This window comes from Colossoma macropomum, unplaced genomic scaffold (genome assembly GCF_904425465.1).
Source record: "Colossoma macropomum unplaced genomic scaffold, Colossoma_macropomum, whole genome shotgun sequence".
Taxonomy (NCBI): Eukaryota; Metazoa; Chordata; class Actinopteri; order Characiformes; family Serrasalmidae; genus Colossoma; species Colossoma macropomum.
In genome coordinates, this window is record NW_023494791.1 from 16323337 (window position 1) to 16467515 (window position 144179).

At 38.8% G+C, this 144179-nt stretch overlaps 5 protein-coding genes across 7 annotated transcripts in view; 1 reads left to right on the forward strand and 4 right to left on the reverse strand.

Annotated features, from left to right (window-relative positions):
- Positions 1-29390: 29390 nt before the first annotated feature.
- dkk1a (dickkopf WNT signaling pathway inhibitor 1a) lies at positions 29391-33240 on the reverse strand. Its single transcript, XM_036573434.1, has 4 exons — positions 32740-33240; positions 32176-32317; positions 30955-31140; positions 29391-30248 (listed from the first exon to the last, which is right to left on the reverse strand). Exons 1-4 carry the CDS (start codon positions 32947-32949, stop codon positions 29935-29937), a joined length of 852 nt encoding a protein of 283 aa, XP_036429327.1. The 5' UTR covers positions 32950-33240; the 3' UTR covers positions 29391-29934.
- Positions 33241-36046: 2806 nt separating this feature from the next.
- On the reverse strand, positions 36047-96327 carry prkg1a (protein kinase cGMP-dependent 1a). Of its 3 annotated transcripts, none has more exons than XM_036574116.1 (18): positions 95881-96327; positions 81664-81830; positions 73661-73774; positions 56010-56115; positions 54268-54331; positions 51184-51261; positions 50796-50890; positions 48004-48069; positions 46149-46223; positions 41987-42083; positions 41525-41664; positions 40777-40866; positions 40516-40657; positions 40232-40395; positions 39370-39492; positions 39223-39285; positions 39013-39079; positions 36047-37017 (listed from the first exon to the last, which is right to left on the reverse strand). In XM_036574116.1, the coding sequence occupies exons 1-18, from the start codon at positions 96135-96137 to the stop codon at positions 36919-36921; spliced, it is 2007 nt and encodes a 668-aa protein (XP_036430009.1). In that variant the 5' UTR covers positions 96138-96327; the 3' UTR covers positions 36047-36918. The 3 variants fall into 3 exon arrangements, with proteins under 3 accessions (XP_036430009.1, XP_036430008.1, XP_036430010.1); XM_036574115.1 differs by lacking the exon at positions 95881-96327 and adding an exon at positions 88960-89537; XM_036574117.1 differs by lacking the exons at positions 50796-50890; positions 51184-51261; positions 54268-54331; ... (2 more) ...; positions 81664-81830; positions 95881-96327 and adding an exon at positions 48349-48772.
- Positions 96328-118748: 22421 nt separating this feature from the next.
- nkx1.2la (NK1 transcription factor related 2-like,a) lies at positions 118749-121560 on the reverse strand. The gene is made up of 2 exons (XM_036573435.1): positions 121332-121560; positions 118749-119362 (listed from the first exon to the last, which is right to left on the reverse strand). The coding sequence occupies exons 1-2, from the start codon at positions 121558-121560 to the stop codon at positions 118749-118751; spliced, it is 843 nt and encodes a 280-aa protein (XP_036429328.1).
- A 15480-nt stretch (positions 121561-137040) lies between these two features.
- On the forward strand, positions 137041-141144 carry morn4 (MORN repeat containing 4). The gene is made up of 5 exons (XM_036573436.1): positions 137041-137235; positions 137702-137780; positions 138428-138542; positions 139108-139217; positions 139572-141144. Exons 2-5 carry the CDS (start codon positions 137714-137716, stop codon positions 139718-139720), a joined length of 441 nt encoding a protein of 146 aa, XP_036429329.1. The 5' UTR covers positions 137041-137235; positions 137702-137713; the 3' UTR covers positions 139721-141144.
- A 1447-nt stretch (positions 141145-142591) lies between these two features.
- LOC118809924 (ankyrin repeat domain-containing protein 2) overlaps positions 142592-144179 on the reverse strand; it is a 5502-nt gene continuing 3914 nt past the window's right edge. The window contains exons 7-9 of the mRNA XM_036573437.1: positions 144045-144143; positions 143834-143932; positions 142592-143738 (exon numbers count right to left, since the gene is read on the reverse strand). Coding sequence (XP_036429330.1) covers positions 143640-143738; positions 143834-143932; positions 144045-144143 — 297 coding nt within the window. The 3' untranslated portion in view covers positions 142592-143639. The remainder of the gene's footprint in view (positions 143739-143833; positions 143933-144044; positions 144144-144179) is intronic.

Consider the following 144179-nt stretch of genomic DNA (forward strand, 5'->3'; position numbering starts at 1 on the left):
CTAACTGATGCCCCACTGACAGAAGTGTAGAGGATAAAGACTCAAGAAAGCCAACCTGTTTGGTAGTGTGTGGAGTCATTAACTTGCTAAACAAGCTAGTGCTTGCACTACCATTAGCTCCACTCTGCTATCCTATTTAGAGTTACAGTTCCGCATACCACAAGACAGGCTCAATTCCAGCTAATTGATGCCCTGCTTAGAGGATACAGACTCCTATCTGAGCAAGTAACTGTGGGGGAAGGAGTGGAATTTGAATATCACCCCAGCACAGCATTCACAGTTTTCATAATTATGCTCATTCATAATATTCTTAACGAGTGTAAAGTTTTATAGATAATTTTGTGCTATTTGATTACTTTTTAGGAATAATATTTATGTAATTCAAAAGTATATTCCATAATTCGACGTATATTATTTTTAATGGTTTAAATTACTTTATGGGCACTGTAAAGACCAGAACAAATACCAAATTAGTTATATGGTCTTTTGGCTTATTATTCATTATTCAGCAGCCTCATTCTACTACGGCCGCGTTCCGCCATTTCTTTTGAAATCTCTTCAAACATGGAGGGTTTTGCATAAGTCTCCTCTAATTTTTGTACAGAAATATCACCCCAAATGTTTGAGGTCTCAGCAGCACGAAATTATGACGAATGTCAAGATGGATTGATGTAAAAGCCGCATGAATTCCGATCTGGATGTTCAGACTGAGTCGCGTTGCCGCATATCAGATACGTATCGGATTTCAGTATCACATATGAAAGCGTCTCAAATCGGAATTGAAAATGTGATATTCAGTGTGTTTTTTGCTGTTCACACTGACACACAGATGACACATCTGTGTCACATATAAGGAAAATAATTGGATTAGGGCCACTTTTACCTGCTGTACAAATGTAGCCATGTGTGTATATGTATATATGTATGTATGTGTGTGTATATATATGTATATATATATATATATATATATATATATATATATATATATATATATATATGTGTATGAATGTATGTGTGCATGTATGTGTGTCCTCAAAAAAGTAATATTAATTACACATGATGCATTTCAAACTTGCATTTTTCCTGTATAGATTCTTCATGTCCTTGTAAGTAATTTGCGCAAGGGTGTGCTGCGTGTGACAGCTGACTGCGTGATTGTGCATATAACCAGCACAGTGCGAGTGTGGGAAGCACTGTAAACTCGCAGAGCAATCTGTCAAAACATCTAATCACACTGCTGATGGATAAAAATCCCAGCCTAAAGAAGACAGGGCCCCAACCTCACTAAATTTTCATTTAGGATCAACTCTGTACTCTACTTTTTATTCCTAAAAATTATATTTCTAGTAATTAGCTTAGTTTCTGGGTTCTTCAAACAGCATCAGCCATTCAGCATTTTAATGAAGTATTAGAGGCTGAGTGGCTCAAAAGCAGGTATACTGACAGACCTTTTAAATGATGTTTATCATGATGTTGTGATGGCTGTTTCTTTTTATATACATTACTGAAAATGAATGTACTAAAAATGGATTTTACAGAGTAAAGTAGAAGTAAAGTAATGAAAGTGATACCTTTTCTAGGAAGTAATGAGTAAATGTAGTTTGAGAGAAGTAATTGGTCATTTATAATGGATTACTTTTCTGGAGTAAGTACCCCAACACTGCTCTCCCCAATGGCCGTTCAGTGCATTTCTCTTATCATGCTGTTCCCATTCTAAATGACATTTGACGAGTGAATCCAATTATCCATTATGACTGTTTGAAAAGTTGTAGCTGGAATTCCCGACATAGTTGAGACTCTTACAGCCATGTTTATCTCTGATTCCAGCCTGTGTTTGAATGAGGCAAGGTATGACAGGAGAGAGGAAAGGCAGAGGAGGACAGGAAATAACAGAGCAGAAAGAATACAGAGCATCAATCTAATCATGACCTTGACCACAGGTCAATCCATGTGTGTGCATATGAGTGTGTATTATTGGTATCATAAAACAAAACCTCTGATCTCCTAAATGTTACATTTATAGGAGAAGAGAACCTCAACTTAATTCATGTTAATGTAACAATATTTTATTCAAAGTAATTCCAGGCCATTTATCATGAAACATGAGATGGTTTGATATTTCCCCTCACCCTGTCCCCCAGTAGATCTCTAATCTTTCTGAACGTCAGTCTCCTCTGTAATGTTTCTCCTTGCCTCTCTTTTCCGCTCCGCTTCCTTCCCCTGGTGCTGATGGTGCCGGTGGGTCTGTGTGTGCTTCTGCTAACACCACACACAGGGAGGTTCGAGTTACAGCAGTGGCTGCTCTCTTTTGCTCCAGTCTCATCAGTCCCCCAGTGTTGAATCAGCACTACCACTGCCACCAGCCCGACCATTTATGACCCTGCCGAGGATCCGCTAAATCATCCCTAAGTCTGTAAAAATAGCTTCATGAAGACGTCTGGAGAAGGGCTCAGCCTCTCTTTGTGTGTGTGTGTGTGTGTGTGTGTGTGAGAGAGAGAGAGAGAGAGAGAGAGAGAGAGAGAGAGAGTCAACATATCTGTATGTTTATATGTGGAGTACACGCCCCATCAAGTGTTTGTGGGCACTTTACTACTACTTAGTTGTTGCTATAATCTACATTTTCTTGTATTTTGTTGTTTTATTTTATTGTGTGACATCACAACCATGACGAATTCAAAGCAGGCTGTTTTGAAGCTTATTCCTCATACAGACTCTGTGGTCTGAAACATCTCATTTAACTAAAAACAGTAATATCACAGTGAATGAATCAGTAATAATATAAAATTAATATATAAAGGGGACAGATATTATTTCTTTTTTTTTTTAATTATCAAGTTGTTCAAAGCCTTTTTGTTCATCTAATGCTTACATCTGAAGTGGACTGCCCTAAGTAGTTGAGTCCCTCTCAGGCCTTGTGGTCTGTGGCTCCCCCAAGGCTCCTGGCAGTTAGAGGCCCCTGGGCACTCATCCCAATGGCCTAGTCAGTAATCCGTCACTGTCTGATGTAAAACATGCATCTCTAATTTTTTTTCCACTTTTCTACTAGATTGTAACACAGCAGCACTGATGAATAGACCAGTAGAAATGCTCCAAAATACTTTGGAGTACAATCTCATTCATTAACTTGCATTAAAAGTTAAGATTTTTTTTGCCTTCTCCTGAATAGTTACTACTTTGGAGATGCTTGTTTTCTGGACAGTAATGAATCCATTACAAAATAATACATGAAACATATAATGTATCATAACCTTTGCACAAGACACATTTTATGTATTTTTTCCAGTATGTTACATTTGGCAAATAAACAGTAATTGTGCAGCACAGAAAAATGCCATGTTAAAGTTTTGGAAAGGATGTGTACTTATTTTCAATTAGAGAATCAACATATAATTTGACCAGGGATGTTCACACCTTTACATACAGCTCTATGCGCATATTCCTCGGTATCATGCAACATTTAGTTCTTTATGACATGTCCATAGCAGTGGACATGTCATAAAGAGGTTGTCTTTATGTGACTTGTGTGTGGCACAGTGAGACAGTCATCTCCCATGTCTCTCTGATTTAGGAGTCTTTAGAGATGAGTGAGAGACCAAAAATAGCCATGATGTACACATCAAAAGTGTTCCAGAGACAAATAGTGGTCAGATCACACACATCGACAGCTCTGATTCCCATAAGCCCCCTCTCATGTGGTAACCAGGGAAACAACCCCCACGTCCACACGGTTTTCATATAAAACCAATCAACCCCAAGAATGAGAGAGCTGAACTCCTAAATGTGCTCCACCATCCCTCACCTTTATTTTGCTCGGCTAAAAACTGTGTTAGAGCAAAACCTATTCATGGGCCACTACACTGGGGAAGGCAAGGCCTACTGATTCCTGGAAACTAAAAAATACATTGTAATTTTAGTTGTTTTTTATTCAACAGAGTCATGCTTGTATTTCAACTCTGCATATTTTACAGAAGTGCTCTAGTTTCACTGTTAAGTTCTAAATGGAAACAGAATGGTTACATTCTTGTAACGCCAAGCTGAAAATAGGCAACCAGGAATTGTTTTTCTCTGTGCTCTCTGGGTAGATATAGCTAAGCAAGCTCTCCTATTGTTAAGACTTTGAAGAAAGTGAAGAGAAGCCCTAACTAGGATTAACCATCAGCGTAATTCTGAAGTGACAGAGGAATCAACCAATCATGTTTTGATTTCCAATAGACAGGACCGGTTTCCTGAGAAAAAAATGCCACTCTTTCTTCTGGAAGTCCTGTATACGTCACTAATTGTAAATATGAGTGGCAGACTAATCAGTGGGTTGTTAGAAACAGAAAACAGTGGTGGCAGCTCTATACCAGAGCTTGCTACTGACAAAGTCACTGTTCAAATGCTAAAGGTAAAATATATGCTAACATGGCTGTCACAAGCCTCAACTAAAAACATGGAATGTCTTTTATAAGCTTTAAATGTCTGTGTTTAATCAAGAATGGGTGAAAAATGTTCATGTCAATCACTGTTAGCTTAGTGCTAACAAATGACTAGAATCCCATAGGGATGCTAGCAGAAATTAGCATTATTATAGGTGTTTTTTTTCCCCAATGGCTCAGTTTTGACATTTATGGCTCTAATTGAAGGCCACCTGTAATAGTTACAGTGTGGCACTGAACATGTCCCCACAAACATTATCATGAACAATGTAAAGGTGTGCAGAGTTCACTGGAGAACTTTGCTAGCTAACTCAATCAACGTCTGCCTTAGCAAGTTGGGGAGGGCAACTGTGTTTAACTGTCTAATCTAGGGCACTTACAGTAGACTTTGAAACATTACATGACAAAAATTGTCCTCAAGAGGTAGGTCTTTTAAACCTACCTATTTGCTATATCTGCATCCGTGGTATCTTTGCTGTAAATTCATTCACTCTTGGGAGCAATTTCTGAGCTAAGTGTTGATATTGGTTGAACTTCAGCTGTAACACAGTTGGTGTGTTTGGTAATACGACTGGTGTGGGATTGTGTAGTAATGTAGTGTAACTACTGTCTTAAAATTGTTGTTGGGACAGCAACACGCATGTTACGTTGCAGTGCATGCTGGGAATTGTAATGTAGTGTAGAAGTATTGTGTTGTGGGCCTGATCTGGCTCTTGTGTTTGACATATGGGGTCAAATCCATGCATTTAGGAAGAGTTTGAGGTAACTTTTTTAAACTAAATCAAAAATGAAAATCATGACATAAAAAAAAAAAATACATATTTAACATTTAATGTGTGATTTTTGTTCCATAATGTCAGGGAGCTTTACAGGCTTTTGCCTCAAATCAAATGACAAGAATTCAGTTGATCTTCCCATGCTGCACCCACCAAAGCATTCTATCATAGCAACTGTTGGTGGGTTAGACAGCGTTTTACAGAACACTGACAAAAATATCATTCAACCTAATAAGAAATTTACCATCTGCCAAAATTATGATTGACATGACGTTCAGCCAATCACAGTTGTCTTCGAACCCTACAGAACTCAAGTCAAATCTGCAGTGAGAATGATGGTGACAATAATTTAGTCAGAGTTATACAGAGAAATGGTGGAAAGGTGTTGCTGAGGAGCATATAATGTCTGACACACAATGTCCTGAGCATCTGGAGGGTGGTGCTGTTTTTAGTTCATTCTTGAAGCTGAAAAAGTTTTGAACTGAACTATATGGAAGATCACAGCTCAAAGTCAAAACTACCAACAGACACACTTATGCTCGCTGTAAGGTAAGCTAAACTTTAACCAGGTTACTGCATTTGCTAGGAATCATTTTACCACAATGTCTAACAAATATTCTTACAGAAAAATGTTAAGATCAGTAATATTTTCTTAATTTAGAGTTAGTTTGACAAATCAAATTAAAACGTGTATAAAGATTAATATTGTTGGAGTTGTACACGTCATAGATTTGTTTCATCAAAGTTTGCTGAAAGTTTGTTTGCTTGCATAACAGATGAGGAGTCCTCCTCAGCGTCTAAAAGATAAAAAGACACTCAAAGTGGGTATGGCATTTGACAAAAACTGTTAGGTTGAATACAATTTTTGCCAGCCTTCTGTAAGGAACCGGTTGCTATGAGAAATGTGTTTGTGAGTGCTGCACAGATAGGTCAATTGAACTAAATTGCATGTATTTTCATTGCAATATCACACATATTCTGCATTTTGGGTGGAATGGTCTTTTTAACAAGACCATGAGTGAGGTTTATAAGATGAGAAATGGAGTGAGAGTGGAGGAATGCACCAGAGGCTGTTTAGGAAGGTCTGCACTGTGCTAACTGTGAACGATAGTGGCAGGCAGTTTGCCAATACTAGTGATGATTCTGGCTGATTAGACAGATGTTCCCATGCTTCAGGCAGCTCTGCTCTGCTCTGATAAGAGAACTACAGTCGGGTCACAAACTCCATTACCCAGCATTCTCATAACTGCTAAGCATTTAGGACCAGTTTATGTCTGCGATCAAGAGAGAGAGAGAGAGAGAGAGAGAGAGAGACACACACACACACACACACACATGTGATTAACATTAACTCTCTGAGGTTTGTCCTGTGAAGAGTTTGCTTGCACACTCTTCCATTATCAGTCTGCTGAAATGTCTTTTAACTTTACCAGCTTCCTTTCTTCTCTTAAACACTTTCTTTTTTCTTTTTTACACTCAGGTTTTGCACATTTCACTTTCTTCTTATTTTGTTGAATTGCACAGATCATACATTATTGCAGTGCCATACATTATCAACTGTGCCTGATTAAAGTTATAGGTTTCTTTAGCAAACCTCATGAATAAGGCTTCAAAGACAAATCAATGATCAGACAATGTAGAACATGGGTCCACATCCTCCAAGCACTCTGGCGAGTCTGCCTAATTTCTAACCGTCTCCAAAACTCAGAGCGTCAGATTCCACCATTTCTGCACTTCACCACTTCTGTAAAACTAGTAGCAGCACAACATGCTCTAACTCAGATCATATGGAACCCATATACTGTTGTCAGCACAATAAAAGAGAGATGGTCTAAGTGGCTGTAATGGATTTTATTTTAAAAGGTCCAAAGCAGAAAGTCATCAGAGTTCATGCCAATTTGAGTTAGTTGGACAAGGAGCAGGTTTTATGGTTAGCTGTGGAACGGACCACCAGCGAGAGACTGTAAATGGCGAAAGCACTCACACAAACGCTTACACACCCGCACACAACAGTGGAAAACACATTAAATGTGTGAGAACATGAAGACTAACTCATTAGACTCTGAGAGAAAGACAGTTAAGTGAGTGGATTTTAAATGCTGAGTTGAGAAACCTTGCAGTTGCCTTTGGGGACAGGTTTGGTGCAATAAATTTCCCACTGAAACAATAAAATTTAGTCATCGGGGAGCACTATCTATTCAAATTAAAACACAATCTAGATTGTTTTTTTGGCATTACAAATGTAAAGTATGGGGATATAGGATTTTCCCCTGTGTAGTGGTATAATAAAACTGTGCTTTGCAATAAAATAATACAGTTTGTTGTTCGTGCCACCTCAGCGTAATGTGATATAATTAGGCCCTCTAACAAGTGCTAATGTTATTCTTAATTATGTGTTGATTGGACAGAAAAAAAAAATATACAAAACAATAGTGTTGTTGTGGTTAGGATATCTTGATTAAAATGCAAACCACGGTAATGATGATGTGGTGAGGTGAACATAAAAGGCAGATGAATAAAACATGGACTTTTTCTGCATCTTGCCTTCACTGCCTTTTCACTTCACTCTCCAGTCCATGCAGTTGATATATAGAAAATAAGCTGAAAAAACAAGGGGAAAAAATGGTGTATCTGCAGTGATATTTTTGCACACCTCCAAAGTTTAGTCAGACATTTATTGCATTTTCCGCTTCTCACAATCCAAGTAATCTTAAACACATTCAGTTTTTTGGCTGGGCTTCTTGACTGTCACACATCCTTTCAGACACCGCTGAGTCTCCTCACAGTGGAAGGATGGACAGAAACACTTTTTTTCTGATAGGAAGCAAGAGTTGAGCTTGATTTTTCTCTTCACTCTCAAAAACGAAAGCTGTAGGTTTCACCTACAAGAAATATCAATGCTATATTAGGTTTGACACCACCTTTATTGGAGAAATAAAAAAGTGTTTTACGTTATAATGCAGCTGTTGTTAATTTCACCTTATCCCCAAAATTGTTACAAATGGATAAACAGCATTTTAAAATGAAACATGTCTTTTGATAATTTTTTTTTAACTTTTGAAGTGCTTATTTTTCACTTTTTTGCTTTATCTCCTTCCTTATACAAGTGGATTATCTTATATCTGATCTCACAATTATCTCCTGAAAATGATCAGCTTAATTAATGGCTGTGATGCCTGAAATTTAAATCAATGAAGGGTGGTCTCTGAGTTTTGCACAGTACAAGACCTAGAAGAAAAATGTAGAATATATGCCCTTGCAAACAGTACTGTTCGCTGCACTGTTCATGTGTGAAACACTAAGATTTTTTCTAATTAAAATGAAAAATACTATTTAAACAAATTTTTAAAAATTATCATATTTTTGTAATAGTAATAGAGGAAGGTTTAGTGCTCTTAGGCTGTAAAGCAGTAAAGCACTCACTAATGGAATCTGTCCTGTCAAATGATCAAGCAGGAAATGGGGGCAGGACAGGAAGTGAGAGTCTGTGGCCTCACTTGGAGTGTCCGTCTCTGTGTCGCCATGCCGACGCGCTGCCCCACAGGCTATATGCCCTGATTGGAGCGTATGTCACCTCGCTGGGTCAAAAGGGCAGGATCTAAATGAAAACTTTAAATAACTGCCAGCCTCTGTCATTACAGCGTATTACTGGCCCTGTGCTAGCGGAGCCTGAGCCACTGTAATAACTACATCTCAGTCATACGAGGATGTGCTAGTGCTGCAGAAGAGACAGCACAGGCCTTTAATACATGCGCTTTAATTATACCGCATCAAGAGCGGAATACCATGCTAACAGTCACATCCACCAAAGACTCCAACAGTGAATCACGTCATGCGTGTGCATGTGTGTGTGTGTTTGAAGCAAAGGAAGAGGTTTTAAAACTGGAGATTTACCTGTTTACCTTCGCTTGAATTGTGACACATTTCTCAAGAAGTTGATACACTAAAGAAGCTGATAAAACTGTACTTTTTTATTACGTCATACACCTGTTTTTAAACTGATTTGCCTCTCTTGTTCTTCTGAATCTCCTCTTTTCCCTTAGAGCTTCTTCTCATCTAGATCTTTTCTCCCCCAGTACCCTCTTTTTCTCTATGGTTTCTCCATCTACTCTTCTATAAGAATCCTTCCCTTCTCTATCTCTTGTTCTAGATATTCTGCTTCTGAGATCCCTTCACTTCAACATCTAATTCTGTTCTAGTGCTGTCTTTTCAAGATTTTTCTTATCTCTTCTATTCATTCTCCTCTAGATCTCATTTCCTGTAGGTTTCTCCTCTTCTCTGTCTTCAGTCATTATAGCACTACAATTCAACAGCTGAAACATTCCAGGCCTAATTATCACACAAAGCTTTCTCTCTCTCTCCGTCTCGGTCTCGAATGTATGGTCATGTAATTAAGTTTTATTGATATTTTATTGCGAGTAAAGTTTGGACCATTTTTATTGAATTTGTTATACAATATTCCAAATTTAAATGATATGTAGTAATACCATACCATAATATACCATAAGCACATTGTTTAAAACCATTTATGTTAGAAGTGACTGTGTTTTTACTTGTAAAACACCATGTTCAATTACAATAGCAAATACACATAAAGTAACAAGATTTGTTTTTAAGAAGCTGATGTCATGTGAGCTAGTTTGAAGAACGAAGTTTGGTTCCTGTTCCAGATTTCTGTAGAATGCCCCCAGTGATTCATCATCACCTGAATTTAAATTCCATCGCCAGCACAGTTAATTTAGCACAATGAAACATTGATTAGTTAAAACAGGCACTGGATGATAACTACATGTAATACTGGCCTTTCATAAGGAGAAATTTGGAAAGGTTTAAATAAAAAAAAAAAACAACATTGACATGTAAAAGCATTACTTATTGTATTTATATTATTTTTGAAATGTTGACGTTTAATGAAGGTTTATGCAGCAGTTATTTATTTCAAGTAATTCTGGAACATTTTATTTTTCTGTTTGTCTTGGAATTTTGACACAACATAAATGGCTTTATATTAAAAAATGAAAAACAACAAAAATAGGCACATAAGGTTTGTCTCAACAGGGACGATATATATAAATGTTTTTTTTTATGGGAGCAACAATGTGAGAGGTTTTTATGGTAAGCTGAAGCATTAGCAGTATCTGTTACACTGGCTCGTTTACAGAGTTTGCCAAATGTTTACAAAGTGCTTTAGGACTGGTTGAGTTGAATTCCAGTGTTGTTGTGGGTTTGGCTGAACTACTGCTGTCATAATGTTTTCTGCTGAAAGGACGTTTTAGTGTATCTCATAATGCACTAGATTAAACAACAACGTTTAATTCTGCAATTAAAAAGGCCAAAAGGCTCATGTACTTAAATTCGCTCAGAGGAACTGAAGCAAGAGGCACAGACACAGATAGTAAGTGATTAACAGCTGTGTAGAGCTGGCTAATAGAGTGGGTCTCCTAATCCAGAATCTCTGTCAGGCTTCAGTGGCTGTGCAGTATGTGAGCTGGTTGTAGTTTTCTCTAGAGAATACAGCAGAAGAGCCTGGAACATGAACATCTGTCTCATCCACAGTGATATTCATCACCACTCACAGTGAACTGCCTGCCACTATCATTCACAATTAGTGCACAGCACTTTCTAAAACAGCCTCTGGTGCATTCCTCACTCCTTACTCTTTCTCACTCACTGAACTGTACTGAGCTGTTCAAACACCCAGCAACCCTTACCTACACTTCCATTACAAATCAGTTGGTAAGATTCAAAACTTACACAGCAGAGCATTCTGTCATTTCATGTTTCTCTCTCTCTCTCTCTCTCTCTCCCTCTCTCTCCCTCTCTCTCTCTCTCTCTCTGACAGTGGACAGTGGCGTGGCCTGTTGTTAGGGCAGCCATAGGTCACGTTTAGTGCCCATTGAAGGAAACTATTTGGCTAAATGGCTGCCATTGAGCATTGCTTCATATCCTCTGTGATAAGGCAGAGCACAAAAGGCTTCTTTTTTCCTGACTGGAGGCTTCAAACAGCTACCATCCTGCTAACATCTTCCAGCATCCTCTCCACGATAAAAGAGACTGTAATGCCAGGAAGTGAACACATTCCTCAACCCCAATTCACAGAGCAAGAGGCTGAAGTGTGCAGTAGTGTATGTGTGTGTGTATGTGTGTGTGTGTGTGTGTGTGTGTCTGTGTGTGTATGGGTGTGTTTATTTGTTTGTTTGTTTTCATACATGTCCTAACTTACAATGTTAGGACAAATTAAATAGACCTTTGGGGTTTTGTTTTATTTTTGTCAGCATCATGCCCAAAAAAGGGAGCTGGTTTTGCCTACAGGAGAATGAATGGTTTTTTCAAAAATCACTGTTGCACTCTGTGGTAAACAAAAATGTTTGGATGTAGGACAACTGATATGTTTTGTCCTACGTACATTTCCCCCTGTATTTTCCTATTCCGGCTGCTTAATAACTTTGTAATTCATATGACACAGTGACGTGATGTTTATAAAAACAGACAGCAGTGATTTGTAAACCATCTTTTACAGGTATTTCATTGAAAATAGAACAAAGAAGAAATTTATTATTTTACTCCATCAACTTTACTGTTTTGTAAAAATATACTAATTCCACATTTGATGCCTGCAACACATTCAAAAAAGGTGAGACAAGGGCAATATCAGACTGGAAAGTTTGTGTAATGAACACCTATTTTGAAACTTTTCACAGGTACACAGGTAAACAGCTAATGCTCATGATTGTGTATAGAATCATTCATAAAAGTCTCATTTGCCACTTTACGAAAAACCACGTGAACTAATAGACCAATGGGTTAAGAACAACTTTCTCAATGCTCAATTGCAAGGATTTCACCATCTACATTCCATAACATTTATTAAAAGATTCAGATAATTCAGAGGCGTATGTCCTTGACATACAGAGTGGATTAATTCATGGATTAACTAAATAGGGGTAAAACTGAGTTAAAAAAATTAATAAATAAAAAAATACACACACAGTATACTCCATATTTAAGTCCACATCCTGACACTGTATATAACAAGTGTTGGTTTATGTGTGTGTAAAAGAGAAAGAGGATAAGGGACACTGAGAGAGAGACAGACTCAGATGTGAATAACGAAAGAGGGAGACAATAACACCAAATTGCTTAGAGGCTTACAGAAAATTCAATAAGACATGAACACCCTCTTTATCTTCCCACAGCAGCGGGCTGAGGATGCAACTCTTAATTTGATTTTTGGCCAAACATCAATGAAATCCTTGGTACGCAAAAGATCTGAAACAACAACAGAAAACAATGCTGCTGTGGGAATTTGGATCAGAAGTAGATTTGATTTGTTGCTTTCCGTTATGACTCTTATTCAGTAATATTTAGCAGTAAGCAGATGATCATGTACAAAGAAAAACAAAAGACAGAGTTCTGTGTACACAGTGTGAAGTGAAAGGCACGGTCATGTTTAACTGAAGATGAGCACAACAAAGACATTCACACTTTGATGTTCTAAATCTGTCTGCTTAGGGCATTTTGACAATATATTTATATATGGTAATATCTTCATACATTTATGACAATTAGTATCTTCATGAATATGACGTTTATGAAATGTAATAGCTTCATTAATGTAACATTTGTAACACTCAGTATTTTCAGTAATATGACATTTAGACTATTTATTATCTTCAATAAAATGACAATTAATACCTTCATCCATATAACATTTAATGTTTTTCATATGACATTTTTCATTTAATATGTATGTTAATGAACATTTATAACAATATCTTCATTAATATGACATTTGTAACACACCATATCTTCATTAAAATGGCATTTCTTACTAATATATTCATTGATGTGACATTTGTCGTTTAACAATCCAGTCAATCACAACATGAGCCGTGTTCCTATGCAGTCATAAATGAGCGTCGGAACACGATTCTGAGAAAACGCGAGTCAGCTCTGTGTCAGCATGCTTTAAATGACCTGCACACAGAGTAATAGGTGTGTGAAAGCAAGTGAGTGAGTGAAGGGAAGAAAGTGTAGGTCATATTTTGATTTTTTTTTTTTCTTCAAAAAATGCTGATTCTAAGCCCAGACCAAAACATTGACTTAGCAGTTCTTAAAATGCGAGTTTTCACAACACACATTGTGGGAGAGCAGGGCAGTGAATTTTACGTGCAGCAACTAGATTGTAAATCACATGCAGAGCGAGACAAAGCTTGAGTGTTCGCCTTAGTGACTGTTTCAAAAACCACTTTGTGGCTTTTTTGGATAACTAACAACTAAGTGCTCAATAAAAAAAATGCTGCCCTGCTATTCAGTCCTAGACAATCAAGTGGTGAAGTAAGGCAGCTGGAGCGTGCTGGAGAGCACCCAGTCAGGAGGACGGCAGGAATGCTCTTGCTTTTCTGTGTAAACATGTTTGTGTAGATGGCTAACACCTGTAGTCCAACCAACGGCCAGAGATGCTATCATGACGTGCAGATGAACTGAGTGTCTCCCTCAGATTGCTGTGCGCTACGTGTGTTTATGTGGGGTTACAATAATCTGTTTAATTGCTATTTTTGGATTACACTGGTGGACTTCCTGGCCCTTGGTTATGATATGTTTTTACATAGATTTGTCATTTACTTATTATGATATGCAATACCAGCAATTATGCCTCTCTTTCCATAAATCCATTATTTCCAGTGATTACAAGGAAAGTCTGCTTGCCAGGAGAATTAAGATGACTGCCTGACAATGCAGAAAAGTCTTTTGTCCATAAACCAAAGAAAATGAAGCATAGCATGCTTTATACGTATGGTTCATATTAAAATGGCAGGGATGCTTGTGGCCCATGAGTAAGTAGCAGAAAAACCACTTAGCTGTGTCCAGCATGTATACCCAGACTGAGTTATTGGCAGCTGAAGCACTAGTAGTGGCATATTAGTAATTACCATCTAACTAAATGGTGTGGGTGACCACACGTCAGCATTTCGGTGTTACAGCCGCTGTAAGGTTAAGAATAATTGTCTCAATAGTTTAAATGTAAAATTTTGTTTTAGGCCTTGCTTATTGGTTTCATTTTTTAACCTTGTATGTTCTCACATAGTGGTATTCTACTGGCACTCAAGGAGCTTTATCTCACTCTGTTCTGACCTTGCTCTCGTTCACTCATGACTGGAGTGATGAGTGCCGATGCTCAAGGGAAGAGCAAAGAACAGAACCAATCTTTCTGGCGAGTGTTTCCATATGGACACTAGGAGAGGGCACATTCCAGTGGAAATGAAGGCAGTTCCTTTCATCACAGAGACATAATCGATAAATGATAAGGATGCCAGGAGAAGTACAAAGTGAAAGCCTGGAGATGAATCACAGAGAGATCCAAACGGAAGGACTGGAACATGTGGGCAGAAGGACAGCACGAGGATGAGATGGGTTCCAGAGATTTTTGGATGATGAGAAAAAGAAGGAAAAGAAAAGGAGTGACAGAAGAGGTGGAGAGAGAACGGTGGTGTAAAGAAGGGGACACGTGAATTAAAACATTATGCCAGAACCTTCTCTTTAATCAGAGGATGCCATCAGGCCCCTGAGGTCACTTCCTTTGAGGCTAACTTCATGTTGTGCGCTGATCACTGCTTTATCAGGAAGGAATGCAAATTACAGCAAAGATCTCCACTTGCTCTCACAATGCCTCTGCTGTGGCACGATAATCATGGACAGCAGAACGCTGTGAATACACTTCCTCAGGGGCACCACTTCAATGAAGAACAGCTGAATTAATGCTACTCTAGCAAAGATCAACAAAACACTGAGCCATTAACTACAACCAATAAGACTGTTTGGATCTTAGAACAACTTCTATGAAAGCTGACCAGAAAGTCTCGATAAGGGACCAGAATATGACCGTAGGTTGAACATTTTCTTCTTTGCCAGTAATTTATGTAGCAGTAGGTTCTTGGCTATGGTCACTGGCTTGTTATGAGAGCTTTTACCTGTCCCTGCAGAGCAGTACTCATGCCATTCCTGGAGTAATTTACAGAGTGAACCACATATCAAAACATTCTACCTCTTTTAAGGTAGTATATTAAAGGTACGCCATGGAATGACCTTGAGAACCTACTATGAAAAGAGCTATGCTCCTGCTTTAGGTGAGCCTGAGGGGACAGAACCAGAGATTGACTCACATGCTAACTGTTAGCATGCTCTGATTTGTGTAGCTGTCACTAACCCCCTATGATTTATGTCTTAAAGTGCGAAGACTAAGAGCCACACTTTTTCCCACCCACCCACACAGACAGACTGAACGCACGCAGGCCACACACACGCCCAAAACCTCTGCAGACCCCCAACCTCAGACTGACAAGACCTCCAAGTGGTTTAAAATTCTCAGTCAATATGTTTGAGCTATGTGGATGGTTTTCTGTGGTTTTCAGATTTAAATTTAGTCTTGATGAGTTTGTGGGTCATTTACACTCTTAGAAATAAAGGTTCCTAAATGGGTCTTGGCTTGGATGTACAGTTCCATGAAAACCATTTAATTGGTGTTCTGCAAAAATTATATCTTGGTGAGTGAAAGGATTCTAAATCTAGTCAATTATGTATATAATTTGTCCTTATTTCTGGACATTTTTTTCTTGTTTTAAGTAATTTTATCTTGTAAAATTGTCCTGTTCTACTGGCAGATCATTTTGCTTGTTCTGCTCACTCATGTGTCTCATTAACAATAAAGGTCTTCAAAAAGCTATTCACTGAAAAGTTGGTTGGGGAAGGAAAAGTGGTTCTCCTGTGGCGTTGCTCCAAAGAACTCCTTTTGGCATATTTATTTTTTAAGATGTTCGACATTCTTTGGTATTAGACATGAACGTAAGTTCTTCTTTCCCTGGAAAATGCATTGGCATTTAACCCACTAACCCACTAATCTCCCATGTCTTGTTCCCTTGCATAAGGAAACAGCTATTATTTTTTCTTAATGGAGAGTACTTCTTTTCCTGTGATTGATTGCCTGAGTCTCCTTCTCTTTATCTGTCAAGCTGAGGAATGATAGCTGTTGACAGCAGGGCAAGTCTACAATGAACTGTTTCTTTCTGTTAAATGCCTTCTTTGGAACTAAATGTGAGTATTTTGGAGGGTTTATGAGCTACAAGTACCCTTCTGTCCTCTTTGTCTTTGGACTTGAAGCTAAGCCCTTGGTGTTTGAGCCTAATTGTCCGTGACAGTAGCCGTTAGCCCTGTGGCTCTGCCCTGTAGGAGCAGGTGAGAATGAGCAAACGTTGTAACAGTGTGATTGGCTCTGTGATGGCCTCTCTGTAGATTAACAGCTTTGATTTAACCCCACACCTCAGCCCAGCAGGGGAGAGTGAAAGAAAGAGACAAATGCCATCAGCTCCTTGCTGAGATCAAAGCCTCTCTGTCTTTGATTTCTCCCTGCTGCTGCTTGAATCAGACAGCATCATTCATCCTCCTCTAGATGAATTGAGAGGGCTGGTCAACTAAGCTAGGCTGTTAAGGATGTCATAAAAGACTGAGCTATCAAAGGGAAGAAGAGAGAGGATGACAGGAAGTGAAGTTATTCCAATTAAGCCCTATTATCCAAAAATGCCACCTTAAGACCATTTCAGTGTGCTCATGAAGACTGGTCTGTATGAAGATAGATCGATCCATCGATCTATCTGTCCATTGATCTACCGATTGATTTACCGATATCTATATATTTTCGTGCACAATTTCTGTTTTCATATATTTCACATTTCAAAAAATATTGCAGTATATAATGTGCCGTAACTTCTGAATGAATCAGCCTTTTTCTTGTCTTAGACAAGAAATTTTAAAGCATGAGTGTGTCCTATGCCTCCTGTTTGCTCTCAGGACTGGCTGTGTGAGAGTGTACTGTGATTATATTAAGAAACTGCATTGCTGACTTTATTACTAAACCATAGTTGGTTTGTTTAAAATTGTTTTGGTTCAATTAAAATGAGGGATCCTAAATGGCTTATTGCTTGGATGTTCTAGGAAAGGCTTTTAATTAATATAGAACCTTTACATTGTGTGGGGGTTCTTTTAAACTCTTAAAAGGTTCTTCACACTCGCACATAACTTTTACAGTTTTGACAAACAGTCCATTGAAAGGTTCTTAAGGGACACAAGATGGCCATTCATTTTAGCACCTTATTTTTTATTTTTTTTGTGCTCAAAGCCTCATCTATAGTGAGTGTACATAATACATAAGAGCTCCAGGTATCTTTATTTGATATGAGTGTGCATATAGAGCACTGTCAAAACAAGTAGGCCTTTCTGTCATTCTTGAGGTGCATGTTCTGAATCTGAAAGTATTTATTTATGCATTTCTCAGATGTTTCACTTAATCAAAAATTTTTGTGTACAAACCAAACACTAATTGCCCCATTCCAGTAAAAATCTGGATCCATCTAAGGGACACTGAGGGGGGTGAACTGTACTTGGAATGTTACGGTTAACACTCAGCATTAAGAAAACATTTTTGTTTTTAATCATAGCAAACCTTTTATTGATCATATACACTCACACTTACTCACACACGCAGAAAGTAGTATGTGTAAAATTGAACTGCATTCTGTGGCTTCTTAAACTGAAGTGAGCTATTTAACACTAACTGCTGTTGCGGCTGTTGGCCCAGCCAAAACAAATGAGAATGTTGGCTAATGCAGAGCAGGCCCTCTCACTGGCCTGCCAGGACCCCCTGCCCCCCAGGGCTGTTTATTTGTTCTGTTTAGTCTGGCAGCAGCTCCAGACGCAGCATATTGTGTTGTTATTTGGGTAAACAATGGGCAGATTGTTGAAGGGATTGAAAGTGCCCAGCTGTGCATTAGGTAGTGGAGCAAACACTGTAAGAAGCCAGGCGCTCTGGAGTCACCTGAGGAGAGCAGGTGGGGAAACAGTGTACATGGACAGATGGTGGTGTAGGCTGCTAGGCCATAAGGTCACATTCAGAGTAAATTAAGAATAAAATTACTTTGATGTTAGGACTATGTTAGGATCCAAGATGAAGGTCATCGGAGGTGTCGTTATATATTTTCTGATCAACCTAATCCATGCTCCACCCACAAAAGTCTATTTTGGTAGCTACTGTTTTGAGGCTGGACAGAATATTAACAAAAATCCCATTCAAACTAATGAGAAACTGTTCAGTTTTTGTCACTGCTTAGTTTTTGGTCAAAATATCTGTATTTAGAGTGTGCTATTAAAGAGTAACTACACCCTAAGACCTTTTTTTTTTATTCACAGCTGAAATGCACTGCTCTGTAATAATAAAATATACCAGCCTTGCTTAAAATGTGAACACATCTTTCCAAACTGCCTCTGCAGCGCCCCTCTGGTTCAACTCTGCTATAGCGCAGGTGACGTGTCTTCGTACCAAAGTACCATGACACGTCACAGTATGCAAATCAGTCAAACACCATCACCGCCCCCTGATGACGCCCTACTCATGCTGCGCTCATAAATATGAAAGCGTAGGAGCCTAGAGGGAGTAGATAACCGCACTCACGCGCTGAGCTAAATACCGCCAGCACCACCTCACAAGGCTGCAATATGCCAGCTGCCTGTAACAATTGCAAATAACCCAATTAATCTAAGCTTAGTTTGTAATAAAGATTTTGGACCGACTAAGTGATTCTTGCGAGTCTCTATAAAGCTGCCGGTCTTGTGAATTGGATGCGTTTCCTTTCACAACTCGGACCCTTGGGCACGCACACACACTAAACATACATCAACGGCAAGCAACACTGGAACTATGGAAAGCGAAGTGGTTCAGGAAAGGTTAACGTTAAATGGCCATTGTTACCGACTGCGTCAACCTTTTGTCCGTACAGCTTTTCTCAAACTTTTTTCATGCTTTCCGAACTTCCAGTGTTGCTTGCTGTTCATTTCTGTTCAGTGAGTGCATGCACCCAAGGGTTAGATTTATGAGGGGTAATGTGAATTTGAGTAGGAATTTAATCGGATGTTACACTGGTGAGTGTCATGAATGGCTTGCAGTATGTAATGATTTAGGGCCACTGCAGCAAACACTGGCTGACCGGTGATGCAGTCTGCAAACCTTGATGTCAAACTGAATGAAAGTGTTCAAAGAAATCGACTTTATTCATGTGGAATCCAGCGCGTCTAAGAAATCAGGATCAGGGTTATATCGAATATGGACCTGCTGAACAGTTTATCAGAAGCTAGCTATCACTGTTTTAGGGAATGTTCTACCATTCGGACGCCTCTGCCGCTCGATGCGAATCATTTTCTGGCACTACATTAACTCTACAGCGGCTTGAGTCAGTGGGTCATACTGTTAAGGCTCGACACGCTGTCTGATCAGAAACAGTAGAGAAAAATCGTCAACCTCGTAAGACCTCTTAGTTGCAAAAGTGCTGTTTGATTCTGTAACTGTCCATACTTTCTGGTAGCTTAGTACGCTAGCTCTAAAACACAGCAGCCCAGCCCACCCAGTTTCCCTCGCAGCCCCACCTCCAAACCCATATATCACTACAGTGCCCCTCCCAGTGTGCCCCTCCCATTTTTGAGCATTTTTCAAAGTTGAGCCAGGGGTGGAGTTAGCTGAAAGTAGTGGGGTGTAGTTACTTTTCAATTACAAATGCTAATTATTTTGAATATAACGTTGCACTGTTAGGACAGGTAAAGTGTACACTAACACTATGACCTTTCAGATATATGGACCATTCTACTGAATTTTGTTAAACAATTAAAAAAAATATTCAGACCTTAGTCAAACATTTAGATTTAAATTTTGATTTTAAATAGTATTTGAAAAATGCTATCCTACATTTTCATGTTGGGACCAAAAAAAATAAATAAATAAATAAAGAGTTTAGTCCATAGGCGTGCCTTATTTTAGTCACACTCCTGCATTTTAGAGCAGGGAGTGAGACTGCATCACTGTCCCTCATGGCGACATGGTGAGCAATTATCTCTAAATTTGTCCCAAAGTCTGACAATCAGTGTGTAGAATTGTCACTATCACAACACATTTTCTGCTGTTAAGTAAACCTTTGTGTTTTTATGACGATTTTAAGATTTTACATGTGTACAACTATTGAAAGCTGTGTTTGCTGGTCCTGTACTGGACATTTTTGAGTTATGCTCAAAGTAGCTAAATTTGTCACTATTGAAAAAGTCAGTGCCAATACATTTACTGATACATGACCAGAGGAGGACCCTTTTGAGTCTTGGTTCCTCTCAAGGTTTCTTCCTCTTGCTCTTAGGGAGTTTTTCCTTGCCACTCTCGCCATTGGCTTGCTCATGGGGGCTTGGACCCGGATTTCTGCTTTGTGACAACAACTTTGACTTGGCTTGACTTTGACAATACCATTACCAATAAAATAAACTTTATTAAAGGTCACTCAAAGGATTTTGGTCTAAAGTCCAAAATGTTTTTTCATCTCTGATTTTGCACCAATTGGTTAGATTGATCCATTTATAAAATAAATGTAATTTGAAATAACTGAAGTAATGCACTCTAACAGCTTATTAGGTTGAATGTGAATTTTGCCACCATTCTATAAAGCTTGTCCAAATTTGCCCTCAGCTACGAAAGAACACATTTGTAGGCCAGCTGGTCAACTTTTACGCACCTAATATCATTAAATTATAAAAAGGCAGCACGTGACCAGGAATGGTTTGTTTTTTTTCTCAGGGTTATATTCCTTGTGTGATGCTGTATGAGGCTGAGAATGCGTCTGTATGTATACGCGAGCGTCAGACAGTGGGAAACCCAAATGAATACGTCAGCATGTCGGGACACCAGCAGGGATCAAAAGCGGTAGTCCCTGTGGAAAGGCTCGTGCAATAGCTTGTGGTGCTCGGGCAGAAGGAGCCAGAGAGCATCCTGCTCGTCTGATGGATGACTGCCTGCCTCCTGGCTGCCACATGAGACACCCAACATCACAGAGGCCCACAGACACACATACCGCCATGACGGCAGCCCAGCATTGTGGGGCGGTTGGGATGGGAAGGGGTGGGTCGGTGGTTAATAACCACTTACGATAACCAAGCACTTCAAAGCCATCTCTTCCAGTTCACTCATAAAAATGTGGCTTTCTATTGGCCCGAAGGTCCTGGGTTCATGAGATGTTTACAGTGCAGCGCTGAGCATTGCCTTTGAGACGGTTGTTTTGAAAGGTGTAAGGAGCAGTGCGGCGTGGCATTAAAGGTTGAATTATTTAATTATGGATTCCGACAGGTGAGAAGAATTTCTCATCTGTTTGCGCAACTGCCTTGCTTGCCTACCTCTGATTGTCATGGAGATAGCGATACAAAGATGAATGGAGCACATTGTGTTAGAGGAGCGAAGGAAGCCAAGGACTGCCTGAGTGACACCCTTCCTGGGTGCTGTATTTGGATAAGCAGCGTAGGGCTGATAGGACGCTGGGTGCCAGATGGGAGGCCCTTTGAAGTGAAGAATACTTAACTCCCACTGAGAACAAGATCTTGTTTCTTTTCTGAAAATAGGGAGTGTGCTTTGGGTTTGTTTGCGTGGTGAGACCAATCAGAAAAGCAGGTTAGCCAGCCAGGCAAGTCAAACAACTAATGCATTGTGCAAGGGTCTAGTAGCCTACTGAAATATGTGTTGACATTTTTTTTTTAATTCTTCAGCGTTGATTGTTGAGATATGTTTATGTATTGTACAATTCTAATGTCATTATACTTTAAACAAGGAAGTTTTAAAATAAAGCATTCTTTGGAGGTATGCCAGTGAAGAACCAGCTTTGGAGTCCTAAACAGATGTTTCTTTTAAAGAAACACCAGGGTTGGGCAAAATATTTTGAGGAATTAGAGATGCCTGAATACTGAATACACTGTCCTAAATGTATTTAGTAATGTATTTTATTACAATACATAAAGTAAAATTCATAATACATTTAGATTATATATTGATGAAGTCCATGTAAAAAAAAAACTACTGTAATTTTCATTTAGTTCCCACTGTTCTTCGCTGTTACTGGTTGGCAGTTTTGTTCATGTAACTCTTCTGATTATGTTCCTTGGAAGTTTTAATTATTCAACTAAATTATCTTTTATCGCCTGTTTCACTTCACTGCTGCCCCATAATTCTACTGCCATTTCATGCCCTAAGCAAACAGTTCACCACAACCCAATAACAAAATTTGACTATAAATGAGTAGCTATGTGATTTTCAGTTAATGGCATGTATGTAACTTGCCATGGAAGTCCAGAACACCACAAATGCTAAGCTTATCACTTGTGAACACTGTGATAAGGAACATTGGAATATGTCCACTACTGAGCAGACTGTTTAGTTCAGTCATCCCTCAATAGAGTTTACCTAGATTAGTAACTGGCTCATCACTGTGTTATATCAGTCTACTCAGGCTTTAGAAGGCATTTTTTGTAAAGACGCCATTGTTGAGTTCTTCTTTAAAGTCGTTACATGCTGTGTGCTGATTTTAAAATAGTTAAACAATCATTAATAATGTTTATTTTAAAAATGGAACATATGTATATTTAATGTAGGGGGTAAGTATTCTAAAAGTATTTTCCTGAAAATGTAAAAAGTAACTGTATTCTGAAAACTGTATACTTTACAAAATGTAACTTGACTGAATACAGATTCTCAATTTCTGTATTCTGAAATGTATTAACAATACTTGTGTTCTGTTACATCCCAACCCTGAAAAATACTCCAGCATATTTAACTTAATCTCTGTCTGGTGTAACAATAGCATGTGGATACTTCACACAGAATGAACTAATTCGACAGGTTTTTCTGTACTTAGTAAATTCATAGATTGAAAGAGATGTCCTCTTGTTTCTTATAAATGTGTGCTTAGAGTCGACGTGTTTTCTTCTAATTACAAGAAACATCTAATTATTTTGCATAGTAATCAGCTGTACACTACCATCAAGGCAGATGTGAAATGTTTATTGTGGACAAACTTATATGTGTCTTATGAGTTTTTATATATAATGCTGATAATGTTAAAATAGTGGCACATAAATAATAAAAAAAAAAGTTTCATTTGGGTGCTGTTTTGCCTTACAACTCACTGCATGTACCTCTCTCCCATAAATAGATATAAAAAAATAAAAAAAAACATTTTAGGCCTAAATCTTGTCATCATAAAACAATGTCTCAGCTTTCTGAGAGAGCTTTGAAATGCTGAAATGCTTTGAATGTCTGGTTCCCTTCACCACCACTGTGAACAATTCTGACTTGCTAAGTTTCTCTACATTGGAACATTTCACATCAAACCACTCACAATTACTTTGTTTGCATCTTAAATATTAATTATATATAAATTTTGAAAATTTGGTGGTAATTCCCCTTTTGTTGGACTGGGCCTGTGGCCCTTCTTTTCACATCAGCCCTTCAGCGCAGTTTGAATCTAGCTGCTGTATTTGAGAACAAATCCCAAAACCAACCCCCCTCCTTGCTGTCACCACAAACACACTTACACACATACACACATGCCTGTGGCCAGCAGAGGTCTGTGGTCAGGCCAGTAACGAGCAGTTCAGCGTAAACACAGTTTCCAGACTGTCCCAAACCCCAAAGCCCTCTGCCGCTAGGCCTCGCACTGCTGCCGCTGTTACATCAGTCACAATACTCTGTTTGTCACTGCGTGTGTGTGCCGACAGCACCACGCCGTATTATGGTCTTCAGTGTTTTACTCAAATGGAAAACTTAATATGATAATAATATACGCAATTTTGACAAAAACAGATTTCTCGAGAGCGCCAGTTCTGCTAACAAACAGCATTAAAATTCATTATGTTAATATATGTTGATCGTAAAGCAGAATGAAAAGCTTTTCTGTTCTGTATGACAGCCTGACGAGGCTCACTGGTGATCTGGTGTGTGTCTCCACTCATTTGGCTCATCACTTCTGCCATGTGTGTTTACTTAGCTGCCTCTCTGAGTACCCACTCCTCTGCCCACACATTCAACGCAAACGCATCACGCACAGCTGTTTGCTGTGTGTTACCCTCTCTGCTTCAGGCAGCTTAGTGTCCACATCTGTCCAAGCTAATTAGCGTCTGCCATTTACACCTGTGCTGTAGCCAAGCAAGAGCTGTTCTGCAGCTCAGTTAAAAAGGGCACACGCTGCGCCTTATGCTGCATTTCTGAGCAATATTCTGCCTTTCTGTGCCAAACTGAGTGTATCCTGAATTTGGATTTGAAGCCTCTCTATGCACATACATACACATTTTTATTCAGTGTCAGGACCTGAGCTCAAGCATATTTCACATATGTATTGTATAGAGCACTGTGTAAAAGGTAGAGACCACACTTCATTTATGTATAAATTATTTATTTTTAGCAACAGGAAAAGGAGCATAATTGGGGCTGTGTATTGGCAAGAACCTGGCGATATGATACGTATCACGATACAGTGACTACGATTTAATATATATACAATGTATTGCAATATTGTAAGCAAGACGATATATTGCTTTTTAACCCTTGTGTGGTGTTCTGGTCTGCGGGACCTGTTTTAATTTTCATGATTTATTATTATTTCAAGCTCAGATTCCTTGGCCTTTGCTTATTTTCTGTGTAGAGCACATAAAATAAAATATTTTCAATGACTTCACACTGTTCAGCCCCTACACATTTATATTACACATGTGGTGTTCAGGTGAACCCACGTGCTGTGTCCCTTCATTCCTACATGGCCTGCAGTTAGTGTGTGTGTGTATGTGTCTGTGTGTGTATGTGTTTGTATGTGTGTGTGTGTGCGTGAGGGTGGACTACATGGACAGGCTGCTGACTGGCTACAGCTGCTAAAGGAGAACCAGACTCAGGCCACTTGTGATATTTTAAACATCTGGTATTTTTACATGAATTGTTATGGCTGTATTGATTTAAAAAAAACAATAATGCAGTGGGTTCATCAGACCACTGAGTAACAAAAACATCAACACCACACAAGGATTAAATCTAATTTTCATAAAACTGTATACCAGCATACTCATAAAATCTGAATGAAAGAAAAACAGAACAGTGGGATCTGCATTTGCATTTATCACAGTCTCCCGTAAGATCCAACATCATAGCAATACTTTTGTGCAATCTGAACAAAGGAATTAATATTTGCCTGTATCAGTGAAAGTATATCAGGAGGGTGTGGTGTAACGAGGCTCCACTGTATTCACCATATTACGGAAGCCTTGTACTGACACGTTGTGCTGCCTTATCGAAATATTCTAGCGTAGGGCATAAATATAGGTAGCTCCCTCAAAGTAAGACTGAATTAACAATAAAACACTGAAGAAATGATATAGGCATGCTTGCTCGATAGGTAGGACAAATTGTTAGAACCCTGGTCTAAGTCTTTTAGATTCAGCCATAGATGGTAGTGTTACTAGTCAGCTAGGTTTGCTAATGCTAACGTTAGCCGCCCACCCTTACACTACTTGTTGACGTTAGAGTGAAATAGTTTAATTAGTGAAATGAACCACGGTTTGCCACGAATATGCATGTAAACTATTAATTAAAAATAAAAATCGATACTGGGTTTTTGAGAATCAATACAGTATCACAAAGCATAATATTATGACACTCAAGTATATCAATATTTTCTTACACCCCTACTAAATATAATGTCACAGTTTTTGTAACCTTTATTACAGCTTCCGTTCTTTTCTGGAGACTTGCTTTCAGTTTTTCAAAGAAATTTCAAAAGTTCAGTCTTAGAAGTTGGCTGGATTTCCTGTATCTCATGATCCAAGTAATCCCAAACGCAGTCTGTGATGTTGAGACCTGAACTTTGGGCTAGTCGGTCCATTGTTCTGGGAACACCAGTGGCTTCTTTATTTATTGCAGTTTTTCTTATATTTTGTTTATTTGCTTTTTCAGTAACGGCTTTTTGGATTACACTCAGACCCATAACTTTGAGTTGTCTTCTTACAGTGAAAGCACTGTAAAAATGTTGTTTTAACATTAAAAAGTTAGTGTTCGGGCTGCCTTGAAATTTCCAATAGAAAGTTAACGGAACAAGAATATGTGTTTATGCCATATTAACTTATGATTTGAAGTTCAAATATCTCAAAATGTTAGTTTTAGGGTTAAAACCTTTTTTTTAACACCTGTGGATTTTTTGTTTTTTCAGATCAGAAGCAAGAGTGGAGCCTGATGTTCTCCTATCTCTCAAAGATGAAAGCTTTTGTTTCCAGTTTTGGTGATCTAAAAGGTATTGCACTGTTATTAGGAGTCTTTCTTTAAGTTCGTAAACTCCAGTTCTGGATACTTTTGGATACTTTTTTCACTTATTTTTCATTCGATTTCCCCTTCTTGTGCAAGTGCATTACCCTTTATCTAAACTCCGAAGAAATATCTCTTGACAAATGTATTTGTACTTATTGGCTGTTTTGACTTGAAATTGAATAAATAAAGTACTGTATATATAGATACCTAAAGGTAATAATTATGTAATAATGTAACTGTAAAACTAAGCCTTACCTTAACCTCAGTAACTAAAATGAAAATGTTCTACACTTTAAGGTAAAAAAAAAAGGCTTTCAGAAAAAAAAAGCATTTAACAAATTCAGGACCATTTAGTTGGCCCTGATATTCTCTATTTTTTTCTACAATCTCCTGAAAGTGCATGAAAACAAGCACACACACACACACACACACACACACACACACACACACACACACACACACACACACACTGGGTTGGCCAGCTCTGGTGAAATGAAAGAGAATGCTTTTCATTGGTTTTGTTTGGACACGTCTCTGAGTACTTTGCTGGTTTGGCTGTGATTTGAGGTGTGTAGTTGTGCTTCATGAGAAAGTCTACAGGGAAATGTGCTCAGAAGCACAGGCCCCATACAAACACTGAAAGTGGACGTCTGATCATAATTTGCGAGTGTGTGTGTGTGTCGCTTAGACGCTCGTCTCCTCCTCTAGTCTCTGCGCACACAGTTAAAATAGTCCATTTTAGCGAGACCTCGAATCTGTGACGCCCGACATCATTAAACACAGATCTGCATGTCTGTAATTTTAAGCCACAGTCTGTCACCAGACATGGAGGGAAAGAGAGAGAGAGAGAGAGAGAGAGAGAGAGAGAGAGAGAGAGAGAGAGATGCAGAGAGTCTTACAGTGTGAGTATGAGGGTATGGAAAACTTCAGTGACTTTTTTTCAACCTCTTTTGTCCCTTGCCCAACAAAACATCTTGGCTTGGCATTTGACTAAGATGCAGTGGTGCAGTACAGTAATGATGAGCTTTTCAAATTCCTCTTTTGTGATATGCGAGTTGCAGACTGATTCTCGCAGCGCTGTCAGAAGCTTTTGGCAGCTGACCATGAACATTATCTGATAAGATTGATAGACTGCACAGAACCGAACTTGGTTACTCATTGCGCCGAATATTTACTACAAGCTCGGTTCCAGTTCCAAAACTAGAAAGGCAACCTCAAATATCACGCCAAGAAGGAAATACAGATATTTTGGTTCCTATGTTAGGCCTACGTTAAATTATATGTAGTAAGGCAATAATTAGGTAATTATTCTCTTGATCCCAGCTCCGTTGCATACAGTCAGTGCTGGCACTGTTATTTGCCTTTCCGGCTCAAAACTGAAACATAAACTCCTTAAGCACCACTCCCGTGCACGCTCCCCGTTGAACATGCTACCTGCGTGTCAGCAATGGGGTATGATAAAGTAATTAGAGGATAAGATATCTCTATGATTAACCTGCAATCCAGGCCTGGCTGCAGGACTAATTAGAAGTTAGCCAGATACACCAAAGGCTGGGGAAGAAGGGCCTTTGCAGCTGAAACCCTGCTACTTCCTGTGGACTCTTTTTATTTGCTATCCTCCTGTTAGCTTTGTAGTTTCCTGCCGTTTTGCCCTGTTTGGGCTTTCATGTGGTTGTTTTTTTTTCTTTTCTTTTCTTTAGATGGGGACACGGCTGCCCGGAGAATTACATATCACCATCAGAACGCTCAACCTGTTTATCTGCCATTATAACTTCCTCCATGGGTCAAAAGGCATGAGGCTCTCAGGGTAATAGCTATGTGGGAACATGTGATTAGCAATTTTGAGGTATTTTTGTGCTGAAATCTGAGGATTTTGAGCCATATACACATTTACCCACGCAAACCCATTGGAATGTTTTGCAGTCTCGTATATTATTTACACTGACTGCGATGTTAGCGGGATTTAAGAGCTGTATACCTGTATAAGGAATGACAGTTAAAGCTAAAGGCTGGCAAGTCAAAGTGTACTTGTGGCTTTACAGACCAAATTACAAATCACATTCATACCAAATATGAAGTGCAGAAAGCTACATAGTTCTGAACATATGATGTGTCCATTAGGGACTTATTTAGAATAGCTTATTGGCCAGGCCAAAGCCGAACCCAGGCATGTCAAACTGGGGAACTTCCAGGACAAAGTGATGCAGAGATTAGCGTTTACCCTTGATAATTAGCTGATGAGCTGAATCAGGTGTGTTTAATGAGGCAGTGAGCTAAAGTATGCAGTGTTGTGGCCCGCGAAGACTGGAGCCTGACACATGTGGCCTAACCTAACCAGCTCTACTGAATCTGTAGCAGACTATGTTCAGAAGCTCTATGTGGTTCTCAGGCTCGGTCCTTGCATACTCCCGCTCTGCATGTTTTCCCTGCACTAACACGCTCAGTTCACCTCATGAAGGGCTTGTTAATTAGTTACATCAGGTGTATTGGGAGCGGGAGGAACTGTATTGGGAGTGAGAACCACAGTGCTGCATTCTTACAAATTCTCACAAAGTTCTTTGGCACAATGCCATAGAAGAATCACTTAATCACCATAGAAGAATCACCTTTCAAGGTGAGAATAACCTTTTTAAATGGTAAATGGTAAGTAAAAGTTTTAAGAATGAGTGTGATATGAATGATGAGACATGTTTTCCTAATTCACGCTTCCTCCTTCAAGTGAACTCAAGACCCACAGTTCTGGCATCTTGCTTCATTTTGGACTCCAAACATTTTCTAAAATTCCTATGGCATCCTTGATGGGGACATTCATTTTCCCCCATTATAAACTTATTTTCTCTTTCAACATCAGTGACAGCAAAATGAGCACATGTAGTAAACAGACGTGGGAGTTCAGCCCAGTGTGGCTTCTCCCCTTGGCGTTTTACATTGCACAGAGCAGTGAATGAACTCAGTTCCTGATGAAGAAGATAACTCTGTTAGAATGGACGGACAATCTCATCACGGGTCAAACTATAATATTTTAATAAAAGAAATATTTTAACAATTTAGTTTGAAATAAAAATAGAGTATTTGTGTCACGTTGTAAATAACAATATAAATCATATCATTTGCACATTTACAGTATTAGCATTGAGTCATGCAGCACCTGATCTTACAATACTACTTTTACAGAATCAATAAGCTCAGTTAAGTGCCACTTCCAAATAAGTATTTACAATACAGTAATTTACTGCAAGAAGAGTTTACAGTTCCCTTATAAAGGGAAACAACACTCTGCCTTTTTGATGACCCTGAAGAAGAAAAAAAAAATCTGTCTTCAGTGGCAAAGTCTCCGATTCGAACTTCCACAAGGTGTGCCTTTTCTGCATCCGTCCGGGAAATGTGATCAATCCTTTTAATGGAGCATCCTTCCGGGGAGTCGGATTTCCGATATCCCTTCAGTGTGTGAGTGAGTCCATGCATGCACATGCGTAATGCACTGTATGTGTGTGTGTAAGCGTTAGTGTGTGTGTCAGTGTAAAGTGAGTTGTCCTCAGCAGGTTGTGCTGGCTCAGCGTGGCTGGCATGTGTGAAGGTTTCTGGCTGCTCTGTTAGTGTTGCTGTGCTGCTGCTGCTGCTGGATAGGCTGCTGCTGCTGCTGGCCTTCTGCTGCTCCTGGTCTGTCTCTTTGGGCTCGACACACCAGGCCCTGACCGCAGTCGCAGCGTTGGAAGATCTCCAGGCTGTGGGTACCTTTACGGCGGTGCCGTGTGCACACCTGACCCTCAGTCAGCACCGGCTTGCAGATCCGAGACCAGAAGTGCCGAGCGCAGCACAAACCCTCCGCACAGTCTGATGACCTCAAACATGCCTCTCCCTCACCACCTGAAAGAGAAAGAGTGAGAGAGTGAGATTGGTATGATAATCATGCCTGGAATGTCTGAACTGTATCAGTGCTATAAATGACTGAAGCATTTCATTCTGTTGTCACAATAGGTGATCACTGTAGATCTACTGGAGACTGGAGACAAGATTAAGAAGGAAAGACTGAAAATAAATAGAGAAAGGTACTAGAAGAGATCTAGACCCAGAAGATATCTTGAAGAGAGAGATGGAGAACACAGAACAGAGAAGGGATCTAGAAAAAAGGCCCAGAAATGTGTTGTGGGATAGAAGGGAGCAAAAGAGAAGGTGTCTAAGAGAGAAGAGGTTTAGAAGAAAAGCTTTAGAAAGGAAGAGTTCTGGAAGACGAGGGGGGTGAGAAGTTATAGAGAAGGGAAGGGTGCTGCAGGAGAAGACATCCAGACGAGAAGAGACCCACAAGAAAGGAGGAGATCTAGAACAGATGGGTTTATAAGAGAAAAGATCTAGAAGAGAACAGATTGAGAGGGGAAGACAAAGAAGGGATCTACAAGAAAAGTAAAGAGATCTTGACAAGAATGAATATAGACCAGAACATTACATTTGGAAGAGAAGGGACCTTGAAGAGAACACAAGATGAGATCTATATGAGAAGACGAAGAAGATCTAGAGTATACGAGATCCAGGAGAGAAGAAAGTGAGGTATAAAGTGACAGGGATATGTATGTACCTTTTAGTATTTGCTGTGTTTTTGAGGGCACGCTGGTTCTTCTGGGCGGCTCCGGCAGCAGAGTGATGTTCTGAACTCGTGCTGCGGTCACAGTGACTGTATGGAACTCACTGTTACTGACCTGCTGCGGCATATCAGCAATGCTGACCGACACAGTGGAGTTCACTTCAGCTGCCTGACACACACCTGTGAAGAGCGCACACACACAGTGTCAGAGAGCCAGTCCTGCATAAAACTATGGCTGAACAAAGAGAAGGATTTGGAAGAGATGAAGGATTTGGAAGAGATGCAGAAAAGAACAGAAGACAAGATATCTGAAGAGAACAGAAGGAGGATGATTTGACAGAGAAGAGATGGAGAAGATGTGGAGAAGGGATGGAGAAGAGATAGATGAAGAAGTTGCAGGAAAACTGAAAAAAGAACAGAGGAAAGAATAAGTAAGGATAGTAGAAAAAAGGTGAAGGAAGTAAAGGAGAAGAGCTGTATGAGATGTAAAAGAAAAGAGAAAAGAGTTGCATACGTGATGTGGAAGAGAAAAGCTGTATGAAATATAGAAGAGAAGAGCTGCATGAGATGTGGAAGAGAAGAGACAATGAGAGAAGAGCTGTGTGAGATGTGGAAGAGAAAATAAGCTGTATGAGATGTGGAAGAGAAAAGAAGAGCTGTATGAGATATGGAAGAGAAGAGAAAATGAGAAGAGCTGTATGAGATTTAGAAGAGAAATTAAGAGCTGTATGAGATGTGGAAGAGAAGAGAAGCTGTATGAGATGTAGAAGAGAAATGAAGAGCTGTATGAGATGTGGAAGAGTTGAGAATAGCTCTATGAGATGTAGAAGTGAGGAGCTGTATATGAGATGTAAAGAAAAGAAGAGCTATATGCGATGTAGAAGTGAAGAGAAATGAAGAGCTGTATGAGATGTAGAAGTGAAGAGAAATGAAGAGCTGTATGAGATGTAGAAGAAGAGAAATGAACAGCTATATGCGATGTAGAAGTGAAGAGAAATGAAGAGCTGTATGAGATGTAGAAGTGAAGAGAAATGAAGAGCTGTATGAGATGTAGAAGTGAAGAGAAATGAAGAGCTGTATGAGATGTAGAAATGAAGAGAAATGAAGAGCTGTATGAGATGTAGAAGTGAAGAGAAATGAAGAGCTGTATGAGATGTAGAATAGAAGGGACTGGGAGGAGACGTGTATGTGCGAGCTGTGCATGCTTTCTCTCACCGTTCACACAGAAGCTCCCGCTGCAGCACATGGCGTGGCGCGCGCAGCGCTTCCTCCGTTTGCGGCACGGCATGCACACACTGCGCGCGGCGTTACAGAACTCAGATGTGCGGCACTCAGAGTCCACAGCGCAGCCTAGCGGCTGGAGGAGACAAACAACACAAACATCAGTTTTACTCTTCTCACATCCTGCAGGGGGAATTCAGGTCTCACAGACCATCACTCCTTAAGTACCAGACCCTATGGGCCAGTGTGTCACTGACCCTCAATGAAAAAGTTTCAGCTTTCCACTAAAATGACTTTTGTCACTGAAAAAACTACAGTAACTCTACAGTAGTTTCTTAAGTAATTCCGTAGTGTACTTCCTTTTGTTCATTTAGAAGGAGTAAACCTCGGTTGAAATGTTAGTAAACAAAATGTGTATTAAGAAAAAAATTCTTAAAATGAAAATATCCGAAACCACATCAGACGATAACAGTGGAAATGAGTCATGGTGAAATAAACTGTAAAAATGATCAAACTACATCAAGCCACAGAATTATCTTGTTTTGAATTGTGCATTACCTGTGTGACGTCAGTGTCCTCCTCGCGCCCGCCACCGCTGGGTCTCGCGCTGACGGTGTGTGTGTGAGTGTGTGTGGGAGCGGAGGCTCCACTCGCCGGGTGTTTGATGGAGTTCCGCACAGCTGCTGCAGCGGGAGCCGGTCTGCTGGCGGCGCCGCACAGAGCCACACACAGAGCGGCCAGCAGAGCCAGAGAGAGCCGCCTCATCATCCTACCGCAGAGTGAACAGAGAGAGAGAGAGAGAGGGAGAGAGAGAGAGAGAGGGAGAGGAGAACGGATGTTCTTCTGAGTCAAAGTTCAGGGCTGATGTTCTCTCAGGGACGCTGCTGGAGTCCTGAAGCGCGCGTGTGTGGAGAGAAGCAGAGAGGCATGAGCTTTATACATGTGGACCTGTACTCACCCGCCCCTCACCGCGGAGGGGGTGGATAAGCGTTCAGGCCCTGACGACGGGACACTGACACACACATACACTCTCCCTCTCCCCCTCTGCGTGTCTCTCATTCTTCGGTCTTCTTCATTCTCGCTGTCTCTCCTCTTTCTGTCTGTCTCTCTCACGCTCTCTCATTCTCTCTGTCTCGGTCTCTCTCTCGCTGTTTCTTTTATTCTCTCACTCACTCTATTTCGCTGTTGATCTTTCTTTGTTTCTCTTATATTCTGCTTCTCTTTTTCTCGCTGTCTCTTGCTCACTCTGTCTTTCTTTGATTCTCTCTCTTTCAATGTTTCTTTACCTTTGTTTCTTTTATATTCTCCGTTTCTCTTATTCTCGCTCTCTCTGCCTCACTGTTTCTTTTATTCTTTCTCGTTCACTCTTTCTTTCTTTGTTTCTCTTATATTGTTTCTTTTCTCGCTATCTGTTTCTTTTATTCTCTCTCTACCTGCCTGTTTCTTGCTCACTCTCATTGTCTTTCCGTTTTATTCTCTCACTCTTTCACTGTTTATCTTTTTTTCTCCCTTTCTTCATCCCCGTTTCTCCTATTTGCGCTCTCTCTACCTCACTGTTTCTCTTCTATTCTCTCTCACATTCTTTATTCACATTCTCTCTCTCTCTCTCTCTCTCTCTCTCTCTCTCTCTCTCTCTCTCTTTCTCTCTCTCTCTCTCCCCCTTACACACCTAACTTGTTGTCTTTCGCAATCCCGCGCGCCTCCTGGGCTCCTTCTCTAAAGCAGGACTTAAAGGATATCATTAGGATCGGCGGTACCTGTGGGCGGACTCTTCTGCACAGACATTAACCTGAGTTACATTCTAACACTGTAACGTTGACGCGCTGGTTTCTGTGTAACATGTAACAGTGCATGAATGGTGGAGCTGCTCGTATTCAGGCTGCACTTATATACAGGCGTCTGTTCATTGGTGTTACTGGAGAACGACAGAGTCTCTGAGCTCACGATTGTCCATCTGAAATGCAAATTTACCCTGTTGGCTTCTATAGTCTGCGTAAACTGTCCATTATATCCTAACTGCGCTGTGAGTGGCCTGCTGTAAAACAGCAAGAGCATTCAGAGATACATGTAAATGAGAATCGGATATCCACCTTTGCAAGGTGTGAACTGTTTGCAGAGGCAGAGAAATCTTCACGGTCTGTTGCTTAGTGCTCGCCAGAGAATGTAGCCTACAGCAACAGATACCTTAGATTTTTACCTCACTGCTAGTATGTAATATTCTGGCGCCCTCTGCCGGTCATTATAGAACACACAGCGGCGCACACAGCAGAACTCTACCTGCTATAGGGAGAGACAGGGCAACCCGCGAATAAAAGAAATTTGTCTTTATTTCAGGTCTATAAAGTTCATACCAGGCACACTGCAAATGACTTTGCAGTACAAGGACATCAGAGTACAATAAGGGAAAATAAATATCTTGGCAAAAAAACACATCACTCAATGATGGAGAAAAGCAATGCAGATAGAGTGCAGCCTCTGATAATAAAGTTAGACTGAGTCTAAATCAAGATTACATCCGAAACTATGTGAGGAAAAGTAAAATATTTGATTATAAAAAAGGAATTATACATTTTAACCCATTCATGTCCAACAAATACATTTATTATGAAATGGAAAATTACCATGTAACTTCTTCCAATGTCACCAAAAAACTAGATTTAATATCATAAATTAACTTCTAGAAAATTGTAGCCATATAGTGTTTTTTTTTAGCCAAATAGTGTGCTCAGGCAACCTCAGCGATCATATGGACCAAAGGACATTCAACATTTTTGACATGGACAGTAATGGGTTAATGGTTTCAGTGACATTACTGATGTCTGTTGGGCCTGTGTAACCTAGGCACAGTCTTGATTCTCCTTATGGGCCTGGATAATTTTCAAGTAGTTCTCTTATTTTTTTCATGCCAGATGATGGCATTCAAGGCAACCAAAGAAAGTGGAAAAAACCCTCCAGACAATTATATGGGGTATCAGTTGTGGGCTATATAGTGTGCAATTAATTACAACTGTGATCACAATCTCCCTTTGTTCAGGTGGGATAAGAGTGGTATTTCCACCGTCATGGAGGTTGTGTATAGACTAGTGTCTTGGATGTGTAGTAAGTAAGTCTTCAGGTCCTATCAGTAAAAGAAGTGTGAGTGGAAGCGACTGGAAGAGGTTAAAGAGGAAGGAGGCCATCTCAGTGCAGTTAAATAAGACAAATGCTACATGGACTATGGTGTTTAGTACTGCATGCTGTGGCACAGTACTTATTCAAGAAAAGTGCTAAACATAGTCTTACAATGAAACGCAATTACTGCTTTAAACTGCCCTGCTGATCCAGCTGCATAAGCATGCATGCCTTAAAGACATATTTCTATGTCCCTTCTCAGTTTCACAGTGTCTAGCTGTGCACAGGTTACATTTACATTTAAAAACCAAAAATGGATTTTATCATAAAACAGTGGAGAAATGGATGGAGGATGTCTGTTTGAGGCTTTGACATGGAACACATTAATGGTCAATAGTGTTTTAAGATGCCATTGATTTAAGGCACTAATTCCTTTCATGGTCAGATAGTCAGTCTGTCAGTGGAGTCAGAGATGTTTTGATGTATTCATAAGCAAATAAGTTATACCTGAATTGAGCTGTAGTTATTTAACCACGCCATTAGATAGACTTAAATCTGAGGCCATTAAAAGCTCAAATTATCTCCCCTACTTTCCCTAAAACCAGTGTCACAGGCGTATTAAAAAACTATTAAATCCCTGCCTGGTCACAGTGGTTAAAACTTTACTCTGAAACAGTTCAGGCCGGGTTTAATGACAGTAATATATGGATATGATGTTAGCTTGAAAGCGGTGAGCATTCTGAATTCAGCAGGGGCCTTCGGATTTTTTATATAAACGGTGTCGTGAATCTGAGGCACATTAGGAGTTTCTGATAAATCAAACATTTGCACAAGCCCTGGGTTGGCCACATCAGCCAAAATGGCCATCTGCCATTTTATCACACACAGAAATGTAAGGAACAAAGAAGAGGGATACTTATGCAATGTCTGCACAGGGCACTTCTGAAGTCTATTACCTAGCCATTATTATAAATGCAACAAAATGTTGTGCTTTTTAAGGATAAACAGCTAATGTTGCACGTTTTTTGGGGTAATATATTACTATGTACACGTTCGAGAATGCCTCATTAGCTATAAGAATAACATTCAGGTGTGTGTGGACGCCCTGAATCCTGGCTTTGAGATACAGCGTTTTAATCCAAATCTCTATTACATACTTGTCCGCACGAGGTTTGGAAGATAAAAAGTTTGCAGCCAATCTGGGGCAAAAAGCAAGTGAGTGAGGTCACAATCTGCTGCAATATATCTCCATTATAACATGATAAGAAGGGCTTGAGGCAAGTACACACATACATACACCAGGGTGACAGCACACACACATACACGCACACACACAATATGAATTATGCTCCCCCCCTCCTCCCCCAGTGTTGGGACTTGTGTAGTAGAGCGCTGAAAGCTCCGATTCCCTTGTAGCTTAAGTCCATAGGAACTTTAATTTCTCTATTGCAACAGTCAAGGCTAATCAAAACAAAAGTTTTTCTTCTTCCACTCTCTCAGTCTGTTCTTTTTCTCCTCAAGCAGTCCTTAATGCAGCCTTTCCAAAAGAAGCAGCTCTGTTCCAGGCAACAGTGGAGCAGGTCTTTTGTTTGGTGTGTGATAAACGAGAGAGTGTGTGTAGAAGCTTTAGAAGTCTATGTCCCAGCCAGAGTTGTCGTCAGGAGGAGGGTCTTCATTGTCTTCGGGAAAGCTGTCAAAGTTACTTGTATCTATGGCTGATGTTACCTGGGGAGAAAACAATCAGAGAGCAGAATAAAGTTTAGGCCATTTAATTCAGCAATAATTAGTAAGAACGTAATTCATAATGCAAAAAAACTTGAAAATAAATATACTATTAGTCAATATGTGAAAACGAATTACTCATCATTATTAAATCAATTTAAAGCATTAGAAACCGCTGACCAGCTTCAAACACGTATGCTTTTTATAAGAGTGGTTGTTACTTTAACTTTCATTTTAAGTTATTTTAACATTGCTACTTGAATTTGGCTTTTGTTATTGTTTGTTCACAGTTCAGTAAGCTTGCTTTGCATGTATAACTAACCAACAAACAAACAAAAAAAATAAATGTATTAATTATTTTCTCTACAGAATTACTGACACTCTTGCTAAAGAACAGCAAAAAGCCATGAAATCAGTCAGCATTCCATCTATGATGTCTACTAAAACTATGAGAAACGTTAGCCTTTAGTCAACATACGTGTTTCCAAAGAAATCTCATCTGTCCGGTTCTAGATTTCAGTGCAAAACCTGTCTGCTGCTGCCAAGTGGCTAACACTGAGACAATGATCCAAATTAATCGTTAAATCCACACAGAAAATGCTCAGTCCACAGTATTAAGCTTTTTGAAATGGGACTGGAATACATTCCCTAACATAAAACTCCATCGAGAAAACCTATGAGATGAGCTGAAGAATGGTCCACAAGTGAGGGAAAGGATGGACATGGACACCTTGCATTAAATACTCCCAGATCTCTTATGCGTCCTGCCATCACCACTGCCTTTGCATAGGAAGAGTTTATGAATTACAAAATTTCATAGATCTGAGAGCCATTGTTTTAAGGAGAAAACTGAAATAACATTAAAGATGAAAGATTTCTCTGACAAGGCTAACACAATAAGACAATGTCCTTTCCTTCTGGTGCACATCATAGAAAACATTTATTAAATAATAAGTGAATTTTATCTAGTGTTATTTCCTTATAATAACTGTGAGTGTCAGTGATTCTGAAGGGCATTATAAGTAAATAAACAAGCAAACAAATAAAGAAAAACCCTGAAGGTATTGATTCATTATCTCTGCTTAATGCATCTTTAAATATTAGTACAAACAGACACTTTTTGGATGAACAAGCAGCATACACCGATCAGGCATAACAAATATGACCACCTCCTTGTTTCTACGCTCATTGTCCATTTTATCAGCTCCACTTACTATATAGGTGCACTTTGTAGTTCTACAATTACAGTAGTCCATCTGTTTCTCTGCATACTTTGTTAGCCCCCTTTTACCCTGTTCTTCAGTTCTGTTCCTCACTAAGCAGGTACTATTTGGGTGGTGGATCATTCTTAGCACTGCAGTACCACTGACGGTGGTGTGTTAGTGTGTGTTGTGCTGGTACAAGTGGATCAGACACAGCAGTGCTGCTGGAGTTTTTAAACACTGTGTCCACTCACTGTCCACTCTATTACACACTCCTACCTTGTCAGTCCACCTTGTAAAGTCAGAGACAATAGCTCCTCTGCTGCTGCACAGTTTGTGTTGGTCATCCTCTAGTCCTTCATTAGTGGTCACAGGACGCTGTTGGCTGGATATTTTTGGTTGGTGGACTATTCTCAGTCCAGCAGTGACACTGAGGTGTTTAAAAACTCCAGCAGCACTGCTGTGTCTGATCCACTCAGACCAGCGCAACACACACTCACACACCACCACCACATCAGTGTTACTGCAGTGCTGAGAATGATCCACCACCCGAATAGTACCTGCTCTATGAGGGTCCATGGGGGTCCTGACTACTGAGGAACAGGGTAAAAGGGGGCTAACAAAGTATGCAGAGAAACAGATGGACTACTGTAATTGTAGAACTACAAAGTGCACCTATATAGTAAGTGGAGCTGATAAAATGGACAATGAGCATAGAAACAAGGAGGTGGTCATAATGTTATGCCTGATCGGTGTAAATCTTTAGTTCATCCACACCACATTAGGGTGCACTTACATTGGGGATGATGGGAGGTGCTAGTGTTCCCTTCCGTAAGCCTTCCCAGTTAAAGCCTTCAAACCATCTGCACAGAGCACATTATATGAGCACGGAATGAGCTGTACCATTCTGATTGTAATTTATTAAACAAGATGCTCCAGTAGCTACTGAATATTCAAACCAAACATGTTAACTAATTTAACTGTGTAAAACCACATTCGCTCTCACTTGTGCTTTTGAATATCCTTGACACCGTTTTTCAAGTTTCCTAGTCTTTCAGACGGAGTGTCCCTTGAAAAGCAAAAAAGAAAAACTGTCATTAGTACAGTAAAAGCTATTATAACAGCAAGACATGTTCTTTGCATGTTTTCATACCTGCATAGCTTTTTAATTAGATTGGCAGCATTTTTGGTAATTTTCTTTGGAAATTCAATCATGTCAATGCCTCTTAGGATGATGTTGTAAGTCTTCATGGGGTCAGGGCCTGAAAAAGGAGGACTAAAACATATTTGAGGATTAGAGATATGGACAGATTCATTTTAGATGTTTAAAGACAATAAGCTTGAGCCAAATGACGATTGTATTAGGAATCGAATGCATCTATCATGATGGCTATCAAGTTGGACGATCTCCAGCTTTAAGATGCACAAAAGGAAAGCACATGTGTCTCGTGATCTCTGTTTCCTTTTAACGTGGCGTCCATGTCCTATATTGGTCCTGATACATTGTCTGGCTTCAGAATGCTTTATAGCTGCATGAGGCAGCACTTTTTTTCTTACTGTGGTCGTGCTGAATAAACACATAAATGTGTGCTGCAGCCTTCCGCATACGGAACGTCCTTCCATTTGAAATATGAACTTTGGTTTAACTGACAATAGTAAGCTACAGGAGCCTGTAGGCAGACTTAACATAGTAAGCTATGGCCATTTTATTATTTTAGAAAGAATCAATTTATTGTCTGTGAAATTGTGATTTAACCAAACAATGGCCAACAAGGTTAGCTTAGCAAGTTAACTAGCTTCTGACAAGAAACACACGCATGTTTATTTCCTCTAATTTAAGCAGACATGCTTTCATGCCACCATGTGCCACAATACTATTGTCGATTGCTGATCACTAGGGGGCACTTTTGGATACTGCAAACTGCAAACAATCCCATAAACCTAAAACACAATCTTAAAAAAGTCACAAATTACAGTCTTATGTATTTAGTGTCCATCCAAATAGTTGCACATACCTCCCAGTCAGCAGTTCATACATGAGGATGCCCAGGGACCAGTAGTCTGCTGAGATATCATGACCTTTGTTAAGAATGATCTCTGGGGCCACATACTCTGGCGTCCCACAGAATGTCCATGTCTTCTTCCCAAATCCAATCTTCTTAGCAAAGCCAAAGTCCACCTAAATACATCAAACAGGCTTTGATACGCTGAACTAAAAAGAGATCTGTTGTTGTTCTCTTTCATATTTGTGCAACATGTCTTTAAATTAAATCAACAGAATATAGATATAATCATATACCAGCTTGGCATAGCCCCTGTGGTCCAGTATCAGGTTCTCTGGTTTGAGGTCTCTGTAAATGATGCCTTTGGAATGCAGATAGGCAAAAGCCTCCACTACACACGCTGTATAGAATCGCGTAGTGGAATCATCAAATGAACCCCTGTAATAGGCCAGAAACAAAAGCTTTACTAGAGTAGTTGTGATGTTAAATACATGATGGAACTCGGTAAACAGTAAGTAAGGAAGTATAATTTGTCTTGGAATGTGTGTAGGGCTGACCTGTCTCTCAGGATGGTCCACAGCTCTCCTCCCAGACATGCCTCCATCAGCATGTACAGGTATTTACTGTCCTTGAATGTCCTATAGAGTCTAAGGAAATATTAATATAATATTAATATCAACTGGCAAAAAAATAGCCTAAAACAACACAGCCAAAACTGTTCAAATAGCTAAAAAAGTCAAAACAGTACAAAATAGTAATAATAATGATAATGTACAAAAAACAGAAATCAACATGACAGTACTTTATATTTTACAGTTAAACCTGTGAGAGATCATATTATCTGGTTTATGATCATGATCCAACACAAAAGACATTCGTCCCTGTCTAAAAAAAAAGAAGGATAATTTGAGCTTCCTGCATGATGCATAATTTGAGCACAGCTGTTCTTTACATTGAGTGAAAATGTCATGATGACTGGACTGATACAAATGCTCCAAAATTGCTTCCAATAAAATCTCTTTACATTAACTTACACTGAAAGTAAAGAATGTTTTTACCCTCTCTTGTAAAGTTTTTGAAGATACTTGTTTTGAAGATACTTGAAGATATTTGTTTTTCTTTGAACAGCAACAATTTTCAAGGCAACTGTGTGCTTTATTTTTGACTGCTGAACAACCTAAACATTTATAATGTAATTTGTAAATTCTGGAAGAGTCAGTTTAACTTATTGTAGTGATGTGTGAGAGTTTCGAAATTTTAGAACTGGTGTGGTTCATCAGTGTCTTAGTACAGCTGTCTGACTACCTCACAATGAAGTCAGAGTGAGCTTCCTGCATGATGAGTTTCTCTGAGCGAATGTGCTCCTGTTGTCTGGTGTCCACAATGTGGCGCTTCTTCAAGATCTTCATGGCAAATGTCTTGTACTCATCACTCTTCAGTTGCACCTGTTATTACAACACAGAGAAAAAAAGATTACCCTAGATGCGACTCATTCCACATTTCTTTAAAAAAGTGTTTTTCCTTTTCAAAGGATGACTGAGGATGAGTCAAACATCAACATTCAGATCCATATTATTCCTCTAAATTGTCAGTTGAAATAGTGTAGGTTTTTCTGCAACACCAGCAAGCTTTGTGACCAAACTCAACATCACACCACTTCACTCTGTATCATCCACAGAAAATTAAGAGACTTAAAACAACACACATTTCTGTTCAATATTGTTTTGCACAGATTAGTCAATTAGGAAAAATCATATTATAATATACCAACTCAACACGTCCAAATCCTCCAACTCCAAGAGTGTCTATGATGTTGAAGTCCGACAGGTGCAGGTTGAAGAAGAAAGCATTCTCTGCCTCGTATCTGTATGGCAGCAGGTGGAGAAACGGAAAGCGTTTAGAGGAATGCAGACTGAAAGTAAGGATCCCTGGAGAAAAGGAGGGAAAAAAATCCCTCTCTTTATCCTGAAAGGTCATAAACCAAACTCTCATTTCTTCTCTTCTTCACAAATCGTATACCCTATGGTAAGAGTTGGTAAAGCCTGATAAATGGTACGCTCTGCTTTTGTCTTTATTCCATTGAGCTGACAGTAGTGTTGTCTTCACTCATGTTCCATCTACTATGTACCCGAGGTATATTTTTAGGAAGAGTACCCCCTTGCAGCTCTTCCAGTTAATACTGCTTTTACACTTTGGTCTGAGAGCTATAAAAACACATTCGCACTACATATGCTTGGCGTTGTATTTCAGATTTAACCTTCAGCAGAGAAACTTCATATTAACATTGGTGCTGCTGGTTTGTATCAAACTCGAAGCACTGAACTAGGATCAGGTTTTGCCTTTTCATATGTGAATAATTAGGATTAAATGGAGTGAGCGATGCTAAATCCAAGGTCAGGGTCAAGTAACTTAATCATTGTTTTAAGAAATCTGCTTTTGCTTTGTTTAAACTTAAATGCACTCACGCAGACACTAGAACATTATATTACTTTCAGACTGTTTGAAAATTAATCCAGCACTCAAGGCGTTTCAAAAAACTTGCTTGATTACAAGCTTCTTCATTTAGTGAGGTCCCTCATGAGAAGAGAGAGTGCCAATTCTCCAACTGGGTCTCTTTAAAACACTAGTCACGTGAATGGTGAGTAACAACACGTTTGTGTCTGTGTTTGGCTTGGCACATTGCTGCCCAGTGTCAAACAGAGGTTATGATTTTCCACACACACTGCCAAGGGCCCTAACACATGGACACACACACACACACACAAACACATAGTGTCCTCTGGATATTGTTTGATCCTTTTGCTCATAATCAGATCAATTATTAGCCTGACCGGATTAGTTTGGCTGATGAAGGAGGAAGGTTTTTCTGGGTCAGAGACATCAGTATGAGTTCTGGCCTGCTGGAGCAGCTAATCTCCAAAAATAGAGCACAGCATAAACAACTCTGGCAACATGTGCAGTAAAAACACTTTGAGAATACAACACCATTATTGCAATAAATATCAAATGCACTCCTCCTCTTGGTCTGCAGATGGCAGAGAGCTCTGCCTGAACTGCAGTTATAAAAAGAGGATGGAAGAAATCATGGTGTACCGAGGGCATCCAGTATTGTGAGAAGGCTGGTGCACATATGTAGCAAAACAGAGGGAAAAGCTCTTAGAATGAGTGTAGTCAGAAAATCAAGGCAATATTCAGGCTCATCTACATATAATTCACCTCAGTACTCAACCACAATGACTGGTGATGTTTACGAAGCTAAATTAATTCTGCGTAAATCACTGAAAGCATTCAGAACAAGCCTACTCACAGCTTTATGCAGTAATTACACATAATACAGATAAACAGTAGATCTCATCCTGAGCTACGTTTGTTGATATGAGATGATGGTTGCGTAAAATGCATAAAATGTTTTGCAGGTGCAAAATGTCACCTAGCGGGACTGCATTTGTTTAGAGAGCGCAGTGCAGCACAAGCTGTTATGCTCCATAAGAGACAGGCAGCATTACAACAAGTGAGGATTATGGTTTTCATGCACAGATGCTGGGGACAGTAGATAAAGTGCACACAGGATGCAGCTCCAAACCTTCTACAAGCACACTGCAAAATTATCTCCCTGTTCATGTTTTCTGTGCCAGCTGCTGTAGTCCTATTAAACCTTTGGTAGGGAACAAGGTATGAACATTTCTTTGCCTTGTTCATTATTAAAGCATTATTAATATTGTTAAAGTAAGAAAAATGCAAAGCCTTTATGGTCTGGTAACATTTTTTTTAAAAGGTGTCTGATCAGAAGTTGGCCTTTGACCTGGATTAAATCCAGAACAAATGAAAGACAGGATATATTTGACCACAAGGTGGTGACCCTGAGCTTTAAAGCTCGCAGTGCAATTCCTTCTGAGAGACAGCATCACATAGACCGAGCTTAACTATAAGTCTCTTTGCAGCCATTTTAAGAAGAATATACATACATGAGAAAGAGACACATACTCATTAAAGCATAGTAAAATACCGATAGCATTACTAGGACATGATGAAGCGCCAGACCAGAGCAGGAGTGTCACTATACAAAGAGCTATGGGCTAGAAGAGCTTTTATCATAGTCCTCTTTTCAAATGCCTTTCTACTCTCTATAAGCATGGCACAATGAGTTATGCTCCTATAGATTTAGACTGCTTTTCTCCTGAAATGTTAACAGATGTCATCACCACAGATCATCAGTAATTCTAATAAAATCTATTAGTTACATTTATATCTCAAATCTATCTGAGATCGAAGTTAACCCAGCTAATATACGATTAACAGATATTTAATTCATATGTGAAATAACACAAATGGCAGGGCTTAGTTAAATATCTGATGTGTGTACGTTAAGCTATACATCTGAAAGGATCCATGACATCATGGAGTATGACATAATCCCTTTGGGTACGTCTAGAGCTGATGCACTGTTAAGGACTTGTGATCTCTCTCTCAGGACCCTGCACTGGTATTAATGGCTGCTATATCTGACTCCAGGGCTGAAAGTGCTCTCTCATGTCCCAAGCCATGGGCTTTCTGCTGGACCACAGCTGTCTGACTGGAGCCATGTGCCCACAGGAAATCAGAGCAGTGGCCTCTTGGGACCTTAGCTTTCTACTACATCTGTCTCTCAAACAAAAACTGACACAGCTAATTGATTCAGAATGCTCCCATATCGCTGATAAGATAAATATCACTTTGGCTTGCAAAAGGATTTTCACCAAAATAATGTTTTCTTGTTTTCTCTTGTTAGAGGCAGGAAGGAAGAAGAGATATAGGAGAGAACCAGTTCTGGTACATGAGAAGCACAGCCTGTAAAAGGATAATGCTAGCACAAAATATACAGCTCAGCTTTTTCAATGGAATTCCATATATATATTACTCAATATGTTAATGACATTATATTCATAATTACAAAGTTTGGTGTGTGTGTATACAAGTTAAGGGGGTCATGGCATTGTGCTTATCCCTCTGAGGCCAATTATGTTGGCTTTGCTCTGTCATGGTTGTGTCGTGGTTTGAGACTAATTTCTTAGTGACATGTTGATCAAAACCATGCCAGAACACAAGGGATTGGAAACTGTGTGACGGCTGAAACAGTGCATTAATAACACTGAGGAAGGAACAATCTGTGGGATGTAACAGCACTCAGACCACAGAGATGTTTTCATTATTTTATCAGCAAGGGGATTTACAGTGCAGATGAGAGAGTGAGAGAAAAGAGTGGGAAAGTTTCTAGTTTTGCTTTGATCTGAGAGAAGGAACTTTTGAAGAGGGAGAGAAGCTGAGCCTCTTAGCTCTCTATCTGCTCCATTTTATTTATTGTGGCAACAGTAATCTCTCTTTGTGTGTGTGTGTGTTTGTGTGAATATGTGTATGCCTGTGTGTGTTGCTGTACAAATGTGCTGGGTGATAAGGTTTCTGAGGGTTCACATTACCCTCGCCTTTGCAGTCCTTCAGTTGAGCAAGGTTCACTTTCACATCACCTCAAACTGCTGGACAGGTCACACTCTCTCTCTCTCTCCTCATGTTTCTCCTCATTAAAAACAATGTGTTGCTGGCTCAGAGGATGCTGCTCTCTCTCTCTCTCTCTCTCTCTCTCTCTCTCTCTCTCTCTCTCTCTCTCTCTCTCTCTCTCAACAGCAGAATAACCGCTCTTATATATCGCTTTCTATAAATGAAAATGATTGAGTTAATATATAATCACCACAGCAAAACTCTGCATAATCATAACCAGATTATTTCACATTAACCAGAAACATTTAACAGAGTACTGTTCTTCTTACCTTGAACATGCAATTATGGCCATTAATCTTGTAAATGGCATTAGAAAAAAACTTGTGTACCACTCCACATCAAGTAGCTACGGAGCCCTGTGATAATTCTAGTAAGAGTAGACTGGAGACAGACTTACTTTGCTTTGGCTTCTGCATCTTCAGATCCTTTGCTGGACACATCCTCCAAACCTCCAATAAGGTGCTTATAAGAACTAAAATAAATAAAAATGAGAGGAATGCTTTAGATCGTAACGCTCAAAAAAGACATCTGCGCGATGTAATTGTAACACTTACATTATTCTGTAGCACTATTTGTGAGAAGCACAAGAGTTTAATTCAAATCTAAAAGTGTACAATAAAGAAGGCAACAACAGCACTTGACAGGGTCAGGGCAGAAATTGATTAAATTTGTGAGAATATATAATTTGACATGAGAGAGTTTTCGATGGGTCAGTGCACTTGAATTCATTCTTGAACAGTAAGAACATTCAGTTATGTGTTGCCTCTGCTGGTGTAAATGTTGGTGTAAATGATGAAATCCTCTCTGCAATTTTAACAACCCAATCAGAGAGAGAGAGAGAGAGAGTGTGTAGGGGAGGGTGTGCTGGTTGATGAGTATGGCTAGATGACTGGGAGCAATGGTAATAATGCTGGAGATGTACTTTGGATGATGTGTTTATAACTAGAATGGCAGCTCTGGTACCGCAGTTTAATCTACTCTTGTAAATATTTAAATACTCTCTCTCTCTCTCTCTCTCTCTCTCTCTCTCTCTCTCTCAATATCTCTCTCTCTCTCTCTCTCTCAATATCTCTCTCTCTCTCTCTCTCTCCCCACTCCTTCCTAGGGGAATGATAATATGCTTAAACAGAATGTATCCTGACATGCACAAAAATACCCAATAATATTCTGAATTCAGTCTTTTTCTTTAACTGAGTGTAAATTATTGCTTATACCTGATCGATAGCCATTTTGGTAATCTACTATGGTATGGGTTCACCTGACTAAAGACACAACATTCAGCCAATAAAAGCCCAAGTGCTACACAAGCACATACAGAGTGCAAATCCCCACAGCAGAGTGCTGATGGGTGAATGCCTATGAAGCTGTAAGCAGCACATAAAGAGTGGAATGACAGTATTCCTCAGGAGGTAACCTGTCTGCAGAGCTCACTGACACACACAGCACTTTAGCTATTTAGGTTGAGCTAGATTCATTGACTGCTGGAAGGGATCAGACAAAACACACCTTCAAATAGATAAACTCGCACATGCACAGCAGGCATGCACACACACTCAGCCACCCCATCATACACACAAATAAATACACCCAGTTTAAACAGCAGAAAAAGATTAATCACAGCTTGACATGCAACAGTTATGAGAAGTCCATGTGTTACTAAAAGTAAGTTATGAATATTTATATAATAGTATTAAATAAATATGAATGAATATTAGATATAATATATAATATTGTTTTTTATAAGTTTGAAACCATAAATTCATAGCTTCAAATAATTCGTAGGAAGCTAAGAAGCTTAAAAAATGAAATTTTAGATGCTTCCAGAACGATTAACAGAGCTATAGTAAATTCTAAAATGTCTGACAAGTTGTATAGCATGAAGAATAAAGTTATAATAAATTTAATCCACAAAAAAACTCATATTTTGTGATTCTGGTTATGTAATCTTGGGTAGATAATGTAACAATAAATTATTGTAAATAGATATTACAGTATAGAAATTCCAAACTGTTTCAAAATCCTTGAAATATTGAATAAAACATCTAAAAATGCCTTTTCGTGTCTGTCACAAAATCTAATTCTAGACTGATATTCTAGACTAATATTTTATTATTGTATATTTCCAAAAGTATTGTCCATTATATTATATAATATTATATTAGATATTTTAATGCTGTTTAATATATTATATATGCAATAATAATTTAGCAATATGTGGTATAATAATGCTTTATATAATAAGTGATACTTACTCTCTGTCAATTACAAGGCAGGTTACGGTTTCTGCAGCGATGACATTGGCTGTCCTGATATCCTCTCTGTGAAAAACAAACAGTAAAATATGAGTTGAAAAACAGAAAGGGAGCATTAATTAAATACGATTTGGTACAGAACACATTTTCAGTAACTGAACTGTTGAATTGTGCCAAGCAATGTTAGATACAGAATGATGAACAGATCATCTATCTATAAAAATACATCCTATTCACAGCTTAAACTGGTGAAAAGTCACTGGTTCTATAGAGGTTCTCTCTGAATAATTTATCATAAAAGTTCCTCTGAACTGCAAATGAGATTTGCCATATTTCAGTCATTACTCCGAGTCTCTCTGTGTGCCATCATTGAATTCCTCTGGCTCGCTGAATTCCGAGGAGTCGTCCTCCCAGTCGCACGAATCAGAGTCCGAATCCCAAATCACTGAATCCATCAGGTTAATGTGGCACCCTCCCAAGCTATCTTTACTGTAGGCCTTTTCAGTTCTTAGAACATGCTAAACTATAAAGGTTCACTCCCACATTTATCCCTATTCTACCATATGTACTTAGCCTTACTATCCCACTCAGCAAGATCCATCCAACCCTATACAATGCACATATGCCGTCTGACCAGAAAGAAGACTAGACAGTAACACACATGCACATACTGTCCATGACCAATCAAAGTCTCTTATGCTTGGACAGAGGTGAGAATTCTTCACTACACAGCACTAAATCCCCCACAACACAAATACACAAACACCCCCCTGAGAGAAGGTCACAGCTGCTCTACATGATAACCGAGGGCATAGTAAGGGAGAAGAGAGGAGACACATGTAGAGGAGAGGAGAAATGAGGAGAGAAGAGGAGAAAAAAGATTTTGGCACTACTTTAAAGTGTTATTACATAGCCAGTGAGTGCAGGCTTGTTGTGACGAGGGTCATTAAGGCCTGAGTGCTCTATAAGTGGCTTTATAAGAGGCATTAAGTGGACAGCATGCCCTCCTGAGTGAGACCTGCACTGTGTCATCATGGCCCATCTGAAACAGTGACACCTGCTCTCTGAAAAGTGGCCCTCCATGCCAAATATGTGTCCCCATTCTAATCTCTTTCACGAGCACACACACTGTCGCATACATATGCCAATTAATCCAGGTATCAGTAGCTTCTTTCTTCTGACTGCAGACCCAGTCCAAGAGGATTTCTTGACCTACATGCACTGTACTCTGTATCACATCAATGTCCTCTCAAATCAGAATAAATCCTGGATGTTAGAACACAAACATTGCCCTTACATCTGGGCAGAATAATACAGCATACATTAGCTACTGGTTTGTACAATACATTGTTATACACAATCCAACAGAATGTAAATGACTGTACCACAGAACAGAACGTAATGGACAGAACAGAACAGCACAAATGGCACAGAGCGGAGCAGAATAGAGCAAGCAGTTGATGATCAAAATCAGCATGCATGCTTGAGACACAGGAAATCTTTTTGTAATTCATGATCAAACAGAAAGGGCTTGCGCACCTATACTGAGAACTCTAAAATATGGCCATCGGCCTCAGATTTCAGATTTATACAAGGAAATATGGTTTACTGTAAATCAATCAGTGTCAGTGTATTTGTGAATAGTAACTTAACATAATACACAATACAAAAAGGCAGAAGTTCAGATTGATTTGCTTGACTGTAAGGGGGCACACTAGGGCTCAATGACACAATGAAGATATGACTAAAACTCAGTTTGATGGCAATCTATGCATAACAACCACCACCATCACCACCATCACCACAACAACAACAACAACAACAACAACAACAATAATAATAATAATAATGGTTAAAAAAAAGAGCAGTCATGTTCAGGTGTTCATGATAGGTTACAACCATAACATTTGGGCATTTTTCTCAGTCTCATGGGGGATGTACAGGCTGGTCTACCATAGGTTTTGGGAAGAAGAAGGACACTGATTTATAAATATTACAGCTGAGTAAGGTATAAAATAACATCTAATAATGTCTCAAGATTTTACATAGGCTTGACTGACAAGACCAGTCCAGGTTTAGGTACATTTGGCAACTGAGAAAAAAGATACAAATTGAGAGTACTAACTACAGACCTAAAAAAAAAAACCTGAGACCTCAATATCTCATCTAGCTATTTATCATACATTTCAAGGACAGACCCAAGTTCCTAAAAATTATGTGGAGATCAAGTTAAAATGTGTATACAAAAGATTGTTTAAGTACAGTGGTTCCCATCCCAACCCTGGTCCTGGAGGACCCCTAGCCCTGCAAATGCAAGTGTCTGCAGTGCTCTCAACACACCTGATCCAACTAATCCGCTGATTAACAGGCCCTTCCTGAGTTGAAAAGGGTGTGTTTTGGCAGGACAACACAAAAAAATGTGTAGGGCTGGAGGTCCTCCAGGACCAGGATTGGGAACCTCTGGTTTAGAAGACATTGCTGGGCTATTTTATATGTATACAAAGCAATTGGAAGCACATCTTGCTAGACCTTATATGGTGATCATATGCATTCTCATTTACAGCACTTAAGGTTCCAAGTACAGACTCAGCACCTCACTGATCTTACTTATATATCATACTGCAAAATAAGTGAATGTTTAGCCACCACTAGATGGCACCAGAGGATTTATATCTATGTGGATTTGACTACAGACCTGCATTTAATGAAGGAGCTCAATGTGACCACAGCCGTATGAGATGAAACCTGAAAGCATTTACTTATCTGATCACAAAAATAGAGGGTAATCTTACCCCTGCAAGGCTTTTTCACCAAACCAGTCGCCCTTTCCTAGAGATCGCAAGTACACCGCCTCCTGACTGGGAGAGTCTTCTCGGGTCACTGTCACCTGAGAGAGAGGAGCAGATCAGTAAAGAACTCAGATCAAATCAGATCTAAAGTACATTCACATCTAGACACCATGCCACTGCTGAAACAGTGCTGCATTGATTTTACTTGATTCAAATGTGAACGTCATTTCCACTTGAACAAAACATATTGCGTCAACACAGTTTTGTCTTTCAGTTTACTTACCTTTGGCAACAACTGTATCATATGTTTTACTAATGTGGAAATGATGTGCACATTTGAATCAAGTAAATTCAATGCATCACATTTATCAGTGTTGTAAACTGGACTTACCTTTCCTTTACTAATGATGAAGAAAGTGTCTCCCCTTGCTCCCTGCCTGATGATGTAATCCCCATCCTCATAATGTGTCTGCATAACAAACAGGCAACACAACAGGAGAGGGAGAGTGCCAAAAACATGAAAGAGAAAAATGAGCAGTCAGTAAAATAAAATAAAAAATAAATTAAAAGCTTGGGTGATATTGCTGAAAAATTCTGGAATGTCTGGGTCTGTTTTTACTTACTATTTGAAGTGCAATAGCGAATGACATTTTCAGGAATAACACATTACAACTGTGACCAGTTTGGTTAGTTCTGGTGATCCTGTGCTAAATGGCCATGACCATCACTGGGGCAAAGACTGGATGAAAATGAAACTAGAGACAGAGAGGAAAGAGTACAGACACAAAGCCTCCTGAAACACTAAACCACAGCTGCCCCCAGGACCTGTCCCTGGGGCTTTAAGCACTGATGTCTTGCCACAGGGACAGAGTCTTTTTTAGGGGGGCACACAGTGCCCTCTTGGCTCGCTGCATGCCATCACTGTCCTCTAGACAGATGAAATGAGAGACACACCTGCATGCCGACAGCATGGCCGAAACAGTACCCTCAGTCTGACCCTGGTCAACCCTTTTCCAGCATCACCGACACTCTGTCCTCTACAGCAGGACACATTTACAATAGTGTAAAAAATCTGAAGAGGAACAGAACTTATTTTTTTCCACATCTATCACGATCCACTGGTGACTGTTGTGTTTCCACCTATCAAGCTGCAGGTTTGCAGTTAAATGACCATTTTGCCAGCTTAAATCAAAAAGGACATTTGTATTTACTTATTGTTAATGTTGCAATTGAAAGCTGCAATGTGAAGAGTTTTTTTCCTTGCAAATGCTATGAACTGCCACTGTACTTCTATGCCTGTATTACACTACTAATCTTATTGTACTGTTGATGTGGCCTTCATGCTGTAATATTTACCAATAAGTAAATACTATGTGAACTTGCATCCTTAAAATTCTCCAAGTCTTCAAGTCTTAATGTCTTCAAGTCTTAGAAGCTATTCATTTCCATTCATTCTTAAGTGGACTAAAATGGGTTGAGGCTGGCATTCCAGCTCAGTATTTTACATGGCTCCTTTTAGTCTGAGTTCTATCTAATTCAAGACATTTTGTGTTGATTATCAGAGAATGAGAATCCTTCTGATAAAGCTACAAGATTTGGATATGCTAATTAGCAGATAAGCACATTCACTCTGAACACTCGATGGCAGCCATGTTACACATGGAAAAAGAAAATAAAAATAAGCAGCAGGAATAAGTGTGAGAGAGACCATGTCTACCAGGCATCACCACTATTTCCTGTAATTATACACAGGAACACCGAAAAATTAATGCCAGAAGCCAAAATAACTCCAGTGCCTGAAATTTACATTTTCATTCCAGGTCAATTAGTATAGCATTTCATTCTTAACACAATCTATTCATGACATTCATGAAAAGTAAAGTTTCCTATGACACTCTAATCTAATGTCTTTTAGCCAATAAACACCAAAGCCTTAGTCATTTTATATATATATATATAGACTAAACTGTTGGGTCACCCCTCCTAATTATTGAGTTCAGGTGTTTCAGACACACCTATTATTAACAGGTGAATAAAAATAAGCACATAGCCTTGCAGTCTCGATTGACAAACACTAGCAGTAGAATGGGTTGTACTGATGAGCTCAGTGACTTGTAAACTTGGCACTGCCACAGGATGCCACCTCTGCCAGACGTCATGTCTGTGGGGGGGTGGGAGTGTATGCTACCACTGGACTCCAGTGAAGGGAAATCTTAATGCTTCAGCATTCCAAGACATTTTTGGACAATTGCATGCTTCCAACTTTGTGGGAACAGTTTGAGGAAGGCCTTTTTCTGTTACAGCATGACTGTGCCCCAGTGCACAAAACAAGGTCTGTACTCAACCATGGGGTGAGTTTGGTGTGAAAGAACTTGAGTGGCCTGCACAAAGCACTGACCTCAACACCATCAAACACCTTTGGGATAAACTAAAACTGAGAATGCGAGCCAGACCCTCTTGTCCAACATCAGTGTCTAACCTCACAAATGCTCTTATGGATGAATAGGCAAAAATACCCACAGACACACTACTGTAGAAAGCTTCCCAGAATAATGGAAGTCATTATAGCTGCAAAGGGGTGACCAACTCCATATTAATGCCTATGTGTAGATGTTATCCAAAACTTAATATATATATATAAAAAAGTACTGGAGAATGTCTGCAGATTTTAAAGCATGTTTACTATTTGTTCATATTGGAAAAAAAGAAAACAAAATCTAAAATGCTTGCGTGACTTGCACAGACTAATATCATCCAATATTGTACCTAAGTGAAAATAACTAAATAATTAAGGACTAAAAAGCATTTCAACTTAGGAACTTACAAAATGAGCTGAGTCCTTTTTTGTTTGAGCGAATGCAGACAGCATCCAGAATCTGACGTAGTATTTAAATGAGCAGTTTTAATTAGGATTGAAATAGCTGATAGAATAGCCTTGAGGTGACAGATGGAGTTGCTCAGATGGTTGGTTGTATTTTTTTTTGTGCCTGATGCAATGTATCAAAAAGATGGACAGTTCGGATGATAAAATGCCTTAAGTCACAATGGCATAAATCAACATAGTTTAGCATAATTAGCAACTTGTCTTCTTAAGACAATTTTTTATGCACAAATTACTTTCATTTCATTCAATACTCTATGTGAATGTGAGCTTTGTGTAAAAATAAAATTAAAATTAATTCCTTGTCTGCTAATAGCAGCACAACAGTCTTTGGCTGCTTATAAATGACTGTTTGAAAGACTAATGAAACAGTGATTGAAGAGTAATAATTTTTAACCTGACAACTGATATAGATAAAAGATCACACTTGAGCATGTAAGCTAGGACAGGATATTAAGAATTCTATTTTGCAATGCATTGTGTGGGTACAAAAGATTGCTGTGAATACCAACAGAGGCCTGTAGTATAACTCTTAATTTAATACCAGTTGTGTTTGTTGAAGGATTAGCAACAGTGCCAATTATGAACATTTACCTCCTCAAGGACATCTGCCAGCTTGCTTAGTATTTCTTCTGGAAGGCCATGGAATGTTGGAACGCTGCAGGAGAGAGGATTTACAAAATTAAATCTCAACACACCAAAGCAAAGCTTTATTAGGATATTAGTTGTAGCTAAACTGCACAGTAACTTTCAAGGGTATCTCAGTCTTGATAAAAGGTTGTGGCATATAAAAATACACAGTTAAAGTCCTGTAATCACCCACTGTACCTATGAGTATACCTTTCCATACCTGCATCCCTCAGTGCTTTCATATTTACTACATAAAAGTTTAACGACTACTAACGATGGTGGAAACCGTGGTATTTAGCCTGTAAGATGGTATTTAGTCAGTGTCTGCACTCATCTAAGACATCATCAATATCACATATACATCAGCAATGTATCATCATATCCAGTGAATACTGGATGAATTCTAATGCTGGTTATTTTAATAATGTTTAATGAATTTTTTATGGTGTCTGTGATCACCGATCTTGTATGTATGTATGTGGAATTATCTTCTTTATTTTTATGTAGGTGAAAGAGAACAGCAGTGTACGAACATATTTATCATAATTTCATACTCCATAAATTTTAACCCTTTCTTTCTCCCTAATCTACAGATATCAAATCCTTTTCTGCATGTTCTTCTATTCTTCCCTTATTATCTGTGTCATTTTATACCAAGTGGTCATCTGATTATTTAGCAGGGGAACACACTGGCCTTTCTTACTCACATAAGAGGAAAAAAAAAGAAGCTGTTGTTTCTACACTAAATCAAATTAGTACCAAATGTCTAAACAGAACTTTCCATATTTTAAATACAAGAGGGAAATAAACATCTGTGCATGACTCACAGGCTCCACCAACTGCAGCCTGCGTTTTCAGAGCCAAATAGCAACAGAAACAGGACACCAGGTGGGTTGCCCAATTAAAACTTTAATTTAATAGACTGCTAATAACTCTTTTAAAGAATCCCACAGCAGGAGTGGCCATTTGACCTTCAAGTCCGTAGGGAACCAATCTATTCCACTGCAGGTCTATACATGCCTAAATAACACACTACCTAACAAACATTATATTAATGTTTCAGCGAAACATTATACTATATGATTAACATATTACATGATATGGTTCAATAGAGTATTCGCATTGAACTATTGGCAATATTGTGTGGCTGGAGAGACAAAAGGAATGTTAATACAAATAACAATACCGCACCATTACCTTAAGCAGCAGAAGGAGAGATTAGGAGCTAGTGAGGGACAGAGACAGATGTAGAAAGAGGATGGAAGCACAAAGGCTTTGTGCCAGTGGAGCAGCAAAGCTTCCAAGGAACTGTTCTATTATGCAGCCATATTTTGATGAAGATTTCTTTCATGTAATGTTTCGCCCATGAGCCCAACCCTGCAGAATTCTGTCTTTAATATGTAAAATATGCCCCTTGCTCTCTTTTCTGTGTGCTATTATGCAAATGGAGACGTCAGATGATGAAAAGAGAGAAAGAAAAAGAGAAAGAGGGAAGGAGGTGCTTTCCAGTGGATGCAGGGAGGACTCCCTCATAGATGTACAGGTCTGGCAAGACAGCTGTAGCACCGAAACACACAACATACACTCTACCAGTAACACGCAATACACAATTCTCTCAGAATTGTGCTTGCAGATCTGCTTACATACATAAAAGTTATTAGACGTTTATTCCCACACAGCATAAGATAAGGGGATAAGTTCCTAACCTTTTTAGAAACTCCATGTATTCTGCATGCTTGATCAGTCCGGTCCTCATCATGATGGTCTGAAAGCACTGCCTGTCGATGGCCCATAACTTCACATTGGTTAAAGCTGTAGAAGAGTAGAGAGGAGCAGAGGCTCTTACCACAGTCATGAATTTACTCAGCATCCTTTGCTATAAAACGACTATCAATTAATGCCAGGATAATTCAGTATTGAGGTCACAGAACAAATCCTTCATACAGTAGCTTACAGTGCATTCATTACTGCATGAGTACTAAAGAGAGGATGCATCTGTTGATGAAAGTTAAAAAATAATGAAACTATTGGTTGATGAAAAATTAAAAATAGCACACTGTTCAAACCAAAGCCTGAGTGGTGACAGTGAGGATTATAAGAGCCAGGGACAGTGTGCTAATAAACAAAACCCTCCAGAGATGAGCAGATAGGGAGAAATGTCACATCTGAATGCAAGATCATTTCATTCATTTCATTTGTAAACTATTCATGGCTGAGAAAAATGTTAATTTCACTTGTGAATGATTCAGTTTATGTGATGATGTTCAAGTCTCAGAGGAACCCAGAGATTAATTTATAAATGATGAATTGCCCAAATTAAATTAAAGTATCTTCTATTTCACATCCTTAGGAATAACTATAGAACATGCACAGATAAGCTGACTGCACAGTTACAAGGCAGTCCACAAGCGACTGGACAGAGACTTTTTCAGTTGTTTTGGTTCTGTACTTTTGCATCTCATTTGAAATAAAACAATGACACTGATGTTAGAGGTGCAGAACATCAGCTTTAATTCAAGGGCATTTTCATCTGCATTTGGTGAATCAGGGCCCTCTTTATACATTTCAGGGGATGATGAGTAATAGGACAAATTAATATAACTTGTGGTTACGGACTGCGCTATGTGTTCACTCTAGAGAACACAGAGAGCTAGACTCAGACTGCAGAACACAGGCAGTTAGTATTAGTCTATAAAAACACACACGGGTAGGATCAGACTGTGGAATACACACAGAAAGGCACCTCGTGTTTCGTCAGTGCTGGTATTCTGATGTATACCATTAAGGCATTTTTGGTATCATCAGCAAACCACATCTTAATGCCCTGGGGCTCTCTTGCTGTTGAATATTCCCGTTTCTTCAGCAATTCATTCTTCCTGTGCATATTTAACATATGTTGACAACTTTTAGTAACTAGTAGTGCTGTATGATACATTCTTAATACCAGAATTGGTGTCACACAACAATGCTGATTTTTAGTTAAAGCAGTATTGATAGATTACAAAAATGAAAATATATCATATCTGCTGTGTGCTTCAGAGTGTTTTCAAAGAACAGTTTAAAATACATAAACAACAGCAAGTTTTCTTTCTGGTTAAAATTTACAATACTTGATTTAAAATGAGCAAAAGAAAACAAAACAGACCAATCAAAATGTCAGGCTTGTAAGGTATTACTTTGGCATAGAATATCAGTACTCAGAAAGCATGGGTATATTAACTAATGCACACTTAAAAGTTTTCTGATGCTGTAACACAATGTTATGTTTGGAAAATGTCAAGAAATTTAATTGTATCAATACTGTCCAGCTCTACCAAACAGCTAAACATAGCTGACAAATCCCTATAAAAATTTCGCAGAGTAAAAACAGCGAAGATGTAATTTTTGGCAACAAGGGATCCAGTGAGATGAGGTTTAAATGGAGCACTAGAGGAATCTGAGATAAAAGAGAAGAATAAACAGGCTATCAAAACCAACTGCACTCCTCTCAAGCCCAGAGCACATTAGTTATTCATCAGGCTATTCTGGCTGTGATTATTTTGTATCATTTACTACACACACTCACATTTCAGCAAACACAATCCTGCACAGGCACATGAATCAAGGTGACAAATAAAAAAACACTTTAACCCCTTACATTGCCAGGGCCTGCCTGGCCATGTAAGGGGTGGGGTTAAGTTTTATTACACACTTTATAACCTAAGAATAGTTCAACCAGTTTGCATTGAAGTCATGTAGTTACTGAATATTAAGCCATAGTGCATAATAAGCCTGTGAATTTTAAAGGATTAAACCACCCTGCACTACTTATTTTTTAATAGAGAGCCCTGTTCTGCCTAGACCAACATAAACACCCGTGAGATTTTCTCTAATTGCAAATTCAGTGATGTGTGTAAAGTTTGAGGGTTAAATGAATACAGCATGGCCTGTACTGCAGGCTCTCATAAACATATACAGTATTGCATAACAGACCACACAGTCGTGTGATTTTTCCTGATTGCTTATGCATGGTTATTGGATAAATAAACATGAATCTCAGAGACTGAAGCTCATGTGTTATCTCCCTAAAACCTGTAAATAAAACTGAAAGTGTGTTGTAGTAGTTTTAGGGGTGTAACAATATATTTGGCCCACAATTTTATTCCATTTCATTCTCGATCTTAGGCTCCTGGTTCAATCTCCTAAAAGAACTTTGAACAAAATTTGAGTAAAAAACAGAGGATGAGTGTTTATGTTGAACAACTTACTAATTTACATGCTGGCATTGGTTGTGGACTGGAGAAAGTTTTGGCGCTCAATTAATTTGGTGCAAAATTAAAGGAATGTCCTTTCTTCATATTTTTCCCCCGAGATTTCATGATGTCACAGTGCACCGTTAGACCCCTGGTAGTTTTCACTTAATCTCCTGTTGACATTATCACTAGTGAAACACTTCTAGAAAGTGTTCCTTCTCCAAAATGCTGTTTGTCAGGCACAATACTACACAGTGTAAACAAAATCAATTACTGGTTTAAAAATCATAAATACGATTAACTAGCCAGAAGTGTGTTGCCCGAAAGTGTCATTGAACTACTACCATAGTTGAATGATAGACAGACAGATCATTTTGAGCACTCTCTCTTACCACAGTGGTTGCTCAATGATGCTTTCAGGAAACACAGATCAGGTTTCCATCCAGTTGTTCAAATTAAATTGAATGGAATAACTGAAATATCATAAAATAATTATAAGAAAAACAAATATGAGACTACAAAGAAATCTTCAATGTCGAGCAACTTCTCACTGCTGTTTTGTTTAATTTTATGACTTTATTTTGCATTGTTACAGGCGAAGATAAACAATACACTGACAAATATAATGGCTCAGGAAATTACCATTAATCTGCAACAGGAACCTTATATCCATCTACAATCTAATATTACTCATTCTGTCATGTTTCATAGCTATGGCTGGGAAAAAATATGAAAACGTGATGAGTCATATGACTATTTTATTCACATATACATCATTTATTCTACAAATGCATTTACATCACAATTTATCGCATTTCTTTTTTATCTGTACAAAAGATATCTTCCTCAAGCAGTGTATAGACTTCTTTCATTTGTTTATTATTTTTTCATTATTTACCATTTCCTCAAATCTTTCTTATTTGATAAGTCAAAATACCCATAAAAATATGGATACCTGGCTACTATTGCATTTCACAACCCTGTCAATACATAGTAGAGTTTTGCTGAATTGTTGGCTGGATAATATCTCCTTTACTTCCCGTGATGCAGTACGTTGAATACACAAATAGTGATTTAGTATTTGAATACTGGCACCTGGACTGGTTAACCAAGTATTCCTGTTCTATATACTACTGTTTCACCATCACTCTACCTAGCATTTCCAAATTTATTTTTCTTTCTTGCAGTGTATGGTATCTCAGTCTTAAACCATTGTATAAACTGAACTGAGGCAGTCTACTAACTTGCAGCTCCAAAAACCTAGTGTATCATTTTTTTTTATTTTCTTGTGCCCAGCTAACAGCAGTCTGGGGCCAAACACTGCAGCTGAAATACATTCTAATCTCATTTTTTCTAGATCTTTTTTCATAACATGTTGCAAAAGCATTTTTTTTAACGTGCTTGGTATGGGGGGGAGGCCCAGTAAGTTTTTGAAATCGGATTTTAGTTTCTACCACACCTTGCAAACTGATTTTTTGTGGGCTCATGTACAGCTTGCAGGATTTTTTTCGTCAGAAGGAATGCAACCTTGTTGTCGCCTGAATACTCAGTAAGATGTCGTACAGCATGATCCAAAACCTCTCAGAAAACATAAAAAAAGAACCCACCCTCTCCCCACTGTGTGCCTCATTACTGGTGTTGTGAAGCAGCCTGTGGTGAAGAAAATGAGCTAGCTCCATTACTGAGTAAATACTGAGAAAACTGACCTAGACTAGTGAAATGAACCTGAAAATGACAGTCTTAGTGTTCAACAAAACAGAAGAAAAATCACAACAAGCATCAATAAGAGGCAAATGGTATTATTAAACTGTTAAACTGCAGACCACAAATGCAATGAGATGTGCTTTAAAATCCAATTTTCAAAGCTATACCTATCTATTTAGGTAAGCTTTCAAAGACGAATGAAAAACTGAATTTTCCTTTTTTAATAAAATAGTTTAATGCAGTACATAAATATTGTTCAAGTTTCAAAATACACGGTTCACTTCCCATACAGTCTTTGTTTCTAGTGCTTTTGGAAGCCTAACAGAGAGCAACTCATGTATTTGTGATACACCTGCACTCTATCCCTGTCTTCCTTCTCTCTCTCTCTCTCATCCTCTGCCTCCCTCTCTCAATAACTGTTCTTTTGCGATAGCTGTAATGGGACCAAGGTACAAAGCAGACTAATTACTCTGTGGTCTGTAGAGTGAGACAAGCCTGGGCAAAGTTTAATTCTTTATCCCTAACCCATTAAAAGCTGCAGTCTTAAATAACGTCTGAAAGAGCACAGGAGCTGGTGCTGGCTTTGGCCCTAGGATGTAAGCCCATGAGAATATAATAGACTTCATACAGTGTAATAGTGGAAGCATATACTAAGCATATAAAAATTTTGGATAAATTGGGTGGTTTTCTTTGTTTGCATTTTTCCGAAGCTAGACTTCAAGAAGGGGTTCAAAATTTATCTGCTATAAGATCACTTTAATAACATTATTTCATTGGTTGAGGTTGAGTGACTTTATCAGATCCCATCTAAACATATCGATCTGTTAGCTGTCTAGTCTGTTGTCTGAGAGAGCGAGTGAGAGAGAGAGAGAGAGAGAGAGAGAGAGAGAGAGAGAGAAAGAGAGAGAGAAATCAGGCAAATTTGTGACAATGAAACAGCCGGTGTAGAGACACATAAGCATTCGCTCTCTATTACGCACCGGCACTCTGCTGTGCGCTGAAGAACACAATGAGCTCCAGTCCACAGCTCCATATTAACAGCCAGCCTCTCAGCAGAGCATCCACACACCCACACATTCCGTCTGCATCTAATACAAGCTTGAAGATAAGCTACTAACCACTGTCCACAGTAATGGGCCTAGCACTTTGCCACCTTTTTCACAAGACATCCTCCTACACTGCCCACATGCAGCATATTGAAAAGAACTGAAATGAACAACAGCTCTGAGCATGGACTTTTTCTTTTTTAATATCCATTCTAAGTAATAGTTCACTCCTTAGTGCAGGAGCATGGCACCAAAGCTAGCAAAATCTTTCTCTGATTTCTATGAAATTTAGTCACATTTCTGGAAACACTGCTGTCCAATATACTTATTGAGGAGAATGCCAATTTCTTAACTCTCTTACAGCACATACAAACAAGTATGGGTTTTGAAATTTGGCACTTTGGTACTGATGAAATTGCTTCAATACTTCAAAGTATTGAACAGATCTGTGTTGTTCAAATTTCAATGTCTAAGCAGACAGTCTTATTAGCAGCAGTGAACCAATAATTATGCTTGTTCCAAAATATAGACTGGTGATTGGCTGTTTAAAGTGCATGCTGTAAGCAATGTGTTGAACAAATACAAGTACAAATACAAATAAAAATAGCAGTGTCCCTTAAACATCCAAGACTGCTGGGAGTGAATCTATGACTGGGAATTTTTGAATGCTTGTTTTTTGTAACCTGAGTGAGTTAAACTTAAAATAATGTAAAAAAGAGTACATCATGCATTTTCTTTTTGTAAAATAAGGTATCAACAAAGTATTCAGGCACAGGAATCAGTAATAAATCAAGGTATACGTCTCAGAAACAAAAGCTCTGCATACAAACACCTGACTGGTATTATGCTTAGTAATGGGAAAAGAAAACCCCTGTTGTTCTTTAACTGCCTGCTCAACTGCATTCTTGTCAGCCCCTGGTGAACTGCTGCTCATAATACAGCTGGTGACCGAACCGGAATCCCAGTGCACAAGCAGTACATTCATTCGTCAAAGAAAATGTATTATACTTGCAAAAGCTCTGTATACAGCTGACCGTGGTAACTAAAACACAGATCCGGTGCTTCAGGCAAATGAGTTTTGTCACTGCATCAGAAATGTGAGAGGGTTCAGTCATTGTGATTCCTTCCAAAGCATTTAGCCTAACAACCGGATATTCATTCCAACAGTGATATTCTAAGGATACTTACAATTAACACAGAGATGTCAGTTGTGCACCGAGTGAGGACTCAGGTCCCAGCATGCTCTCTGATTGAGCCGCGGTTAATGTTATTCATGAAGCAGAGAAAACGTATCACTTCAGAACCTGCCCTGGCATGACTCACTCTCTTCAATCTCATTAGCCTAGTGAACAGATAGCCATGTATATCACACAATGGATAACGACCACCCCCATCAACGCATGTATTTATGCTGCAAATTGCCAATCACAAAAAACGTTATCTCCATTCCAACTCAAGTTTAATAAATCATAAAAATAATAGAGAATAATGGAGCGGGAATGACATTCTGTACTGTGACCGTGAGCTGGCAGAAAGAAGATGGTCACAGAGGAGTAAGAGATAAAGGCAATGAAAGCAGGCACATTTGTGCAGTGACAGCTGGAGAATCTATGCAGTTGCAAAGCATGTCAAAATCTACTTACTTAAATGGCAATGTTGCTCCCAGCAAGAAACCTCCCTGGTGTAGCTATTAACTTGTTCATATTGTAACTGCGTCTTTTCACAAACATTTCAGATGACTGAAAATGGAGGGCAAAGGCCCACTCTCAACAGTGCCACTCTGAACAGTCAAGGCATGTGTCGGGATTAAGAAAAAATATCAGGATAATTAGCTAATCTTTTATCATGGCTTACAATATTACACATTACAATAGTACTACTACAATATAAAAAAATGTCCTCATAATGATGCTGACCATGTACCATTATCATGCTGGACTATTTGCTGTTAGGACTGGAGTGGAGAAACCTGCTACAGAACACTGAGACCTTTACTAAGAGCTGTGAATCTGCTCCAACATTAAGAAAAAAAAATGGAATGTCCCACAGCACCAGTACTTTACCAACATATTTACGGCATATACTGTGCTGTATCATATAGTCATCATGTACATGACCAGTCAGTCATCATATCACAGTGCTTAACATAGAAACCTTTACTTTATTAGCTGCCTCTGTTTGTCAAAAACACTCATGAAGAGAATGCTGATTTCTGCTAGCAGGAATATGAGGTTCCCCATTTTATGATAGCACCCAGTGTGGCATCTTTTCCCACACTGGGTTCAATACTGCATGGCTCTAAATGCAGACTTCAAAGCTTGCAACAGACATTCAGTTAACCATTTTTTACTTTGTATGCTGGAGATAAATTGTGAATCATTCTGTAAATATTTCAACCTAAAGCCTAACTCTGAATATTACTGGATTCACCTGTAAGCCCATAGCAGTCTGTCGAAGTGCTTGAGCAAACCAGGTTCTTAAGTAAGATTAAGTTGGGTATAAATTCCTGCCTTTTACTTTTCAGAGAAAAGGGTCTCTGTTTGCTCCTCCTTTTGCCGTGCTATGGCAGTTGTGATTGGTTACAAGCTTCACTCAGAGGAGGGACTGTGTAACGTGATCAGCACATCAGAGTGCAGTAGGAGTTTGTGAAAGCAGAGTTGATTTCTAAAAGTCTCTGGAGAAGCTGCAGCTTGTTTGACTAAATTGCAGTGATGGTATTTCAAAGTGCCCAGGATAACATTATCGTGTGCATCTAATATTGTGGTATAGTGAATTACCGATCCCTGGCATATGTCTAGAACAGTACTGTGTCATGCAAAACTTTGCATTCTACATCTATGGAACATCTTTTGCAATAGAATTTCGAAATAACAGTGTGTTAACAGATGAATTTTAACTATTTTCCTGGCAGTATTATTGTAAGATATCTTTTATTAGACCTCATATCAGTCTTTCTTAAGTAAACCAGGTCTCCCCCATAGAGACTTATCAGCTGTGATATTACACACAGTCAATGTAGACTACAGGCTGTGGGTAACTGGGCTAGAGATTTCAGCTGAGACCTGTTCCTCTGGATGACACATGGGAAGGTGATAAGCTTTTAGGAAACCCCATGCACCACATTTTAGATAGTGGAGTGTTCGGTCTAGGTGGGCATTCAGAAAATACTGCTGAGATGAAGGAAAACAGAGACTCCCTACAGTGAGAGCAAGATCGAGAGAGTGAGAGAGAGAGAGAGAGAGAGAGAGAGAGAGAGAGAGAGAGAGAGAGAGAGAAGCCAAAAAAACCCTCCCAGCACTGGGACAAGTGGCGACCCAGATAAACAAATGGAGCCAGGACAGAAAGAAATGATTTACATTTCTGTTCTTTCTCCTGGAAAAAAGTCCCTGTCACAGTCACTCAGCTTTGTGATGTAATTTCTACTCATTTAAGTGAGAGCAAAATAAGAAAAAATCAATGCAGGTCTTCACTCTACAGAGGTGAGACAACAGGATGTGGCACACTGAAAGGGCAAGTGTCAAACACAGGAGATGAGAGGTGTTCTAACGGCACACCGCATAAGCCCCATCCTGATAGAGTAAGACATGAATAAAGAGAGAGGAGAGAAAGAAGAATAGCTTAGAGTAATGAGTGTTTTGTGATAGGCAGATTGGATTGTTCTCTCTTCAGGCTATTATCGGTGAAATGATCTCCCAATGAGCTAAATCTTTTGTGCCCTGACTCGCTCATTAAAGCGAGAGCTGTTCTTTCCACCCTGTTATTTCTGTTTGTGACAACACTATTGACAAAGAAACGATGATTGAGTCCCCCCACAAATATTTGCAGAAAGCAGAGAGCACACAAAAACACCAATTACACATGCAACCTAAAGCGGAAATAATCCAAAGTTGCTCATTGTTTGTGTGCAGTGTTTTGTGGGTGGAGAGATGAGGGCAGCCAACGTGGTCTATGAAAATGGCTCTTATCATGGAGAGCCTCATTATGTTCTCATAGTGGGGTCAGTGTTTATCCCTATGGAGATCTGCATGAATGAACCCACAGAACTCACAGGAGGCTGGTTTCCACATTAAAGGCATGTAAAAACTGTGTAAAAGAGAATGTCTATTTATCCATCTGGGTTAATATACGTTGGATTGATTTTTTTAGTCAAATTCGGTCTCAGTAAAAGATGTTTACAGTTGAACTGAATTCACCTCTTTACTAAATACACTGTGCCAACAGCACAGTCAACGTACATGTCTTCACCTAAGTTTAATGACACATGCCAGACTGTACTAGTGGAGTGCTGAATTAAGCACTTCATTGATTGATAATCACGAATTAAAACAGTTTTGGAGAAGAGTGGCACTTTTTGTCCTAATTTTTGGTCACTGCAGGACACTGCAGGACATGTCTCCACCATGTGGACACCTCTTAATATGTATCTGGTTCAATCAAAGCCAGAAAACAGAGCAGCAGTGTTCCAGCTGTTTCACAGAATAGACATGATGATGATGAAAGGGAGCACAGTGAGTCTGAAAAGGTCTGAAAAGCGTTATTGCTTTAAAGATTATCCTAAAAACCCCTCATGCATTCCTTATCGCTGACTGGGAAAGGAACTAAATACGTTCTGATTTTCACTGACTAAATAATCAGAGATCATGAGACATCAGTGGGGAAAATAAAGCCATTACTCTGACTGAGGATGAGCTGGTCACCACAGGAAACCCATATTCATTTCCATGTCTCAAAAACTAGCCCTAAACACATCATTACCCAACCCTAGCAAACACTGTGAGAAGACAAAAAACCTTCCATATACATATGCACGCATAAACATGCACATGCACATGCACAAAAAATAAATAAATTAAAAATCAGAGGTTTCAGCCTCTTTTTCTCCAGACATCAACATGAAAACACACTCACACTGGCCTAGCACACGTTTCTGACAGCGCCTACAGCTGTGTGTTCCATTTATGAATATGCATGAGCTCATACAGACACACATTTCTTCCCTCCTCTATCACTACAGGCCAGGACATCTAAAATATTATTTTCTGTGCTACTGTCAAGGGGCTTAACATTGCCATGGATTCCAATCAGATACTGGTAAAAAAAAATATTTGAAGGCTACTTACACACAGACTTAATGACATAATTCAATTGAATATCACATTTAAAAAGCAACATTTGGATATTATTCCAACACATGTTGTCAAGTTGACATGACATCTATGTCAGATGACATAAAATCTGGTTGTGTTATGACCTATTTGGGGTGAAATGACAAATGCCATGTACGAAATGGTCTCCCTTACAAAATCTGGATCATGATATAGAACACTGCGACAGCAGATTTGTAGCTTAGTGTATCAGTGACATAATGCTGATAATATGACATAGATTCAGTCGGGCTGGCTGAACGAAAGTAAGCATCTTCTGTGGCCCTTATGTAAAGTGAGTTTCATTTTACCATTTATAAGGTTTAAGCTTTGTCACATCCCCAGCATTTTGCCAGTGAGATGCTTCCAGATATATCTGCACATTTCAACAGGTCACCTACGATTAGCTGCTTCCACAGGTAACAAGAACACAGGCAAAGGACAAGAAGAGAAGCAGATGGGATGAATAAGCCATAAAATCGAAAGAAAGCAATAATGGTGAGCCAGCCTATATTATGGAAGGAGCAAATATGTTGGAATAAAATCCCATCTATGGCCTCACTAGCGTGAGGTTAATAAGAATTCATAGCTTCTGTTCTGCAAGAAAAAAAGTCATTTGTTGGATTTTGCAGATGATGCATGCAGGTCTGGCATAACCATTATTTACGTTTAACGTCACAGTTGTGTACATCTAATTTAAACAACTCCAAAAATGTTTTAAATAAATAAATCTATGAGCATGTACTTTTATACTTGAGTAAACCAAACTTCAACTTACTATAACCAGAATATTCTTAATTTTTAAGTGTACTTCCAAAGAACTTGTGAACTTCTGCCACCTCTGATTATAACAAGGCAAACACAAATACACAACCACCAAATATAAATAGGCAGAAACACACACAGACAAACACAGACATTTGTACACATGTACACAGTACAAAAGTCCTAAAGGTCTGAGTGTACTTTGACATCTGTGGGGTAGCAAGTAGGTGACTCAGCTCCTTGCACCCATAGAACATTCCCTTCAAAATGACTCCCTAAGAGAGACACACACACACAGACACACACAGGTTACCATGGAAGCAGATAGAAGGATGATCATTTTTGTTTTCACTGTCTCACTAATAAACACCACCATCAGACCACCAAGGTCCTCTTCAGCCCCTCTCTTCTTTCTGTTCATTCTCTACCCTCTTCCCTCAGTCTGCTCCTGCCCATTCTCCTCAGCCCACTGCTCTCGCTCAAGTTTCTTTGAAAGTGCATCACAATCAAACCCAAATTACTACGCTTACAAATTCTGCTCCACACAAAACAAGCCATCAACATGAGCATGTGTAAACATCCAGACATACACACACGCTCACAGACACACATGGTGCCCCTCGGTGTGGAGCTTTTGCCTAAGGAGGTGTAAGGACTGTTTTAGCCATATCAGAAACACAGCTGTTAACAGGTCTAGAGTTCAAACCCTGCTTACTTATAAACTGTAACCTATGTTGTCTCTTAGGTGTGTAATAAGTTATGGTTGCTATTAGAGATGGCACTAATCTGATAGTCATTATCAGTACTAGGCATGAAAAGCTGGATCGGAGGGAAAAAAGAACGATTTTAAACGGATCCTGTAACAAATCTAGAACTGGTTTTATTATATTTGCTATGTATAAGTATTAGAATTACAATTACTTTAAGTACTCCATTTATGCCAACCATGACACTGTAAATGACATTTTTTTTTTTTTTGTGAAAGAATAGGTTAAGTAAGGGCTGGTTTATGTCATGCTGTTAGCTATATATTTCTTTCTGTAGTACAGCAGAGTGTTTGTTTGAGCATGGTACTTTTATATGACCACCTTAAGTGAAGTTCAATTAAAAATTGCTCATTTTAAAGCTCAGTAGTTTTTAAAGAAGGAAAAATATCAGGTCAATATCAGCCACAGCTGAAAGCTTCAGTATTGGTATTGTGTTGGAAAGAAAAAGTGATATTGTGCCATCTAGTTGCCATGCTTTACTTTAGTCACTGGGAGATGTAAAAATGTACTCTACAGAATTGGTGGAATTAGTGACCCAAAATGAGGAGTAGAAGTGCACGTAATATATAGTCAGTCACAGTCTAAGAAGATAACATAAACAGCTATGTCTGGTGGCACCTGAGTTAGGTGCTGTTTGCACAACAATGCATCTAAATCCAGAGTACCTAACCCAAAGAGACAGGCAGAAAGGGATACAACAAGAGAAGTGAACCCCTTAGTTGTTCATTTAGAACTTTTAAAAATACTCTTTAGCTCTTACCTTGCAGTTGTTTATGAATCTTCCCAAAGACGTGTGCTTAATGCCTTTATTTACAAGTTTAATGACACAGATTAATATAAACACCCAACTGCATCCACTGGTTTAATGGAAGGATGCTAATTTAATGGAATATTGATAATGACCTATTCAGGATGTTAGTAGCTTTATGATTCATATCCCTCCAAGCACAAAATGAAAAATCTCATTTGGTTTGGTCTGTCTTTTGTCTTAATATTCAGCGACCTGTTGCGGGCATGAGGACATAGCAGCAACGGTGGAGTCATGATGTCTGAGCAAGTCGGAATCAAAATGCTTTTCCTTGCAACCACACCAGAACATTTCAAGTACATGTACAGAATTTAAATTATTACAGTTTCCAAAACCTGGTAGGTTCTTTTCACATACAAAGCTAGTTCTATTCAGAAGCCTGACAGAGAGCTCACCTCCCTAATCATTTATTTGTTATTCACTTGTCTCTACTTCCCTCTCTCTCTCCAGAAGGTTGTCATATAAACAGACTTTTGTAAACCAAACCATTGACTGCAATCATACTCACACATTATTTTGTGTGTGACTGCACAGCCATTTACTTAAGAACTTGATGTGTGAAGCCTGCATACACTTCCTTTGATGCAGAAGAAGCCGGTGCCCAGAACTTCTTGAAGCACTGCAGCACGTTTAGAGGAAACTGCCAAGTGTCACAGCCTTACAGTTCATCTCTGCACTGCTAACAACACTTCTACTTGGGGCCTCAGGGTTCAATTCTATGACAAACATTAACTTTACTAAGCTATATACAGCTAAAGCAAAAAGCTACAAAGAAAACATGACTTTTGTTCATATATTTTCTTTTCAGTAAGGGCATTATGACTACACAAGTAGGTATGCTCACACTTCTATTGGCCTCACTAGTAGCACTTAACTAGAGTGATAATAAGTGCATAATGACATGGTAATATCATGGTAACAAGTTGTTTTTACCTAAAAATTACATGCAAATTTTCTAGTTGTTGTTAAATTATAAATTACTAACAGGTCCGTAATAAAATGCCAAAATAATAGTAACAAATTGTACTAAGCTAAAAAGTATATGCTCATTTTCCAGTTAATAAATAATAAGTTGAGACAAAGAAAGACAAACAGGTTGTATAAAGATTAATGTGGCATGGTTTGAGGTTTAAACTAATTTCAAAGCCTTTTGCCAGATCTGTGTTTTATAATAGAGTAACAGTATTTTGTTAACAGGTAACTCAAAAGAAACGTGATGTTGCACTTTCCAGCCCTGATTTTATGTAAACTCAGTATATTTATGTTTTCCAGATTATTTTTGTTACGTAATGTGAGATGCAGTAACTTTGAAACAAAATAGAAAGAAGTAAGTATAAATACATTTAGTACATCATACACTGACTAGAAACTGACAAAACCGATAAGAACCTGAGCAGAAACCAAGTGAATTGATATTTTAGCTCTAATACCACATAACTTTAGCAGAACTACTTTATTGTTTTGGGGGTAATAACTCCAGTACTATAAAACCCTATTAGGATTTAAAAGAATTGGAGTGATATGTTAATTAAGCAGATATTGTGCTGTAAGGGCTGGCCACTGTATGAAAAATTTAAAATGCACCACACCTAAAAAAGGGGGCCTAAAATGACTAATTGTTTAGTATTACTCACATTTTTATATTAACAGGAAATTAACATTTTGTTTACAAGTAATTAAAGTTAACATTATTTTTCCTTTATATTACTGACTTGTTACCACTACAATTACTAACATATTATTTAGTAACAACTAGAAAATTTGCATGTAATTTTTAAATTACCACAATATTACTATATTATTACCCCCTTATTACCACTATGTAAAAGTAAAATTCCACTGTCCTCACTCTAAAATTGTAAATTCCCTAGTCTTTAAAGAACAGTAATCATCACACAAACTTCCAACCACTTGCTCAGACTCCTAATTCCATTAAAGAGCACTTTGCTGTTCTTCTGGAGTCATAAACCCACAGCTTAGCCCCAATAATAAACCAAAAATCACTGGTCTTTAGCTGGTCAAAGATACCACCCACCCAGTACATTTTCTGAAGCCACTTGAGATTAGAAAATGGGAGAGTTTGTGTGAAGCTGAGCACCTACAGACCTCACTCTCATTTCATTGCAAAACAATGGAGGTTCCCCAAAAGCTGTGACAGCGGCTTTGGGTCTGGTGTGTATTAGGCAAGATGAGCAGGGCCGATAGGACGCACTGTTTAAATGCACTGACTGGTATGTGCTGGCAGCGTGCAGAGGTCATGTTTCACATTTGCCTGTGTGAGAGGAGAGATTAGATGCTCAGAGACAAAGCCATGTGCATGCTGCTCAGGCCCAGCCCAGTCCAGTCCAGCCCCACTTCCTGCCTCAGACACTAAGCAGAGAGCCAGAGCCAGCGAGCGGAGGAGTACAGGAACCAGTGAACGATAAACAGAGCCCCTAGAGGAGAGCAAGCGGGGGCCACAGCTGGGGCTCACGCGCGGGAGGGAGCGATGGAGGGAGGAAGAGACAAGAGAGGAGGGATAAACATAGCTGACAGAGCAAAGAGGTGGCTGGAAGAGAGAATGTGTGATGGGGGGAAAAGGGATGTAGAATGAGAAAAGAATGAAAATAAATGGAAGGAGGGAGGTGATGTCTAAGTAAAAGGATGAGAACCAGCCAAACAGCAAGGAAAGAGCCAAGAGAGAGAAAAGCATGGATGAAACAGACAGGGTGGTGAACAAAGCACAGATATAGACCAGAAGACCATGACAGTGAGAGTGAATCAATGGGAAATAGTTCAATTGCATAAGCATAAACATTGAGGAAAAAACAGGCTACATTAATTGGAGTTCAGTTTAAGGGGATTGGCTGGTAATGCTTAAGCTCAATTACAGTAAGGATAAAAAACAGATTTTAACCTCATTTAATGGATGAAGGTAGAAGGGCACATTTACAGTAATAATGATTCTCTCTCTCTCTCTCTCTCTCTCTCTCTGAAGCAGACTGTAGGTCATGTTCTCTCAATAAATAGCAGGATGGATTGGTGGTTAAGCTGGCTGTGATAGCCCATTAGTTAGAGCTGAGCACTGGGGCACAGACAGTGCTCCTTTACTTAAAAGGCCACATCTCTGTAGTTAGCCCATGTTGGGGAAAAATACAACCATAATTGTGATGTCACTTCAAAGGTTGCCTTGGTCTTTCACAGTTTCTCTCTTTTGCTCTCTTCTCTTCCACAGTTGCATGTTCCTTATCTCTCTTTACCATCTCCTCTCTCCATTTGTTTGCTGTCAGATAAACTTCACTTTTTTTAATCATATTGCACAATAGGGATTTCTACAGCTATCTAGAACTGTCTAATATCACCAACACAAAAATGAACTTCTGGCCACACAGACAGACACTGGCTACTACTCCCTATTTCACTTAAAGTTAACTGTGCTGGATTGTTTTGCATCACAGTATACAGTAGACAGCATACACTATCCTCTCTCTTTCATGTGCCACATGATTTTTTATTGCTTCACCTTTTTAACCATTCCCTTTGTACAACTGTTCTAGTCTATGTTTAGTTTTAAAAATTACACAGTAGAAAGACTGCACTTAATTATACATTATACAAAGAGAACATCACCAAGGAATGGCAAAAATGCTAGGTACATGCAAATGAAACACTTGTTCATGAGATCTGCTGTCCGATAGAGTAAAATAAACAAGCTAGTCCAGAAAAAAGGTGTCAGGTGTGCAGTGTATTGGCAAAAATATTAGTTTCCAACCAAATGATCCTGGAGAACTACTACATCTTAACAGTGTTACATGTCACCTGTGCACATTAGAAATAATTAAGTGATATTAGAAGCTAGGTCACTTCGTAATTATATGGTAACTACATTACCATCAAGGAAAATGCAGGTATAAGGTAAGGCTCTGTAATGTTCACATGTGAGTTTGGATCATGAGAATAATGTTGATCAAGACAATTCTGCAGATTTGAGTAAAGTGTACTTCAAATATGTGCATGATCTAGATACAGCTGTGGACTGACCTAAAGCTGCTGTTGTCCCAAGGAGGTATTTTTTAACATCATCCACGCACACACACACACACACACACACAGACACACACACATGCAAACAGGCTCCTACAGGGTGCTTTCTTAGATTCCTCAAAGATTCGCATCCATCCAGAGAGACTTATCTCCAAGGCAACAAAATACTGCAGGGAACAATCTGCAGCGAGTGACTGACAGAAAGGTTGAAGTTTCCCAGCATGCTGCAACTCCCGTGTCCTTCACACCATCATATTAGCCAGCTCTCAGGGAAACCTCCCTCATTAAGCAATCAACAAATCAACAGTCAGTTCATTATCAATTAGCACAACATGCTGTTTACACGGACCCATCATGCTCTATAGACTCCTGCTCCAGTCTCAGATTACACTTTCACAATGCGTCCTAATGTGTTCTAAGAGTTTCAAGAAGCAAGGCTAAAGTAACAGCGATGTACTAAAATGAAATTTCTAGCTCACTAACGACAACCAACAATGTGGTCAATGCCAATGCCATTTACTTTGCATTTTAAAAGAAAACTCACATTGTAATAAACATATGAAGTACAGTGAATGCAAGAGATTCACACAGCTGAATCATGCCTGACAAATATTGTAAACTTTTGTATATTTAGGAGATTCTCTTCTTGAGTAATTTACAATAGTAGAAGGGTGTAATGTTTGGAGTCTTGCCCAAGGACTCGTATAACAAGCTATTAGGTATATATGTTTTCTCTGTAGTAACAAGCACCCTCTGAATCCCTGTAAAAGGATCATTTCAGTCTTGTTACAAGAAATGGCAAATGACCACATCAACATAAACCTGCTCCTGGCTCACTGCATGTGTATGTGTGGGTGTATATTCTCACTTTTCACTGTAGCTGTCCTGGTGCAGTTATAAAGGATGGCTAGCTCTCCAAACACCTTCCCAGGTCCCATGGTGCACAGCTTCAAGCCTTCTTTTGTCACCTCCACCCTTCCATCTGCAAGAAAAATCAAAATGCAGCTCATATAACTTTCATGATTTGTTCATGCTTTCTCAACTTTACTTCATCAAGTTCAGGTTAAAGAAAAAGAAAAAAAAATTCTAATAATCAGCAAACAAAAATATCTTACACACATCCAGCACAAACTATACAAGTAAAGTCGTTCTAGTGGTTATAGTGTGCACAGCAGTTACTGACCTTCTCTGCTATTACTTAAAAGTAAATTTAAAATGACCCTTAAACACTGAAGATGTATGTATCTCTTTGCCATGATCAGTGTTTCTTATTGTAACATATTTTACAATTCTTGCCTTATTTTTTTCTATGATGTACTGTGCTATGGACATCTGTTGCCTGTCTTGATTTGAGATATCCGAGGAAACACAAGAGAATATGAGAACGCTTATGGAAAAAGCCATATGCTGGGTAGGCCTGAAGAAGCTCACAAAGGGTGTGAAGAAGCTCACAATGAGGTGACAGTGTGATGGTGGCATGCGATAACGGTTTCATAGCTATGACTTTGCTCCCGCGCTTGAACAGTGGCAGATGTGTTTGCACAGTGCTTCTTTTCAGAGCCAAAACATGTTGTGTGTGACAACTTTCACATCAAATCCTTCTCTATATCTTTCGTTGTCTGTCAAAGATTACAGCTGCTGCTCAATGTCTATGTGCATTTGTCTTTTTCAGGCAGTAGCATAACACAAAGTATGCTATTATAAATAACACAAAGCATACCTTGACACAATGACACCATTATGAGATGGATGGGTGAATATGAAAAGGAAAAAAGAAGTGAGGATTTTTGTTCACTTTCAAATTATGAACAGACTAAAGCGAATGACAATCACAAGCTAGACAAGGTCATTGACAGGAAGAACACTCTGAAAACGAAAAAGGTGTGAAGGACAACTCTGACTGACTACTAAAAGAGTAGAAACAGAAATCTGAGGGAAAAAAAAGAGAATAAGAGAAAGTCAGAGAGGGAACAGCGAGGACTGATGACTCTGCTGCTTTGACTAACCATTTAAAAGAATCATTGCAACTCTGAGAGAATGAGGTCATAAACCTTAGTTAAAAGAGCTGAGGTTAAATGAGGATAAAATGGTTGTTTTAGCTAAGATCTAACACGGTCTACATCTGTTCTGGAAGACTATTCAGAAAAACTCATTAATAAACATTTATAAGACGTTTTTCACTATGGGTATAACGATACACATGTTTTCAGGTTCAAGACAATTTTCAAATCCGAGGCTGAATTGTTTGAACTGTTAGACAAACTGGTTTGGATAAAATGTAAATAAATAAATTAAATTAATTTAAAAATTATCCCCAAATATTGCAAATCCTAGAAATTATAAGCAACTTCAGAAGCCCTGTCATTTGAGCGTGGGGGTGTACATTGCATAAGCATCTTCTCACTCATCACCCTTTATTCTAATAGGATGCACCTAGATGCCTAGCTTTGCCTAGTTTTCACTGGTTTCCACAAAAGACGATAAATGAGAGACACTGGGCCAGATTCATAAAATGCACCTCCAGATTTACCATGACAATAACAGCAAATTGCATGACCGTGGTTTGTTTGCTTGTTCATAAATGAAGATTAACAGTGTATTTTATTGCTTGTGCGATGTGAGACTTGCCACACTTTTTCTCATTTACCTATGCTGGTAGCAAAAAACAATGAGGATTCATTCATATTTTCGGCAAGTTTCTATATTTTTATATTTTCTACATACCAAACATGTTTGGTCGCACAGGCAAGTAATCAACAAACTGTGCACATACACCCATTGAACTGATTACCCAATATATTTAAAATGCATGTTTTGATGTGTTTGGAGCATCATGGCAAACCTTCTGAATGCTATTGTAGGAGTACATGAGGAGAATTTCTGATTGCCATGAACATTTTTTAATCAATCAATCAATTAATTAAGTTTTCTTTACATAGTTATTTTTACATTGGGCACTGTCACAAAGCAGTTTTACAGAAAATTTGGGTCCAAGCCCCAAATAAGCAATTCAGTGGCAACAGTGGCAAGGAAAAACTCCTTGAGCAAGAAGAGGATGGATTGGTGGTTAAGAGCAAGAAGAAGAAATCTAGAGAGGAATCAAGACTCAAAAGGGGAATCTACTGTCCTTTGGTTGACACCAGATAGCAAAACAATTATACAATAAGAGCAATATGAATAGAAAATAAAATTTTACAAAAAACACAATACTGGATATTGAAAAAGAAAACAATCTGTGGACAGAAGTATTTAGATGATAAATTTTACTGATAAATACTGTTATCAGAGTATCCGAGTAACAAATGAGAAACTATGATCTATGAAAACCAGCCATTGTTACCAGTGAAAACTTGTGAGTACTGTATGTGGAACTGTATTGTATGGTACAGAGAACATCACACACACTTTTGCCGTATGAAATGCCAATGTTGGTGTTATTATTAACAGATTTCTCCCACACTTTCAACTGGCACTGTTTTTAAAACAGCACCTTTAATGTTTCAGAAATCCCCTCCTGTATATGGAAAGTAGCTTTAGCTTGTGGTCCAAATAAGTAAAGAGTAATTTGACAAGTTAAGATTCTAACATGTTCAAACTGATTTTAATGAAAGCAGGTTAAGATTTTAATTTTACTAGTGAAAATTTTTCAGTCAAAATGAATTTTTTACTAGTCCAAATTTGATATTTACTTATTACAAAATGTTTACATTACATTAAAATTAAATTTCTGAGGTCAAGAAAAATAGGAAACAAAGGCTAAAATGGTAGAAAAAAATACCACATGTAAATACTGACATTATAATGAAAATGAAAATGACTTTAATTGTTACTAGTGAGAAATGAAATCTTACATGGTAAAATACAATTCATATAATTAAAAGCTGAAGATGTTCCGATGAAGAGCTTTGTATCTTGATTAAAAAGTAAATGGTTTGCCTGTGTGCTGGGGCTCCTGGTAGTATATGGATGCCTTTTCTTTCACATTTTCTTTTTCTTTCTGCACCGCTTTTGACAGTCAACAGCAGTTTGTGTTACATTTGCTATCACATTTATATGTTCGGCAATTGTCTCTTATATCTTTTTCCACTGTTTAATTTTCTCTTCATCTTCACCAAACAATTATACTATATTATTTGCCAGCACTTCTTCCTTTAAAATGCGTAGCACTGTTTCTCAGAATTTTGGTTTCTTTGTTTCATTGTTTTTGTTTCTTTCATTGTGTCAATTTTGGCAGCCAACTGGAGCTGCACTTGGCATGGATTTTTAATAGGTATTTTGATTGGTTCTTACTTGGGACACATGTGAAAAGGTTGTTGTCTGGCCTGGTGTGGCCTATCAATGAAATAGTTTTCCATTTTGATACCCTGTTTTAAACATTCTTTTTTTTTCAATGTTGTAATGAAATTGGTACACCTTTAACAGACGCACTAAAGTGATGGGCTTCAGACACAACCATATATGTATACCTTTTCTACAGTTGCATAACGATAAAATATATTATTTTATTTGGGAATAGTAATGCCTATCTAGATTTGAGAACCCTGAAACCTAAAGAAATAGTACGTAACCTTGGTATAATAATGGACTGATCTTAGTTTTTAGCAGTTGTGTCAAAGCAGTTACTAAATCAGCTTTTATCACCTTAAGAACATCAACAAGATCAGATATTTTCTGACTAAAGCAGACCTGGAGAAACTCATCCATGCCTTTATTTCTAGCAGAATTGACTTCTGTAATGGTTTCCTAACTGCACTCCCAAAAAAGACAATTAAACAGCAACTTGAGGTGATTCAAAATGCAGCTGCCAGAGTCTCACTAGGAGTAAAAGAAGAGAACACATCACCCCCATTCTCAAATCCTTACACTGGCTACCAGTCTGTTACAGAATAGACTTTAAGATACTATTACTGGTCTAAAAATTACTCAGTGGTGCAGGACCAGCATATTTATTTCACATGATGCAGCGATATGAGCTGAGCAGAACTCTGAGATCATTAGGAACTACCGAAGGTGAAGGCTAGACATGGAGAAAAGTGTGTTTAGCTACTACGCTGCTCTTAAATGGAACCAGCTGACAGAGAGCATTAGAAGAGCCCAGACACTGGACACTTCCAGGCTCAAAATATTTTCTAATTTGATTTTAATGTAATGATTTTCTCTGTTAAATCTATTGTTTAAACCATGTTTTAAACATGTTTTTAATTTCTATTCTCATTTACCTTTTTTAAACAACTCTGTATTTTATTTGAATGACAGCAGTGTATGAAAGGTGCTATATAAATAAACTTGCCTTGCCTGAAGGCAAAAAGAGAATGCTACAAATCACCATTATTCCAAATGTTAGTACATCAGTATTTTATGTTACACCGAAGAACTTTTTCTATCATTTGTGGATGGTAGTTAATAGCTGAGAACAAAGTTCAAACCTGTTGAACATCTAACCAGTATACATGCAAAGCAGCATAAAATATCAAAGGGAGGTCACCAAGGCGAGTATTGTTTTATTAGAACAGTATTTCCATGCATGGCAAAAAGAATGTGCAGAACGACGATCACTGTAAACCTGAGTGTTTGAACTGCTATCAGATATTCAATTTGAATATACGTCAGAACAGGACAATTATGTTATATTCACATTTATGTCAATATATCCAGAATCATTCAACAAAAGGTTTACATATTTTTTAGAGTTCTATCGGCCATAGGAAATTGCATATTGTCTAACTAAGGGAATTTCAACATTCAAAGCTATTTCTTATAACAAATAACAGCTGTTTCTGAACCTATATTCAAAAGGTTCAAGCTTGTTTGGCCATAAGCATCATTCATGAACTCATGTATATATGTACCTGCTAAGAGAAATGCAGTCCAGCTGTTAAGTTAAGCTGTTAACTCAAATCATTCTGTGAGGTAGGTACTATTTCTTTTTTCTCCAAATAAGGTCTGCATACTAGACAGCAGAAAGCTCAAAGTCAGTCTTTAGATCTAACACTGAGTTGTTTTCAATCTCAACTCATGTTGTCCCACAGCTCTTGTCCTCCACCAGAGCAGGAAGTCATAATGTATAAGCAGCATGACCTCTGGCCCCTCTTTCAGTCATACACAGGAAGTTATGACCCTTGGAGTCAGGGAACAAAACATCTTGCTCTGGAGTGTTTGGTATATTCCCTATCATACAGTTAAGTGCTGCTTGAGAATTAAACTATTGTTTTTAAGAGCCCTATTCATGACTTCTAGATGGATCTGAATGATCAACAAGAACATGTGAAAACTCCTTTTTCACCTCTTTCCAAGGATAAAACAGGAGCAGGAATATGATAGCGTTCAATAAGACAGTGTTTAGCTTCTAAGGAGTGAAGTGTCTTTCCAGCAAACTTGCAATCAATAGTTAATTTAAGAAACCCTGTTTTTAAATAATCATAGATGTGAAAAAAAAAACATGATTTAATATTAACCATCCAAATGGAGTTTTCTCAAGCTCAGTCTTGCAAACATGCTGTTCTCATTTCATCTGAGCTGATTACTTTTTCTTTGGTTGAATGACTAGCCAAGAAAAGCAAGGAAACTGAATATTAATTCCAGGACAGTGTTGTCAATAATCATCCATGTTTGTCCTGCTGCGGTCATTACACAGTACTGTTGAAAAGCAATTCAAGCATTACTTCAACTTCTGTTAAGGACAAAACACTAAAAGCAAAACTACTTATTGATGACTGAAAGCAAGGAAAGGAGAGAGTGGTAATGAACACAGGCTCTAAATACCCTCAAAAATAACTCAAAAGTATTTTGAGTATGTAGTCATTCTGGTCTTAGTGAATCACACAAAACATGCTATTTACAAAAAGACAAAACTGACAGTAGAAATATCATCTTTGATGTTTATTTTCCAGACTACACAGAGCTGAACTCCCCAAAGACAACACAAGCAAGCTTCCAGAGTGTGTAGCCCTACTAATGTCTGCAGAAAAGAACAATTTGGAGCCTCTGTGGAAAAGCTCAGCATGTGGGGTACAGTTTGCATTTCACAACTGCATTCGGAGCGAACGGTCTCTCATCTCTCAGCCTGTAGTCTGCCTCTGTCTCCCTCTCTGCCATAGTAACTGGGCAGATTTAGATGGTAGAAGGTTTATGGCTAAAGGGATCCACTGAAACTCTGCATTTGATTCACAGGCCATCATCTCATACTGTAGCTGACATTATCTGAAGTCATTAGCAGAGCCTTTATTTATTCAGATTGGACCTAATTAGAGTGGCAGCATTAGCACAGATTAATATGACATTTCAAGCACATTAATAGGCCAGCATTTCCTGCCTGGGCTCTCCTATGGTAAGGCCATGCCAATTATCAGTGCTGAAATATCTCCTACCGTGCAATCCTCGTCATGCCCTTCCTTCTGTGGTGTACAACTGTGCATGCACTGCATTGGATTAACCTGAGACTTATTTAGGGAACAAAACACCCACCAGAACTAGCCAGCTAAAGTTTGAAGCTGAATCTGGCATGTACATACCAGGCTAGTGGGTACTGGGCTTTTAAAATAACTAACTACTAACTGACTGAGTAACTAACTATGTACAAAAATAAATAAATACTCTGTTTAGGTAGTGTCATATGGTGTTTTTCAGCAGACTGCTTGCTGAAGCAGAACTTCTTGAGCAGAACGACCTGTTAACATGTGAACTAGCACAGAAACAGGGAGGGCTTTTAATCAACATATTTTAGTGCACATGCATGATTGTTATTCTGCTTTCAAAAATTACGGCATGCCTTGGCCATAGAATGAATCTATGGTGTCTTTTCCTATCCACTGCTAATGCTTAATAATTCAGACCAGTGGAGAAAACCATTTTTCTTTCTTAGTGACGATCCCCAGAGATTCTTTTTTTCCTCTCTTTCCATTCTCTCTTCCTTTCTCTCCATCTCCTTTTCAATCTCTTGTAGGCCTACTTGTCCACTTTTTCTCTAAGCCCTGGTTGGGTATACAATTTGCAGTGTGTCCCATGCAATGTGTCTTGTGCTGCAGCCTAATTCCACTAAATAAAACCTTTACTTAAACTGTGTGTCTTCCTAGACTTCAACCAAATTTATCTGACAAATATGTTAATGCCATTGTCTCGGGCGCCTGTCTTTTTCTCTCTGAGCAACAAAATGTCATTTCACTCACTCTCTCTCTCTCTCTCTCTCTCTCTCTCTAATTGGCTTGTTTCAAACTTCTGACAAATTAGGGAAGTGTCCAATTCATATCAGACAGGCGGCATAAAGCCCTGAAGCACAAACCAAGCAAATCCTTTAAATCCAACCAAGTGTGCTTACCTTTCTACTAGACCACAAAGAGAAGAAACAAAGAATGCTCTCACCCTTAGAATCATCAGCTTGTGCTTCTTTCATCTACTCTCCCAGATAAAATTCACCTGCCTTCTTATAGACGAGTACAAACACAACCCACAGAGGCAGAGTGGAGAGAAATCATTCACCAGTATAGCGATTCCATACTTGAATTTAGAGTACATCAAAGTATCATTCAAAGATTACATAATTTGAGTTTGGAAAGTAGATGATGAAACAGTATTGATCTATGAGAAAACTGTTTGTGTCTTTTTCCAATTTCTCAGGTCTGCAGAGAACTCACACACTCTGATTGGATCCATTAAAAAGTCATGTTGCCGTCGCAATCATACCAATGAGAATCGATTGCCTGGGGCCGCACAGAAAGTTTTAAGCATGAGTACGGGTGTATATGAGTGTGACTTCCCACAATAATGAATCTCAACACCTCTGATGTTATAAATTACACAAAACTATATAGCAAATCATCATGTGTCTATTTGTTTTTTACATAAATAAACAGTCAATTTATCCCTGTCGCTCACCTTCCATAACATAGACAAGGGAGCCCACATCGCCCTCTTTAATAATGCAGCTGTCCTTGCCATACTCCACAGGGTACATGCAGTCCACGATCTCCTGGATCTGAGACAGCTCCAGGTTCTTCATGAAGTCATTGTCCAAGATTGCCTCTTTGATCAACTCCTTGGACCTGTGTGGAAAGAAATTAAAATGAGGTAAGGCAGACCAAGTCATTCAGTCAAGCATCACAAATCAAGTTTGTCACTCAACTCATCTTTGGTCATACTGTGCCTTTGGCACAAGCCAACAAAGATGAAGCCAGGTCAAAGAGAGACTTACACAGAAAACAAATGAAATGTGAATAAAATTTCAAAGTGAGAAGAACTTTAAACGCATTTCAGAAATCCTCAAGACATATAGAACATGTGGACTGGTACAGATTTCCATCACCTTCAAAATGAAAATATGCACACACATACAGACACCTTTTTTCACAGTACAGTCATCAACACAAGCCTACAAGACATGTAAAAAAACAACAGATCTCGGATAATGAATATGCAATGTAACCTTTCAATTCAGGAAACTGCAACAGACATCTTCTTCCTTTAATATGCGATCATCAGAGATGGGATTTTTTTTATTTTGAATTGCATATCACCTCACAGCAAAATAGCTGCCCTCTAAAACCCCCTTCCGAATGACTTTCACACCACACTAAGCTGTGCAGACTGGTGTAGATGGATGGTTAGACAGATAAGGAAAAAGATATATGAAAATACACTAAAATAAAAAAAAAAAATACTGTTTGTAAAGTACATACAAAAATAAAACCAGAAAAACCCAAAACAGGACTATGTTTACCGACATTTAGGCTGTAGATATTCCAAATTCAACCTAAGACACAGCAAGGAAAAAAGCTTTTTAATAGATCATGTGTCTTATGTTTACATAGTATTGAATGCAGCTGACAAATATACACTCCTCTCTCCAAGAAGAAGTCAGAAATATGCAGCACTTTCAACATATGACTGAATTCCATTTCCACTGTCAGATGATTTCTGTAAGTTCTTGTCACTGTGACATCATCTCTCAAAAGTCTCATTTATGACTCATTGAAACGAGGTCGGACAGTATTGGACATCAGCCAGACGTCAGATTTAGCTGCTGAAACACACACAAACTCTCCCATTCACCACATACTGTTTACATTCCATGGGCATGCTTCGCCATGAAGACAAACAGTGCCTTTTCAAGGTCTTTGCATTCTTCCTCTTGGTGGCTTCTTCCACTCAGAACCACCATGTAGACAGCTGTACAGTTAGTTCAACTGTGGTCATACAGGGCACATCAACTCTACACTGTACTTCAAATATAAATATGTAAAGAACAATATGGTATGATATGGAATACATATAATTTCTGATAACAAATAAGTAATAATATATAACTACTGAACTAATTAAGTAGTTTAATACAGTAGTGTTTCAAAATTCAGTTTTCAATGATGCACACAATACAGTGACACATCAAAAACTGTGTATTTACACGCTTGCATTATTTTTTGTGTTCTCCTTGGTGATTTCTGTTTTGTGTCACTGATTACTGTTGAATATTATTTCTTTCATTCTGTTTGTATTAATTTCTTTTTTTTTCTGGTGCACAGTAAAATGTGTACTTCATAATGACATCATATTGTTAGCATATAACATCATATTGTTTTGCATGGTATGACCATTCTTGCAATTCCTGATTTGCATGTATGAAGAACTTCCAGCTTTGATATGCTGATCTTTGTTTAAGTGGAGAGGTTTAGGGCTTACATCAGTAGACAGTTTTCTTTCACAGGACCAATTGTGGCTTTGCGTACTTGCAGCACAAATTTAAAGTCTTAGTGTAGAGGCTTTGAAGCTGTAGTGTTAGCGGTATAGCTTTGGGAGCAGGCTGCTCAGAAGGCATAGTCAGGAGGCTAGCAGATTTATACCCAGAGGAGGAGCACAGTACTGGCCTCATTTACAACAAATGAGCCCTGGAGCTTCCAGTGGTCTGCCCTCTTTAACATGCTCTACACTTCTCTCTGTGTTTGACTTGTGGTTTTTACTTCTTTCCTTTAGTAAGAAAAGATTCATGTCCTACAGGTCTACAGGACCAAGAATACTTCCCTTAAAAGGACAAAAAATGAGAAAGAAAGAAGAAACAGAGACAGTGACAAGAGAAAGAAAATGACTGAGAAAAGAAAAAGCTGCAAAGTCTTAAAGAGAGCACAAGAGAAGAAATTAAAGATTTTCAGGATGGTTATTATTTTAGAACAGGCCACCTTAGCACACCCTGAAACATGAGCAAGATAGTTTAAAAAAAATGCCTTTATATATCAAAGCTGTGGAAAAAAGAACATAGATAAGACCTCTTTAATGACGTGTGAACAACTGCGTCTGATTCATTAACTTGCGTACAATGTGGATATAAGCAGAGATTTAACTGGAAATGGCAAATCTTCAAAAAAAAGTGCGTGAAATCAAGCAACATCCTACCAGTACATCATTTCCATGTCATTCAGATATTTCTGGAGGGAGAAAGCATCCAGCAGCTCGTGAGGCAATGGCTGTGCTCGTAGGCAGAGCATGAGGTCGACCAGTGAGCGCACTGCCTCCCCACTGACCAAACTTTATGAGGTACACATTACAATGACCGGAAAGAATTAAACATGAAATAAAAAAACTTCTTAATTTTTTTAAGGTAGAAATTTGTAAGGTAGAGTGTAAATGTGATTATTTTCCTACAACAAAATATTTAAACACTATTATTGCAGTGAATTAGATGGCTTCTGTGCTAGATATGTTTTGTGTTTTTTAAATTTTTTCGGTGGTGCATGTAATATAAAATAAAAGCAATAAAGTGTAATATGTCTTTAAATACAACATAGTTATAGAATAGTTGCAACAGTTGTTTATACAAATACTTTTGCACTCGATTGCCATGTGCACAAATGATTAAAACTATTATTAATTTATATTTTTATTCTTATTATTGGTATTATTCATGATATTGATAATAGTTTGGTTAGTTAACTGCAAATCAAGCACTGTTTCAGATAATACTATTATATTTTTCACTATTATACTCAAATTTACCCACACTTTTACCAGATGTGAGTTTGATCATACAAATGTTAAAGATGCAAGTAATGGATAACATAACTGTTGGTGACCTTTGTGTGCACTCATTTTACCTTCAGAATTGACCACACGCAACTTTGTTAAATAAGGTCCACTGTGCTAGTACCATATATATCATAACACTGCAATATTATTAATTCCATATTCAGTTTCTTAGTATAATGAAAAGCATTGTTAGGAGCTCTGTGATCACAACTGGGTAAAAAAGTCTAAATACTAAAGTAAAAATACTTACTTGTCAAAAAGAGTGCAAGGAGCACTAAGCAATGTACTCAAATTATATTTCATAAGAGCATATCATGGAGTGAACATATCTCATTATTTTTCCACCTGTGGCAGAGATAAATTGGCATTCCCAGCCAGACAAGAACATCTGTCTTAAGAAAGCTCCATTTTAAAACATAGCTCCTCTACTTGGGGAAATAAATGAGACTGCAGCACAAATTCTCAATTAGTATGGCTGGAAAAACAGGAACATAATTGAAAACATTTTAGAACTGGACTGTATGGAGGGGTTTTATTGATCACTCTGTATTACAGATGCATGCCCACCGTAGTCATGCTGGTCTCAATCCAAATCCACCAGCAAGCTAATGCTTGCTTTTATATGTAGGTGCTGATCAGTGTAAGAGAAATATATTTTATTCTAGGCTCTCTGTGATCTGATTTCTACAGACATGATATGAGCAAAGCCTCAGACAGGGGCTGAACTACAGACTGAATTTGTAATGATTTCATGAAATGTGGCACATTGTACAGATCTACACATGTGCCAAATGTGGGAAACAATTCAGCCTTAGGACCTTAGGATTTCATTTTTTAGGCAAATATTAATTTATAATACTAATATAATATTTGTGTAATACCAAATGTTTCAATTGTATTCCTGCTGCTTCTAGTTTTTCTTGGCAAAATAAAAAAACTAAATCACACTCACAGCCTTTTTGAATGAGTGCATCTGCTGCATTTTGCCTGCTCCAGCTTGTTCACAAACCTCAGAAACACTAAATATTGCGTATCATAAAAATGTCTTAGAGAGTCTTTATGTTATATATTGTTCACACCACATTGCTATGCACAATTTGTGATAGTCATCTTTTAGCTCTTCGTCAATGGTCAGTTTCTGACCACAGCAATGAGCCCATTAGTAACAGTTACATGTATAAAACCCCAGAAACAACACTGTGACTGATACACTTGTACCAGTATTACACACAATACTATGCCACTAACAAGCTGCTATCACTGAATAGTCTGCTAATCAAATAATATCTGGTCAACAGTGTCCTGTGGTCAGAAACTGACCAAAGATGAACGGGGTAGAGTGTGGCTGACAAATTTTGCTTGAACAGATGGACAATACCTATGTGTACACTTAACCCATAAGGTAGGTAGATCTCACATAGTGCTCAGTAAATGTAAGCAGGTCTTTGTAATAAAACTGATGGTGAGTATTTGACTGAAGATTTTATCCAAACTCAAAAGTACAAAGAGCTACAAAAACTTTCAAACTCAATTAATCAAATTTCTATTCAACTGCCATCATTAAAAAAGGAGAATGCTTACTATAATGTAAAATATGCATAATGTAACGTTAAAATATGTTTACTGTAAGCAAAGAGATCACATAAAGGACAAAAACAGAATTTGTTGGTTAATATGAGGATTACTCAGCTGGAAGTCCTTCTTGATCTCTTCTATATCAATCTTATGGAGGCCAAGCAGAGAGAGCACATACCTCCCCAAAACCAAACAGGGGGAAAGCAGACTAGATTAATGCTTCTCCCTGTAAAGCACAGGCAGGTACAACAAAGACAAATGTCTGTTTCTGCAACAAATAACAAAGACCACACACGCTCTTTTCCTAAGATAAACCCTCTGGGCATTTAGTGAAGGACCAGAAACATCCTTATTGTTTCTATCATAGACTCAATCTAGCCCAGTATCACCTGTTACTGAAGCTAATCTTCATTTCACTCTCTTTGTAATGACTCTAAATTGCAATATTCTGAATAGAGCATCTGCGTAAATTACAAGAAAAAAGAAAACAGGAAAATTATATGGTGATTTCACAGAATTTCTTGAATGTGCATGCTTAACTTGCATCAAGTATCAGGATTAACCCATTAGGTTAGTTAGTTAAATGTGGCAGGGCAAGACTACACAGAACAGATCACTGATCAGCAACATGCAAATATCAAGAAGACAAAACTTCTACTGTCATCTATACTTTGGATGCAAATTGAATTAGAGAGATCCATTTTGCACAGGAATGCCTTTGTGTCAACAGGTGAGAAAATCCACAGCTTTTAAAGCCCATCACAATTTCAATCACCCTTTTGATGATAACAGGTTTATAACACATAAGTGTGTCTGTGCATTAAATCCAAATTAAGCCAACTTCAAATGTGATGATAACCAATTTGTGTGTCATACAGGAGAACCTGGTAGCCTGCATACGTCACCGAAATGATACACAGCATCAATTTCCATGCCACTGCTTTGATAAGCAAATGATCTGTCCGTTAAACAAAGTAGGCTTGGTTTATTCAAACCCTTTGGCAACCAGGAACAGATGAGCTGCATTTCTTAACAAGACTGCACTTACGTATGTGTGTATTTAGCATAACGATATAATAGCAAAAAATAACTAAATTAACTGTTCCATATATATATACTGTATGTCTTAAAGTATCCAGGCACACCCTGAAATAAATTAATTCAGCTACTAAGATACACACACTGCTGACACAGGTGCTCAATTGCACACATACAGCTTATACTGTCATCATTGAAAAGCACTGCCAATAAAATGTGACACTCTGGAGCAGCTGCACATGAGAATATGGTCACTATACCAAATGCCAAGTGTCGGCTAGAGGGGCATAAAGCCCCCCAGGATTGTGCAGTGGAATAGTGGAACTGTGTTCTCTGGAGTGATCAGATGGAATGAGTTGCAGTGTCATTTCTGACCCAGAACTACTCGTCCAACTTCTGTATCTCACTAATGCTCTCATGGCCAAACGCAAGCAAAAATGAGCTGTTTTGAGTTAGTATTCAGGCTGCCTTAAAATTCTGAGTTTACTGAATTTTAAATACTATGTTAGCAGAATAACAACACGGGTGGCGGAAATGTAATATCATCATATAAAATCATGGTACTGACACTTTCACAATATGCAATATACAAATCATACAATATACAATCTAATTCAACTCAAACTTCATTATACATTGTGATAAGTTGGAACTGGCAAAAAAAAACCCAGTAGTGGCACATTTAAAAACTGCTATCCAAAACTAAGCACAATGATTTCAACAGTTCACATAAGCCTATTGCACTGTACTAAAACTAATTAAACAGAACAACATCCTTTTTGTAATAAAACATACAAGTGATCAGTGTTTTTTAAGTACTGACGAACCCATGATATGCTCCAGTTCGTCGTGACATAATTTATCATGATAATGATTAAACATCATCACATTGCCCAGCCCTACAATAATCTTACACCCTTTTAACTTATTATTTAAACTTCAAATAACTCAAAATTTTAAGTCAGCCCTGACACTAACTTTTTAAGTCAAAACCTCTATTTTTATTATTATTATTTTTTTTTTTACAGTGCAGCAATTTCCCAAAATTTAGTGTAAAGCCTACCAAGAAAAGTAGAGGATGCAGCAAAGTGGGTGGGGCAAACTCTCAATTAAAAGCACTGATTTTGGAAGAAAGGTTGGATGAGCAGATGTCGACAAACTTTGACCAATATTTTAGAAATCTTCCATATATAATTCCATACTGTCACTTCAATACCCACCTGTGTGAATCATCTGCCTAAAGACTAGCCTCTAGCCTTCTGAATGAGAATGGAAGCTTCACTGTCGATGCACTGCTGCTCTTAAATATGCTGTGTTTTGGCTCTGTGTACAATGTCAAGTTAGGGAACCAACACTAAGCTTCATCTTCACAGAGGTTAGTTGCTCTTAATGAGTTCTCTGTTCACTCGTGATTTAATAAAGTGGTGCCCTCACTGATTTACTGAAGAGTGGAGTGTACCTTAGTGTGTGTGTCCTTTGGTAGCTGGTTTTAAACCTCCACAAACACAGAAAGTGAGTTTCTTGATCAAAATCGTGTGAACCTACTTCGCGCTCTTGGGGCAGAAGGGCAGAGTAACGTGGCTGAGCTCTTGGATGTCGAAGGCGGTTGGCTCAGCGGAGATCGCCTGTCTCTTGGTGCGCTGCTGCTCCTGCAGTTCACTGTGTTTCTGGACCTGCTGCGTGGCCGGGCGGATCACCGAGCGGTACTTGTCCAGCTCGTTCTGGAGTTTCTGAATGAGCTCGTCCTTTTGGTCCAGTTCAAGCTCCAGTTCGTCGATGAGCGCGTCTCTCTGCCTCAGCTCCTCGATCTTCTCCTGTAAGGCATACTGCAGGTCCCGCAGAGTCCCCATAGCTCACCCGCTCTCGCCACGACTCGCCTAACTTTCCCACAGCTAACGCCACTTCAGTATTCCTCACTTACTCTGACAGGAAAAGCCCACTTATTCCTCAGAAAAACTGGCAAACGACGGAATAAGCTGAAGGTTTCTTCACCTGAGGGCGCACTGAAGCCGCTGTGTAAAAGCTGCCGTTGCTGGTGACGTGACATGCGCTCCACTCGGACTCCGCGTGCAGGAGAATGTAGAGATTCCCGCTCTTTCTCGCGTGCGTCAGAGCGCGCAGGATTCCCACCGAGCGAGAAGCGCTGAAGGCTGAACAGTTTCAGGCTTTCTCTCTGCACATACTGACGCTGACAGCGCTTTGCAACCGGAATGATTACATTAAATTAAAAGCGTTCGTTATGAGACACATAACCATTTGCAGAAGGTGTTAGTTTATTTTTTTCTCAGCAGCTTGTCCAGAATTAAATGTTCAACATGTTCGACCGTACAGAAAAATCACGTGACTTTCACTTGAGGATAATCACGTGTTTTCTAAACATTTCACGTGTTAATTTTCACGCGTGTATTTTTCATTTATATTTTTATTTGTGATTTTCTCACATCATTCATTCATTTACATTTTCACAATGTGTAACCTAATAGTATGAAATGTCACGTGATCACTTGTGATTCACATTACAAAGTTGACTTGTTTTTTAGACACTGTAAATGAGCTTTGTGTGGTTATCAGTCCGACTACATTGACCTGATCCACAAGTTTCAACTGGTTTCCAGTCGGCATTCGAAGTAAAGAGCATCTGCGGCTTTTACACGGATGAAGCTGGAATTATAGGATGGAATTAGTATTTTTAAGATGGAGCAAAATGTATTAATTTAAATTAAATCAGTTTCCAGGTCTGGGGGAGATCCTGTTTAGGGATCTGGGGATATTGGAGTAGTGAAATATTGATGTGTCGTGTCTCAAGCAGTAAGGCCAAATGGCGCCCTCTGGTGTTTAAACTCTTTGGGCTTAAGTACGTCTAGAGGAGCAGTATTGTTCTTTTGTTTTAAAGCACATTGTCAATGTCATAACAGAAACTCTCTAAAACAGCAACTTTACGGGAGAGGTAATGTAAGTTAATGTAAAGAAATTTTATTCAAAGTATTTTGGAGCATTTCTATTGGTCCATTCAGCATGAAGATTTCACTCAATGTTTCTGTTAAAACAGAAAAAAATTGGAGATACTTTTTTTATGTATTTACGATTACCAACATAGATTGCTCCAGGGGTTCTCAGTCCTGGTCCTGGTCATCTCATGTGTTTTCGTTGTTGTAACATATCTTGCTCATGACAGGTGTAAATTAAATCCCGCAGTGTTAAAGTAGGGAAACCTGTCCTTCCTGGGACCGAAAAATGCAGCCAGGATTTTTTAAATTGCCTAAAATGTCCAGAATTTGGCTTTGCTTTCATGTTGACAATTGCTTTCTACAGTCTGCCCCGTGCCACCCTCCTGCCACTGGTGTCCTCTTTTTAAGAGCAAAAAAAAAAAGGCCAACCTATTTGGAAAACACAAAAAACAAGAGTAAGATTGGGAATTGCTATACTATTTAATCAAAACAACAAACCAAGTAAGAACTATCTCTAATCCATACAGTACATGATATGATGTAATATTTTCCCTTTCATCATGTCCCACTAGAGGTAAAGAGTAGCCTACTGAAATGCTTTCAGGGATTCTGTTTGATTTTCTCCTTTTTTTTCCCCCCAAGCATCTATTTCAGAATAAAAATGCATTACTTTTTCTCACATGAATGTACATCTACAGTTCTATTCAGCATTGATGGGTTTCCCAGTCCCAAAATAAACCTGAGCCTTAGCAACATTTTTAATTATGATACCACTGCCATTGCTGTTAAATCTAAAACAAAGTTTAATTCACGTCCAAGAAACCAGGCCTAAGAGTTATGTGGCTGTTACTGTAGGTCTGGGTTTATGACTGTTCTCTAGGTGGTGGTCCATGATAGTTGTTATCTAACTGTTGTTTAGTTTAGTTTTTTATACAGGTAGACGCAGAGCTTCAGGGAGTGTTAGCAGTAAAGTTGGTATGTGTTTGAAAACTACAACTCTTATCTGAGGCTTCATGTTGAAAGCTGTAAGAAAAAACTTCTCATGGCATATGAGAACATCCAGACTCAAGCACTGTTTTCTCAGACCCTGTTTTCATACCTGTCCCTAATACCCTTATTTGGGGGAAACTTCTAAAAATAGCCAAATGTGACTGGTTTCATATGGACTCTTTTAGCCAAATCCTCAAAAGTGTATTTAGAAGATTACTTCCCTTCTCTTGTCTTCTCCTTTCCCATCTATCTCGCTCTCGCTCTCTCCCTCTCTCTCTGCCCTTGAAAGGACCTCTCTCTGAGACAGGCTTTAAATTTCACCTCTATAAACTCTTCCTGCATGGCTCTTCCTCTATGGATCGATGGTAAGGGGATCCGCTGTAACACAATGAGCACTGCTGTTCTCTGGTGCCACAGGCTCATAACAGCCGGCATTCTGTCTCTGACCCCTGAATCACTGACAAGTGGACAAGCATCAACATCTCCATTAGCGAGGCCTTTGTTGGATAGCACCTTGGGTTGTCTGAGTTCTCACTGGGAATGAATGATGGTGGATGGAGTTTCTCTTTTCCTTGTTGCTAAGCAACTATCAGCCAGTTGCTTCATCTATGTGGTTATGTGGAACAGTTAAGCACTTAATGTTCTCCTCTGAGTGTGTTGAAGTGGTCAGCAATTCTGCATGGCCTATAGTTTGAAAAGATGAGGTGAAATGCATCACATGAGCCAAAAACATCGTTTGCAGCTGTGACGCTGGTGACGCAGGTGACATGGCACTGACGTTTTTCTCAATCCCATTCCCATGAACTACACTGTGTATTTTTTTGTGGGTTCCCTGCTTTATCACATATGATAGGCTCCTGAAGGGGTGATAAATTGAATGTTAGTGTGTTAAACCAGGGAAATCACCAGAGTGCAGTACATAGCGTTCCCAGCACTGGAATTAAGAACCACTAACGGCATTTGAAGTAAAAACTGTACAAAGCCAAAATGGACAAAGCATCCTCTTTCCATAATACAAGTCCATAGCAACCATCTCTAGGCTAGATAGGAATTTGACATAAAATGCTTCTAATCTTGTTCATGGGTCACAATAGTACTCATGTAATTTATACGGAATATTTCTAATTTTGAAATGATGACCCAGATCATATATTTAGGTTAGGTTTAGGCTTTAGGTTTAAATTTCCATTAGGCTACTAGCAGCCTTTATCCATTAAGATTTTTTGGTATTTGCCCCATATTTGTATTTTATATAAATATTTATGTATTTTTATACATTTTAGGGGTTGAGTTACATTTCACTTATATGAAATTTAAACAAAATAGACAATAAAGTATTCTATTCTATTCTATTGAAAATAATGGGTTATTTTAAGGATGTGTTCACTAGACTTACTGTATTTTAGCACTTTCCTCCACTTTTTTAGCACTTTCACAGCTGTATTTCAAACATCTGTTTAACTGACTAACATCCATTGGTGTTTGGACAAAGGTTGGTTGGTCTTGTCAAGATTAGAACTGTTTTTGCAGCTATTTTGGGCCATACATTGAAGCAAACAAAGGGCATGACTGGATCTTTCATATGGGTGACTTGGATGACTGCCTAGGGGCACCAAAAGGTTGCCAGAAACTAAATACAATAAAATAAAGATGATTTAAATTGTTTGTTTATATACAAACTGTTGCTTCAAATTTATTTACACACCATGCCTATCAGTATCTGTCTAATAAACCAGCTATAAATGATCTTTTACAGCTCAGACTGTTAGACACTGGCGACTAGACACTTTGTGTAAAACACTGGTTTTAATGATTGTTTCTGGCATCTTATTCGATGTGCACTGTGTACATTAGCAATCTTTACAGAGAGTTGGTGTCCTCTAGTTGGCATACTTGGCACACTTTGACAAGGCCTTGTCTATGAATAAGTGGTGTGTGTGATAGTGAGATGCAGATTTCATGGAGATGACACCAGGGGCAGTGTCACCAGGGGCTCTTAATCCAGACCTGACAAAGAGTTTCGTTTCAAAACACATTATAGATCACTTTCAAGAAAGTTCTTTTTCCATGATACACGTTGTTCGGTGTGGCCTATAGCATACGCATACAAGAAATATGAATGCAACATTATAAAACCACACAAAACGTACACAAAATGTTACAAATGGATATACAACATTTTGGAATAAAATTCTGCAAGTATTCCTGGACTCAGGCCTGTACCATATTAAGGCTGATTCAGCATTTCATTCTCACCCAATATTATAGGTGTATCTGAACTTTGATTGGCCTGTGGGTGACCTAAGGTGGTATTTATGTTCCACAATCTGGAACACCTGAATTAGACATTCAGGGCTGTGTGTGAATAGTTGAAAGAGACTTATTTTCCTATCTGTTTTCTCTGATTTTGTCATGGGGATTCCCCATGGGTCTCAATTTGCTAGTCAGCTCTCCCTATATATTTACTGGTCTATAAATGAGGCAAAAGAAAGGAAAGCAGATAGGAAAGGAAGTTTGCTACTGAAAGTAGCACCTGAGGCACCAAAACCCTGAGTGACAAACTGCTGGTTGGAGTGATCAGAACCAGTAATATGTGGGGCTGCTGCCATCTTGTGGTGGGCTCTCTATCATTGGGCCAGAATTAGGTCTCACACTCAGGGCGCTGCAGGAGATCTCTGGAGCGTTAAATCACCATTATGTCACCGTTACTCAGGGAGAAAGGCCTGTGCCTGCGTAGCTCTGCATTGTAAGTACTACAAACTCAAGACTTTCTCCACTTTCACAAATATGCTGTCTACGCTGCTAGGCCTCTTAAGTGGGAGCAGGCCTAGTATAGTGAAGAAGAAGTGTGTAGTTTCCTAAGTGGCCTGCGGTCAAAAATAAGACTGAGAAATAAGACCCAATTTGGATTAAAGTTGCAGCTGCGAGGGACATTAGCATTGTTACAATAACTGAAGAGTGGCAGAGAGAGCAGTTTACCACTTACGAAACTACACATTTCAGACACTTTCCTCCACAACAGTAGCGTCAGCTCAACAATCAGAGACACTGTAAAACTTTTGATTCTACTTTTTCATTAAATAGGTGATCATAAAAAGTTCGATCGCACAAGCTCAAACCGTCCCGCGCGCTCAGGAGCATCAGGGGCGTGTAGGGGCGGAGGGGGGGCGACATATGGTCCACCGCAGCACTTTCTAATGGCGTATTAAATATCCTCAGACAGGCTCTAAACCCTAAAAGCCGATAATGTACGGAGCTTCCTGTGCTGGCCGCCCGCTGGGAGCGCGCTGATGGAGCGGATCAATCCCGAACTCTCTCTCTCTCTCCTTCTTCCTCTGGCACATAACCATGAGCTCCTCCTCCTGCCCGCATCTCCATCCATCCCTTCAACACGGAGCACGAGCTGTCAGCGGTCGAGCTGCAGATCTTATAGTGCTGTTTGGAGTTTCCAGAAACTAACCCTACTTCAGCTGTTATGGGTCAACATATCCTACAGGACAGTGTGTGGAGGTCATATGGGTCAGTGTCTCACATGCTAACATGGGGCCCACATCACTGGGCCTTAATGATAAAGACACTCTTTAATTAAATTTCAGACTAAACATTATGAGTATAATTTGATTGGACCACCTACAAGCTTTGCTCAATTAGAAGGACATTAGGACCACATTACACTGTATGAGCTTCAGAAATTGTAATAAACAGTACCTCACATTAACTATCTGATGACCCATAATACCTCACTCTAGTCTATGGAATGACTTTAAAAAGTGCCAAACATACAGGATGTCAGTCATATTTAACAGTCATAAATTAGCACTCCATAATAGACTTACAATAAGGATGAACTAACCTAACCCAACCTAACTTAAACTGATCCCAAATTATGATAAGCTGTCCTCCAGTGACAATACACTGACCTCTAAACTGACCCTCATGATGATAAACTGACCCCAATGATGATAACCTGACCTCTCATGATAAACTGACCCCAATGATATTAAAATCTGCTGAAAAAGCATCATTAGAAAACCTAATGGCTTTGGTTTCTAATAAACATTAGCTTAATGGTTTCCAACAGAGATCACTTGTTTCCTGTGGAACATCTTTAGATCCCATTATGAAACCATAACATGGATTTAGAATCAGCCACTGGTCACCTGTTAAACCATTAGGATCCTTGATATTGTGATATCAACCCATTAAAAAAGCCAAAACACATTACATAACCATCAGAAACGCTTAATGGTTTCAATGGGGTTTTTCAGCAGGGAACTGACCGTAATGATAAACTGACCCCAAAAAAGATAAACTGACCACCAACGATGATAAATTGATCTCCAATGGTAACAAAACTGACCTCCAACGGTGATAAACTGATCCCAATGATTATAAACTGGCCTCCAATATGATAAACCTGACCTCCCATGAAGATAAACTGACCTCCAACGTTGATAAACTGACCTCTCAGGATAAACCTCCACTCTAAGACAGGATCCCTCTGTGGTAAAGCTGAACAGCTCCTCACCTGTCTGACTTGCCATGTTTGCGAAACGTTTGTCTGTCCACGTCCCGGGGCGTTGAGGGCTCAGCGGAAATGCCCTGCGCGCGCCGCGTCCGCGGGCCCAGTACGGACGCGCTCGGCAGCACCGACTGGCACTTGTGCAGCTTGCGCTTGAGCTCGTGCAGCTCGTCCTCGCGCTCCGCCAGGCGCCGCTCCAAGTCCCGTATCCTCTCCTCCTTCAGCAGCAGCAGCTTGGCGAAGTCTTCATCCAGCTCGCTCATGCTCGAGCCGCGCCGAACAAACTTTACCGCCCGGGATAAAATCCGCGCGCGTGCACCCACCGTCACGCTGGAGAGGGTCGACAAAGGAAGGTTTTTTGTTTGGAATGCAGGTTCGGATCGCAGCTGTGGTGTGTTAATTACACGTGTTTAGACTCGACTCAGCCGTCAGGAGAGAGAGAGAGAGAGAGAGAGAGAGAGAGAGAGAGAGACAGAGAGAAAGAGAGAGAGAGAGAGAGAGAGAGAGAGAGAGAGAGAGACAGAGAGACAGAGAGAGGGCGGAGGAGCCTCCCAAGAGCTGGAGATGAGCTCTCTCATCCAGAGAGCACTTCCAGCTCCTCTTTCCGCCCCGTCACTGCCAGCCTGCTGCACGGACAGAGAAGAGGTGGGAGGGGGGTCACTGCTGCTCCTCTGACCACCCACTCATCCCCGAAAAACATCCGCGTCCGCTGAAGATCCCACTCCAGATCCTCACGACTAACAAAATTCAGCCCTCGCCTCTCTTGTGCGCGTCACGTGATCAGGTGGATGACGTAGTTGAGTGTAAGTCTCTGTGACTCTTACAAACTGTGGCTAAAATTTGGTGGCGAGGTTTGGACTACAGAAGTTTGGACACAGGTCTGTGTAAAGAAAAGGACGTCAGAAAGCTAACCGGGCGTGAACTGCTTTTGGACAGAAGAAAATGAGGGGCTGAGCTGATGTCTGTGTAATGAAAGCGCTGTGGAGTGAAGGCTGTGCTCTCTGAGCTCGAGCTGCGGTTAGACGAGCCTGAGACGTTCAGAAGAACTGCGAAACTGTGTTCAGCCAACCGAGCCACATCACATCTCTGATCCCTCATCCTCCTCATAGTCACTGCACAGAGAGAGAGAGAGAGAGAGAGAGAGAGAGAGAGAGAGAAAGAGTTTGTGTGCAGATAGACAGATAGATAGATAGATAGATAGATAGATAGATAGATAAACAGACTGTATGGACAAAAGTATTGGGGCACCTACACATTACACCTTACAGGAGTGCCCATTCATCTAAAAGACCATTTGTGAGGTCAGACACTGATGTTAAGTTCTTCCACACCAAACTCACCCGACTATGCCTTTATGGACCTTGCTTTGTGCACTGGTGCAGTCATGCTGGTACAGAAAAGATTATTCCTCAAACTGTTCCCACAAAGTTAGAAGCATACCATTTTTGGCTGTTTTGACTAGAAAATGAATAAATGAGGGTTGGTCTCTGACTTTTGCACAGTACTGCAGATAGATAGAACAAGTTGTGCTGCACAATGTAACATTTTTACACTCTGCTGGATGTATAAATTGACTAATAATGTAATCAGTATTCTGACTAAGGGGGATCTGGCTGTTTTTTTTTGTTTTTTTTTTTTCAAAGCTTTAGCTGCAGAGCCTTAATTATATCTCAGTATCATGAAGAGAAAAAAGGTTATTTATCATCAGTGCATCATTTGTATCATGCTGATTCCTCTGCGTATGAAAGCTGAGTGTACAGAAATCACCTTAGTGGTCCTCTGCAGTAATGCAGTGGTCCCCTATTTGCCTGAGGGACAGATCAGATTACAGGTATGTGAGGGGATCCTGGTGGGTAAGAGCAGCAGCAGACATTAGTCATCTCATTCCTGCTACACTACCCCTTGACACTAAGGATTCAGAGTTTCAGGACAAGAGGACACTGATGTCACCTCTCAATCAGTCCTGCCACTGGAAAGTGGGATAGAGTAGTGATGAGGAGAGAGACTGAAGCCATGAACCAGTAAGCATACAGACAGTAGTAGTTTCTATGTTAGTTTAGCTGCTAATCAAATGACTTGTTCCACCTTGGGAACTGAAAGACCTGTCCAGCCTAGATAATGATATTCTGAACTCATGCAGGACTTCACTCTTTGTTGGTGTGTAACATTCAAAAAGTACAAACATTACATAATTATATTTCAAGGGCTTTGTCCCACAATGCATTATAGACCACTTTTAAGATTTCTTTTATAAGATATATGTGTTGTTGGGAGTGGGCTTTACACATACAATATTAATGATATATTATGATGTATAATAAATTTTTCATTATACAAAATTTTTTATTCTTTTCCAAAAAACCTTATATCCAAAAGTGTTACAGTATTATGAAATAAAACTCAGTGTTTCTTGCTTTTAAATCACCTGTGCCCATTTTCCCTGTGTTTTTGTGCACAATGTTGTCATTCAAAAAATCATTCTTTACCTGAGCTTCATAGGATCATGGAAAGGATTTCCACACAATAACCCCCTTAAAATCCCAGGTGTTTCATACACTATTATTCAGTTACTACAGGGACTTCGATGCAAAGGTTGAGCCATTTTGGTTATGGAAGTGTGAAATAAAACTTTGGGCCCACCAGCTTTTAAGGAGTTGAGTGACTTTCAATTTTGTTGATCTAAGATAAGTTACTAAAAGAGACTAAACTTGATCTGCTGTCACATTTCCAATTAAATTCTTTACAGTTCAGTAAACTTGATTTACTAGTGTTGATTAAACTTACATTGGTTCAATTTTACTACACTGTTGTAAACTATGATACATTTACTCAAAATATTTGAGATAACTCATTTCCTCAAATGAATTAAGTTCATCTCATGAATCTCATCTCATCTCTTGATCTCATTCCCACATCTCACTTACTAAGTTGTGGTCATGCATTAGGATCTCATTCCCCTGCATAAATAAGGCATGGCCATGCATTGTTTTTATTTGTATGGGATGTCACCAGCAGGGCTCTGTACATAATTGCAATGACCACAAGCTAAAATGTAAAAGAAAATTCTTTCTAAAAGGGTCTTCAGTTACGTACTCTTAACAGTTCTGAGAAAATCTTTTGAGTTGGCAGCAATTTAAGTTGTTTTGTTACAACCAAACTGACTAAAAACATTGATGTTAGGGCACCCAAAACATGTATTGTGCACCCAAACTTGAATTAAACCTGTATATTACATGTGAATGTTTATTGGAAAACCAAATCTGAAGGAAAAGTAAAATCTAATAAACAGAAATGAACTAACTTGCTAGGAATTCTGGGTGACTCCGACCTTGTCTCTTTGGGTTTGTTCTACTCACTAAAATAAGTACACTTGAATTTTAAACCAAATAGTACAAACAATTTGCCTGGATTAAGTGATAGCAACTAATTGCTAGAAAACAAGTAATTATAATTTTATTATTTAAGTACAAATAACACCAGCGTTTTCGGTTTTGAGTGTAGTGTTGATTTAAAAGCAGCCACTGTGGTGTCCAATCTGTTTAGAACCATACTCACCAATAGAGAATATGGTAAAACCTTCAATATGAAGAACAGGCCATGAGCCGAATATAAAATGCAAGCATATATCTAAGGGAAGACGGAGATGATAAGTATAACAAGTGGAAAGACACATCCAATATGCAAATAGATGGATCTGGAAGCCAGCAACACAAGAAATCATCAAAAAAGCTCCTCTAACTCAAAATATCTGAGCAATTTGGGATGTGTACTATTTTAATTACAACAAATTCCATTTTCCTGGGTTGTGTCTCATGATAGCAGACGGAAAGCCCATGAACCGTGGAAAAACAAAATCATTCTATTTTGTTTGACTTGATTGACTTTGGTTGATTTTCCGCTTGGGATAATTACATTCATTCAATATGATTATCTCCAGTGTGAGTCTTAAAAAAGCTTCATAACTCCCAGCTAGACTTTTATAAAAGCAAAAACAGGGTGAATACACTTGAGCCATTTTTGTAGCTCTAACTTACAATAATGTCGCAGTCTAGAAACAAAAGTCTGCACGCAAATGTCTCTTTGCTGTGCTTTCAAAATGAAATATGCTCATAAAATTTTGCCAGTAATTAAAAATGAAAATAAGATTAAAAAATTATGAAAATATCTAAACAGCATCCCTAGACCTACTGATAGAGATTTCTAAGTTTGCACTGGATTGCCTGGAGCAGCCTGTTCAAAGCCCCTCAGAGGAGAGACCTTTACTGTGCTAGTCCACTCCCCCTGTCTGTCCACTCACATTCTGTAAACGGTGCTGCCACATTCATTTAAATTCACTCTCCTGCATTCTCTCTCTTTCTCTCTCACACACACAGACACACGTTTTCTCTCACTCTCTCTTGCACTCTCTCTCTCACGCTCTCCATTTCTCTCTTTTTTCTGTCTCACATCTCACTTATTCTCTTGCTTTCTCACTGTAATCTCCCTCAGGCTTGACAGCAGGGTATATTTTTAGTTGAGTGTTTTCACGCTTTGTTTTCAAAGCCTAGTGACGACTATTTCTTCTATCCGCTTCTCCAATTACTCAGGTATCCGTCAGAGGTGTCCTTCTCTTCACATCTCGCACGCTGTGTCTGAGCTACTCCGTAGTCTGCCGCTTTCTCTAATAGGCTCCTCCAGCATTCTGGTTGCCTCCCACTGGCTACTCTCACACTCTGACTCAGTCCCTCTGCCAATATTGTAATATTCCCAAGTGTTGTTTTCATTTTACACAGGGCAGAGATCAGGCTACTCACATATCACGTTACATATTTTCCATATTACAAGTTAGCTCCCTTACTTTGCTTTGAACAGCCTTTTTGAGCAGTACGTTTTAGCACCCCAAATTACTGTTTGTATGCTCCATATGGCCTTCAGTGAGGGACATTCTAAAATGCTTAACATTAAAAAAACTTAGTATGGTTAAATTTACTAAAACAATCACTTAGGAACACCAAATTTCTCTCCCATCTTACTAGTAATAAACGTGTCATAAACTTGTAATTCTCTGACATAAAACCTTCTACGATAGTAGCACATTTTAAAGTAATAGTTTAATATGACATAATGTATCAAAACAATGGCCTACAAACACCAAATATCTTTCACACTGACACTACCTACTTAGAGAAGTACTTAGAGTATGAAGTTTTACATTAGGTATTTTGTCTCCATTAAAACTGATTATGAAGAAAAAGCTTTAATGTGCTTTAATGTACCAAAAACCACAACCTAGGAGCAAGATATTTCTCCCACATCTTACTGGTCATAAACACTACTGCCAAATGAATCATCTTATATCAAAAAAATATATACATGTACTTTTTATTCTATTGGCTGCAGACAGTCAAGACAAATAACAAAGTTTTGCACTTTCTTACATTGAATCACATCACAAGGAAACAGCTAAATGTGACAAAGTACCAAATTTTTCATGCTTTATTGACCATAAACACTGTCTATTAGCTAAAGGATAAACCCATAATATAATGATAAAGCATGAAGTTTTGCATCAAGCATTTCATTCCCTTATAAGAAAACATCTTACTATGGCTTAATGTATTAAAAACAATTTTTACTTCATCTTACTTATTAGACATGATTGCCCAGCAACTACTGCTAGTGTTTATTAGCAGTAAAGTCTGAGAGAAATAATTTGGTGCCTGTAGGACATTGTTTTAGTATATTAAAGCCACTTTTTCACTGCATAGTACCGGCTCGATTCAACTCGACTCTATTCATCTTTTCTGGTTATCCATTAGGCAAATCTGGTTCCCGGTACCGAGTACTATTTTTGGTGCCACCTTCGTCGAGGTTCCAAGTGAGCTGAGCCGATACCAAAAGGTACATTAAAAGGATACAGAGAGGCTATCAGAGAGGATTGCTAAACACATATGCGAAAGTTAGCTACCAGGTTAGCGTAGCCTTTTGTGTCACCTTTTGAGCAACCAGAATTGTATCATAGTCTGAACACTGATATATTTCCCAAACTCTCCTTTTATGTCAGTAGTCTTTTGTCTTGCTGCCATCAGCCTTTGTCTTTTTGTCTCCTTCACGTCACAGCAGTTTCATTTGGCATTGCTATGATGACCAGCTACATTGAGGGGGTGCTACATATGCAGTGTTACCGAAAGCAAGTCAAGTCGAGCCAGTAGCATGCAGTAGAAAAGCGGTTTAAGCCATGTTAAGCTTTTTTAACATTAGAATGACACTTCAATGAAACCTGCTGCACATTAACCTTGAGATATAACACTTTGTTTAAGTGACATGTCTGACATTCTTAACATTAATATGGTCTGCTAACATACTATTTGTCCTCCACATGCTGCTAAATGTTGAATGATACTCTGAGCTTTATCTGCCTTCAAAACTGTTCTGTAGAGCATAACGTATCTGAAGTCGCAAAAGCCTTAAGGATGATCTCTGCAGTGTAGAGTCATAGTGAGTAAAGAGAGTGGAGCACAACACGGGCCTTAAAAGGAGCGACTCTGTGAGGTAAGCAGATGGAGATTTCTCTTCCTGTCACTTTGCTGAAGACAGCAAACAGAACTCTACATCTCAGTCACAGAGCCATTTGGACTGCAAACACTACACAGCTTCTCCAGACCTCACAATACAGCAGGCCTGCATGCCTATACTGCCCAGACAAACTGATCCAATTATTACTGCTTTGGAAAAAATAACTTTGCATGTGATGTATACTGTCATGTGTTGTGCTAAAATGTGTAGCAGTAAAAAAAAAAAAATATGATGTAGACTGTGTGTTGACATGGCTGTTATTGTATGTTTGGCTGCATGGTCAGTGGGAGAAAGAGATAGAGAAAGAACGTGAAAGAGAGAGAGAGTGTTTGAAAAGGTCACCATGCACATTTTTTAGCTGTAGGCTTAAGAAGACATGTCAGAGAGGATAAGTTGCCGTATAGGGTGGAAAACACATGTGGAAGGAAATAATACCCATAATACCCCTTAATGCTGAGACTTTCCTTAGGACAAGCTACACTAGAGTGAGACAAGCCCTTATCCAAAAGGATCTACCACTTCCTGTAGAGTTGAACTAAGGAAATTCACTGCAGACAGCAGGTTACTATACAACTGCATTGCATAGAAATATGAATGTGCACAAATAAAGGATTCTCTTTCAAGGACATAGATTAGGCTCACTACAAGGTAATACTTCGCAATGGTTAATATGATGTATAATAATACAGCTATGTCAGGTAACATTTAGCAGGAATTGTTATTCTAATTAATCCATGAATTTTGCACTTTCATTTTACTAAGAATAGAAATCCAAATTAACAATTTGGAACTACACCATGCAGCTAAACTGGGTGTTATTTAAAACTCTAATCACAGGCTGTCCGTTCCATCCCGAATGATAAGTGCTCACTCGTAGTGTTTCATGGCCATTATTGCCTGTGCCTCAGATGACAGTAATGAAAGAGAAAGAGAGTGTTCATGAACTTGGAGCTTTGCTTGCTAGCTTATAATGTGGGCATGTGATATTAAATGATTATAAGACCAACTAGTCAACCTCTGACTGCTCTTGACCACTGTAACTGAGACATTTAGGAGTTATATAGTAAAAATAACCACAGTTATTGTCACTCACTAAATATATGTACAATCATCAATTTACTTTCAAGCTGGGGTCAACTAGGTCACTAAAGGTATTTAAACTAAGTTCAGTGAGCCAAGAAGGATGCAGGCCAGACTTGCCTGAAGCAGCTTGCCGGCAATACTTACCAATGATTCATTCCCCCCCGGGAATAAAATTTTCAAGCTTTATCATCTCATTTATTGAAAAATGTGAATATTGTAGAGGGCATTCCTTTCAGCCGATTAAGCTTTTGCATTTTGGACCCATAAATGTCTGAACTATTTACCATTGTAAATAAACATTTACCATGTCTCTCTTATCATCAAGTCCATAAATATTTGGATGGCAACAAAGATATTATTATTTCAGCTGTCTGCTACAGCATATTGGACTGAGATCAGGGTATTGACTTGGCCATTAGAGAACATTCTATTTTTTGCCTTAAAAAAAGGTTTGGATTGGTTTTGCTCTATGCTTCGGATCATTGTCATTTTGCACTGTGAAGTGCCATCCAATGAGTTTTGAAGCATTTGGCTGAATTTGAGGAGAGAATGTCATCCTATAACACTGCAGAATTCATCCTGCTGCTTTTGTGAACAGTCACATCATCAAATAATATAAGGGAATCAGATCCACTGGCAGCCGTTCATGCCCACATAACACTACCTCCACCATGCTTTATAGATGAGGTGGTGTGCTTTGTGGCATGAGGTGGTATGAACACCTTTCCCAGACTCTTTTCCTACCATCATTCTGGTACAAGCTGATCTTTTGTCTCATAAGATGTTGCAGAACTGTACAGGCTTTTTAAGATGTTTTTTAGGCAAACTCTAATCTGCTCTTGCTGTGTTTGAGGCTTACCAATTGTTTACATCATGGCTTAAACCCTCTGTATTTACACTGGTTTAAATCTTCTCTTGGTTGTTGACTTTGTCACAGATATGTCTACCTCCAAGAGGGTGTTCTTGATCTGGCCAACTGTTGTGAAGGGGTTTTTCTTCACCAGAGATAAAATCCTTCTGTCATCTACCACAGTTGTTTTCTGTGACCCGTATTCCAGGCCTTTTGGTGTTTATGAGTTCACCAGTTCATTTTTTTCATTTTTAGAATGTACCAAATAGTTGATTTGGCCACACCTAATGCTTTTGCTATCTCTAATGGGTTTGTTTTGATGCATTGGACTAATTATGTCTTGCCTCATTGATGCCTCTTTGTACTTCTTATTAAGATTTAACAGCAACGAATGCAAATGCCACCCTTGGAATCAACTCCAGACCTTTTATTACTTGTAAGTGAAATAATCAGGGAAGAACATACATCTAGCCATGGAAAAGCAGAGCACTCATTTAGGGCGATATGGATAAAAATGGTTGTAATTCCTACACTGTTCAATCGATTTGGATGTAAATACCCTCAAATTTAAGCTGAAAGTCTTTAATTACTTCAACATGCCCCGGTAGACTGCAAAAAATAACATTGTTGACATCCAAATATTTATGGACCAGACCGGATATCTTTGCTACAAAGCCCTTGGCACTTTTATTTTTAAGAGTGTAACTTAATCTCTGTTTATTTAACTTTAATTAACTTCCTTTTCTAAAATTATATGGCAGTTCCAACTAGTGTAAAAAAGTGACAATATGATGACCAATCAGATCTTAGCATTATTATACTGAAGGTGCTAGACAATATTTTATGTCTGTCACTCCCCTTCAGCCCAGACAATGTGTGCCTTTAGCTGGAAATGGCATTGAAAGAGAGTAAGAAAGAGAGAGAGGGGGAGAGAGAGAGAGAGAGAGAGAGAGAGAGAGAGAAAGGACACAGTAGGGGGGATAGATCTATATGTGCAGATGGTTTACAGCTCAGACACTGCAGGTCAGGGCACGAAGTGCATGAGTTCAGCTACAGGACAGACTTCATAGTTTAAAGTATGAGTGTGTTAAAGCAAGAAGAACAATTTGCATAGTACTGCTCCATCTCAGCCACCACCAGCAGTACAGATGTTTGGAAGAGGTGCTCAGACTTTTTGGGGGCACTGTTCATGTTTGGTCAAGCACCAAAAAAGGCAAAACAATACACAGATAAAGAAGGGAGGTATTTTACAACATTAAACCAAGTTTTGCTACTAAATTCAGATAAACAATTTAAAAAGGAAATTAAGAATTTAATGAATTATACATAGTATAAAAATATGCTTATGCTCTCATCGGGTGGGGGAAAAGGTTAGGATAACTTTCTAGTGGGCCAAATCAAACATCTTCATTGGCCAACTTTGGGCAGTTCTTTGTTAAACCATGTGATGGAGTAGTAGCTGTGGATTAAAGAAATTGTATTGATGAATTAAACCTTTTATCATACATATTTGGATCCTGGAAATTTGTAGGAAAACCAGGAAAAAAAACAAAGCACACCTAAAATGTCAGAGCCAACAAAAAGGTCTTGACTTTAAAAGGGTTTTTTGTTGTGCAAATCATGTTACTGAGTTTAGAGCTTTTTTGTCATTTTTGCTTATTTTGAAAAATCCAGTTACTCTTTGCCTTGTGTTAAAATTCCACGTTGAACAAACCAATACAAATGGTCAATACACACACACACACATATAAATAGCTTCATTTCAAAGTGCTGTATATCCATTTATATAATTTTTTATGCAGTCTTCTTTATGTTGTGTGAACATTTCATGATAAATGGACCAACAGAAATGGCCCAAAATCACTTGACATTGAATAAAGAATTATTTTAACATATGTTAAAGTTGAGAATATGCTTTCTTTCTCCTACAAAGTTATTGCTTCCAAGATATCAGGTTTTCATACAACAGTGACAATATGGGGCATATGTCCCCATGTCCTCATATTGTATAAACGCAATTGTGTGTGTTTCTGTGTGTGTGATGTAGACAGGTATGCCGGGCATGTTTATGTTTAGAAGGCCGTAGAAGGGCCGTTGCATGGGCTGCAGGTCAGGCTCACTCAGCTGCTCTACCACTGTGACAGTGTTACTGAAACAGCCTCATAAAAGCCTGAAGGCCACTAAAGATAGACACAAGCATCTCCAGGAGCCGCTGTAAATCACCGCCCTAAGGACCCCATTAAAATTGGCCCCATACATTCTGGAGCCCCCGCTGACGTTACTTCTGTACTTCAGGATATGCCCATGTGGTTTGGGCTTCCTTTGTGACAACACTAATCACCGCAAGATCAAACACCCAAACTGAGACTAACACCATGTCTTTCTCTCTCTTGTCCTCTGGAGTAAATTGTTTCTTGTTTTGCCAGTTCAGAGCCCCTGTGTTTTACTGTGCCGTTGTCGGTAGCAGTGCAGTGCTGACCTCTGTATTAACAAGCACTGGGCTGTCCTTCTCTCTCTGAACTGAACCCCAGGCGGTTTAGTGTCCTAAACAGCCCCATGACCTGCAAACAGTTCAGTCTACCCCCTCCAGCCACACATTCCACAGTCCACCACCTGCAGAATGCACTAAACAGTTAATGAAGGGGAGCTGGGGGTGAAAAGAAATAAACAAGTCCACAAAATAGACAAATGAAATTGGAAGGACTTATTACAGAGGAATGCATGTTGGCGCAAAGGGAGACATGAGCAGTGAAGCAGAAATTGATGTGTCCATGCTCTGCCCACAAATGCATTGTTTTGTTTTTGTATCAAATGTGGTCAAGAATGTTGGCAGCAAAAATCCCATTGAACTTAATGTAAGACTGTATTTTGTTTAATTTAGTCAAAACACCCAAATTTAGAGTATGTTATGGATTTAAAAGGATTTTTTTCAGATAAACACTCACTGAGAAACTTTATTAGGAACACCTGCACATCTACTGATTCATGCAATTGTCTAATCAGCCAATCAGGTCAGCAGCCTCAGGTAATGTTCACATCAACCATCAGAATGGGAAAAAAATTTGATCTCAATGATTTTGACCGTGACACAATTGTTGGTGCCAGACAGGCTGGTTTCAGAATTTCTGTAACTGCTGATCTCCTGGGATTTTTTCGTGCAACAGTCTGACCTGATGAGTCTTGATTTCTGCTGAGGCACACAGATCGTAGAGTCAGAATTTGGCACCAACAGCATGAATCAATGGACCCAACCTGGCCTTGTGTCAACAGTCCAGGCTGGTGGAGGTGGTGTAATGGTGTGGAGAATGTTTTCTTAGCTCACTTAAGGCCTGAAAATACCAGTCATTGCTTGAATGCCAGAGTGTATTTGAGCACTGTTGCTGACAATGTGTATCCTCTAATGGCCACATTTTGCGCATCTTCTAATGGCTACTTTCAGTAAGATAATGCACCACGTCGCAAAGCAAAAGGCTTCTCAAAGTGGTTTCATCAACATGACAATGAGTTTAGTGTTCTTCAGTGGCCTTCTCTGTCACTCCATCTAAATCCAATAGAACACATTTGGGATGTGATAGAATGGCAGATTTGCAGCATGGTGCACCTGAAAAATCTGCAGCAATTGCATGATGCAGTCATGTCAACATCGACCAGAATATCATTGCAGAGCTTCCAACATCTTGTGGAATCCATGCCACGAAGAATTTAAGCTGTTTTGAGAGCAAAAGGAGACCTTACTCAGTATTAGTATAGTGTTCCTAAGAAAGGGCTTGGTGAGTGTGTTTTAGATTGTATGCATGTGGAACGTTGCATGGCTTTGTTTTGTTTTTGATGTGTAATCAGTGTAACATTAGCATGGTGGCATATTTGATGTGGAACATGGAACTATAGCATTTTAAACTGCAAAAACAACATCATGCAATGGGTTGATTTTGAATCGTTTGAGTCCCACGTAGATTACATTTACACAAATGCATGGAAAGTAAAGGTAAAAGACATTTTAAACACTGGTGCTGTTGTTAACAATGTATCTGCAAGGTTCTGATAAATAGTTTAAAACTTTAATACTCTCTATCTAGAGCACTTAGAAAACATTTTTGGCTGCCACAGCCCATTACAACTTCATTTTACCTTGACATAATCATTAACATCTTATTATTGCTGTACTAATGTGTGAATCCAAACATCTCATGATTGAAACATTATTATTTTAATCAGCCATCCATTATAATCTGAAAATGTATATTTTATTTGTGTCCCACAGCATTCACTCAACTGTTGCCTGTTGCCTGAACACATTCACCCCTATGAAACATTTAGAATATTCAACAACTCACATATTTAGCAAAAAGTTTCATCAACTGGGTTTTCTGAAGATCAAGAAATGTTCTGTCATAATTATTTATTTAATAATAGCTTCAATAATGTATCTTCCGTAATACTGACCTCAATTTTTAACATAATTTGAAAATACCAGCTGCACTTCATACAGTGACAAGATTTCATGAAGAACAGACCAACAGAAATGCTGCAAAAATGACTTAATGACTTGAAAGCTAAGAATGTTTTTCCTTCTCCTATGAATTTACATTTTTGGAGACAGAGGGTTTCGTTCTGACAGCAACAAAATATACACGTGTCTTTAATGTCTTTATGCCATTAGCATGGATGCTAGCCAACCTCATTTTATGTATTTGATAATGCTATGCCAAAAAGCTCAACCCTATTTCTTTCAGCCTTGTTACATATTTAACATTTTGTCAGCAATGAAACCTTGTTAAAAATGAGATAATGAATACATTTTTGTAATTGTCAAAATAGCATTAAGCGAGAAGATATTTTTGCTACTGGGGTCCCCCTAAAGTTGCAGAGTGTAAATCACGTTGTGTAATTTTACAGGATTTTACACAAATATGACTCTGCATTGTTTTATTTATTGTGATAACAAAAAGAATGACAATTTTAGTTTTGCTAAAATTCTGCCTGCATTTTCAGCAGATGTAGGCTACATTATTTGCTAAGCGTTTGAATGTGGAAAATGTGTGTAATCGAATAAAATGTTGAGGACTGTAATCGAATAAAATGTTGATATTAGGCTACATTGCACGTAATACAAATTGGACAGTGTGATTTATTACAAGCTAGCTGAGATAGATTTGCAAGGATGCAAACTTCCAAGGCTTCCAAGACTGAGCAAACCTTTTGAAGAAGATGAATTTATTTCTTTGCATACTAGCCTGAAACAGGCCTGAGGTTAAATCACTTTGGTGTCAAAAACTTTGTGAGACAGGAATGAAACCAGTAAAGTTGCAGCCTACGTCACAGTCTTTCATGAATACGGGTTTTCATTGTTTTCCTGTTGGCTGTGAGACAGATCACTACAGCTAATATTACCCATAGTTGGTATGAGACATGGTGCCATAAATTGTTATGTAGTTCTTGCGAGAGATCTCGTGCACGATTCTTCAAAGTTACATAGTAAAATAGCAGGCTTTCCAGGCCCAGACTGGCAATAACGGAGATGCCGTTCTCCCAATTATAAGTCAGTGTACCATCAAAATGATGTTGAAGCTGTTATGTTAAGGTAAAATTGTTAAATATTGTTGCTTTAAATTCATGTTTTCTTTGATTCAATGTTGGAAAATGTTTTAAAATAAATAAATAAATTAAAAAAACAAAGTTTTTGAGAGTTGCAAGGGCTTAGTGCCACACAAATCATGGAATTATCTGAATGGTAAAGCTTGTCCAACTTTGCAATAATTACTAGGAATAAGCACATTTGTAGGTGGAGCATAGAGAGAACAACAGTTAAAAATTCTGTAATACTGTAAATTCAACATGCATCAGCATTCTTGTCTTGCCAGTGACAGTAAATAGTGACGTGCTGATGAATGCGTTTTCTTTCTAGATATGCTATCTTCCCTCTCTTAGCTTCTTTCATATTCCTTGCCTCTTATAATTTCAAAAAGGTTTTCAAAGGCATGTCTATGTGTGTGATATAGCGTGAAACAGAAATGACCTGTATGTTCCAAACTACCTGTGTGTCTGTCCATCCTACAAGCTTCCAGAAACATCTGTGCTTCCATGAACATGCTTCCAATAAAACGAGCATTATAACATCCTGTGTGCATGTGTGAGTGAGTGTGTGTGTGTGTGTTTGTGTATGTGTGTGTGTGTGTGTGTGTGTGTGTGTGCTTTTGTGATGTTCCCTAGAGAGATGGTCAATGGACGAATGATCTCACCAGGCCTCTCAAATCCTGTATTTCCCCAGTGACCTCAGCATGAAACCAGAGACTGACTGACAGCAGCAGTCATTAACACTGAGGCAACATCACACATGTCCACACTGACTTACAGTGGCACAATGCTCACATTCACATTTTCTGGCTTTTTCCTAATCAGTTCATGTACTGTGTTATACACATACTCATAAAGTAATGTATTGAATGTAATTGATTCGAATGTAAGTAAATATAACACGTTATAACTCAGTCAGAGGTCATTTTGGACCTGTAATCTCTGTTAATCCATTTGCTATGAAATATTCAAACAATGTAAGAAACAACTAGCATTTTAGAACAACGAAAAGAAGCTTTTGATGTTACAGTGATGATTTATTACCCAATTTTGATTTTGTTTTCTTTCAGTTTTGGCAATAATTGTGTTGATTAATGTTATTCTTGAGGAAATAATGTACCCATCGTTCCAATTCAGTGTCAGCAGGGGCTCCAGAATGTTTTAATGGGGTCCTAAGAGGTACACATATGAATGAAGTAAATTCAATGCATTACTTAGTGCATCTGAATGAGATACAGAGAAGAAAAAGTTAATATATAATGGCTACAGCCCACGGTTTCTAGAAACGAGAGCTGGGAATAATATGAGAATAATATCTTCTGCCCACCAAAGCCTACTAAATGTAGGAAATTAGACTTCTACTGAAACAAACTGACCAAGAGCTGTACTGCTAATCAGGGAGTCATTTCCTCACATGGAACTGAGCTCAGGTCTCTGACTGATGATGAGCTAAGGAGGCAGCCCCATTGTCTTTGATTTCTGCTTTGCACATTTCCATTGATGTTGTTTGGCTGCAGTTGCCTGGGAGTCTGCAATGCCCTCTTCATCTTCACTTGACACCACAGTGCCAGCAGACAACAAACCTATAGAGACAGAACAGATGGATATGTGTGGAACACATGTGGAGCCTGCTATGACACCAATAAAGTTTGTTTGTATGAGGAGAGCTCAGTATGTACCAGAGGTACACTCTAAAAAATACTAGTGCCAAAAACGATTCTTTAGAGCAAAAGCGTAGAAAAAAAGACACTTTTGGTCCACAAAAGAACCTTTAAAGAACCATTCTTGTAAATGTGAGTTTAAAGTTTAAAGAATCTTACTCATAATGTGAAGGTTCTATAGCAGTTAAGCATTTCCTAGAACTATACGTCCAAACCAAGAACCATGTGTATCTGTGAACTCACAGCCTCATAAACCTCTGGCATGCAAAGTTCAAACTATCACACAATAACCAAAACTACCCACATAATTTATTATGTGCATGAGGAGTGCTTTCTCAAGACTATTGGGTTTCCTCTGTGTGTAATAGACTGACAGTTACATGGTTAATTTAGGGAGTCCCTGGCTTCGGTCTGCAGTTAACGTTTGGTGGTCATGTCCAAGGGCTGTGTTATTCATCACACTCTGATAAAGAATAAAAAGCTTCATTCTTTCTTTTTCCATCCCTATCCTCAGCCGCCTAAAGTCATTTCTTCTAATTATGGTAATATGATGTTCAACATCAAATATTCTGTATGGACCCAAAGAAAATAGCAGCTATACTGATATGCATAGCCTTGAATACTAAATCCACAAGCAGGATCCAGGCACACAATAATGATCTTTTATGACGTTTCTCAGGCACTGCTGCATGTAAGCTGGGTGAGAATCTGATCAATCGGCTCATACACTGAGAGAGGTGCATTAAGGCACAATCAAGCGCTCTGACTCTCAGTCTTTTGACCTCCAGTCTAAAGAAAAGCTCTGAGCTACTCAATCAGGGTTCATTCAGGTCCAGGCTAGAACATGCTTCACCTTTCAAAGCACTTCCAATAGTCATGACATCACAGCCTGAATGAAAAACTGCAGTATAAACAAGATGTGGAGGGTATTTAGTCTTCGTATTTACATAGTCCTGATAAAATGAATTTTATAAAATGAACAGTTCCATTTCTAAAATCTGGCTGGCTACAATCTGTCTGGTTGTATATTTAACATGGACTATTCTACCAAATTAGTTCAAACTGCAGCCCTAAAAAGCATTAATAGAGATATTAATAAGCTAAATATATACAAAATCAGCATGTATAGGGTACTTTCTTTCATTTATTGGAAGTGGCTGTCACAAACCCTTATCCCTTTTGGCCACATTGTGAGCAGTTAGATCCAACTGTTCTTAAGTAAATATGTAAATAGCTCAGAGAAGACAAGGATGCCCATTTCTCAGCACTCGAATATCTTCATGCATCTGTTACTCTGTTCTGAAACTGCTTGGGGCTGGTATTCACCAGATGATAACGTTTATGGCTACAGGCTGAAGTGGTAAACCTGAACACAAAACACCAGCATGGTGAAAATAAAACATATAAAATGCACCCAAACATAAAATTTAGCACAAGAATATGCTACGACACACAAAAAAAAAGTGAAGAGAACTAATGATGAAAATAGAAAAATAAGAGTTAATTGCTGGGGAGCTTTTTGGGCCGTCTCTTCAGTCAGTAGGACTTTTAACTGATCCTAACTAGCATTACACAAGTAACTAAGGCAAGTTAATGCAATTGTTATGTTTTACAGTACACCCTCTGAGAGTTTGGCATGACTTGCTGACATAAGCGTTCCCCAGAGGCATAAGACCAAAATACAAATATGATGATTTAAGGCTATAAGACATAGGCCTCTTAGAATAAAATAGCAAAAAATAGCCTGTGTTTCCCTAGTGGTTATTCCTACATGCAATGCAATGTGTTATTCCTGGGAATAAATGTAGCGCGCCTGGTCAAGTACATAAAGAGTGAAAAAATGTGCCGTAGAGAAATTAAAGGCATGTTTAGAGACATGTTTTTACCACTAAAAACCTCACTCTGCATGTCTGGAGCTATACATGAGTGCATAAGACACATTCCAGACAAGTGTAAACCTTCACAAGTGAATTGTGTGGAATGAAGCAGGGAGGCAGAGGCTACTTCATCTTTTCTCCAGTGGCCCACAGGAGAGTGAGTAGAGTTCCATAGCATGCCACATCACTCCACTGTCCAGCAATGTCAAAAAATAGATACAATATTGATCAGTTAATGTGAACCTTTTTAGTGAACCCCCATCCCACCGATCCATCAAAACATGAGACAGAAAGCAGGGTGAGACTGGTGAGACTGTCTGGCACAAAGCCAGTGATGAAATTCTCTTTACCCATAATGCTTTGCTAATTTTTTTTCTGTTCCCACTTGCCTCACAATAGAGCTAACAGTATCCTCCCAGGCTATTTCCCTCCTCTCTCTCTCTCTCTCTCTCTCTCTCTCTCTCTCTCTCTCACACACACACACACACACACACACACAAACACAAACAGCATTATTTCCCTCAGACAGTATCTTCTCAAGCTAAGGCTGGAATGATTCTATAGTTGATTTATCCATGCTCCACCCACAAATGTGTTCTTTCATGGCAAATGTTGCTGCAAACGAACTCCTAAATTCTAGTCCTGATTGGTTCTATCCTGTATCGCAAGGAGTTTTGGTAAGGAGGCCGCTGCTGTGTCCAGATGGAGGGGTCCTCGACAAGGGCCTAAATAAGTGCACACTCATGAACACCAAAGGAACATCCTGCAGGCTCTTAGTGCTTGTGGGCAACTGAAAATGAGGACCACAGGGCCACAGCTGGGCCAAATGGAACAGGGCTTGAGGATACATGCACTTGTGCGGTAAAATGGAGACAGTGAGCACAGCTCTTTCCTCATGATTTAAAAAATCTGGAGAAGTAACAGCTGCCTTGATAGCACAGGTGGGATGTTTAGCCTTAGTTTCCATTGGTTTCTATCAGCCTCAGGAACTGGATGAAAAATATAAACACGATAAAATCTGATGATAAATCTCTCTAAATCTCTCTTTACTTTGCATGACCAAGTGGTGCTTTTACAGGCAGGATGAAACAGCTTGAGGTGGGCTGGACAGAAAGGGCCACAGATTGCAGAACAGACTGGATATAGCTAAAGCCAGAACAATAGAAATAAACTTGTAGTCAGAAACAACTTCAGCCCATCAGCTCTGGATTCAGCTATTTGGACAGATACACAAGCCCTCACACACACACACACACACACACACACACACACACGTACATGCACACACACACACACACACACACACACACACGTACACACACACACACACATGATAATTATGATAATGTTATTTAGTATAAGTTTTATGTTATTCTCCTCTTCTGTCTCTTTTACCTAAGAGGATCTGATTGTAAGTATCTCTCTCTTTTGCCGGCTCATGCCATGAGAACAAACACTGTACCTGATAAACTGGAGCATTTGATTCTTTGTGAGATAGGAAATCTGTTGTCTTGGCACTACAATATAAGAATATTGGTAGGTGAGTATATCTTTTATGTTTATTTAAATGTATATGTATGTATATCTTTTTAGGTCAAGAACTTCAGTTTAAGTAATCAGTCAAAGTTAGAATTTACGGCACAATTTGGGAAATACATGGATCTTTATATGGATAATTCACAGATAACAAAGTAAGAAATGCTGTTGGAGGAAGGCCTGAACCAAATATTGATCTATATTGCCCCCTAATGGTAGAACTGTGTTATATTACTGCTTATGCGGTCTCCAGACCCTTACACCTAAGTGGCTCTAAACTTACTCCTACTGAGTTGAAATTAAATAGAGATAATTAGGTTAAATACAGAATGATAGATTTAATTTGGTGGCTTTTAAAACTACACTGGGTGGAATCACACCTCATTATTTAAATACACCCCTCATGTCATGGTAATTAGACAAATTGTCAAGTTTGGTGCGGGGGTCCAAATTATTTGCATTCAATGATTGAAGTTTGCAACCCATACACATCACCTGACAGTGACATCTTACTTGTTGATGTCCTGTTTGGACTATAATGGAGGCTTTTTTAGTTCCTGCTTATTTTGAGGGTTTTTTTTTTGCTTTCTTTTTTTGCTTATTGCTTACCTCTGAATCCACCAGTGCCTCCCCAGTCTTTAAGACACATCAGCTGTTGTATTAAGAACTCCCAGGGCCCCTGGCATCCCGTCTAGGATGCCCCTTCATGCAATAAATGATGGTGATGTGCCCGCTAGAGCAAGCAAATATGATAACGTCTTACTGAGTGCCCTTTGAGTGGAAAAAAAAACCTGGTGCAGTGCCCTGTAAGGTGCCTTACAATGGTCTAAACTTGACACTCCCTATGGGAGCACTCGAATGGAAAAGGGTGCCGTTGTGTATGCCGCCCCTAAATGACAGTGTCCCAAATGGTTCCCATTCCATTAGAGAAAATGGGATGCAGTGCTGTATAGGCTACTCCTACAAGTGAGAAAACATGATAAAGTGCCAAATTAGGTGCTCACCTAATGGAGAAGTTCCCCTCTAGTGGAGAAAATGTGATGCAGTGCTGTAAAGGGTGTCCCTACATGCATGAAAATATTGTCAAGTTTCCTAATGGATGCCCCTCTAGTGGAGAAAATGTGAAATGGTGCCATACAGGCGCTCTCACGATAGGATGAACTTGTCGTTTTCTTCAGGTGCCTTTCTGGTGAAAAAATTCACGAAGTGCATTGTTTGATGTCCTTCTAATTGGCCTTGCAATGGAGAGAAAAAAATTTCAGTGAAGAAAATGAGATGAGTGCCCTCTAGGGCAGGCTTTCCCTGGGTGGGTGCTGTGACGACCTTTACCTCTCAAACCCTGCTTACATTCAAAACACAATGTATGGCTGCCACCAAATGTTTTCTGCATTTCTGCAAGGGGCCGACAAGTTAGTTCTATGTAATCTCATCTGCACTGTCCCTGTTTAATGTTCCTTTAGGTTAGGTTAACTGTATTTAATAGTAAAAGACAAAGTAAATTGTTGCCAGCCATGACAGAATAAAATTTAAAATATTCATTCCCATTGCTAAAAATGACATCTATTCCATCCGTTTTAATTTTCTATTTTAGCCACACCCCCTGTTCAGATTGTCAGAATGTGTGTGCATTTGTGAAACAAATGTTAATAGTTCCCTCTGTGTTTTATTTCGGAGGTGTTTGTGAAATAAATATTTTTATAGTTTATAGTTCCCTGTGTGTTCATATCAGGTTATAATTTTAATCTGGATATCACCTAATAAAATAATGTTAATCTTAATCAAGGATGAAGACAATTTATCACATATAATGTATTATAGCTTTTTGCATGCTATAGGGGCCCCATGTTGAGCAGTAGCCTGCCACGGTATATAAAATAAATAAAATCCCCCTAATGGCAAATATTTGCAGAAATTTAACCATGTAGGAAATAGGCTATTGCACATAGATTGAGAATGAATCATTTTGTTTCCATTACAGTGCCGTTCAGAGTACACACAAACACAATTTGTTTATTAAAATTATTTTTAGGTGTGTTTTTTTCTGTTATTTTTGTGATATTTGTCAGATTGTGGGGGCCTCCAAAGATGGTTTTGGCCAGGGGTCTTGTGAGACCATGATCCATCTCCGATTGACATACCTGATGCTTTGGCCTTTTTCTGATTTGTTCTGATATTGTGGACTCTGCTTTACTTGCAGATGTGAAAAGACAACAGCAACAAACATCACATGTAGAATCAGCTCTAGATCTTTTGTCATTTCTTTCATGGCTATGGCTGTACTACATATGGTGGAGTAACAAACGTGGCCTAACTGAAAAGCTTCCAGCACCTGCTAGTCATGAACTCAACGGAAGAGAGTGATGCAACTATATGTCCAAATATTTGAAGACTCTGCTCATCCAGTGTTTCTTGTGAAGTAAAGGGGATTAATAACAAATTTACCACAAGAGTCTTTACTCTTTTGGGAAGGCTTTAAAATACATTTTGGAACACAGCATACAGCCAGAAGAGCATTAGTGAGGTCAGGCACTGATGTTGGACGATTAGTTTGGGATAACAAATGCCACTCCATCTCATCCCAAAGTTACATCCCTGACCAACCTCGCTTTATATATGTCACACATTTGCATTCACACAAACAGAGTAGGGTCAACAAATACAGACTTTGATGTCTCAACATAAAATGCAATTGTTGATGGAACTTGAAACATTTCAGTGCAATTTATTTGGCTTTCACTGAACAGAATCTCTGATTCAAATAAATAGATACCATTCATCAAAATGTCCATTAATTCTTGTCTGATTTGCATAAATCAGTTACTTAAGGGTAACACAATACATTTATCTAATGTCTATATCGCTTCAGTTTGTAAATCAAATCAAAAGCTCAATTTTTTGAGTGATATTTAATGGTGCTCCATCACTCCAGAAAATACAGTTCCACTGCTCCACAGACCAGTACTGGTGGTTTTACCCCTCTTGCTGATGCTTGGCATAGAGAATGGTGGCCTAAGGTTCATGTGCAGCTCCATTCCATTGGCAATGCTTTTCCAAGGAGATTATACAAGCTGCGTGTGCACAGCTGAACACCTGTGCTGAATCGACTCATTAAAAGAGATGTCTCAATACTTTTGTTCATATGTAACATCCCATGAGATGTGGAGAGAGTGACATCTAGAGGCAGCAAGAACTCATTACACAATTCATCCTTAATCCAAGTCATTACCAGTCATTCATTATCAAGTCATTATTATCTTGCCAGCTCTGTTATATCAACAATTTCAATTTGAGTGAAATCAAGGAATAATGGAAATAAGTTCAATTTTCTTTTATTATTATACATTTTTCTGTCTTTTTTTCATGAGATGATGTGTCATCCTGTTAAATGGCTATTTAGTAGTAACATAAATTCAAATTTAACATTTTTGTATTGAATTATATAAACGTGTTCTTGGAACAACATATCTGTATAGACGTCTCATGCTCTTACAGAGTCCTGTAGGTTCAGTGAGAATGCCAAGGCTCATATATTAAGTTTTACTTATGAAGGAATTACAAGATGATCTACTAAAACACATTCAAGTTTTGGTTTGCTGTCTTGAAGACTTGAACTGTAACAGCGTGAAATAAGTTTGAGGTTTGAGGTCTCCTGCACAATCGATAATCCGATGTCATAATCAATCGTAGTCACTTTTTTTTTGTTTTTTCAAGAAGCATGTTCCATGATGTTGCCTGACTTCATAAATGAGGTGGGAAGAGTGTAGGCTGCAGGTAGCCAGCGGGCAAGAATGGGTGCAGGATGCCGCCAGTGGACGACAGTGGCATAGCACTGGAGGAGTGAAAGATGACGTCTCCGGTGCTGAAAGGGGGAAAAGGTCGAAATCCTGCTGTGGTGGGTCCACATGCTATTGCTCCAGTGCTGGGACTCAGGCTTGGAAGTGAAGTGGTGCTGGACTGCATGGTGCCATCAGCCCCTGGGTTCTGCTTCTTCCACTTGGTCCTGCGGTTCTGGAACCAGATCTTCACCTGCGTCTCTGTGAGGCTCAGCGACAGTGCCAGGTTCAGCCTCTCGCACACGGACAGGTAGCGTGTGGAGCGAAACTTGTTCTCCAGGGCTACCAGCTGTTCGTAGGTGAAGGCGGTCCTGGCTCGGCGGGGCCTGGTGCAGCCATGATCAGGCCTGCGGCGGCGGGAGCGAGAAGGCTCTGTCATACCACTGCTGTCTCCATCAGCATCCCCTTCCTCACCGGGAGACAAACGTGACTGGACAGTGCTGAGAGCTGAAGCTGAGTCCACTTCATGTGTTGGATGGGGTGTGAAAGAGCGCTGGGGGTCATCCACTGTCTGACCACCTGGGAATTTATGCAAACAACAGCATGAGAAAAGACAACAATGCTTGTTGCATCTGCTTCTGTAAATTAAACACTGAACCGTATGGATGTGCTGACATCAGTACAACAGTGATGAAATCAGTAAAATAGTGCTTAAGTCTGATCAGCTAAACAGTGCAAAAATCAGTTAAACAGTGCTGGAATCAGTACAGATGTACTGAAATCAGTAAAACAGTACTGTAATCAGAACAGCTAAACAATGGTAAAACCAGTAAAACTGTGCTGTAATCAGTGAAATTGTGCTGGAATCAGTACAGATGTACTGAAATCAGTAAAACAGTACTGACATCAGAACAGCTAAACAGTGCTGAAATCAGTAAAACTGTGCTTGAATCAATGTAGATGTGCTGAAATCAGTACATAAGTGCTGAAATCAGTGAAACTGTGCTGGAATTAGTAAAACATTGTTGAAATTGGAACAGCTCAACAGAGCTGAAATCAGTAAAACAGTGCTTTTACAGATGTGCTGAAATCAGTACAGAAGTGCTAAAATCAGTAAAGCAGTGCTTTTACAAATGTGCTGCAATCAGTAAAATTACTGATATCAGTAAAACTGCTGAATTTAGTAAAACAGTTATGTAAGTAGTACTGATGTGCTGAAAACAGTAAAGCTATGGCAAAATCAGTACAGATATGCTGAAATCCGTATAGATGTGCAGAAACCATTACAGATGTGCTGAAATCAATACAAATGTGGTGGAATCAGTACAGATGTGCTGAGATTAATAAACCTTTACTGAAATCAGTACATCAGAATGGCAGCACTTTATCTGGAGTTCATTGTAGATGCTTCGTCTTTAATTATCATTCAACTACATATCCATGAACAGCAACTAAACTTTATACAGAATGTAATGGATCATATTAAATCTAACCCTAAAACTAAACCTAACCTTAACATCAACCAAAGCCTAATCCTCACTCCAACACTGTTGACAATCAACTGGGTTTTACTAATAGCTTGTTAACAATTAAAGCATGTGCAGATAATCTAAACGGAGCTTTCAAATTAGTTTTAAAAGAAAAAAAAAACTCTAAAATAAAGTTAAGGCAAGAAGTTCAGTCTCTCACGCTGTTAAATTCACCAGCGAGACCCCGCAAGTTTAATTTGAGGAATTTAGAGCATGCCCCGAGTATGACGGGAAAGATATGGATCGAGAGTTATGTGTGTGGAACGAGGCGAGGGTTAAGAAGGGGGACTTGGGTGGATTGGGCTATAATCCCTTAATAATTTATAAATCACAAATCGCTTCAAATGTCATGTTGCGGAAAGAAATCCCGGTTAAATCCAGCTCCAGCACCTACCCGTGACGTGCTAATAGAGTTTCATATTTGTCGGCAAATCGATAAATGTCATCTATTTAAAGGGAAGTTTTAATCGAGCGATATTTGGGATCAGACATGGAAGGGGTTTGAAGTTTGTACCTGCAAGGTGCTGCAGGGAGATATGCAGCATCCAGTAATGGGATATCGATCAAAGGCAGCGCAGGCATCCTCAATGGGACCATTTAAACAATTATCTGTCCTTACTGCCCCTGTGCCAATCACACAGCAAGCCATTGTGATTGTTGAAGGGACATACAGCCTTAGAAATTAAGGGAAGGTCATATAAAGACCACTTAAAATATTCCATCATGTCTTAGATGGAAAGCAGTGGCAAATCTCGCTCTCGGTCTCTTTCCTTTCTTTATTTTTTCAGCCAAAGTCAAAAGTGGGCGCGTTTCCAGTGCCTTATAGCTTCACTGTACAACCATAGATCTCTTTATAAATGAAAATAAAATAACCATAGCGAGGAATTATATCCAGATATGCAGATAACGCTTGAGTTCTAACCATCACTTGCAGTATGATCACAGTGCAGCTCAACGCACCGCTGCGTATCTGCTTATATATTTTGAAATAATATCTCTGATAAAAGCTGTTCATTTACCTGCATCCTCATCGACGTATAAAGCCTCTGTAGGAACAGCGTCTCCTCTACCGCTCAGCGTGCTCTCCGCGTCCCCACGGTCTCCGCGGAAAGGAGACTCCGTGTTGTCTTTTTCAACTCCATCCAGCTTTTTCCGCGTGAACTTTTTGGGATCCAGTATGTCGATAATCGAAAACGAAATTCTATGACTGGCCGTTGTTTTCGCTTCTGTCTCCTGATACTCGAACATCTTCGGTCCTGAAAGCCACCTGATGAGGGAACAAGCTCGCGCCTCTTTGTCCTGCTGCCCTGTACAGTCGCGCTCCTCCAGCTGCTGCTCGCCCAGATGTGGCCGGGCGCTCAGGGGTGCGCTCTTTAACTCCGCTGGTTCGAAGAGCCGCGCTCTCTGGCACCCACGTGACACGCAGAGCAGCCGTTTAGCGCGCGGAGCGATCAGCTTGTTAATGGGCCTCAATAAACTGCAACTAATTAGAGCGCAGAAAAGACAGCGCGCGAGGCTGCAGGTGCAACTGTTGAGCGCGAACAGAAATCAAAGCTAATCAGCAGAATTAAGAAAATGAGTTCAGATATCAGCGATATAACTACAGTGGAGATCAACACAGCAATAGAAATGAAATGGAGATCAAAGTTGAACAACAGAAATCAAATGGAGATCAAAGTTGAACAACAGAAATGAAATGGAGTTTAAAGTGAATAGTGGAAATCAAATGGAGATCAAAGTTGAACAATAGAAATAAAATTGAGATCAAAGTTGAACAATAGAAATGAAATGGAGATCAAAGTTGAACAATAGAGATAAAATGGAGTTTAAAGTGAACAATAGAAATCAAATGGAGATCAAGGTTAGCAATGGAAATGAAATGGGGATCAAAGTGAACAATGGAAATCAAATGGAGATCAAGGTTGAATAATAGAAATCAAATGGAGATCAAAGTGAACAATGGAAATCAAATGGAGATCAAGGTTGAACAATGGAAATCAAATAGAGATCAAAGTGAACAACAGAAATAAAATGGAGATCAAAATGAACAACGGAAATTAAATGGAAATCAAGGTTGTACAGCAAAAATCAAATGAAGATGAAAGCTGAACAATATAAATCAAATGGAGATCAAAGTTGAATGGAAATAAAATGGAGATCAAAGTTGAGCAGTAAAATTCAAAGGGAGAAGATGATTGTTCAACAATGTCAAAGTTCAACTTTAGAAATCATATGGAGATCAAAATTCAGCAATAGAAGTCAAGTGGAGATCAAAGTTTAATGACAGAAATTCAATGAAAGCCAAAGTTATACCAGTAAATATCTTCATTATTGCATTGCTGTTATTGCCATGGTCAGATATCAAGATTAACTATTTCTGATATTTCCCCAAATGTTTCTGTGCCATGAAGTATTGCTTAAAAAAACTCTGCATTTGGTCAAGTAACATTGCTCCATAATGTATATTTCTTAGGACACAATGTATCCAACTTGTTATGTGAATATAGAAGCTGAATATGTCAGCTAGTTCTTTAGATTTGTTTTCCCTCAGATTTGTGACTTAGGCTTCCATTTTATCATCAGCTGAAGTCATTATCAATCAGCCTGTTCTTCTTCAGTTATGATCATATGTTAATGTGTCACGGTCGAGTGCGAGTCTGGTAGAGGATGATAGCTGCTACAGACTGGATCAATACGCTCAGCGGGTGTCCAGCACTGATAAAAGTGTCCCACAATGCATGGCCTCACTAAAGAGGGCTCTACCATTAAACCATTAGTGTGACTGTCTGATTAGGAAGCTCACTTACTGCACTTATTTAACACCACGTCTAAAATGTTTTCACCTTGGCTTTCTTCCCCAGTCTGGAGAAAAACTGCAGTGGCAGAAAATGTAAAACAGTTTCAGACTGGTGCAGTATATATATACCAGACTTCATGTTGTTCCAGTACTGACCACAGACAGGTCCATTTATCATTGATTCAGTATTGATCTGATTTGAAGCTGCCATTAAATTTTAGAAACTACAAGCCTCAAGGGTGAAATATTTCTAATATTTCTAACATTGTTTATATATCATCTGTAAAGGGGGTTAGGAAGCAGAAGCTTAGAGCAACTCAATGTGATGAAATGAAAAGAAAAGAAAAGAAAAGGAAAGACAAGAAAAGAAAAGAAAAGAAAAGAAAACCTTGAACAAATGTATTTAATGTGATCCTTGTACATTGCCACTGCCATAACAAAACCTCTTCAGAACAGACCTAGCCATTCTATATTCAAATTGCTCTGTTGTGTTTTTGTTTTGCTATCCAGTGTCGACCAGAGGAGGATGGGTTCCCCTTCTGGGTCTCGGTTCCTCACAAGGTTTCTTCTTCTTCCTTTAAGGGAGTTTTTCTTGCCACTGTAACTCTTGGCTTGCTTATTTGGGATTTCTATAAAGCTGCTTTATGAAAACACACTGTTGAAAAAGGTCTGTACAAATAAATTTTGATTTGAATAAAACTGAATTCACTCAAAAGAGCTAAATCAATTCAACATTACATTAACATTACAAGATTTTATACAAAGTAATTTTGGACTATTTTTATTGGTCCGTAAAACAATGTAAAGGGCAGCTCTTCAAATGTTATAAAAAAAAAAAGTGGAGTCACAGGGCTTTGACATGACAGACGATATATTCTTGATTGATATTGTGATGCCACATAAACAGCTCAGACACAGCGTGATAATGGCGAGGACAAAAATCCAGTTTGCAGGCTGTTAAACGGGCGTCCTAATTCCTTCCCACTTCACTGAGCATGTCATTTCCTCCGCTTGCTCTTGCTTTATGGCTCGAGCCAATTTCATCTCCATTCCCAAGTCTTTTTGTCCTGCCCTGTTTTCCAGTAGTAGCCCACAACCCACAGTGCATGTTTCTTGCTTGTAACATGGTCAAACATCAGCCAGTGTCTGTCCCCATTGAGGCCGCTGTTTGCCTTCATTAGCATGTGTAAACCCAGTAACTGAGTGAGTTCCATATGAATGAGCTCTTACTGGTGGTTTACAACTTCCTCTCTGCGGCCCACACCGCACGCACATGTGTTTACACAGGACCGGGACACAAAAGTGCGTCTCAGTGACAATGCAGGCGCAGGTACTGCTAGCACAAAAGTCAGGAGAGGAAAAGAGGGTTCCTGAGAAGAGCAGCAGCTGCTGGGGGGCAGTTATGTCCACAGACAAGCGCTCCAGGCAGGAGAGATCAGAGGGGGCTCACAGCCAGGGAGCGGGCCGCCTGGGGAGGGGGCACACTTATGGGCAAACCCTCCTGCTGTTCCTGCATTACCACCTCCAGAACCCATAAAATCATCCCAGGAAGACTGGAGCAGCCAGCTAAACACTGGATAATTTGTATAATGGCTGGAGTCGCGTCGCTGGGTGGAGTTCCATTCACAGACTGAACTGTTCCCTTTGTCATCCTCTGTTCCATCTATTCCTGTCCAAAGTATGCCTGGACAAAAGACCTGTCTGATGTCTTTTGACTCTCTTCCTCTCTTTAGTTTGAACAAAAGACAGGCACATGCCCTGCAGGCGGAATACACACTGAGGCCTCCAAGAGCACAGACAGTCAGTAAGTGTAGAAGAGGTGGACTAGATGAATAATGAAGGAGAACCGATTCGTTATAGGTTCAAAATGCTTATACAAGTGTCTACAAATAAATATGAAAGACGTGTCAAGAAAGAACTGAACATCATATATAATTTGCAAGAAAGTGGCAGTATCACCAACTTATTGAAAGCTGTGAGTGCACTAACATGCACAAAAATATAAAACTATCACTATCCAGTTACCAAATTATTTGTGATCATGTGAGAGAATATTAGATTTTATATCAGGTTAAACTATCAGATACTATCAGAATTCTAGAAATCTCAAATTTCAACAACACGAATTGTAATTAGACATTCTATATCTGTTCATATGCACAATATATTTATATTAGGGCTGTCAATGTGTTAAATAAATTAACGGAGACTAATCGCATTTATGTTATTTGCTTAAATTTGACCCTGAAAAAAGACCCATTTAAAGAGCAGTGCATTTTGTTATAGCTGCATGCATGGACAACATGAGTTTTATCAGAATGTACCTTTAAAAATTCAATATGAACCTGAACATAAAATCACATGAATGCAGGATGAACATGAACACGAAAAAAAAGGGTGAACACAGTTTCCAGTTTTCATCACCCATGTCTAGTAAGAGCCACAGTGGAGGCATGTTCCAACTCCTCTATGATTGTACCCTCTTGTTCTCTCAAATGATATGTTTATCTCGCTACATTACATCTTGTTTCGAGGAGAACTGGTGCTTTCCACTTTGGTGATGAATTTGTTAGTTTGCTGCTTGTTGATTTATCCATAGTTCTCCAGTGAGCACGGTCCAGCGTAGTCTGCCAAGTCTGCTGAACGTGTTTTGCTTGTAAATGAACGTAATAAAACAAAAATTAAACAAATTCACTGCGTGACAGTAGCTGGAAACAACTTCTATCAAGAGACTGAACAATGGATCTCACCATTTAAAAGCTGTATTTAAATGAGAAAGCTAGTAATAGTTAATAATAGCAACATACAGTGCATGTGTAGCAGCACGTCAGGGTGGTACTACAGATGATTTGGATCAAGGATCAAACTAGGAAAATATATTAAAATGGCATTATAAATTAATCACACCTTGACACCACTAATTCATATATACATATATCGTTGCTGTCTCACAAAAACCTTGTTTCACCATTTTTGTCACTATTCATTGTTTGCATAATTTGAAAACTCCACTTACCCTTTGCTTATATATTTATATATATGTATTAGTCATTTTACAAGATGTTGTAAAAATGGTATTCATTTTAAATGTAAGGTAATGTAGCTTTATTTTAAGTGATTTTGGATTTCTCATTTTCTTTTCATCTGGAAATTTCTACACAATGTAAAGGACAACTGCTATGTTCATGTGGTATATAAAAAATGGACAGAAATGGAGATCCATGTTTTTTACAGTAAAATATATAAAATTGGATTACAGTACCAATGAGATTCTAGTTCTTGGCTTAGATGTCTGGTTCTAAGAAAATTCTTTATTTGGCATATAGTCCTATAACATTATGTGGAGATTCTTTACATGTACAACATTACAGTTCTTCATTATGTTTCTCTTCTCTGAAGAACTCTTTCCTGTACCTTTCCTTTTAAGTCTATTGGCAACTGTAGGGCATGCACCATGTATTCAGAAAGAAATCTAATTATAAACATGTCTCATGAACACCCAGAGATCCCCTTATCAGATTAGTCAACTCTTAAGCAAATGTGTTGGGTTAACTTTTATCAAAGTCAGATGTTTTTGCACTTATCAGCTTATTTTGTACAAGTAAACATACTTTGTAATAGCTCAAAGTTTTTTTTCTGCGTTTGTCTGCTGGATATGAAAGTTCTGCTTTGGGGTGTTGAGGCGAGTGCAAGGTCGGCTGCATTGCCCTGTAATTGTCCTAGCAGCTCTACCTGCTCAGCAGCGGCCCTAATGAGGGCTCTCCGCTGCGTCCGGGATGGGTGAGCGCGCCTGCCAGATGCTGACATGGAGCAGATGTGGGAAGTTGCTGGGCGATTTGTTAAGAGGCCACATCATTGCAGGAGAGGGTAATTATGCTAAGGGACTCATTCAGTAACATACACCATTCTGGCCTGCACACACCCTCACATACCCACATACACCCACACACACCTACACACACCCACACACACACATACTGAAGTAAAGGTCAGTTTGTATACTCTCACTTATTCCAATAACTACAGTGAAGAGATGTAGGAATGAGTGGGTGCCCCCTAGTGGTAGTCTAAATGAAATGTGATCTTTAGGAGAACAACAGTGAGGGAGCCACTCATGGCCTCTGTAATTCACTTGACCACTTATATGTTATATAGTATAGATTGAAAGCTAAATGTTCTTATAAAAGGAAACACTTCAGTTTGGCCTGGGCACAGGGTATTGAGCAGGCATACCAGCTTCTGTTCTCTGCACCGGTCACTACTTGTGAAGTTTCAGTGAAGAAACAGTGGACACTCATGATGAGCAAAGATTTACTCTTAAAGCAAGACCCTATTCTTATGACTTGTGTTAATTTAGAGCATATCATCACTGTCTGAAAAAAAGGTTGAATCTCCATTTAATCCTTTATTTATTTATTTTTTTACATAATTTGAAAGCGCTAGCTGCCCTTTACAATATATGTGAATTTTATGATGAATGAACCAACAGAAATAATCCAAAAATCACTTGGAATAAAATCTTTTTACATTAATTTACATTATACAATTCAAAATGTTTTTTCTTTTTCTATAAAGTTTGTTTTGAAGGTTTTGTCCCAACATGTCCGAACCAGGGCCTCTATATATTCTTCTAAGTAATTTTAGACCATTTCTATGTAAAGGGAAGCTTGTGGTGTAAAAAAGCAAAATAATGCTAATAAAAAAGTCACAAGATTTCCTTATGACAGTGACAGAATGTGGAGCATTTAAAGAAGAGAAAGCACTACACTTCTGTCCTTCACTATATCTCCCATAGCTTCCCTCTGTCACTGAAAGTGGCAGTGCTTTGACGAGACCTTAAATGCCTATTGGCTTCTGTCACACCACAGACACTTCTATGCTCATGGCTTGTGTCAGGTGTTTGCAGACATAGGGCACTAAACGTGTTTGCAGGCGTTAAAATTCAGAGGCTGAAACTGAGCCTGACAACAGAGGTGATACAGAGTGAAGGTGCATATTTAGGACTACAGATTAGAGCATAATCAAATGGCCACATCCCACACATTCCAGTTTGTTCTATTTGCATGGACATGAGCCCCTCCACCACACTCCCACACACACCATTTGTTTTTATACATTGTGAGGACATACTGTCACAGTCAGAACAAAACCTTGATCTCCATTTTTGTCATTGTTAAATTTGGAAATGCTGGCTGCCCTTGACATTATGTTAAAATTTAATAAAGAATGGAGCAAAAAAATGTTCTATTACGTTCCATCAAGTTTTTTCCTTCTACTGTAAATTTATTTGGAGACAGAAGGTTTTGTCGCAACAAGTATCAACAACCAAAACAAGTATCTCATTATATATTTAGTGTTCTACATCATCGGAGCACTGCAGCTGCCCCTTACATTTTGTGAAAATTTCATGATGACTGGACCAATACAAATGCTCCAAATTGCTTTGAATAAATTCTCTTTACATTAACTTATACTACAAGTTAAGAATGTTCTTGCTCTCTCCTGTAAAGTTACTATTTTGGAGGTACTTGTTTGTCTTTGAACAGTAAAGGTATGCATTGTATATCTGTAACTACTCATGTGTAATAAGGATTTTCTAAGGCTAACCCTAACCTTAACTTTAGTAAACAAAAATAATGGTTTTACATTTTCAAGGAAAAAAATGAAACGTGGCTTTTCTAAAAACAATCTGTTGGTCCTGACATTGTAGGTTAGGCCTGTTTTTCTCTGGTTTTCCTACAACGTCAGGACATGTTGTCTTGAAAAAGTACAAAAACAAACAAATACACACACACACACACAAACAAACATATATTTGCACCTATGTGAGGTCTTGGGATGCGGGCCACAGCAGATGTGAGGTTCTGTCAGTCAATGCTGGCATTAATTGCTCATTGTTCTCAGAAGGTCGTGCCATAATTCATTAACGCTTAACGAGTCCCCCCGGTGCCACCTGCATGCCTTCCCTCGATTGCCCGTTAAATTACGAGCGACTCTCACGCTCCCCGCGCTCAACAATGAAGATGTATTCTCCACGTAAAGGAGAGGGCTATTAGTTACATTATTTAAATAGCCCACTTTAAAGCCAGGGGGAGGCTAACTTTATGAAGGGCAATTAAGCACTAACCATAATTGATAATTCATCCTCTTCACAATTAGAAAATATAAATAGTGTGTCTGGGATTAATGGTTATGGGTGTTTAGAGGAAGCGAGGCATGGGCAGAACTGGCCGAGCATGGCTGATTGAGAGAAAGGAGGCAGAGCCGGATTCATCTCTATTTGGGAGGAAACAGATTGTGTTTGTCCCTTTAACACACACCGCTTCACCCTCTGCTACCCTGCCTGTGAATCCTGCTGTCTTTGCTGCTGTTCAGTTCCAAAAGTTCATAATCTGGGAATTTGACTGTGAAATGCTGTAGGGCCTGTGTCATTGTATTTTAAATAGCTCTAATATTTTTATATGCACTTCACATTTTAAATTCTTAATCTGATTTTGATGTCTCAATGTAATTTTTATTTTAATAGGTTTCCCCATTCAGTACTCTTAGGTTTCAAATTTTCTCTGTGTATTGTATTTTGTTTTGTTTTTAAGTTACATTACTGTGTCTGGTTTGTGATTTCTGTTGTGGTTATCGTGTTGTCCTAAGTGCTACTGCAAATTCCTAGCAAAGCTGGTGGATGATGCAGCAATAAAGCCTTGAGTCTTAAATAAATGCTATGGTAAACACAATACAGTGAGTGTTTTGTCAAAGGAGCACTTGTTAGGTCACAAAAAAAACATATTTCACATCTATTTGACACAATCAATCATAGGGCTATTGCTTTGGGTGTAAATTAGCTAGCTACCTAGCAACTTAATAAGACTGATGCTTCTTGTCCTAGATTCTAGCTAGTTAGCACTGACCTTTTTTTATCTGACCTACAACAAGCCACAACATCAACTTACTGTGTGCACTACATAATCACAGTGCTTCCTGGTGGCTTGGGGGTCCTAAGCGACTCTTTATAGTGCTTAAAGCTAGAACCACCCTGATTGGCCTATTTATCATGTAATATTCACCTGATTGGTCTATTTATCATGTAATGTTCACATGTAAAGAGTAGATGGCAATGGTGGAAAAAAAGGTTACAAGGTTTTGATGTGATGTGTACCAGTTACTGAACAATAAGTCTTAATATTACTATCTGAATAATATGTCTTTCCAGAGTTAATTTTAGAAGGCAGCTTAAGAGGATGACAGGTCTGAGGCCAACAGAAAGTATTAAAATTATGATAGGCTTAGCTGTATGCTCTCTTTACACATTTTTTTCCATATTCTTTGAAGTAATACCTTCACCCAACACCTCTAATGCTGTCAGTTATTGCATAGCCACATCTTTATTTTCATTTTGTATATCATTTCATCACTGTCTTAAGAAAAATGAGTATCTCCAAAATGTTAAGTTTACAAGTGACAGCAAAAACTTTCTTTACTTTCAATGTAAGTTTATGCAAAGAGATTTTATTTCAAGCAATTTTAGAGCATTTCTATTGGTCCATTAATTAAGAATTTTTCACACAATATAAAGGACAGCTGCCATGCTTGCAAGGAAAGAGGAAAGAGACTATTTGTATCTTGTTATAGAGCATCTGTAGCAATCACTGCATTTGCTCACATTAGTCACATGTCTATCCCTTAATTCTAAAAGCAGCCAAACTATAGGCTTATATCTATATTATACAGCATAATATTAGCCAGTTATTTTCCAGTATGTGTTCAGTGTAAAAGCTGAACATGAACACCACACATCACACATTATCAGAATAAAATTACTGGCAAAAGTAGTCCCCACCTTCCAAACTCCCTACATGTATTTGTGAAAATGCAGGAGCTGTAAGAATGGCAGACATGTGGAGAGTAAAACAAGTATTAGCTTTAAAGGCCACTGTTTCATTGCAAGTGGTTTTGGAATCTAAAAGCTGCTCACTGGTAGCTTTCTGCAGGAGGCGAGGTACGCTAAGGGCATGATCATGCACTGTGTTTAGACAGTAGTTGTTGTGAAGGGCTCCTGTAGCTCTGGTCTCTAATGACTGCAGTGTAATTGCTATAGTAAAAGCTGGATCAGTGAAACGGCGCTAATCAATAAAGTCTTCATCAGCCATTTCCCCTTGTGATTCCCCCTCATTTCTACCCTAATTGCTCTTTTTCATCCAACAAGGTTCTGTGCCATGAGCAAGGAGTGTGTGCAAAGAAAAGGTGTGTGTATGTGTGTGTGTGTGTGTGTATGTGTGCCCACCTCTACGTGATATATTTCATTTAAACTCTATATCCCTCTGTAGTCTCATGATTGCAAAACTGCAAAATACTGTATCAACATATTAATAATTTGTGAAATTCAATCATGTACCACATCAAACCACTCCATTTTAAACAGATCCTTTGCTCTTAATCTTTAGTTTTAAAAGAGAGAAACAAGCCCCCATAAGACTGTGCCTCCCTGCAAATTAAATCCTTAAACGTAACTTCTGTGACATTGTTTAGCTCAGTGATTGGTAAGGTCAGTCCTGGAACGCCATGCTCTTGGGCAACAAACATTCTCAAATAAGTGAATGAAGATGATGTCAGGACCACAGTTCCTTCAGGGCTCTTCCAGTATGCCACAAAGGCATTATTATGGCATTACACCATGTTTCATATGATAATGTTTAATCCATCCACTTACTGAATAGTATATCATCGCTGTCCAGAATAAAAAAACAAGAACCTCCATTTTTTTCACAAAGCAGCTGCACTGCCAAAGCATGAAAATTTCAAGAATGGACCAATAGAAATGGTGCAAAATTGCTTAGAATAATATCTCTTTAAATGAACATACATTAAAAGCAAAGAACATTTTTGTTTTCTCCTGTAAAGTTGGCATTCTGGAAATACTTGTTTTTTTTATTTTTATTTTTTATTTTTTTGGACAGAGATGATCTACAAACCTCAAATTGAAAAAAAGTTGAGACAGTATGTTAAATGCAAATAAAACAGAAAGCAGCAATTTGTAAGTCGTAAAAAGTTGTAAATGGCCAGGGCCCACCAGCAGGTCCAAAGTTTTATTACACACTTCTATAATCTAAGAATAGCTCAGCCAGTTTGCACTGAAGTCCATGTTGCTACTAAATAATGTGATTTAGTATGTAATAAGCCTGTCATTTTACAGGGTTAAATAGAAACAGTACAAAGACAAAAAAGTTGGGACAGGAATGTTGTTAAATGTTCAAAAAACTTTCCTCAACAAGCAATGGCAAGGATTTTAGTTATTTCACCCTCTACAGTGCATGACATCATCAAAAGATTCAGGGAATATGGAGAAATCTCACACAAGGCACAAAGGGCAAGGCCGAAATGCCTGTGACCTCCAATCCCTCAGAGGGCACTACATCAAAAACCAGCATGTTTCTGTGACGGATAGGCTCAGGCATATCTTGACAAACCGCTGTCAATAAACACTGTTCATCACTGCATCCAAAAATGCAAGTTAAGGCTGTACTACGCACTATGCAGAAATGCCGCCGACTTCTCTGGGCTCGTGCTTATCTGAAATGGAAACGCATATTGTGGTCTCACGAGTCCACCTTTCAAATTGTTTCAGGAAGTAAAGGACATCATGTTCTCTGGTCTAAATGAAGAAAAGAACTTTCCAGATTATTACCAGTGTAAAGTTTAAAAGCCAAGTTTGTAATATACAATACACATTATCACATTTACATTACCTGGTTTCGAATGTTATGTAAATAACATTATATTTGGAAAAAATCCAATATCCAAAAAGGAGGAATATTTTAGGGATCAGAATGCTTAATTAAAACAACTTGGCCCATATCAGTGGCATCAAACTCATAGCATAGCATAGTTTAATACTAAACCTGCTGTAAAAATCCCAGTTTGACTAATGACAGTCGCAGTAATCAGATCTTAGATGAAGCATTAAATCAAGTGTCTTAGAAATGGAAAATATTAGATCTCTTGATATGGAGTTTGTCTCCTGGTGTATGTAGAAGGAAATTATTATTACTTTACAAATATCTATTCCTCCCAGTAAATAATTGTAACAGTTGTTAAAGTGAGAAAGATAGACTCTTATATAACTTCATAGTTATATACAGTATATACGTACATAGAAATGGACTAGGAGATTTAGCATCAGTCAGTATGACAATATGACAGCATAACCCTGCTCACCTTGGTTTGAACACATGGTTCACACACACCAGCTCTGATCACATGTTCTGGCATAGGGAGAATTATGGGTCAATTAAGCCTCAGAGAGAGAGATGACCATCAACAACCTCTGTTCCACCCCCCGATCCCATGAGAAGTTGACCTTTGTGATTTTTCTTGCAAGGAGAGCAGACTCATTGAGTAGGTGTGTGAGTGTTTGTGTGTTTTTGAGTGTGTGCTTGGTGTGCGTTATGAAGTGCTAAATGGCCGCTTGTGTGTAGTGATGCTTGCATGACCCATCCTGTCACTCTAGGGCATATGGAGCCGACCGCTCATTTCCCTCGGGAATTAACACCATGCTGATTTACTACCAGTGAAGGGCAATAATCACTAAAGGAGGCCAAATTAGTCCCCAATTTCCCACGTGTGTGTGTGTGTGTGTGTGTGTATTGTTTGTGTATATGTGTGCTGTGAGCTTGAAGATTAGGAACTGAAAGTCAAGGGGAAAATTCTGTATGTGTGCGTATTCAAACAACTGGAATAAAGATAGTGATGGTTTCAGATCTAAATATTAGCCTATAAGCTATTAGTTTATATTAACTATAATAGCTTATTTAATAGCTGGATCCCCTGCAAATCGTACCGCACTTCTTTGGGAAATAAGCCCATATGATGTGTGGTCATTTGCTCTCGTGCTTGACTTACAGCCCCATATATTTCATGGTTGTTCTACAGTGAGAACTCATCTTCAGTATTAAAACCAATACATCTCAAGGGTGCGATTTTTATCGACATTTCCCATTACCAGCTCTTCACGTTTATAGAGGAGGCCATAAATACCTAGTCCTGTTCAAAATTTTGATGGCTCTCTGTGCTATGAAGAGATCAATTGTCAAACGCGTTGAGTTAGTATCAGAGGCCGGCAGGTCAGATGCACTGAAAAACAGGCTCACTAACTTTCTGAAGGAGACTTAGATGGCATGCGTTATCTCAAAGAGGATGTGTTTCAGGGTCAGAAAGGTCACTGGATCACTTAATGGACAAGTAAAATTTTATTTTACATGTTTTGTATTTTAAATGTTTTAGAAGATTTTGTATGAACCTGCTAAAGAAACAATGATCTGTAGTTTTTTCACTCAGCTCATAATGAATAAATGCTTCATACTAAGGTAGGTAAGTTAAGTTAAAGTGGATGGTGAAAGAAATGCATGTTAGTGTGAGATTGTTTAGCTTAAAGGACCTATTTCATGGAAAATCACATTTTCCTCACTGTTTTAAAATAAACTAGTTTGTAGTATGTAAAGAGTTTACTCCTGAGTCCAAGCAGTTTATACATGAAAATTAAGCAAAACAACCTGTAAGTGAAATTAAGTTTTTACATCTCCTACAGGGATGAAATGTAAATTTAAGATGTTTAACATATTACAAAAAATGAAACAGAAAATCTAAAATGTGCCATAGCTTTTGCACGTCAAATTTGATGTTTTACCCAATATATTAAATTTAGAAAAATAAGCAATAATTCTGCATTAAAATGTGCAGAGGTGTAGAGGACTTAATCTTAATTTTCACTTACAACCTCAAAAACTTAGGGTGCTGTGCACAATGTAAATATAAACATAATGCAATGATGTGCAAATCAATTAAACTCTGTATTTAATTGAAATAGTACAAAGACAACATATTAAATGTTGTAACTGAGAAACTTTATTGTTTTTTGAAAAATATATGCCCATTTTGAATTTGATGCCAGCAACACATTTCAAAAAAGTTGGGACAGGGGCAACAAAAGACTGGTAAAGTTGAGTAATGCTAAAAAAAAAACATGTGATGGAAAATCTTACAACTAATTGGCTAAATGGCAACAGTCACATTGGTCAGTCACATGATTGGGTATATAAAGAGTATCCCAGAGTGGCTGAGTTTTTCAGAAGTGAAGATGGGGAAAGGTTCACCACTGTGGGGGCAAATAGTGCAACAATTAAAAAATAACATAAAATAGCAAAAAAACTGAGGATTTCATCATCTATGGTACACAATACCATTAATAGTTTGAGAAAATCCAGAAAAATCTCTGCATGCAAGGGACAAGGCTGAAAACCAATACTGGCTGGCCATGATATTCAGTCCTTCAGGTGACACTGCGTTAAAAACAGACACAATTCTGTGGTGAAAATTGTGTTTGGGCTGAGTAAATACTTCCAAAAAACATCATCTGTGAACACAATTCGTCGCTGCAAGTTAAAACTCTACAATGCAAAGAAAAAACCCATATAAACAGGATCCAAAAATGCTGCCGCCTTCTCTAGGCCCAAGCTTATTTAAGATGGAATGAGGCAAAGTGGAAAAGTGTCTGCAGTCTGATGAATCAACATTTGAAATTCTTTTTGAAAATCATGGACGCAGTGTCCTCCCAGCTAAAGACTAATCTCACTTGTTATCAGAGCACAGTTCAAAATGCAGCATCTGTGATGGTCTGGGGGGTGCATTAGTGCACATGGCATGTGTGACGTGCACATCTGTGAAGGCACCATTATTGCTGAACGATTTATACAGGTTTTGGCAACATATGCTGGCAACATCCAGATGACATCTTTTTCATCTTGGTTATTTCAGCAAGACAACGTCAAACCACCTTCTGCATGTATTACAACAGCATAGCCCCATAGTAAAAGAGTCTGGGTGCTGAACTGGCCTGGCTGCAGTCCAGACCTGTCACCCATTGAAAACATTCGGCCCAACTTTTTAAATATGTGTTGCTGGCATCAAATTCAAAACAGGAAAATCTTTTTTTAAAAAACTATGAAATTTCTTAGTTTCACCATTTAATATGTTGTCTTTGCACTATTTTCAAATAAATACAGGGTTTACATGATTTGCACAGCACTGTATTCTGTTTTTATTTAGATTTTGCCCAGCGTCCCAACTTTTTTGGAGATGGGTTTGACAAAATGAACAAAATGTATTTGACTGTTTCTGCCTTTGCAACCTTTCTTTGTTGTATTGATACTTGGATATTTATTTATGTCTTTTTTTTTATTGTATTTTCTATTGACAAATCCCCCCCTTTTTGCATTGTAATATTTGTTGATTCAATAAAAGCAGGGGGAAAAAAAAAACAAAAACAAAAAAAATACTGCCTATTCAGCTGTTTAGCCTGTCTATTAACACTGCAGTTATAAGAAGTGCTTTAGCCTGAGCTGATTTTTGAATGAAGGCAGCCAGTTAGAACGGACATAATTTACATATCTTAAAGGTACAGTAACACAACAATCTGTTAAGGGATAAAGAGAAGTGAAATGGTAGGTGTAAAAATGATTTATGACTGCTTTATTACATAAATCTACACAAGCATCGTAAATGGACCCCAGGGGTGGAAATAAATAACTAAAATACAAGAAAACGTTTATGAGTCCGTCCAGGCTAAGCTTTTTAGGCACTCCATCTTAATGCTAGTTACAGAGCTTGTTGAGGGAGATGTGTTGCATATAATCGTTTGCAAAGGCCATTTTTTCTCTCTTTCTCTCTCTCCTCTGAGGAGACAGCCTACCTCCAGCACTGCACACGGCCACCGCCGGTTAACCTCCTGCCCGACAAATGCAACCACGATCACATTCCTTGACAGACACGGCCGTGCGGAGAGAGGGTGTTACTGTAGTGAACCCCCAGCCAATCAGCATACGGTTTGAATGCATTGCTAAGAAAAGCGTTCAATAAAGCAAGCCGACCTTCAGCGAGTGGCTGCGCTGCGTTGCCAGGAGAGGAGTGTGCGAGGAGAGAGAGAGCAAGAGAGAGAAAGAGAGAGAGAGAGAGAGAGAGAGAGAGAAAACCAGCGAAGGTTGCTGCCCTCAGAACGACACCGCGTTTTCTCTGTGAATCGACCTAAACACCTCTTCAAAGGGTTTTCATGCGTTTGAGAAAACAAGGACATTTTACAGGTAAATGATGTTTTTCGTTCGAACGACTCAGCGAGATCCGAGCGGCGCCCCTGAGCTCGCCGCTAGTCTGCTGGCTATTCCTATTGTAGCCTCCAGCATGGTAGTAAGACTAGGCAGCCCTGCAATTAGTTCTTCACCCACTGTCATTTCTTACGTCTCACGACACTTTGGCGTCTTTCTTTCCTCCATATTCTTCGCATACAAACGCTGAAATGGGAAATATCCACAGCGAGCTAGTCCATCAACCAGCCTGATGAAATCTCCTTTTACGAGACAGCGCGTCTCGAAAGACCAACACGTTCACAATTCTCGCCTCCTGTTCGTCTAATCTCCACGAATCATTGTGGAAATACTAATATTAATTAATAGTAGTGTCTGAAAGTTGAACATCTACGTCTGCCAGAGACACAAGACTGTGTTACCGTGTTACTGCTACTGTACTATACTGAATGGTCTTTGCTCGTAGGTTGGTGGAGGGATGACACTGACGAGGGGCTCCTTTACTTACTCGACTGGAGAAGAGTACAGTGGAGAATGGAAAGAAGGCAAGTTGTTACCCAGTAAATAGTCTGGACTTCATATCACAACAGTTCCTTTCTTAAAACAAGTGTGTACCCGTGTTCTTTCATGTTTTGTGGCTTTGGCATTACAGTGTCACATCCAACAGTGCAGCTTAAACAGCCTCGAAACAGAGCTTTTCTTACCTATTGATGTGTTTACAGCATTAAAGATGATCAACATTAGATTATTAGAACCACTTCACTGTGCAATATCACAACTTAAAGCATCATATACATTTTGTACCTTTTGCGGAATTATGGAAAATGTCTAGACCTTCACAAATCAGGACAACTCTAGTTCTTTTTGCAAACTACATCCTTGTGCATTTAGGATTAGTGAATGCCAAAAACAACTTTTGCCAAAAAGGCTAAATCCTAATTAGCTGTCTCCCAGTGACTCAACAAGATTGCCCTCACATAGCTTTTAAAGGCTTTCTGTGGCTGTAATCCACAAAGGTGGTCTGTGGCTTTTAGCTCAGAGGAGGAATCTAGTGAATACAGTGGTTTGATAACAGAAGAGTTGTACTGTAACTTGAAATTGATTTCCTCTGTAGCATTTGATTACCTCTTGTTCTGCTATCAACATTAAATGCGGTATCTTATTTGACGTTTGATATGTGTGTCATATTTAGGGAAGAGACATGGTGTAGGGCAGCTGAAGTTCTCTGATGGTACCTGCTATAAGGGCCACTTTGAGAACGGCCTGTTCCACGGCTGTGGGGTGCTTATGTTTCCTGACGGATCCAGGTGAGACAATGTGTGATCAGATTACTATCCTCAGGCAGCATAGTAGCACTTAAAGGGCCCACATCATGGAAAACTGAATTTTCCCCAATTTTTTTTTAATTAAAATAATTTGATATAGTATATAAACATTGGTAAAGTTCAAAATATTAACTTCTCAGCCTGTTTTGAAAATTTACGCAAGTCTACCTATTTAGTCTATCAAGCTGAAGTGTTTCAGCCAGGCCTGCTTTTTTATGAATGATAAAAAGCAGGCCTGGCTGAAACACTTCTGTTTGGTTGCAACAAATCAGAACAGAGCTTATTTACATATCGGTTTTAAAGGCGCAGTAACAAAAACAGCCTGTTTAATTCTAAGGGATAAAGGGAGATTGGAAAATGGTCACATAAAAATGAATTACTGAACCACACATAACAGTAAGTGGAATAAATGCAAGCAAAATGAAGATATGGGCCTCAGATCTCATGGATAAGCATGCTTTAGTGTTGGCTAGACATGCTGTATGTACTTTTGTTGTATGTGTGATGATCACTTACTAATACATTTAACACTGTTTCTGGCTTCAAGATATGAGGGTGAATTTGTCCAAGGAAAATTCCAAGGAGTTGGAGTCTTCAGCAGGTTCGATGGCATGAAGTTTGAAGGGGAATTCAAGAACGGTCGTGTGGAAGGATATGGTACAGTTTTAAATTTTATCAGAACTTTTGAAGAGAGCAATGAGAGGGCTTCTATTATTTCCAGTCAGTGACAATTAAATCTAGTAAATACAATCTAATGAAATATTACAGGCCTATGATGATGTTGTGCAGTAAATATGCAGCTTTGTTATAGATGCACTCAGTTAATTAACTGTTAAAGTTCCACACTTTGTTGGAAAATGATGAGAACTGTAAAGAGAAATGTGAAATTTGCAGCCTTATCTGCAGTAATGGTGTGTGTTTGCAGAAATGTGCTGAAATTGCTTGTGGAACTTAATGAAATGAAGAATGGGCCAATAGAGATCTTATCCATGATGATGGCTCCTCTTGCAGGGTTACTGACATTTCCGGATGGTTCCCATGGTATTCCACGGAATGAGGGGGTCTTTTCCAACAACAAGCTGCTGAAACGGGAAAAGAGCCAGGCGGTGGTGCAGCGGGCCAGGAGCTCGGCTTCCTCTGCCCGCGGCCTCTCTGTATGACCAGCAGCCCTCAGTGAGGAAACACCCCCCCCACACACACACATACTGCTGCTCTCAGATCAACCCCTAAACTCTACTTCTAATGCAGTGGTAAAAGTTAAAGAGCAGAACCGCTTCTGGAGCTGTATGTAGAGGGGTTCCCTTGATGTGTACGTTCCAGAAGACCCTCAGGAATGGATAACAGGGTTTCCCTTCCGTTCTCTCTCTTTCTCTCTCTGTCTCTGTTTCTCAGTGCTGCTCTGCCTTGGTTGCCTATGGCTTAAAGAACATCAAAAAAATGGGCAAAGTTTTTTATTGCTGCATAATTGAGAACCACTTCATCTTAGATATTGACAAACCAAAGTCACCATTAACAACATGGGGCTACAGAGTGCTGGAAATGAAGGTGTGTTTGTAAAACAAATTATTTGCCTTTGTGAGACGGTGATTGTGCACTTTCTTTATCACTTATTTAATACATTTATCATCACTTAAGTTATTTCAGTGTTACTTTAAGCACAGTTTGCATTGTGTGATTCATTTAAAAGTATATCAAAATGTTATTTATGAATGAGTATATATACCTCATACGAATTACATTTGAAACCCAATGTCAGTGATAGAGATAAACAGAAACTTATTAGTTGACTTACTTTAAGATTGTACAGAATTAAGTGTTATTAATTGAAATCGGGCAGTCTGGGCTTTGAGGAGTTCACAGAAGTGTTCTTTCTGACCGTGTATTCACATGATAATCACCAGTATGTGTATCAGAATCCTTTATATTTATGCACTTGCAGTGCAGTATTTTGATGATACATGTGAGGGCAGTTTTGTAAATAATGAAATTGGATTATACGAGCATGTACTTAGAAGTTACAAAGTGTTAGTGTATCATGTAAATACATTGCAGACACCTAAAAGTTGGAATGAATATACACAGAAAAATGCAATCTATCTGATGAATAATATTTAAAAACATACTAGTTGATATTCCATACCACCCACTACTAACACTGTTCATTTTCAGAGATTTTGTTTGATTGACTAACTGTATTTACACTGTTTTTGCCATGCACAGTATCCATGAGAGGAGCTTTACTCATCACTTTATCAAACACTCTAACACCAAAATGTGTATTACCTTTGGTATTTACTTGAACAGAATGGAAAAAAAAGTTTTTTTCCCTTTTAGGAAAAAAAAATGCAGATTTCAAAGAAGAATAAAAAGCTTTGATGAGGTGCTCAGCAAGTGCTTGTTTTTATTGTCCAGAAATTACAATTCACTCGGTCCCTATTTTGAATTCCTATATGAAAAGTGCAGTCATACCAGTGACTGACCGCAAGCTTTCTGCTCATAAATTGGATTACAGCCTTTACATACACCAAAAGCAAGTCTTTGTGCAGCAGATAAAATGAAGAAATTTCTTTATAACAAAACCAGATGCTCTGTAATATATATTTTAACGCCACCACAGCACTCAATAAGTGAGCCTGGTCATTTGCCTATTTAGCTTCATCTTATTGTGAACAAATGAGATTCAAGCCACTACTACTTTTACCAGACATGATGACCAAACCAGGCTAAGCAGTGCCCTCCAGTGGTCATACTAACACACTGCATGCAAAATAATGCAACTCTGAAGTATACCGCTAAAGTACATTACTGATGTTCTAAAAATGATCTATGTTTTGTTCAACAAAATTAAACAGAAAGTGCTGCTGGTTGGGAAATAAACATTAAGGATTGAAGGTGCTGTATGGCCACGGGTTCAAAATCTTGAGAAAAGACTGTAAAACCATGGCACTCCTCATTAATTAAAGCCTTTATTATAAATGACTATGGACAAAAAAATCTCTCAACGTGTTTAGCCATAGCCATGTTATAATACAGGCTTTTATTTAATGAAGAGTTTCCTGATTTTACACTTTTTTCTCATGACCTACATTTTGGTGGTAGAAAGTTGCTGAAACAGTATTTGAAGGCTCATAGCTGAGAAACATGTTTTATATGTTCAGCAGAGCCAAACTATACCTTAGCTAAGTGTGTACAGTGCTCACAGATGAAACATTGATGGTCATACTGGTTTGCATTCCAAAGATAATGCCAATTAATTCCAGCATTGTCTAGTGCAGCAGTACTGCTAACATCATTACCTCTCAACTGTGGGCCTTTTGTTTTTCATACAGTGTAGATATATACGTAAATATGGAATATACTGTATTTACAATGCAAAACAAGATCCATATTCAAACTTTCAATCTACCATACATTATTAATCATTCGGTAAGCATGAAGATGTTTCCAGTGAAACTATCCATTGAAAAACTGAATTAATTCCTATTCTAACAGGCTTACATAGCTTGCAACTGACAGTGCCAGTGGCAAGAAATCCCTCACTATGCACTAATGACACAGTGCCAGAAACTCAGAGGTCATCGTGTAAGCAGGCCACATGCAGGGATTACCACTCTCGCAGACTCCCTGCTGTGTGTGTGTGGTGCTTACAAAACCCACTTAAAAAAGCCCACTTATCGATTTGCACTCTTCTCCACAGGTCAAGGGACATTTTTGCTATATTGTCAGTTTTAAGTTGATGAAGCAGAGGATTGCAAAATTTTAAAGCAAGATCTAACTGTCTCATATGACTGGCATGAGCATATCTATTTCACCCGGGCAGAACGGTGCCCCCTGATAATATCAGGAAACTATGCATCGTGGCCTCTTCACAAACCCCTCTGTTAAGTCAGGGACAAAGCACAAATCCTAACCATGCTCCCTCTGTGCTCTATGAACACTGGCTTATATTTATAAAACAAAGCCCTTAACATTTGTACATTAATGCCCTTAGCAATCCAGGCAAATTTTGTCATGTACATGTAAGAAACCATTTCAGTCGCAATTTCAATCATTCAAATTGCATTCGGCCCTAAAATCATACCAGTGCAGTCGGTCAAATATTCAGTTAGCATTGTTGTGGGTTTCCGTTACATGAAAAAAGACAAAGTTATACCCAAGAATGTAACAAATGTTAAAGAATAAAGGTCTCAGATCTGCTTAAATGCTTGAATATTTAACAAGTAGTAGATGGAACCAAATGAATATTTAATGAAATGCTAAATATGTCAAGTGTAAGGCTAGAATTCCTGAGACAGAATAATTAAACAAATCCTGAGTTAGGTGCAATAACAGAAACACTAATACACTCTGTAACAATCTGAAATTTTGAGGAGTCACTTGTATCCACCTGTATCCTATAATAGGCAAAAACAAACTAACCATTTCAAATAAATTAATATTTAAATACATTTTGTGCTGTAGTGTAAACACAAGAGAGGTTTCTATAGCTAAGAAAGTGTGCTGAAAGTAATTTTAGAATGGTAAAATGTGAAAAGCATCATTCTGGAGAAACTTTCTGTTTCAGAATTGTTCACAGTGGTGGTGACAGGAACCAGACATCTGAAGCATTCAATGCATGAAAGCTACATGATTGAAAGCTATTACATGAAATAGTTATGATTCCAGATTTACCACTACTTTACCACTGTCAGCATAAAAACTCAGTGGATGTGTAAGTTCACTGCTCATTTTAGATAGTAAATAAAATGTCTATATTTGCGTTGTAAACATTATGACCCCTGGTTCCTATCATCACCACAGTAAATAAATCAGAGTTAGTAAGTTTCTCCAAAATGCATTTCACATCAAACCATCCAAAATGACTTTGTTTACCCAACAGGGCAATGTTCACGTTTCTGTATTGCTCCATGCATAATCTATAAATAAAGCAGGCTTTTATCATAGCCATTCAACATAATTCAGCTAACAAGGAGCATCAATCCAGCAACAGAGTTCCAGCATTAGTCCTCCCATGTGTGGACACCAGCCTCCTCAGCTGTAGCCCCCTCAACCTCAATCAGAAGTGATGAAGTGTGGCATTCAGGCCAGTCCCCCCTCATTCATCTGCTCCAGCTTCTCCAGCGTCTCCTTGGTGTCAAACTGCCACATCTTCACCTGTTCTGTGGCTGTAATGCCCTCCTGAAATACACAGAGTTGTGCTTATAATAAAACTCAACCAGTCTGGGAATCGTGGAGTTATAAACATACTACATTTGTTCATCTGCAATACTTACAGCATTCTTGATCTTCATGTCTGCTCCAGCCAAAATAAGCAACTTGACAATTTTGTATCGGTTCAGTCTGACAGCATCATGCAGGGCTGTATCCCCTTCCTTAAGAACCATCAGAATGGGTTAGGCTTGTGATATTAACTAAATACATGACACACTCTTAAAGCTGTAAAAAATCTCAGCACAAAACTGTCCATAACTCCACAGCTCTTACCCTATCTTGGGCATTAATTTTGATGCCACTGGCCAGAAGGTGCTCCACAACTTCCCAGTGACCAGTCCTGGTAGCCACATGTAAAGGTGTGCTCATGAGCTGTGGGGATGGGAATCATGCTAATGTAAAGAATGT

Coding starts and splice junctions, on each gene's coding strand:
- dkk1a (XM_036573434.1), bottom strand. CDS start 32,949: ATGATGAGGCGGCTCTCTCTGGCTCTGCTGGCCGCTCTGTGTGTGGCT. Junction 32,318..32,739: donor AGGACACTGACGTCACACAG/GTAATGCACAAT, acceptor TGTCTCCTCCAG/CCGCTAGGCTGCGCTGTGGA. Junction 30,249..30,954: donor AACACAGCAAATACTAAAAG/GTACATACATAT, acceptor TTTCTCTTTCAG/GTGGTGAGGGAGAGGCATGT.
- prkg1a (XM_036574115.1), bottom strand. CDS start 89,264: ATGGGGACTCTGCGGGACCTGCAGTATGCCTTACAGGAGAAGATCGAG. Junction 81,831..88,959: donor TTCTGCCCCAAGAGCGCGAA/GTAGGTTCACAC, acceptor CTTTCCACACAG/GTCCAAGGAGTTGATCAAAG. Junction 56,116..73,660: donor CAGGACAGCTACAGTGAAAA/GTGAGAATATAC, acceptor ACTCTTCTACAG/CTTTAACCAATGTGAAGTTA.
- nkx1.2la (XM_036573435.1), bottom strand. CDS start 121,560: ATGTTCGAGTATCAGGAGACAGAAGCGAAAACAACGGCCAGTCATAGA. Junction 119,363..121,331: donor ATACGTCGATGAGGATGCAG/GTAAATGAACAG, acceptor ATAAATTCCCAG/GTGGTCAGACAGTGGATGAC.
- morn4 (XM_036573436.1), top strand. CDS start 137,714: ATGACACTGACGAGGGGCTCCTTTACTTACTCGACTGGAGAAGAGTAC. Junction 138,543..139,107: donor ATGTTTCCTGACGGATCCAG/GTGAGACAATGT, acceptor TCTGGCTTCAAG/ATATGAGGGTGAATTTGTCC. Junction 139,218..139,571: donor CGGTCGTGTGGAAGGATATG/GTACAGTTTTAA, acceptor CTCCTCTTGCAG/GGTTACTGACATTTCCGGAT.